Source organism: Schistocerca serialis, chromosome 5 (assembly GCF_023864345.2).
Source record: "Schistocerca serialis cubense isolate TAMUIC-IGC-003099 chromosome 5, iqSchSeri2.2, whole genome shotgun sequence".
In the NCBI taxonomy this organism is placed as follows: Eukaryota; Metazoa; Arthropoda; class Insecta; order Orthoptera; family Acrididae; genus Schistocerca; species Schistocerca serialis.
This window is the reverse complement of record NC_064642.1, coordinates 74,682,162-74,826,340: the sequence shown is the minus strand read 5'-3', so window position 1 is coordinate 74,826,340 and position 144,179 is coordinate 74,682,162. Positions and strand designations below refer to the sequence as shown.

General features: G+C 40.9%; 1 protein-coding gene across 2 annotated transcripts; it reads left to right on the top strand.

Annotated features, from left to right (window-relative positions):
* The first annotated feature begins 27,646 nt into the window (after positions 1–27,646).
* LOC126481095 (serine/threonine-protein kinase VRK1-like) lies at positions 27,647–127,040 on the top strand. Of its 2 annotated transcripts, none has more exons than XM_050104614.1 (13): positions 27,647–27,744; positions 35,955–36,025; positions 56,972–57,203; positions 60,824–60,949; positions 68,084–68,164; positions 68,200–68,315; positions 68,398–68,629; positions 71,578–71,757; positions 82,986–83,164; positions 90,955–91,049; positions 121,627–121,920; positions 122,910–123,166; positions 126,231–127,040. In XM_050104614.1, exons 3-13 carry the CDS (start codon positions 57,017–57,019, stop codon positions 126,317–126,319), a joined length of 1,836 nt encoding a protein of 611 aa, XP_049960571.1. In that variant the 5' UTR covers positions 27,647–27,744; positions 35,955–36,025; positions 56,972–57,016; the 3' UTR covers positions 126,320–127,040. The 2 variants fall into 2 exon arrangements, with proteins under 2 accessions (XP_049960571.1, XP_049960572.1); XM_050104615.1 differs by lacking the exon at positions 27,647–27,744 and adding an exon at positions 28,109–28,131.
* The last annotated feature ends 17,139 nt before the right edge of the window (positions 127,041–144,179 follow it).

Here is a 144,179-nt window from a genome sequence, read left to right as displayed (position 1 = left end):
ATCAAAAAACTGTATTGGATGCATACCCAATGCCTAATATCACTGAAACTCTGGATAATTTGGGTCAGTGTCGGTACTTCACGACCTTGGATCTTCGAAGTGGGTACCAAAAGTCGCCCTGGAAGACCGACTGAAGACGGCTTTTTCAACACCTACAGGTCGTTTTCAGTATCGGCGAATGCCTTTCGGACTCAAAAATGCTCCGGCAACCTTCTAACGTTTACTAGATAGTGTGTTACGAGGGCTGAAACTTAATCAGTGTATGGTATATTTGGACGACATAATTGTTTTCTCAAAGGACGTGCAAGAACATGTGCGCCGTTTGCGCGAAGGTTTCGATCATCTGAAAGCAGCGCGATTAACTCTTCATACGGAAAAATGTCATTTTTTGTTGCAAGAAGTTCGTTATTTAGGTCATATTATAGGACAGGAGGGTGTCTGCACGGATCCAAAACTTGTAGAGGCGGTAATGAATTTTCCAACACCTACAAAAGTAGAAGAGTTGCAGTCTTATTTATGTCTCGCCAATTTTTACAGGAGGTATATTCCAAAATTTGCGGAAATTGCAAGGCCCCTCATGGAGTTGTTGAAAAAGGGAGAAAAGCTCACTGGTCAGCAGAATGCGGAGAGGCTTTTCAAAAGTTAAAAAAATTGTTAACATCTAGTCCGGTTTTGGCTTTTCCAGACTTTAGTAAACAGTTTATATTATCTTGTGACTCTAGCAATTTTGCTTTGGGTATTGTATTATCTCAGGAAATAGATGGGCACGAACACCCGATAACATATGCTTCCAGACAGCTAAACAATGCAGAAAAAAATTACTCAACAACTGAGAAGGAGTTATTGGCATTAATTTTCGGAATAACCTATTTCCGGTGTTATTTGTATGGACGACATTTCAAGGTGATTACTGACCATGCAGCACTTAAGTGGTAGTTTGGGCTTAAAGACCCAATGAGTAGATTAACTAAGTGGGCTTTACATCTTAGCGAGTACGATTTTGAAGTGATTCATCGACCAGGTAAATCGCACGGAAACGCGGATGGTCTGAGTCGTAAAGTATGCGCCATGAAATGCACAGGAATAAATGAGAACGAATGGGTGGAGGCACAAACTGCCGACACAGATTGTCAACGATTTACCTTGCAGCGACAGTTCGTCGTGGAAGATGGGATATTGTACCGTAAAACTGGGAATGGTCCATGCACAGTCGTACCAGAAAAATTGCAAAGCAAAATTTTAAGGCAAGGACATGATTCAAAGTTTTCTGGTCATTCGGGTCGAAGAGCAATGGAAAGGAGGGTAGCACAGAGTTATTGGTGGTAAACGCGTAGGCAAGATGTCGATCAGTACATAAAGAATTGCATACCGTGCGCTCAACGGGCGGAATTGAGTCATCAGAAAATTGTGTTGAAACGACTACCGGAAGCAGATACACCTCCCAATTATTTGGCGTGGACGTCTTAGGACCGTTTGTGCAAACACCAGCGGGTAATCGCTATGTTTTAACAATAAAACACCATTTTGCGCGCTGTGTGTCTATGACAGCTATTCCGGACCAGTGAGCCGAAACAGTGGCTCACGCCATGGTACATCAATGGATATTGAAATTCGGAACACCTGAAACTATAATTACAGATCAAGGGTCAAAATTTATACCCGATTTGATGAAACAGTTATGCAAGTTGTTGCAAGTAAAGAAATTGAGAACGAGTGTGTTACATCCGCAGGCTAATGGTCGGACCAAGAGAGTTCATCGTACAATAGCCAAGATGTTAAGTTATTATGTAAATTCGCAACACAACAATTGGGATACCCTATTGGCGTTTGTAACCGCGGCGTATAACTCAAAAGTGCATGAAAGTACAGGATTGTCTCCGTATGAAGTACTGTTCGGTCGGAAGATGCCATCTCCGTTTGAATTGCTCAAGACCCCACCAGGAACCGATATTTCTGTTGTTAAGGATTTATCCACAAAGTTGAAAACAACCAGGTGGCAGGTGAAAAAAATGAACACTAAAGCGTTAGAAAGACAGGACAAAGTTCACAATAGAAAGGCGGCTTTAGCCAAATATCATGTAGGACAATGGGTGATGACGACTAATGTGCCAAAAGGCAAAACGAAAAAATTTGTATCCAGTTATCAAGGTCCTTTCCAGGTGATCGAGATGACATCGGCGGTGAATGTGAAATTACAGTTTCCAACTCGCCCCACTGTTGTGCATGTAAGCTGAATTCGGCCTTTCAACGGGAATTTTGAGGAAGTTCCTTCATTGTCTGCAGTAACTTATAGTAGAGTGAAAGATGAATCTAAGAAAAAGAATAAGAAAGGAGTAGATAAACAAGAGAACCAAGTTAATTGTGGAAGCGATCAGACATGCTATTATGCTCTTAGGCCACGCGTAAAAAGGAAGAGCTAATGTGAGTTGTTTTTCTTTTATTTCTCAGGAGGCGTGACGTTCTGGTAAGAACAGCAGTTCCATCGTCATGGGGTGCGCTGAAGAGGGAAGAGGGAAGGTGTGCACTATCTCTCAGCATAGTTATTCTGTTTTGCTGTTGCATCTTAGCTGAAGCCTTGAAGGTACGTCCAATATCAAGTGGTGTTTTGTTCTCGCGACAAGGGGACGTAATTATGTCCGGACATCAATGGACCTTAAGGGTGGACTGTAATATTTGGGCGGTTGAAGACGAAATCTGTAAAGTAGAGGATACATTTAATGAAATTCATTCCATAGTGGCTAATCAGTCAAGGTTTAATGACACACAGTGGGAATATCAGCTACTATGATCAGCTTTTGCGCGCTTACAAGCTCAGTTGCGGCAAACTGCAGGGTTAATCCCGCACGTGCGTAGGAAAAGAGGATGGTTAGACACAGTGGCCATATCCTAAAAACTGTTTTTCGAACCGCTGACGCGGAAGATATTAAAACTATTAATGAAACGCTACAGCAGGTACAGGATAATGTGAATGGCAATCAGGGAATGCTAGATCTTCACACAACCCAATTATAGAGTTTGCAGAAAGATGTAGTTAATAATATGCGCCAATTGCGAGCTTTGGCTGCGACCTTGATGTCCCACATTAAGGCCACAGCCGACACAACCAATCATGACTTAAGTATAATCAAGTACCGGTTGGATATCATCGATTCACAGCTGATAATCGCTAAGCTGCTCCGTTTTCTTGCTGAGAGTATTACGGAAGCACGCATAGAAGCCACGGAACTACAGGAGGCTTTGTTGCACACAATGCGCGGGCACCTAACCCTGGTACTGTTACCTTCGGAACAACTTCGGGAAGGATTACGAAAAGTTCAATCGGAACTGCTCGCATCCCTGGAGCTACTGACGACATTAACAGACGAACACTTATCTCTGTACTACAAAATGGCCACTGTTACCAGTACGTGGATGGGTACCCTGCTGAGATTTCATATCATAATACAATTAACGTGTAAGGATTGTAAATTTGAATGATACGCCTTGCATACGTGTCCAGTGAAGTGGGAAATTTTGCAGAAATTCGTACAATTAACCATACGGGAAATACTGTTAGTGGCACGTAACAGACAAGCTCATGCGTTCCTCAGTGCACAAGACTTGCTGCGTTGTCGAACAGGTCCAGTTACCATCTGCTCCGCGAAATTGTTACACACTGTTCCCAAATCTTGTATTCTCTATTCTGCTCTCAAGAACCAGTCATGGAGTGCCCTAAGGAAATTATAGAAGGCACGGTGCAGTTCTTTCACCAAGTGGGTCCACATTGGTTATTTTCAGTAATGGAAAACACAGTCGTTATTCGCGTTTGTTACGAGCAGGGTAAGCAAGGGAGTATACAAAAATAGAATTGCAGGGGCAGGGACTGTTAGTTAACGGCACACAGTGTGACATTTCAGGGCCACCTTTCCGTTTACCAGCCGTGATTACTGGAGCTACAATCACGAACATAACACGCACATTGATCTATGTACCCGACCAACCGGTACAATTCGTCACAAAAGAAAATCTCACTCTTTTGAATAGCACATTAGACCTGACTTTGCTCGCCTCTTTGGACCAGATGCTAGCAACTCAGGATGGATGTATAGCTATGGAACATCTTTTTCAACCAGTGCATGAGTACTGTAATGAGCACAAGCAACGCTTATTAGTTATTGGATCATCAACCACAACCAATTGTATTTTGTATTTGTCGTAGGATTAGTTATATCCAGTGAAGTGGGAAATTTTGCAGAAATTCGTACAATTAACCATACGGGAAATACTGTTTGTGGCACATAACAGACAAGCTCATGCGTTCCTCACTGCACAAGACTTGCTGCGTTGTCGAACAGGTCCAGTTACCATCTGCTCCGCGAAGAGGAAGGTAGCCCAAATCCCGTTCCTTCCAACCTTTAACCTAAGGGTCCAGAGAAAATCACTGAACAGTTGTGAGGCACTGCAGCAGAACACTGAATAATGTTTATGGACAAAGATTAGACTGAGGATAGAGGTGAATGAACACAGTGTAAATAGTGAATCAATCGCATTTTGTGGTGTTTGTGAAGCGAAATGTAGTTCTTTTGACTTTTTGGTTGAATCTGGGGACGAATTCTTTTCGTATGAGGGAGGAATTGTAGAGGACAAGGGGTTATTTTTAGGAAATACAATGCGAAATTGTGATTTAGTGTGTTTCAGTGAGCGATGTGCCAGTCTCACGGCCATCGCGTTATGGAGGTGACACAGTTTTGCAACGAGCATCGGTATGTGTGTACATGTGTGGCAGCCATCAGAACGCAGCATTAGCAGAATTACCAGACGCAGGCCAGTGTGGTGCGGTTGCATTAGCCAACTCATCGAGAACCTTCTAATAAACACGCCGCCGCGTAACTGGCGGATTCAGCAGTGGCCTGCACTATTTAAGGGCATCAGAGGTGAGTGTCGGCATTTGGTTTGACCGATTGGGCGTTCGGTCGTTGTCACCTCGTTGTCATCAGTGACGCGGTACTCGAGGACTGGCCAGTGGGGGGCGTTGCCCGCTGCTGCACTGGCGACTCCCAGCGTCGTCACGAGCTGCCGCATCTGTGAGCTGGGCCAGGCCTCGTGCTGCTAACCTCCTACCGCCTGCGCAGCCACTGACCGAGCGCGGTGTCGCATTCCCCGGACTTCGTGCATCAGCACGTCTCAACCACGACACGAGCGGTGGAGCTGAGCTACCGGAAAATGTATTGGCAGAACCAACAATAAAGAGGAAGCTAAAAACAGCCACCTTCTTCTACCCAGCCACGCCTACAACCCCAACATGTCACCTGCTCCGGTCTACCTATTACATTAGGGTGTAGTATTTCAGGAAAATCATTACACTATTTATTTACCTTCTTCCTCCCACCTGTACAGTATTTCCCGAACAAAGCTTTTTGACATGCAATAAATTCTGTGTGTATCTCCCTCAAACCAATAGATGCCTCACAATACTCAGGTTTTTCATGCACACATTTAGTCTGTTTCTCTTTAGGTTCAGCATTAATGTGCAAACAAAGGTGCTGCTTCAAATCATCAACATGTACACTATGCACACGAAGGGAGCTTACAACATCATTGTATGCAGAGTCTATGCCAGGCAACCAACAGTTCAGTCTCTCTGATGCAAGACGTAGCACAGTGTCCAGATCGTATAACTTCATAACTGAGGGATGCCTTAGATAAACACAGTTGTCACCTGATTTCACACATAATGCACAGTCATCATTCACTGTTGTAATAGAAAGTGTCACATCAGTAAGGCAAATGTCTGGGGGAAAACGAGTTGGATAATACTCTGTAGTCATCTGCTGATTGATGTAGCTCTCTACACTACATATTTCGTCCCAGTCGAACTAGGGAATTGGCACTTTAACACCCTTCAATACATTTTCAGGTTCCATTCTCGCATGCAGGCCCCAGACGTGACGTTCTTCTACACCAACGTTCACACATATTGTTCCACTGGGAGTTAAATTGTATGTGGAAGTGGAAAGCATGGGTACACTCGATGCCTTCTTATCCACAGCATCTGCACTCTGTGATTGCACTATCACAGGTGCGTTATGCTTGGATGTGTCATATCTTGGTGACCACTACTGTCCTCCATCTTGATGTTGTTTAGGACCACTAGCAACAGCGTTCGATGTGTTGGGGGCAGACCGCGTGTCCTCATCACACAAATCGATGAGTGAGATGGACAACAGCAGCTCTTTGTCCTGCTCCAGAAAGTGGGCTATGTGTGATACAGGATCCTATGTGGTCGCTACAGGTTCAACTGTGCTGGAGGTTGTTGCTGTCGTAGGTCTAGAGGTCACTGCAGGTCTCGACAAGATGGCAGCCAAGGTTCCTATAGGTCTGGACGTAGCAGAGATTGGCATGTTGGCACTCGACCCTGCTGGCTTGAAGGCGTCGGGGGCTACTGCTGAACAAAGATGAGGAAGCATTACACATGGACCAATACACGGAAACAATAAATAATAATAATATAATAATGCTAACCGCAGAGCAAGATGTGATATGGGGTACTTGCTTTTCCGTTTCCTCCTGTTCTGCAGGGCTGTGTTGGATTGTGACTGCTGTTGACGTTTCATGGTTTTTTTTCTTCTTCTGCTGCTGCTGCTGACTGACTGAGCAAGACTGAAGTCCCAGAGCTGCTGAGCTAGCCATATATCCCGTCCAATGACCTTACAAGATACTGCCATCCTACTGGCTGAAGTCTAACACATGACTGGATTAAGGGTTCCTATTGGTTCCCACCATTTCCCCCAACCTGGACCATCATCTTGCATTACGTAATGGGAGGGATGACAGCGTGCTCTGGTGACAGTAATGTGTACTAGGTCCAGACCTCATGGTCAAAACACTGTTTCCAGCCAAAATCCTCCATCTTGGATAACGGTACTTGTGTCATCACCTGACGTCATGGCCGCCATCTTGGATTATATCACGGAATGGACAACAGCGCCCCATGGTGGCAGGACTGTGTACTAGGTCAGTTGGACTCCGGACCTCGTGATGAACACACTGGATAGTGGTACTGCCGCAAATTGTTTAAATAAAGACTGCATGCATAATAAAGACTTACGTCCAACATAGGCCGAGTCCTTTTTCCACCAATCCCTAGGAAGAGGTGGCGGTCAGATGACTTAGGTTAGTCGAGGTAGCCCACGTGACCTTTTTTCCTGCCATTTTCTTAGGTTAGTAGAGGTGTGTTGCATTGTCTTGATGGAATTTGAACCTCCCGCCATTTTCTGGGGGAGGGGAGGGGGTTAGGGTAGTGGAGGTAGCCCAATTGACCTATCTTCCCCACCAAAATTCAAACTTCAAGCCAAAATCCACCATCTTGGATGACATCATGCACTTTTGCCAAGTCTCCAGGCCTCCATCTTGAATGACGTCATCGCCGCCATCTTGGATACATCTGGCAACAATGGAGAGTGGGGCTGAATATACTATGTTCCACTACTTGCAATTAAGTACTGATCAATCAAATAGTGTGGTCGCCATGGGGTCTGGACTCCAACTGACCTAGTACACAGTACCACCGCCAGAGGGCACTCTCATCCATGGTGTAATCCAGATGGCTGCCATGACGTCAGCTGATGACACAAGTACCATTATCCAAGATGACAGGAACTGACCGAACCTGCTCATGAGTCCAGTAGGAAGAAACATTACACAATGCTGGGAAATAAATATGTAGACATGAAGAATAAAGTTGTAGGATGTTAATAAAGTTTTATTTACTTCAAAAATATTTAAGAGTTTCCACATAAAAATATTCGAAAGTATTACTTTTCAGCATGTCTCGCAGATGCCGACTATCCCATGAAAATCTACTTACATAGTTTCAAGAATCAGTATTTAACTAGGGATTTTGGAAAATACACTAGTCCCCTACATATCATCTGTATGGAGATCACAAATATAGCACCAACCGCAGGGCACACAGAGGTACATAAGCATTTATTCTTCTCGTACTTGATATTAGAATGGAACAAGAAGCAACCTTAATATTTAATGCTATGGGAAGCACCCTCTGCAGTAAATTTCACAATAATTTACCGGGTCTGTGTATAAATGTAGACTGATGCATCAATATTCCTTATAGTTCCTCTAAAATTCTTAACAAGCTCAAATTCTTTCAGTCCCAATGTCTTAATTTCCTGGTTCTCAGTAATTTTTTAAATTTTAATCTGCAGGAAAGAAAGGTCACCTCCACTAACCTAAGTCACCCAACTGCCACCTCCTCCTAAGCATTCGCGGGAAAAGGACTCGACCTGTGTTGGACATCAGTCTTCATTATTTTGCACACACTATTTTATTTAAACAATTAGAGGCACTACCACCATCCAGTGTGGTTGCCAAGGGGTCCAGGCTGCAGCCGACCTAGTACACAGTACCACCACCAGAGGGTTCTGTCATCCCTCCTGTGACATAATCCAAGATGGTGGGGGGAAATGGCGGGAAATAGTGTGGTCGCCATGGGGTCTGGACTCCAACTGACCTAGTACACAGTACCACCGCCAGAGGGCACTCTCATCCATGGTGTAATCCAGATGGCTGCCATGACGTCAGCTGATGACACAAGTACCATTATCCAAGATGACAGGAAACAGTGTGTTCGCCATGAGGTCTGGGTCTAGTACACAGTACCACCACCAGAGGGCGCTGTCGTCAGTTCTGTGACGTAATCCAATATGGCGGTCTGGGGTGGGGGAAAACTTCAGGAAAAGGACTCTGATTGTGCTGGACATAAGTCTTTATTTTGCAGGCAGTGTCTCCACCACGAGATCTAGAGTCCAACTGACCTAGTACACAGTACTGCCACCAGGAGGTGCTGTTATCCCTCCTGTGATTTAATCCAAGATGGTGGTCTGGAGGGGGAAAATGGTGCGAAAATGACTCAGCCTGCGCTTGGCTGCTGGAGAGAGTAAGGATGGAGTGTACTTTATTTATTTTGGAACAATTTATTTAGGGGTGGAGTATATTTATCACACTGATACAGGACACACGCTCTGACATGCCTGCGCTCACACCACACAGCCCACAGATCTGTAAACTACTCCTAAATAAGGCTCTGCAGACATGCAAACAACTCCTAAATTACTGAAATAATTGCAGTACAGACATGCAATCTCCTCCTAAATAATGCAGTACACAGATGTGCAGACATTGTTCCTAGCGCGACATGAGAGATGCGTCTAACCATGTTTAATTGCCCAGTGTGACTGAGACAACGCCGCAAAGTGCACACGCAAAGCTACAAACTATTGCAAGTGCATCTAACAAGGTTCTCAATCTTATACTGATGTCACATGGACCTCTCGGAAATTGTATACTGTCCCAGAAATAGTTAACGCTCGCTTTCTTGATGTCCCAGCTTGTATGCACAGAAATTCTTGCCCTAACAGAACCTGTTTACGAAAACAGCGCAGAATAACGTCGAATGCAGTCTTCCTCGTGGGCCTAACGTGGCACCCCGTCCATCACGTCTTACCCTTCCTGCTTTCAGCACACACAAACCTTATTACCGCTCTGTAGAGACTCCTATATCCCAGCACGAAGGATGTGAATGAATCGAGCATTATGACTGACTGTTATCGAATTTACCCTCTGAATTACTTATGTCGCAGGTGTGGAAGCACCATCCAACTTTTTTTTCCTTTCTGCAGACCAGTTTTTCAGCGGTTATTTCACACAGATAGGCATATTGCATCGACAATTAATCCCTGCAAAGTGCCCCTACATATCGTCAAATATGGAAAAAGTCTTACTCAATTACACTGCTTCCCACTGAGGACAGGAGCTAGAATATCAGAGCGTGTAACCGAACTCCAACCCAGCAATATATTCACAGCGACTGCGTCGATGTAGTAATCATACAAAATCACCCCTTTTTCATCATTCGTACATATACCACGAAGACAGACAGCACCGTATATACTCCTCCCAGCACTAGACATCCCCCTGCGAGGTCGGCAGTCAGCCACCCTTGCCGGGTGACAAAAGTGCCCTCAGTGGATCGAAGTCACTCTCAGAACTGTTCTACAAATTCGGGCTCATTCCCCTTGACAGAAACGCGTTACTGTTTCCAATCTGGACCTGCTTGCTTGCTTGCTTTTTTCTACACACATCTCCAGACTCTGGGATTGCAGGAACACATGTATTTTCGCAAGGTCTGCACACAGCAACATAATTCTGAAGATATAGACTGGAAATTATTTCTCTACACACCCGAAACTTTAGCGCTTATCCCGCCTGCGAAGACCGTTACGTGAGAACTCGAAACTAGAGGAAAATGATGTTTCCACTCGCGAGTACCGATGTCGGTGATGTAATAGATTCCAATTCATTCCTATACGATACTCACCAACAGCCGTACTAGTCCAATGTTATGACGGGCCTGTTATCGAAGAATCTTGATTTTCACGTCGTGATTTAATAGCAGCCAATGCAGGGTTCCAGGCTGTGCTCAGTTGAAATACCGTATCCTTGTTGATGAGATTATCGCCTGTACGGATATATATTGCTTCCTTAATGACGCAATCCCAGAAAGATGATGCTGGGGATAAGACTTTAGTTTTTTCATAAATCATCCGATGTCCTGTATTCAGACAATGTTCCGCAATTGCCGACTTTTCCGGTTGACGAAGGCGTGTATGACACTGATGTTCATCACAGCGTTCTTGTACTGTGTGGCATCTCCGTCCCACATATGCTGCCCCACATTGGCAAGGAATCTTGTACACACCACATTTCCTCAGGCCAAGGTCACCCTTAACCGAACCCAACAGGTTTCTCTGTTTTTAGAGATGGTTGAAAAACGCACTTAATTCCATATCTTCCGAGGACTCTTCCGATACTTGACAATATGGCACCGAGAGACGGCAAAAAGGCCAAAGTGGTGGCTTCGTATCTTCATTCTGCTCCATAGAGTGGACTCACCTGGGCCTGAATGCATTACATATCTGTCTCTCAGAATAACCTTTTTGTTGGAACACTGTCTTCAAACGTTGTATTTCACTCAACAGGTTTTCAGCAGTATGTGGATGATACATCTATGTTTCTTCAGCATCTGAATTCGCACCACCCGAATATAAAATTCACAATGGAAGTGGAAAAAGATGCTACTTTACCTTTTCTTGATGTTTTGGTACGAACGAAAGCAGATGGAACCTTGGGACACAGCGTCTACCGCAATCCAATGCATACAGATCTATATTTGCAGGCCACAAGCTGCCATCATCCTGCACAATGCGGTAGTGCATTATGTACGTTAGTTCATAGAGCACATGTGGTATCTGATCCTGGAAGCCTGTCGAGTGAAATACAACATTTGAAGACAGTGTTCCGACAAAACTGTTATTCATAGAGACAGATACGTAATTAATTCAGGCCCAGGCGAGTTCACTCTATGGAACAGAATGAAAATATGAAGACACCCACCACTTTGGCCTTTTTGCCGTCTTTACAGAGAAAAAATTTGTATGGAGCTTAGCAATGAGTTTAAAATAATTTTACCAGATAAATATTATAATTTAATTACCGATTGGGATTTTTAATTAATTAAAAAAGAACAGATAAAACTTATGTATAAAGAAATGAAGAAACATAAAAATAGAAATAATGTATTTCATGCTCTGGAATTCACACTTTGAAAATTTATTAAAAATTTTATTTCTTCCTATTAATTTTATAGTCTTTAAATGGGCAATACCAAACAGCTAAGGCACTATGGTGAGTGTCTAGAGAAAAAGAATATTAATGATTTAAATAAAGATAAGAATCGAAAAGATGGATATCGTTGGATTTGTAAGGAACTTGCATCTTATTAGCAGAAAATTACGATTACATGTCAATATGGTAGAATTGTAAATAAAAAGCACTAAAGAAACATGTACAATCGACAGTTTATAAAAATCTTATGGTTGGTGAAGACAAAAGAATTAGAATAAATTTTGGTAAGGAATGAAACAGTTTTTATTTATTTACTTACGTTCACCTTTTAACTGAACTGGAGAGCCAGTAAAATTTTAATATTACTTATTCTTTGTGAGAATGAATTAAATTTTTTTCTTAGGTGCACCTTTTATAAAAAAATATTAAATTTACTTTCTTACATCCGCCTTTTGTATAAAAACTAATTTTGTTATAATAGGTGAAAGTGATAAGAAGAAATGTTCATTTTTATTAATTTTTTAAGTAATTTATGCTAAAATTGGTGTTTTTTAGATAAAAATATCTAAAAATGTGCATGATAGTAGTATATAAATACTGGTCCTGGATAACTTGTGTCAGTCCTGATATGAGCCAAGGCTGAGCCAAGTGAGCTAGTACTGGTATTTATATCCTACCTATTTGTAACAAATGGCCCCAGAACAGTAGCATATTGCCCAAGATAGAAACCAGTTACCCCCAAACTGTTACAAATTGGCCCCAAAACTGTAAAAAGTGCCCATACACTATCACAAATTGCACAAAAACTATAACAAACTGCGTCAAAATTGTAACAAAGTGCCCCAAAACTACAACAAAGTGTATCTAGGTACAGATAAATGTATAGTTTCACATTGAAACGTCTCAAAAATGACTATTATCAATATGTGCAAGTGTAATGTGCATCTGTCAAACACTGACAGTATACTGGATTACCATAAAATTTGTTTGGAGAGTCCCAAAAACCTTGGAAATACACAACAATGAGAATACCATTCAGAGCGCCTCCTTTCAGGGCTCTATCCGTAATTGAATATAAATGGTTGATGTAATGGACAACTTGTTCCAATTTTTCACAATCTTCTGCAGTGTAAAAACCTACCAGTGTCACATCCAATTCCTCATTGTATGTTTTGATTGTGAATGCTGCAGGATAAATTATAAAATGGGACAAACAGAGACATACCACCAAAAAAGAAACACACCAAAGTGGTAAAAGAAGAAATAGCAGGTTCGTCACTGAGGAAGACCACTAATAAATATGGAATACATTTCATGACACTACAGTGATTCTGTTAAACAATGAATCTGATTCTACTGACGACCCTAACTCAGCTGTTCCTAATGTGTACAAACAAATTGTGTTAGATTTTGTGGAAATTTCAACGAAATATCCACAAGAAGCAGTCATTGCTGCAAAGAAAAGGCAATCTGAAGCCAACTCTGTGCTGGAAAAAGCATTTAAACCTTCTCCTCAACCTCAAAAGAGTTTAATTGAAGAAGGAAGAAGAAGAAGAAGAAGATGATGATGATGATGGCAGACCCAGAAAGAAGACTAAGAGGATGAAGAATTTGAGGATGTTAAAGCCACAATAAACCAAGTATTTATGAAAGTAGAAGGTGGACGTATTGGACGAGGAGGGCAAGAAAAAGAAGAAGATTATGAAGGGAAGACGATGATGATGATGACGATGATGATGGTGATTGTAACATTCAGAGATATGAGGCTATGCAGGTAAATCCATATACATTGGGTGTGCAGCCTGCAACTTCGACCAAGCCTCTGATGAAGGCCCAGGACACAGAATTTTAAGAACGCCAGGTTTACTGAACCCAGTCTTCTAAAAAGTTCAACAATAGGCAAGTATTCATCAAAGATATAGAAATATATGGTGAAGTATTACAAGTGATAGAAGAACATAAGGAACGCAACTGGATAGAAACAGAAACCCCATCTCAGTTCGGAATTCAAAAACTTTATTAAACTAGCGTTAGAGGGGGTACCTGTCAGTAGTATATTGACATTCAGAAACAGAAAATTAGCAATCAGTTTCCATAATACATCTACTAATTATGATAAAACACAGTCGATACAATTCTGTACAGTAAATAGTATAACACCATTACTAAATATACACTCCTGGAAATGGAAAAAAGAACACATTGACACCGGTGTGTCAGACCCACCATACTTGCTCCGGACACTGCGAGAGGGCTGTACAAGCAATGATCACACGCACGGCACAGCGGACACACCAGGAACCGCGGTGTTGGCCGTCGAATGGCGCTAGCTGTGCAGCATTTGTGCACCGCCGCCGTCAGTGTCAGCCAGTTTGCCGTGGCATACGGAGCTCCATCGCAGTCTTTAACACTGGTAGCATGCCGCGACAGCGTGGACGTGAACCGTATGTGCAGTTGACGGACTTTGAGCGAGGGCGTATAGTGGGCATGCGGGAGGCCGGGTGGACGTACCGCCGAATTGCTCAACACGTGGGGCGTGAGGTCTCCACAGTACATCGATGTTGTCGCCAGTGGTCGGCGGAAGGTGCACGTGCCCGTCGACCTGGGACCGGACCGCAGCGACGCACGGATGCACGCCAAGACCGTAGGATCCTACGCAGTGCCGTAGGGGACCGCACCGCCACTTCCCAGCAAATTAGGGACACTGTTGCTCCTGGGGTATCGGTGAGGACCATTCGCAACCGTCTCCATGAAGCTGGGCTACGGTCCCGCACACCGTTAGGCCGTCTTCCGCTCACGCCCCAACATCGTGCAGCCCGCCTCCAGTGGTGTCGCGACAGGCGTGAATGGAGGGACGAATGGAGACGTGTCGTCTTCAGCGATGAGAGTCGCTTCTGCCTTGGTGCCATTGATGGTCGTATGCGTGTTTGGCGCCGTGCAGGTGAGCGCCACAATCAGGACTGCATACGACCGAGGCACACAGGGCCAACACCCGGCATCATGGTGTGGGGAGCGATCTCCTACACTGGCCGTACACCACTGGTGATCGTCGAAGGGCACTGAATAGTGCACGGTACATCCAAACCGTCATCGAACCCATCGTTCTGCCATTCCTAGACCGGCAAGGGAACTTGCTGTTCCAATAGGACAATGCACGTCCGCATGTATCCCGTGCCACCCAACGTGCTCTAGAAGGTGTAAGTCAACTACCCTGGCCAGCAAGATCTCCGGATCTGTCCCCCATTGAGCATGTTTGGGACTGGATGAAGCGTCGTCTCACGCGGTCTGCACGTCCAGCACGAACGCTGGTCCAACTGAGGCGCCAGGTGGAAATGGCATGGCAAGCCGTTCCACAGGACTACATCCAGCATCTCTACGATCGTCTCCATGGGAGAATAGCAGCCTGCATTGCTGCGAAAGGTGGATATACACTGTACTAGTGCCGACATTGTGCATGCTCTGTTGCCTGTGTCTATGTGCCTGTGGTTCTGTCAGTGTGATCAAGTGATGTATCTGACCCCAGGAATGTGTCAATAAAGTTTCCCCTTCCTGGGACAATGAATTCACGGTGTTCTTATTTCAATTTCCAGGAGTGTATATTTTGAGCAAAAGTCTGTTTTAAGGCAGAATATTAAAAATTGCTGGGTCTGTGCATGGATGATTTGCTGAAATGGTTAGGTTCAGCTACTTAAGCTATTAGGGTTATTGCAAATGTTGGTGATAAACATATCAGTAAATTAGCCTACTGTACCTGTTTACTTTCAATACTTACATATGGCATCATATTTTGGGGTAATTAATCATTAAGAGACAAAGAATTCATTGCACAAAAGCGAGTAATCAGAATGATAGCTGGAGCTGACTCAAGACCACCTTGCAGACATTTATTTAAGGAAGTCAGAATATACACAGAACCTTCACAATACATATATTTACTTATGAAATTTGTTATTAACAACCCCTCCCAATTAAAAAATAATAGCGAAGTGTGTGGCTAGGATGGTCATCACTATTCTGGGTTACATCTGGCTTTTGCACAGTAAGGGGTGAATTATGCTGTTGCAAAAAATTGGTCAATGCGAAATAGCATTAAAAGTCTGACAGACAGCGAACCAACATTTAAAAACGAGTTAAATGAATTCTGAATGACAACTTCTTCTACTCAGCAGAAAATATATATACAGGGTGAGTCACTAACTATTGCCACCTAGAATAACTCCGAAATTCTGATAGTAGCTGAAAAGTTTGCGGTACAAATGTTGCATGGGACAATGGGGGCCATAATATGATACTGGTTTTTTGTTGCTAGGTAGAATCGCATCAGATATATGAAAGTCAATTTCGTTTTTTAAATGGGATTCTATACCAGGTGTACCAGTATGAAATGACCGCTTTTTGTGCAGATGAAACGCTAATTTTGAATTGAAAAGCAAAAACATTTTATTCAAAGTACTGACCATTGCTTTCTATCCATTTTGACCACCTTTCTGGCAATTTGTGGGCACCATGCCAATAGAAATGTTCGTCTTTTGAAGCAAACCAATTAGACACCCAATTTTCGACGTCTTCTACATCTACATTTACATCCATACTCCGCAAGCCACCTGACGGTGTGTGGCTGAGGGTACCTTGAGTACCTCTATCGGTTCTCCCTTCTATTCCAGTCTCGTATTGTTCGTGGAAAGAAGGATTGTCGGTATGCCTCTTTGTGGGCTCTAATCTCTCTGATTTTATCCTCATGGTCTCTTCGCGAGATATACGTAGGAGGGAGCAATATACTGCTTGACTCATCGGTGAAGGTATGTTCTCGAAACTTTGACAAAAGCCCGTACTGAGCTACTGAGCGTCTCTCCTGCAGAGTCTTTCCACTGGAGTTTATCTATCATCTCCGTAACGCTTTCGCGATTACTAAATGATCCTGTAACGAAGCGCGCTGCTCTCCATTGGATCTTCTCTATATCTTCTATCAACCCTATCTGGTACGGATCCCACACTGCTGAGCAGTATTCAAGCAGTGGGCGAACAAGCGTACTGTAACCTACTTCCTTTGTTTTCGGATTGCATTTCCTTAGGATTCTTCCAATGAATCTCAGTCTGGCATTTGCTTTGCCGACGATCAACATTATATGATCATTCCATTTTAAATCACTCCTAATGCGTACTCCCAGATAAGTTATGGTATTAACTGCTTCCAGTTGCTGACCTGCTATTTTGTAGCTAAATGATAAAGGATCTATCTTTCTGTGTATTCGTAGCACATTACACTTGTCTACATTGAGATTCAATTGCCACTCCCTGCACCATGCTTCAATTCGCTGCAGATCCTCCTGCACTTCAGTACAATTTTCCATTGTTACAACCTCTCGATACACCACAGCATCATCCGCAAAAAGCCTCAGTGAACTTCCGATGTCATCCACAAGGTCATTTATGTATATTGCGAATAGCAACGGTCCTATGACACTCCCCTGCGGCACACCTGAAATCACTCTTACTTCGGAAGACTTCTCTCCATTGAGAATGACATGCTGCGTCCTGTTATCTAGGAACTCCTCAATCCAGTCACACAATTGGTCTGATAGTCCATATGCTCTTAGTTTGTTCATTAAACGACTGTGGGGAACTGTATCGAACGCCTTGCGGAAGTCAAGAAACACGGCATCTACCTGTGAACCCGTGTCTATGGCCCTCTGAGTCTCGTGGACGAATAGCGCGAGCTGGGTTTCACATGACCGTCTTTTTCGAAACCCATGCTGATTCCTACAGAGTAGATTTCTTGTCTCCAGAAAAGTCATTATACTCGAACACAATACGTGTTCCAAAATTCTACAACTGATCGACGTTAGAGATATAGGTCTATAGTTCTGCACATCTGCTCGACGTCCCTTCTTGAAAACGGGGATGACCTGTGCCCTTTTCCAATCCTTTGGAACGCTACGCTCTTCTAGAGGCCTACGGTACACCGCTGCAAGAAGGGGGGCAAGTTCCTTCGCGTACTTTGTGTAAAATTGAACTGGTATCCCATCAGGTCCAGAGGCCTTTCCTCTTTTGAGCGATTTTAATTGTTTCTCTATCCCTCTGTCGTCTATTTCGATATCTACCATTTTGTCATCTGTGCGACAACCTAGAGAAGGAACTACAGTGCAATCTTCCTCTGTGAAACAACTTTGGAAAAAGACATTTAGTATTTCGGCCTTTAGTATGTAATCCTCTGTTTCAGTACCATTTTGGTCACAGAGTGTCTGGACATTTTGTTTTGACCCACCTACCGCTTTGACATAAGACCAAAATTTCTTAGGATTTTCTGCCAAGTCAGTACATAGAACTTTACTTTCGAATTCATTGAACGCCTCTCGCATAGCCCTCCTCACACTACATTTCGCTTCGCGTAATTTTTGTTTGTCTGCAAGGCTTTGGCTATGTTTATGTTTGCTGTGAAGTTCCCTTTGCTTCCGCAGCAGTTTCCTAACTCGGTTGTTGTACCACGGTGGCTCTTTTCCATCTTTTAGGTTCTTGCTTGGCACATACTCATCTAACACATTATGTACTACGGTTTTGAACTTTGTCCACTGATCCTCAACACTATCTGTACTTGAGACAAGACTTTTGTGTTGAGCCAACAGGTACTCTGAAATATGCTTTTTGTCACTTTTTCTAAACAGAAAAATCTTCCTACCCTTTTTAATATTCCTATTTACAGCTGAAATCATCGATGCCATAACCGCTTTATGATCGCTGATTCCCTGTTCTGCGTTAACTTTTTCAAATAGTTCGGGTCTGTTTGTCACCAGAAGGTCTAATATGTTATCGCCACGAGTCGGTTCTCTGTTTAACTGCTCAAGGTAGTTTTCAGATAAAGCACTTAAAAAAATTTCACTGGATTCTTTGTCCCTGCCACCCGTTATGAACGTCTGAGTCTCCCAGTCTATATCCGGCAAATTAAAATCTCCACCCAGAACTATAACATGGTGGGGAAATCTACTCGAAATATTTTCCAAATTATCCTTCAGATGCTCAGCCACAACAGCTGCTGAGCCAGGGGGCCTATAGAGACATCCAATTACCATGTCTGAGCCTGCTTTAACCGTGACCTTCACCCAAATCATTTCACATTTCGGATCTCCGTCAATTTCCTTCGATTCTATTGCACTTCTTATCGCTATAAACACGCCTCCCCCTTCACTGTCCAGCCTGTCTCTGCGGTATACATTCCAATCTGAGTTTAGGATTTCCTTACTGTTTACATCTGGTTTCAGCCAACTTTCTGTCCCTAGTACTATATGGGCGTTGTGACCGTTTATTAATGAGAGCAGTTCTGGGACCTTTCTGTAGACGCTCCTGCAGTTTACTATTAGCACATTAATATTGTTATTCCCTGTTGCATTTTGCCTACTCCTACCTTGCCGCGTCTCAGGAGGCGTCTTGTCGGGCCCAGGGAGGGAAGTATCTAACCTAAAAAACCCCCATGTGCATTCCACACGTACTCCGCTACCCTTGTAGCCGCTTCCGGTGTGTAGTGCACGCCTGACCTATTCAGGGGGACCCTACATTTCTTCATAGGAATTGAAGTGTTCCTCACCCAATGCGTGTCCCATTGATGGTAACAAATGGTAGTCGGAAGGGGCCAAGTCTGGTGAATACGGCAGGTGGGGCAGCTCCCAGCCAAGTGTTTTGATTGTATCCTGAACCAGTTCTGCTTTGTGTGCAGGTGCATTGTAGTGTAAAAGAATTACTTTGTGACGTCTTCTGGCCCATTCTGGTCTTTTTTCGATCAATGCATAGTTCAAATTGATCATTTGTTGTCTGTAGCGATTAGTATTCACAGTTTCACCGGGTTTTAGAAGCTCATGATACACCACACCTTTCTGATCCCACCAAACACAGAGCATTGTCTTCTTGCCGAATCGATCTGGTTTTGCAGTCGATGTTGATGGTTGTCTCAGATTAACCCATGATTTTTCCCGTTTAGGATTCTTAAAATAAATCCATTTATCATTGCCAGTAACAATTCGATGCAAAATTGATTTTCTTTCATGTGTTTGAAGCAAAATTTGACAAATAGTTTTTCGGTTTTCCATCTGTCTTTCATTCAATTCATGTGGCACCCATTTTCCACACTTTTGGATCATTCCCATAGCTTTCAAACGGTCAGAAATTGTTTGTTGTGCAACATTTAGCATTGCTGCCATTTGCTTCTGACTCAAAGTATCATCTTCATCCAATATTGCTTGCAATTCGGCGTCTTCGAACGTTTTTGGTGGTCTTCCACGTTCTTCATTTCTTACATCAAAATCATTATTTCTGAACCTTTGAAACCATCTTTTGCATATTGCTTCTGATAGAGCATGATCACCATATGCCTGGACAAGCATTCGATGCGACTCTGCAGCACTTTTTTTTCAAATGAAAACAAAAAATTTATGCTTTCCGCAAATCATCACTTTCTGGTACAAAATTCGACATTGTTAACACGATGAAAACATATGATGTTGTTTGTTCCATGACTTGATGTATACTAAATATCTTTGACAGATATCATACCAATCAAACAAACAAAAAATTAAGGCTCGTTCACAATAAAAGTTCCCTATCGACACATGTGTATCTTAACGCTCATTTCATACCGGTACACCTGGTAGTTTGGTACTTATTTTCTGATAGTGGCTATCAAGACGAATCCAATGATCTGTAACAGTAAGGCCTTTGAAGGTCAACGAAGGTAAAAAAGGTGACATGAACGCCAATTTACAGAAGATGTTCGAAGTGATGTGCATTGGTATCAATGCAACGCTGCAATCTTATTATCATGTATTGAGTAGTATTCCCTATCACATCGGCACTTATCAAACCACATGCTCTGACAATTCTCTCTCGTATATTGCGCAAATATTAAATATTCGCCGAACATGGAATATCTATCTAACATGCCACTGACATGTAAACACCATTCGACGGTTCCGCAATACAGAACCAATAGGAACGGTAAGATTAGTATCTTCAAATCAATTTATGGAGAATGCCAACGAAATTCAGTGAGAACTAGAGACTTACACACTGAAAGATATCCTCAACGTACTCACCCTACATGTCGTTCATTTAAGTATGTATATGATAAACTGAGAACAATTGGATCTTTAACACATCGGAAACATATCTGGCAAAGGAAAAGGAAATTGGTACTCTTGGAATTGTGGTTCGAGATCCTTATGTTAGTTCATGTCAAATTGCAAGGGAATCTGGCATGAGCCAGGGTAGTGTTGTTCATGTTCTACATCGCCATAAATATCATCCTTACCACATCAGTCTCCACTAAGAAAGAACTGATACGGATTACTTGCGTCAGATTGAATTCTGCCAATGGGCTCAACTTCAGATTCAGAGGGATAACACATTTATTAATTTGATTTTATTTACTGAGGAGGCTACATTCACAAACCACGGAAATGTTAATTTGCATAACATGCATTATTGGGTAACTGAAAATCCATATTGGCTGCGGAAAGTTGCACACCAAAAACCGTGGTTGGTGAATGTATGGTGTGGAATACTGGAGGACAGAATTATATGCCCCTATTTCATCAGAGGGAATCTTAGTGGTAGGAAGTACACCACATTCCTGCAAGAAACATTATGTCTGTTATTGGAAGAAATACCTTTAGGAACAAGGAACAGAATGTGGTATCAGCACGATGGGTGTCCAGCATATTTCTCACTGATTGCTGGAAATGAACTGAAGAGACCATTTCTGTATCATTGGATTGGATGTGGAGGAGATGTGTAGTGGCCGGCTTGTCTGCCAGACATGATGCCTCTGGAATTTTTATAGTGGGTTTTCTAAAAGACATTGTTTATAAGATGTTCCAACTATAACTGAATATATGCGAGAGAGAATTGTCAGAGCACGTGCTTCGACAAGTGCCGATGTGATAAGGAATGCACTCAATCCGTAATAAGAAGAGTGCAGCGCTGCATTGATATCAGTGGTCATCGTGGCAAACACCTCTGTAAATGGACGTTCATACGACCTTTTTGACCTTCAAAGACCGAACTATTACACATAGTTGGACTCGTCTTGATAGCCACTATCAGAAAATAAGTACCAAAGTATAGCATCCCATTTAAAAAAACAAAATTGACCTTCTTATCTCAGAAGCAACCCCACACAGCAACAAAAAACCATCATATTATTGCCCCCAGCCCCCATTGTCCCACAAACTTTTCAGCTCCTATCATACTATTGGAGTTGTTCTTGGTGGCAATAGTGACTCTATATATATATATATATATATATATACATATATATATATATATATATATATATATATATATATATATATATTGAAATGAAATCATTTCACTCATCTTGGAACTTCCAGAAAGATGTATTATAGAATAATTATTGAGATAATAGTTTAAGAGCTTCACAAAACAATTTGCAAGACAAACCAGTACAAGCATGTTATGAGATGAGGTTTACATGACTTATAGTATGTGGATACTCTAGATCAGTGGTTCCCAACCTGGGAGTAATTGCCCCCTGAGGGGTAAAATAAAATTTTCTGAGGGATAAAAACTAAAAGATTTGATTTTGTTCCAGTCACGAAACTAGATTACTTTCTAAAGACCACCACAACTTTGTGAGACCTTAATAAAGATTATACAAACTATCATTAAGTACTTTTTTCGCTTAGTAGCACTATTGCAGTAGAGTTTACAGGTTTCTCACATTGTTACCCATTACACACATATGCTGTGCTTCGTCGCTGATGATAAATATGGGACCTATATGTAACAAACGCTAAATATTTCAAGAAAAGTCTTCTCCAAATTTAGACAGTATCTGCAGTAGTCCAGAAATTACTTCATTCCTTGCTGTGAAACAGATAAATAAATGAACAGCAGTAACTTCATAAGGCTGCTATAGTGCTGTACAAAGTATTATTATTATTATTATTATTATTATTACTACCGCTACTACTATTGGTGGCTGTGGTGACACACAAGGCATTAACAACCTGACGTCTTTCTGTTTCTGCCAGTTCAAAAGTAAGGAGTGCAGCAATCAAGTGATGTACAAACAGTAAGTATAATGCACAAATCTGAACTTGTTTGTTTTAAATGGGGTTGTAGCGTGCAGGTCAAGCAATTGCTGCAATGGCGAGGAGTAATGCACAGGAAGTATGTTTTGTAACAAGTATCTGTCCTGACGGTGGATAGTTAGCTTTCTTATCCGAGTAAAAGATGTGAGTATCACTTGTGATTCACCACAAATTCCTTCATCACTCATTCTCAAACACACACAAACACACACACACACAACTAAATATCATTCATCTTCCATCATTTTAAAAATAAAAGTGTACCAAGAAAAGTGTTTCATTCTACAGCTTCGTTAGGTGCTAAAATTTGTGATAATGTGGCAGAGGGGGACAACAGATAGATGGGAGAAGGGAAAGATGGGGTATTAGCTAATGTCTGATTTCACTCAGAGGTAATGGTTTAAAAAAGCCTGGATATTATGCAATATCTGTTGGAGTATAAAGATTTCAAATACATTTTAATTGTCACTGTGACAGTCAACTCGATCATCCATTTTTAACCATAATAATACTGTTACAAAATGGTTCTGTAATGAATGTAAGCACATTCAAATTCTTCTTTCTAAGGAATATGACAGTTTTTATGAAATTTATGATACCAGTGTCAGTAACAAGATTGCCTGGATTCAGCTTGTCTTCATCCCAAGAAGTCGGGAGATGTTGAACACTTTAGGACAAGACTTGTTGAGATTTTGAACTACCACAGAGTTCAAGCTCTCCCATGAGACAGGTAACAAGAAATTGCCCACACTCATTATAAGAATGTGTCAGCTCAATAGTCAAAGTACAGACAGGTGACACATTCTGTGGGATGGAGGCTGGCGCCCCATGACACCGCACTAGGTAGGGTATTGCACCCAGCGTAATCCACCACACCGTGCACAGTCAGGGTGCTGCATCCTCTTACTAAAGAAGTGTCTTACAAAACACTTGTTCGACCAGTCTTCAGTATCGCTTATTGCTTTGGGACATTTAGCAGGCTGGATTATGGGAGAAGTAGACAAGATCAAATAAGAGTGGCACATTTCATCTTAAGATCATGTAGTCGGCGTGAGAGCATTATGAAGCTGTTCAAAAACTCAGTGGAAGATGCTATAAGAGATGTGTTGTGCATCATAGCGAAGTTTGGGCTTGAAATTCTGACAGAGTACACTCTAGGAAAAGTAGGACAATGTATTACTTCCTCCCACAAACATTTCACCAAATGAGCACAACGAGAAAATTTTAGAAATTAGAGCTCTGTATCACATCTAATTCCTCGAATTTTCTGATACAAGGGTCCACTAACAATCACTGATCCCACATACCATTCGTTAATCGAACAGGCAAGGGAGGCATAGATATACAGTACGACAAGTACCCTGACAGACATCTTGCTGAATATAGATGTAGTTTGAATGTACTGTGTATCTCACCTATGAAGAGTGTGGCTACAGTTACTGGCATACTGGCTGGCAGTAATGGTGACAGTATGCTCAAATGCACAACATTAGTGTATAGAAGCAAAAATGCCAAAACTGATGAAGAATGGTTGTGTATCAGGGATCAATAATTTGATTTTTTTTGTATATACTACCCACTGGTTGTGCAGTTAACTAATCATTCAATGAGGCAAAGATGAGGGTGTAGTGAAAAATTATGCTTCCGATTTTTTATGTGAAAATTCTTAAGGCTTTTTACGTAAAACTAACATTATTAACATTCTACATCTTTATTCTTCACAAGTACATATTTATTTTTTAACTTAGCCATCCTAGCGATGAACACATTTCTCCCAACAAGAGTCCAATTTGGTGATACTGGCACTGTAGAATGTTTGAGCTCATTAGCAGGGGCACAACCTCACCTCAGCGCACATCACTTCATAACTATCAAAGCAAATTCCTCAACTGTGTCTTTAAGTTTTGGAAACAGATGAAAGTAGGATGGGGCCAAGCCAGGACTGTGTGGAGAATTGATGACAGTGAAGCCCAGGCAATATACTGTTGCAGATGTCGTAGCACTCTTGTGTGGTCTGACATTATCATGCTGAAGAAGGGGGTGCTCCATGTGTGGAAGAACCCCTTGAATTCAAAACTCGAGTATGGCATTCTTTTCTGACACACTGACATAGTTATGTTATGCATCACAATGTTATGTGATGCAATTCGGAGCTCTCTTGTAGGAAGGGGTTGCAAAATTTTCACATGAAACATTTGGAGACATTACTTTTCAACACACTTTCGTACAATAAGCTAGCCAATCAGTAGTACCTCATAATAGACAAATTGTCTGTTGGCTTCTATCTTGGGTTCTTCAGATGACGTTTGTTGTCGACTTTTCCAACATTTCGCCAACATGAGTGGCTGGCATTGTCAAATCTTTACCCTCCATTGCTGATATGAGGGTGAGTCAATCAAAAAGACGCTAACGCCAGAACACCGCATGTCGTTTTAAATTTCGCCCATAGACAGTGGCAGTTACGTGCAAGGTAGCCAATACACAGCAATCCGCAGCCAATCGTTAATGACCTACAGTCAGACCAACATGGCAGGTGTGCTATGAGTGTGTACACGACTTCTACAACGCGATGTTTGTGAGCCAAGGGACTGTCTGCAGAGCACATCCATAGTGAAATTCGTTCCGTTTATTGGTAGAACTGTATTTCATGGAAATTTGTGTTCAATTGGATACAAGAATTGAGCAAAGGATAAGCAAAAGTCATAAGGAACGATCATCCTGGCCGCCTTGGATATCCAGTGATTACACGTTGTTTCCCCATATAGGGGTATTTCGCTACCCCAGACACGTCGGACATGTGATTTGCAACGTTTTAAAGAACAAAATAAAATCGTTAGGTACAGAAAAATGACACATTAGATACGAACACAGACACCAGAATTCTGTGGTGCAGGCTTCTAATGCCTTTTAGAATGATAGGATATTTGTTTAAGTTTTTCAAGGGCAGTATGTTTGAAAGGAAAATAAATATCAGGCTTGTAAATGCGACTCCGATATCTCAATCAAAGTTTGCGACTTATTTATTGACTCACCCTCATACCTGGCCTGCCAACGTCTGAAGGCTTTTTCGTGGTCATTACGACTGTGGTCTTTGCTACCTGCAAAGAGTGTTTGCTGCAGCATGGGAATCCAGTATCCATTAACCTTGAGGCTTTCCGCTTTCTTGTTAAGGTTATTATCGTGTTTGTGGATTTCTATTGCTTCCGTGAAGAATGTGGGCAAGATAGCTTTCCTCCACAGCAAAAACTTTCGTATGGACAATTTTATTATGTGGTCGGTCTCACATGATACATGCTCTGCCACTGCTCATTTCTCCACCTATCCCAACCTGCAGTGCCTCTTATATTCAGAAATACTGGTGTTGATTGCTTTTCCAATCATTTCAAGATAGATTTTTCCACAAGTGCAGAATATACACCATATTCTCGATGTTGTAAGTGGGTCCCTTTTGTCCTCTGCCAATTTGAGACACTTATTGATCTTATTTATCGATTTATAAATGGTCATTACGCCTTGCTCGCCATGGAAATGTGTGGCAGAAAGTCTGAACCCGACACTGCTTCTGTGCATCATTTAGACGAATATTAGATTTCGTAACAGTTCTTATGCAACTGGTGGAGTACCCATTGCTGATCAGAACGCTTTCCACGTGTTCCATCTCGAGTCTGAGTCGTTGCATCTCACATATTCCTTTTGCATGCGTTATGAAGGTACTGATCATCCCTGTTCTCTCTCACAGGTGGTGATTTTACAGTTTGCACAGTGTTAAACTTCAGAAAAATCGTAAGCAAACGTCACCCGAAGCACCTGACATTGAGGCCAACTGGTAATTTGTCAAAAAGTGGCCATGAAGGCCTTAACAATTTTGTACCTCATAATTGTCAGACAGTACGTTTTGTTCAAAGATTTCTATGTTGTCGGAGAATAAAGGGCCCTCTGAAAATACAACGCAATACAAAATAACTTTTTGACAAACAAATTATCGTTTTAAAATCATTACTGCAGAGCAACAAATTATAATAATCACAGTAGCTACGACATCATGTGTCACCCAGCTCTTTGTATTAGATGGCTGATATGTTAGCGTACCTTAAATTGCGTTAGAACTTTATTATCTCACATACAAGATTTATTTTCTATGTACCAAGCACCACCAGTCTTCAACCGCTACTACATTTGCTAGGCATAATATTGCGTTGTTTCTTTGTAAAAGCGTCATACTTCTGCCTCAACTGTTACACCAATCTGCATGCAGCTATTTGGAAATTGAAAAACTCACATTGTTGTTCTAATCATTTTCCTAAACACATATCTCTTACTGACCAAACAATACAAATCTGAATCTTAATTGAACTGACTATAAGATAAGGATATCGTGCTACCTTGACACTTTGTTTTCAAGCTGGTAAACTGTTTGCCACTAACATTTTCATTAAATGTACCAATATCAACTCTGTTTTCCGTAAATTTCTTGAAGACCATAACGATGACCACTAGAGTCAGTGCCCAAAAGAACGTAGTTCTGACATTTTCAACTTTTCGCACACATGTTTACACCCGACGTTGCCTCAGCTGAGACCGAAATCAACTGAATATCGTAACTTTCGCGCGCAAAAATAACCAACAAGTTCGATTTGCGTTGCCAACTTGACCGCATAACTAGCTGGTGAATAAATTGCCATCGTACAGTGCACACCCATGTTACACTGTAGTTAGCCTATTTCTCGATCGTGCTTTATCACAGCTTTATCTCTCAATAGTACGAAAGACCGTGTAATATAAAAATAAAAGTAATAACTTCTACAATCGATAGTTAGTCATCGAATGAGACTGTCGGACAGTGATTGAGTAAACGACATCTTTGGCAAAATCAAGGTCATTAAATATGGCTGTGTGTTTTATGGTAGAATTTTAATCAATGCTGTATTTAAATTTTAAGTGTAGTAATGCTGTCAGTGTTGCGGTAAGAAAAAGATATATTTGTTTTCAAATAAGATTATTTTAATAGTACCTATATTTTACTGTGATCATGTATGATTTGCGTATGTTGGTGTTGACAGTCGAAGTGTCAAAACGGTTTTGGAATTTATACCTAAGTATTTCGTGTCAGCATTTACAGTTTGTTCTTTTAAAGACTTGCAACTTGAAGTAGCCTGTTTATATTATAACCAAATTATCGAAAATGTCACGTAGATCAAGGAGAAAGTTACTGCCATTTTGTCATTCCACTGTGGCTGCTTTCGCTATCCTGCGCAGGCGGTGTATGGAACTGTTGAATAAATTGATTTCATTAGTGCCTGCTTGTTGCTTGCGTCGTGTAAATAGTTTGAATGTCTAGTGCCCCATAGATGTACGCAATTTTCAATCTGTATTTAGTAAACTACAGTAAACGTATAGGTATAATTTACTTTGCAGTATTGAATCGTTCCATAAATTTTACGGCACCGACACTTTGTATTTAGTAAACTTCAGAAAACATTTGGGAGTAGTGAATCGTAGAAACAAGCTAATTTGTAAGCTACTGTTTCAACAGTTTTTTTTTTTTTTTTTTTTTTTTTTTGCATGCGTGAAAAACAGACCTGCTTTAAAGTGTTGTTAGTGTTAATAGGCAGAAAAAAAATAAAAATTGTCAGTTCTGTATTGCTGTTTTTTTTTCTTTGTTAATAAAGACGTACTGCTAAAGTTTTTAATGATCGATTATGCACGTTTATTTCGTACGATATAGTTTGGGGTTTACATAAAGCAGTATTTTATGAGAAAAGTCTTAATTTACCTTCGCCATTGGATAGTTGCACAAAACTCGCCATAAGTGGTATTAGTTTGGCCAACACTACGTAGGGGAGAGTGGTGAGACTTGATCCCTTTTTTTACATTTTATTTTTTAAAGCGGTAGGTATAAACATCAGAAAAGAACTAAAATGTGTAATAAATAGTCAGTTTTTAGCTCTTTTTGTCCGTATTTTTACTTCAATCCTTTGCCATTTACTATCATCATAAAAAATTAAAAACTAAAGCCATGCAGAATGGATCAAGTCCCACCATATGTGGGACACTTGATACCTTTTACGGGGAGACTTGATCCGCCACTTCGTTGTGGTAAATGAAACAATTTATTCATGATTCAAACCAAATTTTATTTTGTTTATAAGATTTATAAGAGGAACTGAGGTTTACTAACAAAAGAAATTCACATAATAACTTGAGAAAACAAATTCATTCATGGTCTCTAGAGGCATTGCTTGAAGTGCGATCTGTAGCCTACAAAACATGTTATGAGATCATAAAAGGTCACTAAATTTTCAAATATATATTTTAAATAGCTGAAATTACTGTCAAAAAATCTGAATTAGCATGTTTAATGTATCCAAGATCATATACGAAATATAGCAGATTCATACAAAGAAAAAACAAGTATACTTCTTGAGAAAGTCAATAACGGCTGCCTCTATTTGAAGTATTTAACATGATGAAATTATAGACAAACATACAAATTATTGAATATTAAAGCCCTCAAATTTGACACTGTTAAAATGAAACTGATAACTCTGTCATTCTTTGAAGAAAATGCTGGAGATGGAATGACTCGTACAATTTGGTTCCTTTCAATGTCACATATGTCTTCAGTTTCTGGCCACTTGAACTGTTGGCCCTCTATCTTCCTCACACATTTTATGGTGAAATTCTCTTGGTCAGGAACACTGACAATCTCTCCCACATAATGTTTTTCAGATTTCTTTGTTTGGAAGGTAGCAATGATCCATTTTCCAGTGCCAGGTTCATCATTCAAAATTTCATCAGAATCACTGTTACTCAAACTCTCAAAGTCATTATCAAACTCACATGGAGACAGTTCTTCACTTTCAGAAGTTTCTACTTTCGGCTTCTACGTTTGTTTCTTGTTTTCAAAGTTCAGCCTCTTAGGTCTTCCCACAGGTTTCAATCTTCGCGCACTTCTTGCTCTGAGTTCTTCCTCAAGTTTATTTTTTACCGGAGTGTTTGTTAGGATTGTGGTACATGCTCATTTCCTTCCTCGTCTAGTTGTAGTGTGAGCTGCTGCCTTAGGGTGTGGTCTGATATCTTCAAAGGATCTGTATCCAATAGGGCTAGGTCTAATTCCGGAAGATGAAGGTTTTGATACTGAAACAAACTCTTTTGGAGAATCACAGACTTCCATGGATTGTAAGTGGCCTGTTGTATATGTAGACAAAAATTCATCATCTGTAAATATATCAGAGTTAAATGGCCATATGCCTGAAACCCAAAAACCACTAATCACATTGCTGGGTGTAAAAGCTTTAGAGAAAGCTATACCAAAAATCTCGGAGATATCATAGGTAGAGATAGTTTTCCCTGGATGCGCTGTCATCCAGTCTCCTGCAGCAGAATTGTAATATGCCTTCAGTGGACCATACACTGACCTATCAAGGGGCTGCATTTTATGGGATGTATGGGGAGGAATTGTCAAAAGAGTAATTCCATTTTCTTTTGCAAAATGTAAGGATTCCAAACTAATATGACTATCACGATTGTCCATGATGATAAGAGCTTTGTGTTGAGCACTGCATTTTACATATTTATGAAAATGTTTTAAAAGCAAAACAAAATTATCAGCTGTCATCCAACCGCCGGAATGAGTGGAACCACTGGTTCCAGGAGGAGCTCCATGCAGCATCCTATCCTGCCAGTTCACACATGGAAAGTTCATGAAAGGTGGGATGTGGCCTCCTATAGCATTTATTGCACAACATGCTGTCACAAGTTCACCTCTCTCGGCAGAAGTCAGTTTTCCTACTTGTTTCTCTCCTCTTATAGCCACTATTTTTCCTGGTTTGTGGGCTGTAGTAAGACCTGTTTCGTCTTTGTTTCAAATAGATTCTGGTCCAAGAACTTCCGTAGTGATAATCTGGCAGAGATTATCAAAAAACTGTCTAACATTGTGTTTATTAAAGCTGCTTCCTTTGCTTATACTGGTTCCTTCTGGTGTACGAAGAGAGAGTTCCTTTGATGCTCCTCGGAAACTTTTTCCCCCAAGGCACGCCATTACTGCAAGTTCCATACTTCTAGAGTCAATTTTTTTCCTAGCTTTGACTCCCTCTTTCCTTTTATATGTAAGACCCATAGTTCTGCAATATAAAGCAAAATTACTATAATTTGTTTTAATTTATTAGACCTAAGTTTCATTTTCATCCATATTGTATAATTCAATGCATTATATTACAATAAAATGTCTATATATTATTATTTGTTGGATGTTTTATGTCTTACAATAATGTGATACCAGGATAACAATTAAATCTTTGGGAAACATTTGAACAGGGGCAAGTCTCACCAAGTTCTTGAGGATCAAGTCTCCCCATAAGACACAAGTGAACAAAATTGCTTCTGAATGCTCCCTAACCTACAATTAGCATTTATTTTCAGTTATACTTTATGCCTTAAAGTATGAACTTTTATAGGAAACAGTTACCAGCATTATTTCTTACAGAATTAATATGTAAAAATAATTGGATTCACTTACCAAAATAAAAGTTAATTCGGTGAAAAATCTTTCTTTCCCTCTTACTGGACAGCAACAACAGTTAAACTCACAGATGCAAATTACAACAATGGAAAGTGGGTGGCAAGAAACACTAATGCCAACAAAAAAATTTAATTCCCAAAAATGGGCAAAATAATGGGAGGGACAAGTCTCCCCACTGATCAAGTCTCACCACTCTCCCCTACGCATAAAAAACAAATTGAAAACAACCACAGAAATAGAAATACTGGAGAAAAAGTGGTGGATCACTCTTAGGGATGTGACCCTTTATGAATAGCACTGACTCTATTGACTGACATGAATTTTAAAAAGCAACCTTGTGACAATCTAATCTTTGTCATTAGAGAGGAAGAATCGAAAAATAGTGGACTACCGGTTGTGTGTGCCTGGGGCCAAAAATGGAGTACAGTACTGCAATTTTGTCACAGAATAAGTATTAGAAATGAATATGGACAGTATCTGAGTACTAAGAAGAGATTAGCTTTCAAGTGACCGAAAGTTGACTTCAGCCAAAACTGCTTTTGATGTCACTCTATACTCATGTGTTTGTTGTATGAGCTAACCAGTTTACTTTATTAGCAAGAAGGCAGTGCCATCTAATGGAATAGTTGAAATGACATTATCAGCTCTTTCATGAAATTTCTGATGTAAGGCATTAGTATGAAAGTGACCACATATGCTACAGACTTAACCATATAATGTTGCAGATAGGATAAAAATACATAAACCCAGGAACATATGAGTGCTTGTTAGGCTCTATATAGAATTGTGTATGCAGGTGTTTAGCAGGGCTGGAGCCGCTTTTGAGATTTTGCCAGTTTTTTAACTGGCAAATGAGCAATAACATTTTTATGTACCTCTGGGTGGTGGTAAATGTGCACCAACCAGCTGCAGGTCACTTTCATTTAATTGGTTTTAGAAATTTTGGAAAGTGAGGATTGTGTAATAATGCAATCTTGTTGCTCCAGGAAATTTCATTTGACGAACTGGTAGCTGATTTTGTAGATCAATATCACTAAGTGACTAACCTAGGACAAATTAACCCGAGTCCATTTGTAGGTCGCCACGTTACAGCTTCCAGGGGCAGCAGTAATTTGACTTCCAATTTGCATATATTTATTGACTGAATTTAAAAATTTAAATTGCTGTTGTACTCTAATCATGAAGAGGTATAATGTTATGTTAAAAGTTTAACTCAAAAAGACAAGTATGTATTACAGATAGAAACTGTGTATCTCTCTGGTTGCTGGTGTCTGAGAGGCACTAGAATGTGGATTCAGGCACCCATCAAATTATTGTAGGATTGAGTAATAAGGCAGAAGAGCTTCTTATCCGTTTGGAAAATATAGATAGCTCTGAAAAGATGACATCCTTTGCCTGTCTGAACACAACGTAACCCCAAGTTTAGATAAGTTACATATAAAAGATTACACTGTAGCATATTACTCATGCACAACTAACGTGGGAAAAGGATTTAAGACAGAGCAGATCACTGTTAATTGTAAATGTATATGTATTCCAACTGAGAAATTCTGAACTGTTTGAGAAATCTGGGTTCTTAATTGCGCTATTTGTCAGACAGCAGCAAGCTGTTAAGTCTTTGGTGACTTCAATGTAAATATTCTAAAGGATTTTGATAGCAAAAAGATATGGAAACCTTAACGTGGATTCTACAATTTGATCTCATTAGTTAACTTTCCAAACAGTTTGATAAAGACAGTAGGACCCTAATTGACAATATTTCCTTTTGATGAAGCTCAGTGTGAGAAAATAACTGTTCACCCAGTAACAAAAGCTCTCTCTGTTCATGATGCACAGTCAGGGTAAATAACGGAGTGCCTTATGTCCTGAGCAAATCACAATTCGGGGTCCAGAAGGGTTGCTCTACTGAGAATGCCATTTACATGTTCACTAGCCAAATTTTACAAGCATTAAATAATAAAATAGGCTGGCTTGGTGTTTTCTGTGACGTATCTAAGGCATTTGAATGTGACGTGCAGTATTCTCCTAGGTAAATTGAAGTTTTATGGGATTGATGGTATAATCAACCAATGGATAATGTCATATCTGACCAAAAGAATGCAGAAAGTTGTACTTAGTAAATTAACCAATCTAGTCTGGGGACATTATTCTAACTGGGGAGCAATCATGTAAGGGGTTCGCCAAAGCTTAATCTTGGGTCAACTGTTGCTCCTCATATATGTAAAAGATCTTCTGTGTAATATACAAGAAGCAGAATTAAGTTCTTTTTGCAGGTGACACTACTATTGATCAATCCAAATATACATACAGAAACAGAAGAGATAGTAAACAAAATTCTTAAAGGTATTATAGATTGATTTTCTACGAGTGGTCTCTCACTCTATTTTCAAAGGAGACAACATATTCATTTCTGCACATCTAGGGGTACTAGATCAGTGATAAGAGTAACACACAGTGAGGAAATAATATGGTGGAAACTTCAAAATTCTTGTGTCCATATTGATTAGAATTTAAATTAGAAGCAGCACTTTTTGGAACAGCTAAAACAACTTAGTTCAGCCACATTTGCACTTACAATCATTGCAAATCTTAAGAGACAAATCAATAAGTTGACATGATTTGCTTATTTTCATTCAATAATGTCATATGGAATAATGTTCTGGGGTAACAACTCTTACTCCAAAACATGCTGTAAGAATAATGTGCGGTACTCGCCCACAATCATATTGTAGGCATCTGTTTCAGTTGGACATGCTGACTACTGCTTCATAGTATATTTATCCCGTCATGGAGTTTATTGCAAGTAATCCACTATAGTTCAAAAGGAACAATGCTGTACATAATTACTCCACATTATGGTCTTTTCTTTAGTACAAAAAGGGGAGCACAATGTTGCGACAAAAGTTTTTAATCACTTACCTAGTTGTATCTGACAGGCTGCGAAGTAAAATTTGGAAGGCACACGCGCGCGCGCGCTCGCACACACACACACACACACACACACACACACACACACACACACACACACACACACACACACACCAAAAAGTCTGTCTTTGACAGCTCCTTCTATTCCAGAGAAGAATTTCTATTACTGTAATGTGTAAAAAGATGGTAGATAGAACTTAACTCTGACCTCTATTTTCCTTGCTTTATGAAAGCAAAGAAAGGAAATTAGACATGTTCAGAATGTAACTATGTGTATGAATTAATTTGCAATGTGAATGTAAAATGACTCGTCCCACATCATTACAATCTATTGTGCAAAATGATCCATGCGACATGAAACTGTTTTGAGGCAGTGTAAACTATGGCATGCAAATACCAGGACTACATTCTTCCAGTATTTGAGAATGAGAGCACTTGACTTCCAAGAAAGCAAACAACAATAAACAATATATTTTCTGACCGTGAAAAATTGCCTGTGTAGATGAGCTCTCTGCAACTGTACCTTTAGTATTTATTGTTTTCCTGTACGCCTATCTGAAAAGGGTGTTGTGGCTGATAAACGTATTCCAAATAGTCGAGCAATAAATTCATGCTGGGGAAAAACAAGCAATACATTTTTATGAGTGTATTCTGAACTCGGTGATTTATGAAAGCTTATATTTACGTAAGTTGTGCACATTTTTGTAGGAACATGAATTCAGTCATACATGCTATTGATGTCACTACCTAAACAGACTTACAGATAGTTTGTTACAGTTTATATGGTACTTGAGACAGTGCATTGACCAAATGGTGCAAGTAAACTGACTCACCACGACAGTTATGGTCAAAGCTGTGTTTAGTGTGGAATCCAATCCCAACTGCTGCTAAAGTGTGGGCATATATGCTTTACCAAGGATTGAAGTCTTCAGTACCAGAAAGTGAAAATCTGTATTTATGCATTTACACATGGAGCCAACAACCCAATTAAAAGAAAATAAAGATCTATACAACATTCTGGTTAATATTGTAGGACAGTAGTTTAAATATACATATCATACAGGAATGTCATTAGAAAATTAGAACAAATTCTCAAATGATGTGTGTCCCTTTAAAACTCAAAATATGAAACTGTATGGCAATATAGGTGTGGCAATTGGTGTGTATTTTTGACAGATAGACAAATTTTGGCTGATTTGTGAAGCAGTCATGCCAAATATAAAAGAAATTTTGATGCAATATTTTGCTGTCAAATTCACTGCTAAATAAAACCAATTTTTAGAGATGTTTGAACCATTCTTTTACCTTTTGGAAATTAGTTTGTTTTTATGTTGACTATGATGCCATACATTTTCTTTGCTTGTATACAGAAATTCAAGTAAAGTCATTAGACCGTTCATTGTGTTCTATGTACAGTGTCTCTCCATTTGTGTTTTTACACAGTTCTGCATTGTTACATAGTTTATAAATAGTTACATAATATCTTGATTGATAACTATGTCTAATTAGACCTTTATGCTTAATATTTCCAATAATTTAGCTGATTATTTCTGCCACACCATTATGCCTGCTATGTAACATGCTGTGTATGCTATAAATTTAAATTAAGTAAGTTCCTGTTGACAACTCACTTCGCAATATGTGTGTTTGTATGAATCATGTAATGTGATATTGCCATAACTTGATTCCAGTTGAAAAAATTGTGTTTTTTTTTAATGTTTCAGGTGGCTTTAGGACCATTCAAGTATCGAGAAAGATCTGAAGAGTCTAGAGTTAATGTAGTTGTCTTTGCAAGGTAAATTACCATTTCATGTTACCAGATATTTCTGTTGTTTACCCTGTATTATATTAATGTATTTTATGCTGTGGGAGATCTTTTGCATCGTAAAAGAAAAAATGTGGACTGTGTGATGTAATACTGCTAAAGATCTATGTACATAGACTATTGGTGTGGTAACCACTGTGGTACAAAACGAGAAAAACTGAGTAATTGTATAAGAGTTGCAAATTGGAAATAAGGGAAGATATAAGAATGAACTGAGGAAACAGCTCAAAGGACAGGAGCTCAATATGGAGCACAAGTTATATTCAAAAGCTTGATTACTGATACTAAAAGTGTGCTTGGTACATTGGAGTTAACTACTCCTTTTCTATTAAATTTTTTAATAAATGTGAATGTATATGTGCTCGGAAATTGAGGAAAATCTGCAATAATTTTAACGTAATGACATGGCTTACATCAGATTTAGACATGTTTTGTGGGAAGTAGTGAGGTTGAGAGGAATTGCAGTGAAAGCAGTCACAAATTCATAAAACAGGAGACAGCGTTTTCTATTAAGTTTGCTGATAATTTGAAATAGTTACTTATAGATTAAGATAAATTATTATGTTCAAAGACTGTCCAATAAAATATTACTATTTATCAGATTCAAACAAAACCGCGTGGAACTGGAATGACAATGTAGAAACAGAAGATGTTTTTTTAATGTGTAAACAGTTGATTGTGAGATAAAAGTGGGCAAGAAATAGGAAAGCTGTATAGTGACTGAATAAAGGTAGATAGAAATAATGGATAAAATCCTGGGTCAGAAGACAAGTACACATTGAAATTGGAATAACAATTATTTACAGACTTCACAATTCAAACCTGTGTTCTCTCTCTTCCCTTATTGGTGGTTTATTATTCATGATTAGTCATATTCTATTGATCCTACATAGTGCCTGAAATTTAGAAAGAAGTCAAAGATGTGCATTGAACTGCAGTTCAGTTCATCGACTTAACATTGTGAAAAAACTGTTGGATTACAGTCCTAATTCTAACTATGAAACAACATTAAACATTAAATTTAAGAGTTAATTTGAAGATAGTCTTCAGTGTTGGAGGAGAAGTTGACCTCAGTCTCAAAACTCCACCACATTATCTGCATGACATTTAAAGTGATATATTTTATACCCGTCTACCAGTCTCTTATCTGGACTAATACTAACTCATTTAAATTCTTGTAGAGGCATCTTCTCAGAAATTTTTGAAAATATAGACATTAATGTGATGGGTCAATTATTTTTTACTGATCCTTTGTTACCCTCTTTTGCGCAGTGGCTCTGGGATATTTTTGTCTGTGGGATAGAACTGTTATGGGAAAATTCATTGCATAAGTATGTCAGTGTTTTACTAAGTTCGTCTGAGAACATATCATTATTTTATGACTGATTTCACCCTTAGTAACCACTGAAACATATATTTTTAAGACAATGTATAATAATAAAAATTTCTTTTGGAAATGTAAGAAGCACTTCAATTCAAAACAACTTGTTTTGGAACGCTTTTCGCAGAAACTATAGGCTATTTATTAAGGTTTATACAATACCTATTAAGGAAGTTTTGAAAGTAAAATTATCTGCTCTGCCATAAAACTGTTATTAAAGGTATCTGCAGTTTTGGAACTTTTTTTTTCATTTCATTATCTACCTTTCATTAAACTTAATTTTCTTGATTTCTTTCTCCTGTCTCCTTTTCATTTTATTCCAAACAATCATTATCTTGTTGATTGAAGAACTTATTTTCTCTTGAAAATACAGGGTGTTTATAAATGAATATCGGGGTATTAACACTTTATAATATTTATTACCTGATTAAATTTACAGTTATAAATGATATGTCAAATGAAAGAGCAACTCAAACAGTTTTACCAAGAACTGTATAAATGTTCAATGTGAGCACCATTTGTCACATGGCACACATCAAGTCTACAGTCAAGTTCCTCCTAAATGCAAGGGGCCCAACGAAGGGCTTGCTTTGCAAGGCCTCCACATTCACCTGACCTAACGCCATGCAATTTTTTCCTTTGGGGCTTCATCAAGGATCATGTGTACCTGCCTCCGCTACCAGCAGACTTCCCTGAATTAAGAAACCGGATTGAAGCAGCTGTTGCTACAATCACTGAAAACACACTTATCAACGTTTGGGAAGAACTTGGCTATAGACTTGATGTGTACCATGTGACAAATGGTGCTCTCATTGAACATTTATAAGGTTCTTGGTAAAACTGTTTGAGTGGCTCTTTCATTTGACATCATTTATAACTGTAAGTTTAATATAATAAATATCATAAAGCATTAAAACCCCGATATTGATTTATAATCACCCTGTACATAAATTTTGATGTTCTGATGCCATTGCTTAAAATTTTACATAGCACTTTGTAAATTGATTGAACCCTGTCATCCTCAGTGTCCCTTGATGGAAAGTAATCTTCTCTTAAATCTATTTGATATTGTGATTCCATTAGTAATCCAGAGTTTAGATGCATTTGATCTGTTTCCTCTGGTTAGATTATAGGAAAACAGGTTTTCTGAATAGCCTAATAATCTTCCAGAATTTATATTTTTCACACAAGGGGTGTTTTGTAAGCTTTCCAGTCTGTATTTTGCAAACTTTTCTTGAATTCCTGAATCCCTTTTCATTTATCATCCTTGTAGCTTTCCAGTCATTTTTGTCACATACCCTAATAGTAAATGTCACTAGTTGACCATGATGGTCTGAAAGATAAAGGGAAAACACTATGAAATGGCAAAGAATTACATTATATATTTGGAATAGGTATGTAGTAACTGGATGAATAGGTATGTAGTAACAGGATGCTAAGTTACATCCATTTGTATTGAGCATTCCTGTATTGGAGGTCAAATGATGATAGGAAATGCACACCTACATTATTTGCAGGCTGCTTCAGTCCATCTAATCAGATTAGAAGTTTTTTTTTTTTTTTTTTAAGTCTTCTGATTGGTTTGATGCGACCCACCACAAATTCCTCTCCTGTGCCAACTTTTCAATCGCAGAGCAGCATTTGCAACCTACATTCTCAGTTGACTGCTGGATGCATTCCAGTCTCAGTTTTCCTCTACAGTTTTTACACTCTTCAGCTCCCTCTAGTAACATGGAAGCCATTCCGTGAAGTCTTAACAGATGTCATGCCAACTTGTCCCTTTTCCTTATCAGTGTTTTCCATACATTCCTTTCCTCGCCAATTCTTCAGAGAATCTCCACAGTCCTTACCTTATCAGTCCATGTACTTCTCAACATTCTTCTGTAGCACCACATCCCAAATTCTTCGGTTCTCTTTGTTTCTGGTTTTCGCACAGTCCATGTTTCATCGCCATACAATGCCGTGCCTCAGCATATATTATCAGATGTATGTTCCTGAAATGAAGGCCTGTGTTTGACACTAATAAACTTTTCATGGCCAGGAATGTCCGTTTTTGCCAGTGCTAATCTGCTTTTTATGTCCTCCTTGCTCATCTGTCATTTGTTATTGTGGTACATAGGTAACAGAATTCCTTAACTTCATCTACTTCGTGATCACCATTCCTGATGTGAAGTTTCTCACTGTCCTTATTTCTGCTGTTTCTAATTACCTTCATCTTTTGCTGATTTACTCTCAATCCAAATTCTGTACTCATTAAACAGTTCATTCCATTCAGCAGATCCTATAATTCTTCTTCACTTTCACCGGGGATAGCAGTGTCATCAGTGAATGTATCATTGATATCCTTTCACTTTAAATTGAATGAAAAATATAACACTTTTGCTAATAAAGTGCTTACTTCATTTGAACACTGTTTTCCCCCTAAACTTACCAAGGTTAGAGTAAAGTCTACAAAGAAGCCATCCCCCCTGCGGGTCCGGGGATTAGAATGGGCCCGCGGTATTCCTGCCTGTCGTAAGAGGCGACTAAAAGGAGTCCATCCCCCTCACGGGGGTAGTTAGCGCCTGCGTCCGGAGACGGACGGTCCCACGACCTATCATCGTGGTCCTTTTGGTTTTTCACTTCTCGTTTCTTCCTTCCTTTTGTTGGTTCCTTTCTTTGCTCTTCTCCACCTCACTGTCTTCCTTACTCTTTCCCTTGACTTCTCCTTGCTTTCTCATTGCCTTTTTCTCCTTGCCTTCCCATTGCCTTTTTCTCCTTGCCTTCTCATTGCCTTCTTCTCCTTGCCTTCTCCTTGCCTTCTTCTCCTTGCTTTCTCATTGCCTTCTTCGCCTTGCCTTCTCTGGTCTCCGCCTCGGCGTTTGAGACAGTCTGTCCTCTTTCTCCCTCTCTCTCTTCTTTTTCCTCTTCTTCCTTCCTCCCTGTGCGTGCCTGAAGGCCGACCCACGCGTTCGCACGCGTAGCCGGTGACGGGGTAACGCGTAAGTCCCCGCCCTGGGTAGACATGTAAGGCACGCGCGTACCCCCTGGTAAAGGCCAGGCCCGGGGAGGGGTGATTGCCTGAGCTGATACCTTCTGACCATGCCGATTGGTCCCTCCGTCTGTTTCTCGGGAGGTGTGACCTGAGGTGTAAACATTCACCTAAGGCGGGAGTGCCCTCTGAGAGGGTCCCCACAAGGAAGGAGCGCGCCATCGGAGACGCTGGCAATCATGGGGGATTCCTCCGCAATGGATTCTACTCCATCTCTTTCGACTTCGACCCAAAAACGGAAACGTGACCAGCCAACAGTGACAAAAGTACTACCGCCTGCCCCACAGTTCCTCGTAGTTTCTCGATCTGAGGACGGAAAGGATTTTTCCTCTGTCAACCCTTTCGTTATTCAGAGGGGCGTAGATGCCATAGCCGGATCTGTCAAATCTTGTACCAGGTTGCGTAACGGCACCTTATTACTAGAAACTGAGAGTGCCTTTCAGGCTCAAAAACTGCTTCGGGCCACCCTCCTGTACACGTTCCCTGTCCGGGTGGAGGCCCACCGAACTTTGAATTCGTCTCGTGGTGTAGTCTATACTAGCTCCCTCGACGGATTGACTGACGAGGAGCTTCAATCATTCCTCGCTGAGCAGGGCGTGACGGCTGTCCATAGGGTCATGAAAAAGGTCAACAATGACCTTGTACCGACCCGGACAATTTTCTTGACCTTCGATAGTGTTAAGCTGCCATCGCGCATCAAGGCGGGCTACGAGGTTATTTCTGTTCGCCCCTATGTCCCGACACCTACGCGCTGCTACCAGTGTCAGCGTTTCAATCACACTCGACAGTCTTGTTCCAATGCGGCTAAATGTGTCACTTGTGGCAGGGATGCCCATGAAGGTGACTGTCCACCTCCGTCTCCTCGTTGTGTGAACTGTCAGGGTGACCATGCCGCATCCTCCCGCGACTGTCCTGTCTATAAGGAAGAACGCTGTATCCAGGAAATTCGGGTCAAAGAGAAAGTGTCCACCTCGGCTGCTCGCAAGCTATTGGCTAGTAGGAAGCCCACGCTGCTCCCAGCGGGGAAATACAGTACTGTCCTCGCCTCTCCTCGGACTACCCGGGAGGTAGCAACCCAGACATGCGATCTGACCTTCAGCACCACGGTCGTCCGCTCGGCCAGTGCTAAGATCGCGCGGTCGACGTCTCCTCTTCCTCCCATCACCCCACAGACACGAGCACCTTCCTCAGCTTCTGCTAAGACGAAGACCCAGAAGTCAGATGCACGGGCCTTCAAGAAGGAACCATCCCGTGCAGACTTCCTCCGTACCTCGACCTCCCAGCCTCCGACCGGTACTTCCACTACACGTCCTTCCAAAAAGGCGCATAGGAAGCACAGTTCTCCTTCTCCGCCACGGCGCATTTCTTCTCCTGCGCCACCCAGCGGTTGCCGCCCCAGGCCGTCATCCGTTTCGCCTGGCCGCACCGCTGGTCGCCGTACATCTGGCCGTTCACTGGCGGAGGAAGCTCCCCCTCCCGGCCATCCTCCCAAGATGGCCGATGACCCTATAGACCCAATGGACGATGACTGTCCGCCTACTGATAGTGGCGGCAGTGCTCGCTCGAAGCCAGGCCCTAAGCGGCCTTCGAGGTGACCACTTCTCTCATCTTCCTTTTCTTACGATGGCACTTATTCACTGGAATATTAGCAGCATTCGCTCCAACCGAGAGGACTTGAAGTTGCTGCTCCGCTTGCACCGTCCGCTTGTCGTAGCCCTCCAGGAAACGAAGCTACGCCCATGCGATCAAATTGCCTTGGCACTACACCTCTGTGCGTTTTGACCTACCCCCTGTGGTAGGTATCCCAGCTCATGGAGGGGTTATGTTGCTGGTCCGGGATGATATTTACTACGATCCCATCACGTTGCACACCGGCGTGCAGGCAGTTGCCATCCGCATTACTCTCCCCACTTTTACGTTTTCCTTTTGTACCGTTTACACTCCATCGTCATCTGCCGTTACCAGGGCAGACGTGATGCAACTTATTGCTCAGCTACCTGCACCATTTTTGTTAACTGGAGACTTCAATGCCCACCATCCTCTTTGGGGCTCTCCAGCATCCTGCCCGAGGGGCTCCTTGTTAGCAGACCTTTTCAACCAGCTCGATCTTGTCTGCCTCAATACTGGCGCCCCTACTTTTCTTTCGGACACATCTTACACCAATTCCCATTTAGACCTCTCTATATGTACTCCCCAACTTGCACGCCAGTTTGAGTGGTATGCACTTTCTGATACATATTCGAGCGACCACTTCCCGTGTGTTATCCATCTCCTGCAGCATACCCCCTCTCCGTGCTTCTCTAATTGGACCATCTCCAAGGCAGACTGGGGGCTCTTCTCTTCCAGGGCGACCTTTCAGGATCAAACCTTTACAAGCTGCGATCGTCAGGTCGCACACCTCACGGAAGTCATTCTCGCTGCTGCTGAATATTCCGTCCCTCACCCTCCTTCTTCTCCACGTCGCGTACCGGTCCCCTGGTGGACCGCAGCATGTAGAGACGCTTTACGTGCTCGTCGACGTGCTTTACGCACATTTAAACGCCACCCTACAGTGGCGAATTGTATCAATTATAAACGATTACGTGCTCAGTGTCGTCATATTATCAAAGAAAGCAAGAAAGCCAGCTGGGCTGCTTTCACAAGCACGTTCAACAGTTTTATTCCTTCTTCTGTTGTCTGGGGTAGCCTGCGCCGGCTATCTGGCACTAAGGTCCACTCACCAGTTTCTGGCTTGACGGTCGCGAATGACGTCCTTGTGGCCCCTGAGGCTGTCTCCAATGCCTTCGGCCGCTTTTCTGCAGAGGTTTCGAGCTCCGCTCATTACCACCCTGCCTTCCTCCCGCCGAAAACAGGCAGAGGAGGCTAGGCCACCTAACTTCCGCTCCTCGAATCGTGAAAGTTATAATGCTCCATTCACCATGCGGGAACTCGAAAATGCACTTACCTGGTCACGGTCCTCTGCTCCAGGGCCTGATTCTATTCATATTCAGATGCTGAAGAACCTTTCTCCTGCGGGTAAAGGTTTCCTTCTTCGTACTTATAATCGCATCTGGATTGAGGGAGATGTTCCCGCATGCTGGCGCGAGTCTATTGTTGTCCCGATTCCTAAGCCGGGGAAGGACAAGCACTTGCCTTCCAGTTATCGACCTATCTCGCTTACCAGCTGTGTCTGTAAAGTGATGGAGCGAATGGTTAACTCTCGATTGGTTTGGCTGCTCGAGTCTCGACGCCTACTTACCAATGTACAATGTGGATTTCGTAGGCGCCGCTCTGCTGTTGACCACCTGGTTACCTTGTCGACCTTCATTATGAATAACTTCTTGCGGAAGCGCCCGACCGCGGCTGTGTTCTTTGATTTGGAGAAGGCTTACGACACCTGTTGGAAGGCGGGCATTCTCCGCACCATGCATACATGGGGCCTTCGCGGTCGCCTCCCTCTTTTTATTCGTTCCTTTTTAATGGATCGACAGTTCAGGGTACGTGTGGGTTCTGTCCTGTCCGACACCTTTCGCTAGGAGAATGGGGTGCCACAGGGCTCAGTTTTGAGCGTCGCTCTCTTCGCCATCGCGATCAATCCAATAATGGATTGCCTCCCAGCTGATGTATCAGGCTCCCTTTTCGTGGACGATTTTACCATCTATTGCAGCGCGCAGTGTACACGTGTCCTGGAGCGCTGTCTTCAGCGTTCTCTTGACCGTCTTTACTCCTGGAGTGTCGCCAATGGCTTCCGTTTTTCTGCCGAGAAGACGGTCTGTATTAACTTCTGGCGCTACAAAGAGTTTCTCCCACTGTCCTTACGACTCGGTCCCGTTGCTCTCCCAATCGTGGAGACAACCAAATTTTTAGGCCTTACATTTGACAGGAAACTTAGCTGGTCTCCACATGTGTCATATTTGGCCGCCCGTTGTACCCGTTCTTTAAATGTCCTCCGTGTTCTCAGTGGTATGTCGTGGGGAGCGGATCGAACCGTCCTGCTTCGCCTATACCGGTCGATCGTCCGCTCCAAGCTGGATTATGGGAGCTTCGTATACTCCTCTGCACGGCCATCCATCTTACGCCGCCTCAACTCCATACAACATCGGGGTTTACGACTTGCGATCGGAGCGTTTTATACCAGTCCCGTAGAGAGTCTTCATGCTGACGCTGGCGAATTGCCACTCACCTACCGGCGCGATATACTGCTTTGTCGGTATGCCTGTCGGCTACTGTCAATGCCCGACCATCCGTCTTATCGGTCCTTTTTTGACGACTCTCTTGACCGTCAATACGGGTTGTATGTCTCTGCCCTGCTACCCCCTGGAGTTCGCTTTCGTCGCCTCCTTCAACACCTTAATTTTTCACTCCCTGCAACCTTTCGAGTGGGCGAGAGCCGCACGCCACCTTGGCTCCAGGCTCAGGTCCGCGTTCACCTTGACCTCAGCTCGCTCCCAAAAGAGGTCACCCCCGGTTCGGTCTACCACTCCCGTTTTTTGGAACTTCATTCGAAGTTCATCGACATGACTTTCATTTATACAGATGGCTCTAAGACCAATGACGGGGTCGGGTGTTCCTTTATTGTCGAGGCACAAAGTTTCAAATACCGGCTCCATGGCCATTGTTCGGTCTTCACAGCTGAGCTCTTTGCCCTCTACCAGGCTGTTCTTTACATCTGCCGCCACCGACATTCTGCTTATGTCATCTGCTCAGATTCCCTGAGCGCCATCCAGAGCCTCAGTGATCCGTACCCGGTTCATCCTTTCGTACACCGGATCCAACGCTCTCTTCAGCAGCTGGTGGACGTCGGTTCTCCAGTTAGCTTTATGTGGGTTCCTGGCCATGTCGGCATCCCTGGGAACGAAGCTGCAGATGCCGCGGCCAAGGCTGCGGTCCTCCAGCCTCGGACAGCTTCTTGTTGCGTCCCTTCGTCCGATTTTAGCAGGGTGATTTGTCGGCGCATCTTATCTCTGTGGCATGCCAATTGGGCTGCACTTACCGACAACAAGCTTCGGGCCTTAAAACCTCTTCCCGTGGCTTGGACGTCCTCCTCACGCCCTTCTCGGCGGGAGGAGGTCGTTTTAGCCCGGTTAAGAATTGGACACTGCCGGTTCAGCCATCGCCATCTGCTGACGGCTGCGCCGGCGCCGTTCTGCCCATGTGGGCACTTGCTGACGGTTAGACACATTCTAATGTCCTGTCCAGATCTTAACACACTGCGCCTCGATCTTAACCTGCCAAATACTTTCGATGCCATTTTAGCGGATGACCCACGAGCAGCTGCTCGTGTTCTTCGTTTTATCAATTTGACAAACCTCGCTAAGGACATTTGATGATGCTGTTTTTTAATCCTATGCCTGTCAGTCTGTCTTTTATCGTGTTTTCCCTTTTAGTTGTTGTGGTCCACTTGTGCCTCGCGGTGCATTCTTAGAGTAGTCAGGGCGCTAATGACCATTGAAGTTGTGCGCCCTAAAACCACAAAAAAAAAAAAAAAAAAAAAGAAGAAGAAGCCATGGATTACTCAAGGAATAGGGGTATTTTGTAAAACAAAAAGAAAACTGTGTCTGTCAATCCAAAACAGTTCTGATGTTGATGCTATAGCACATTACAAGAAATACTGCAAAATATTAAAGACTGTAATACGGATATCAAAGCAAATATATTACAAGGAAAAGATAGTCATATCAGAAAACAAAGTAGACTATATGGAATATAGTGAAGGAGGAGACCGGTAGAACGAGACATGAAGAGGGACAAATAGCATTAAGAGTAAATGATACATTGGTGACAGACATGTATAGTGTTGCAGAACTTTTTAACAAACATTTTATAACTGTTACTGACAAGATGGGGTTGTCAGGTTCTGTAGATGCTGCTATGGAATACTTCAGACCAGACATTTCAAGTAATTTCCATAATATGTATTTGACCCTCACTACCCCAGCAGAAATAATATCCATCATAAAATCTTTAAAATCAAAAACATCTAGTGGGCGTGATGAAATGTCAACAAAGTTAATTAAAGAATGTGATTCTGAGTTAAGTAACATATTAAGCTATCTGTGTAACCAGTCATTTATCAGTGGAATATTTCCTGAATGGTTGAAATATGCTGAAGTTAAGCCACTGTTTAAGAAGGGAGATAAAGAAATGGCATCACATTTCCGTCCAATTTCACTTTTGCTGGCATTCTCAAAAATTTTAGAAAAAGTAATGTACAATTGGCTTTATAACCATCTTATCTCAAATAACCTAATGTCAAAGTCACAGTTCGGATTTCTGAAGGGTTCTGATATTAAGAAGGCTATCTACACTTACAGTGAAAATGTGCTTAATTCATTAGACAAAAAATTTCAGGCAACTGGTTTTTTTTGTGATCTATCAAAGGCATTTGACTGTGTAAATCACAATATCCTTTTAAGTAAATTAGAATATTATAGTGTAACAGGAAATGCTGCAAAATGGTTCAAAGCTTATATCTCTGGCAGGAAACAAAGGGTGTTATTAGGAAAGAGACATGTATCAAACTATCAGGCATCATCCAACTGGGAACTAATTACATGTGGCGTCCCACAAGGTTCCACTTTAGGGCCCTTTTTCTTGTGTATATCAGTGACCTTTCGTCAGTAACATTACCAGAAGCCAAGTTCGTTTTGTTTGCTGATGATACAAACATTGCAATAAATAGCAAATCAAGTGTAGTCTTAGAAAGGTCAGCTAATAAAATACTTGTGGACATTAATCACCGGTTCCTAGCCAATTCTTTGTCACTAAGCTTTGAAAAAACACACTACATGCAGTTCAGAACTCGTAAGGGGTGTCCCACGAGTATATGCCTAACATACGATGACAAGCAGATAGGAGAAGTGGACAGTGTTAAATTCTTGGGATTACAGCTTGACAATAAATTCAACTGGGAGGAGCACACCACAGAACTGCTGAAGCGTCTTAAAAAATCTCTATTTGCAATGTGAATTGTCAGACATAGGGGATATAAAAATGAAAAAACTGGCGTACTATGCTTACTTTCATTCCATAACGTCATATGGGATTATTTCGTGGGGTAATTCATCAAACCGAGCTAAAGTTTTCCAGGCACAAAAACATGCAGTAAGAGTTATGTGTGGTGTGAACTCAAGAACATCCTGCAGAAACCTGTTCAGGGAACTAGGGATACTGACTACTGCTTCCCAATATATTTATTCCATAATGAAATTTGTCATTAAAAATATATCACTTTTTAAAACCAACAGCTCAGTTCATGGAATCGATACTAGAAATAAGAATAACCTTCACAAGGATTTAAAGTCGCTTAGTCTTATACAAAAAGGTGTGCATTATTCAGGAACACATATTTCCAATAACTTGCCAGCAGCCATAAAAAGCTTAAAAACCAAAGAAATTCAGTTTAAGAGAAGCCTAAAGGATTTATTGGTGGCCAACTCCTACTCCATTGATGAATTTCTCAGTAGAACCAACTGATTTGTGTGTGTATATGACTTGTGCACAATTTCAGTGCAGTAATGTGTTCATTGTAAATAAGTGCGTGTGTGTGTGTGTGTGTGTGTGTGCGCGTGTGTGTGTGTGCGCGTGTGTGTGTGTGCGCGTGTGTGTGTGTGCGCGTGTGTGTGTGCGTGTGCCTGTGTGTCTATATAAGTACAATATATCTTCTGCACCAGTTGAGTGCAGTAATGTGTTCATTGTAAATAAGTACTTAGTAGTTGTATTACACGTTTATTACCCTATAAACAAATAAAAAAATATTTTAAATTCAGTGCATTAGGAATTGTAAAATGATTCTTTCATATAGCGTTCATTAAAAAATGACGACCATGCCACTTGGGACCTGTGGAATGGTACATTAGCTTATTTGTTTGAGTTGTAAATATTTGTCATGTATTGTTGTTTTCTGACATGTTCTACATCCTGGAGGACCTCCTCACTGGAATGAAAGTAAATCTAATCTAATCTGTAATTCCTCCATGAACCATTCTTTCAATTTCCTCAGTCACTTCTTTGATGCAGAGATTGAACAGTAGGTGAAAGACTACATCCCTGTCTTCCATTCGTATTAATCTGAGTGATTCATTCCTGTTGTGCCACTCTTTGTTCCCTCTTGGCTCTTGTACATATTGTATATTACCTGTATTTCCATATAGCTTACCCATGTTTTTCACAGAATTTTGAACAACTTGCACCATTTTATAGTGTCTAACACTTTTTCCAGGTTGATGAATCCTGTTAACATGTTGCGATTTTTCTTTAGTCTTGCTTCCATTATCAACCACAATGTCAGAATTGCCTCCTTGGTGCCTTTACCTTTCATAAAGCCAAACTGATTGTCATCTAACGCATCCTCAACTGTATTTTTGATTCTTCTGTACGTGATTCTTATCAGCAACTTGGATGCATGAGCTGTTAAGCTGATTGTGCAATAATTCTTGCACTTGTCAACTCTTGCAATCTTCGGAACTTTGTGAATGATATTTTCATGAAAGTCTGATGGTGTATCACCTAATTCTCACATTCTATACACCTGCGTGAATAGGCACTTCATTGCCACTTATCCCAATCTTTTTAGAAATTTTGATGGAATGATATCTATTATTTCTGCCTTATTCGACTGTAAGTCTTCCAAAGCCCTTTAAATTCTGATCCTAATACTGGATCCCCGACCTCTTGTATATTGACTCCTGTTTCCTCTTCTGTCAGATCATCGGACAGTGTGCATTTAACAGCGGAATTCCCATTACAGTCTTATTGTTACCACCCTTGCTTTTAATTTCACTGAGGATTCTTTTCCCTGTATGCTTAGTTATTGCTTTTGATAATCATTTCTTTTTCGATTTCTTCACATTTTTCATGCAGTCATTTCGGCTTAGGTTCCCTGCACTTACTATTTATTTCATTCCAAAGCAAATTGCATTTCTGTATTCCTGAATTTCCCTGAACATTTTTGTACTTCTTACATCGATGAACTAAAATACTTCTTCTGTTATCCATGGATTCATCAAAATTACCTTCATTGTATCTGTTTTTCTTTCCAACTTCTGCAATTGTCCTTTTGAAGATGTCTGTCTGTTCCTCTGAACTGCCTTCTGAGCTGTTCCTCATTGCATTATCTGTAGCCTCAGAGAACTTCAATCATATCTTTTCATTCCTTAGTACTTCCATATTCCACTTCTTTGCATATTGATTCTTCCTGACTAGTCTCTTAAACTTCAGCCTACTCATCGTCGCTACTAAATTGTGATCTGAGCCTATATCTGCTCCTGGGCACACATTACAATCCAGTATCCGATTTTGGAATCTCTGCCTGACCACTATGTGATCTAACTGAAATCTTCCTGTATCCCCTAGCCTTTTCCAAGTATAACTCCTCCTCCTCCTCCTCCTTTTGTGATTCTTGAACAGATTATTCAATATTACTAGCAGAAATTTATTTCAGAACTCAATTAGTCTTTATCCTCTCTCATTCCTAGTACCAAGCTCATGTTCTTATGTAACCCTTTCTTCTACTCCTTCCCCTTTAACCGCTCTCCACTCCGCTATGACTATTAGGTTTTCATCTCCCTTTATGTATTGGATCACCTGTTCAATATCCTCATGTACTTTCTCTCTCTCTCTTCATCTTTGACTTGCGACGTTGGCATATGTATCGGAACTATCTTTGTCGATGTTTATCAATTCTGATGAGAACAACCTGTCACCCAACTGTTCGCTCTAATGCACTCTCTGCCCTACTTTCCTATTAATAAAGAATCATACTCCATCGTACTGTTTTCTGCTGCTGTTATTACCATATACTTATCTGACCAGATATCCTTGTCTTCTTTCCATTCTACTTCACTGACTCTCACTACCTCTAGAATGTGTGTTAGCATTTCCCTTTTCAGATTTTCTAGCTTCCCTACCATGTTCAAAATCTGACATTCCATGCCCCGACTCATAGAATGTTGGTTATTCAGAGATCTGAATGGAGGGCTAGTCTGAACCTTTTGCCAGTGGAGAGATCATTGTGACACTTTCAGTTACATGCCTGTCCTGTGGGTGCACATCATGTTTCTTTAATTCAGTGACTTCCATTGCCTTCTGCATCCTTGTGCTGTTGATCACTGCTGATTCTTCTGCCTTTAGGGGCAGTTTCCCAACCAAGGGCAAGGAAGTGCCCTGAATCTCTGTTTGCTCCTCCACTGTCTTTGACAGGGCCTTTGGCTGAACGGAACGACTTCTTGTGTTGGAAGCCTTCGATTACCATTGCTAATGATTTTTGTTCAAAATTTAAGTGGTGGTTGGTTTCGAGCCTGTCACTGAGGACATTTTGATTACTAAATGAAGACACTACTCCTAGACCAGTAACTTTGCCTCATTCTTCTTTTTATCTACACACATTTTAAGCTTAAAATATTGTCATATTGTTTTAATAGTAACTATCTGAAGTCTTAATTGATTCTAAAAAGTGATTGTTCCTTTACCATCCTTTGCTTTCCCTATCTTCTGTATGACACTTTTTTTGACAAAGAAAATGCTTGAAACTTTGAATACTTGATTTGACAATTTTTCAATGTGCTGCTAGTGTGTTTCAGTATATTATTTATACAGTTATGTATACGTGCTCCTTTTTTACATGCAACTATAATACTAATTTTTCTCCATCTTGTGTATTATGTAAATGTTAGTATTCACATCATTTCAGTATTCGTGTAGCAAATAAAGAGTTTAATGTGTGAAGCAAAGAAACATAATACAAGACAGCATTCACACTAGTTTTTGAGCACTAGCTTTATTTGTAGCCTAAGGACACACACACACACACACACACACACACACACACACACACACACACACACACACACACAGAGAGAGAGAGAGAGAGAGAGAGAGAGAGAGAGAGAGAGAGCAAGAGCAAGACTAATTGTTGACATTCTATTATTGAGAGTGTAGGGAAGGATGCAAGTAGTGAGTAGTGGGAAAGAGGTGGATCTTCTGACAGATGAATCCGCTGCTGTACAACAAGATAAGAAGCATCCAGTGGGCACAGCTAAAAGACATTGAGGAAGGGGGAGAGAGGGGTGGGGAGGGGAGAGAGGTGGAGATGAAGAGGGAGAAAGGGAGAGGCGGTGAGAAGGTGAAGTGGTTGAAAAGAGAATGTTAGTGAAGGAGTGGAAGGGGGGCGGAGGGAGGGGGGGGGGGAGAGAGAGAGAGAGAGAGAGAGAGAGAGAGAGAGAGAGAGAGAGATATATGCCAACCTGAGGTGATATGCCAACCTGAGGTGATAGGGTGAAGAGGAAGAAATGTATGGCAGATTTGGGCAATTGTGAGGTTCCTGGCACTAGTCAGAATGAGAAGAATGTTAACAAAATGCTATCGAACATCGAGTAGTGGCAGAGCTGAAGGCACAGTAGTTTCCCAGTGCTAGATAATATTTGTCTCCTGACCAAGGTATTACATTGAAAGCTCTTTCTTTTTAGCAGCTTGTCTTAAGGCAGTGATGCCCTCTGATCATTACATTCAGTGCCAGTCTTCTGTTTAAAGTTATATGCGTGGTGTGTGTGTGTGTGTGTGTGTGTGTGTGTGTGTGTGTGTGTCGTCATAAACTGGTTACTTGATGCCATCATCATAAGAAGAGTGATATCATGTCACCATCCAGTTGTGCATGAATGTTATAGGCTCTATGCTTTCCAATGTCTCCGGGAGCAGTTAAAAACAGTGAAACTCGGGTTAAAGCCTGGACTTTAAAGGGCTGATAAAATGGTGTCCCTCTTTTTTTCTTAAAGTTTTTGGCACCTTCTGAGGTGGTGCAGCGGTAAGTCACTGTACTTGTATTTTGGAGGAGGGTAGTTTGTATCGCCACCTGTCCACACATACTGGGATTTTCAGATATTTCTCAAATACTTTCAGGCAAATGCCAAGCATAGTTCCTTTTAAAGGATATGGCCTATTTCCTTCTGCAGTCTGAGTGTATGCTTAGTATACAATGACTTTTTGATGATATAAAATTCCAATCTTCTTGCCTGTTTTCTCAGGTTCCAGTAATATGCTGAGTTGCTGGTATGATGCTTGTGCTGTTACTCAGTATGCAGGATTCAATTCCTCTCAAAGTCCCAAGCGTCATAGTCAGTTAACATCTGTCTGCTTTCACTGGAGCGTGGTCACCATTCCTTTCTCATTCCTTAGTGCCTTGTTTTGGATTGTGCATATTACATATTATGATCTGTGAGTCTTATTACAGAAGATAAGAATAAAAAAGGCAACACCTTTATCTGCAGTCATTGCTGAGTGCTTTTTACAAACACACAGATGTTTTATGTTTTGTTTTTCAATTGAAACTTTAAGAAGCCACTACAAGCACACTTTACGGTGGCTTAGTTTCTTTGCAATGCTGTCTTGACAATTCCTGTAACTTAATCCAACCTGAGAAGCAATTTTGGAAGCCACCAGGTCTGCTGCTTTCAGTGGGATAACAAGTGATGATAAAATTCCTGTCTGTAGTATTCATTCACAGATAATGATTCTGACTCGTGTGAAATCATTTACAATCTTTCTTGAACTCTTGGGCACATTTGAAACCTCTCAGGTGTCTCATTACCAGTCAGTGCTTTTAATCTCTACATTATTTCTGCCTGAATAATAAACTTGGTAATTATTTGTTACATAGTCATATGTGAACTTGCTCGTACAGTGTGAATAATACTAACATAACCTTCTGTGAAGACCTACCACACACATTCCCCACTACAGATATCCCCCACCTGTACCTCACAGAAGTCAGAGCACACTCGCTCGAACAATACACTCGGAACAGTTCTTGTTTATAAATAATCCAGCCCTGTTTATCTGTCTGAACAATTTATGGTTCTGCTTAGTCAGGATGAGGTACCAAAGGCAAAGCATAAATTCAGGAGCATCAAAATATAACATTACCTACATCTATTGCCATTATGTCAGTTACTTGGGATTTGGAGTTACTGTTTTCATTAACAAGAGGCATTCAGAAGGGTAAAGAACAATGGAAGACAGGAGGACAGAGTGTAATTAAAGGTTTAGGTAAATTGTAGGATTGCTATTTGTGTTTGAGACATACACTTCAACTTTTAAATGTTGTTTTGCTATACATCCTTAGATCTACCAAAATTATTTCATTCATCAGTTGTTGTGAAAACTACTAAAGGGCTTAATGAACTTGTCTCTATACATATCGGGACTTGTTCTCAAAACTGAGTTTTTTATGCTGTGTTGCAAATTAGTTACCAAAGTTATAATCTGTTGAAATTGGATTGATAATTTACTGTATGAAATTGCAGTCAGTAATGGAATACTGTGTGCTATATCGAGACTCCAACCTCAAACATTTCTTTCGGGAGTGCTAGTCTGGCAAGGTATACAGTTGGGCTTATGAGAAATTTCTTAATAGGGATAGAGATGCTGAGAGAAGTGAAGGTGTGAGATCAGATCATGGCCCTGCTTGGAAAACTCAATTGGTAAGAGCATTTCCAACAAAATGCCTCTTTTTGAATTTCTCTTGTTCTGGCACTCAATTCTAATCTACAGGAAAGTTAAGAAACTGTATACGCTGTTGGGGAGTAAAAAGGTTCATTTTGTAATTACAAAATAACTGGGAACATTTGGAAGGTGAAGGTATTTTAACACAGTGCACAGCAGATGTGCTTCACAGACCAAAAGTTAATTTTTATACTTTGCCCATACTTCGTCTTTTTTGTGTGGCAGCACATCATATTGTAAACTCTACACTTTGTGTATAACCTTTATATTTAATTGTGTATTTGTTATATCAAAAAAATATTTACAATAATTTATCCATTTGATTGGTTTTGTTATGTGAAGAAAGTTTGTACTTTTATATTCTTTGATTTTTAATGAAACTGCCTTTCAAATGCCACCTGATAGCTTTGAAGGGAGGATAGTGATATAAAGTTCATTAATATTGATATGAAACGTTTCACAGAACTATCTGTGTAGTAAATTTATGCATCTGGCATAGTAAGACCCCCATGTTGTTGCTGTTGAATAAGCTTCCTCCCCATCTTCCCCCACCTGCAATCCCTCTTCCTCCTACAAATTGTTTTCATTTCTGCATGGCTGTTGGATGTGTTCATTTGATCCATCACTGGCACTGGCAGTCAACAGTATTGCAGTTTTCTACTCATGAGTTGTGCCACTGTGACAAATTATTGTATTAACATCTAGAAACCAACTAAGCAAAACTTTCAATTGAACCCCTGCCGTACCAGGGGGGGGGGGGTGCTACTTTGTGCCCACCTTCTGTAAATGTTGTAATTTAGATTGATATTTCATATTTTAAAATTCTTATAAAATGTGTGTTGTCTTTTATTATTTCCTATACCAGATTTTATAAATGTATAAATTTTTCTGTTAAACTTAATCTGTTAATTTAAGTGTACCTCCTTAGCAGTAGATGCGATTTGACAAGGGTTGTCTTATTCCATAAATTATAACATTTTGGCAGTGTAGTACCACAGTGCATTGGATTTCTCTGTGTGCGTAGTAACAATCTCAATAACAATTCATTTCTGTATGATTTCTGATTGTTTCTTGTTCCTTCTTATTCAGTGCCATTTTGTCCAGTGTTAAAGACAGCTGTGATTGAAAATGTACCATCGCTATCATACTGAGAGAGAAGTATTAGAAATTTTAGAAGAATCTGCAGATTTGGAAATTGAATTTGGTGAATGAAACTAAAGAGGAATGTGTTGTATGTGAGGATTTGGACAGTGATGGTATAGAGACACTCGGAAGAGGAACTCTGCAGAGAATGATAACACAGCTGGTGAGGTCACTGACAAGACTGGAAAAGTTTTTACATTCAGGCCTCATCGTACCGCAAGGCGTGTAGCACAAAACATAGTGAAAGAGTGAGAAGGCATAAGAAAAGAAGGTAAAGTAGGAACAATAATAGAATCATTTGAAAAGATTTGTTCTCCAGAAATTGTCACCATAATAAAGCATACCAATGGAGAAGCATTGAGACAGAATTTACTCAGAACAGGCTGACTTGAATTCGTGGCATATGTTGGGTTACATATTATGGGGAAGGAGAGCAAGAGTCAGTCATGTAGTGTTTGATGTATGGTCCAACACCTCAGGAAGATTTGCTTATACTGCTACTATGAATAGAACTAGCTTCCATCATCCTATTAAAATAGTAAGATTTGAAGACAGACACACAAAATGAGCGTAGGGAACATGACAAGTTCCCTGCAGTATGAGACGTATTTGAGGAAATGATTGAACTACTCTCAAAATATTATTCTGCTGGGGTGGACACCGTTATTGATGAAATGTTGCCTTTGTTGCATGGCAGATGTCCCTTCAAGGTCTTCATGAAGGAAAAACTGGGAAAGTGTGGTATGCTTGTATGAATGCTCAAACTCTTTTAAAACCAGATGTGTTCTCAGCATGGAGTAGTATGCAGGGAGAAAAAATGATAGTCCACAACAATCAAATTCGATTTCGGTTGTAGTGAAATGCCTGGTTGTTCCTATAAATATTTCAGGGTGTGTTGCCACCACAGACATATATTACAGTTCAGTTGATTTGGTCAAAGATTTTGGAGGAATCACGAGCTGACTCTTGTGGGAACATTACAAGTTAATAGGAAGCATATACCACAAGAACTGAGACATCTCAAAATCAAATGGTGACAAAATTTTCTATTAAGAGGGCTACAAGAAGATGGCTGCTATCTATTTTCTATACTCTTGTGGACATAGCAGTATTAAATGGTTATACATTGTTTCTGCTCATCTCCCCATTGTGGGATAAGACAAAATCTAATAAGCAATGGCTTACTATTCAAGAACTGGGACTACAGCTCACGAAACCATACAGTGAAGAAAGGACTATGTATAATAGAAGACTCCAGAAGTGTGTGGTTTCAGCCATGGGAGGTATTCTCGGATGCAATATGAAGCAGAAGTTCGTTGCAAAGGAAGCTAAAGGAGGGAGGGGACGATGTCATTTGTGTTGTCATGAAAGCCAGTCAAAAGCAGTAAAGTACAATAAAGTGGACAAAACAGGAATGATCTGTGAAGCTGTAAGAGATACATGCAGTAAACACAGCAAGAAAACTGGCACATGTTCCAAGTGTGAAGACTTTATAAATCTGTGATGACTGTTACTATCAGTGCAAGGAAATACTGCTCAAGAAAATAGGTCTAAAGAAATTTAAATGACGAAAAAAATGAAAGATTCTAAATACTTTTTTGTATAGTGTGCTAAAAGAAATTTAAAATTTCTGGGCTTTTAGTTCACATCAGTAGCTCTTTATACAATATTTTGCTGATAAAGGTCGATAAAAATTAAAAAAAAATTGAATTCTAAAAATTTTTTGGTGGGCACAAAGTACCCCCCCTCCCCGTCCCCATTGGTACTGTGCATTATGAAAAGTACGTTTGTACTGTAAGGGTTTTAATCTTAGTGCATTTCAGTTGTAAAACTATTTACTCTCTTTTAAATTAAGTTTCATACTTAATGATATGATCTTCCACAGTTGCCATTCTGAATTGCTACAAAATTCTGTTTTCCTGTGAGCGCAATGCGTCGCCGGATGTCAGATGCAATTTTAGCTCCGGAAGTTGAGCCTCCTAAAAAGAGAATAGCTTCTAATGGTAATAAATTGCCTGATCCAATAAGAGAGGGGGAGATCCTCACAGATGTGTTAGGAAAACGTTGGAGACTTGGAAGATCAATAGGTGTTGGAGGTTTTGGTGAAATATACCTGGGTAAGTAATGGAAATCAATTTTTGTATCTGAGCATTAGTTATAGGCGTAAAATATTTCCAATACTATCACATTACAGTGAAGCTGGAGCTCTATCTTCTTTAATTTACTCTTCTCGTTTGTATTAGTTGGAGTTTGTGTTATTATTATTATTATTATTATTTCATTGTCGTTGTTGTTTTTGTTGTTGCTTTTGTTGTTGTTGTTGTTGGTGGTGGTGGTGGTGGTGGTGGTGGTGGTGGTAGTAGTAGTAGTAGTAGTAGTAGTAGTATTATAATACAGCACCTATTGGTGGAACGCAGTCCAGTTTTTAACTATTCTCTGCATCGCCCATCCCTCCCCCCCAAACCCTCAGTAACCAGTAACATTAGTCTTCCTCATAATGCCTTGCTGTGAACCGTTCTGAACAGCTATAAATACTCCCCTCCATACTGTGACAGACTTTTGAGTGGTGATGCTGTGTTATCAATTGATGTCTGAACAAAACTTAATAAAGCTTGGCAACATGCTGGAAGTTGTCCTCCTCACCACTACCTGTGTCTGCTGCTACTTGTAAGCAGACATAATCATTTCCTTGTGTGTGCGTCTCACCATCCCCACCTCTACAGTGATGCCTTCAGTGAGATTTGCACTGTGGTAGTTATAGTATGGAAGATGAGAGGCAAGCTATATACTCTCTACAGTTAAACTTTGGAAGCTAGTGATGCAAGTTGAAGTATGTATCTGGGAATTACAAGGTAAAGTGTTACACTATGAAGAAAATATGTATCAGTTTAAGTTTATCTTGTAATTATATTCAATAAGTAGATTTTAGAGTGGCTACAATCATCTCTAAATAGTTTAGTGTCACATTACTCCCAATTCAATGTAAGTATTGTACAAAAATAACAATCTGAGAGGCATTGGAAGTGTTACTCCGGCAACAGCATGCAGTATGTTTCTATCTTCAGGTACCATCTTGAAAAGGTTAAGAAATCAAGTTTAGCACCAGAGCTGTGATGTAAGTAAATCAAATCCAGTTTCTATTGTGTGCAGAGCATTCTGCCAATTTCACAATGCATGATCATCTTGGACTTCTAAACACAGCTATATTGCTGAAATTAAAGTATTGATGTGTTCTCGTACATGTTAAGAAATTCATTCAGTGTACTAAACTACAACCAAATTGTAATATTATTAGTATATGTGCATTTTTATTTACATTAAATTTGATGAAATATTCCATTCCAATCATTTTACTTGGTTCGCCAAATACAAGGAAATCTTTGGAGTTCAGTATGCACAATTTGTTTTCGCTTTAGCACAGCATGAATTTCTAGTTTTTTTCCCAGCAAACTCTATTTTCCATACATTTCACTAAACACAAACTGGTAGCATTTGTTAACTAAGACTGGAGCCAATTTCATATCACTTTAAATATATTTGAATATCCAGCTCTATAAAAGAAACTCTTTCAGAGGGGGAGGGTTGATTGTGATTTCCTGAAAATATTGTACAGTCATCTTGGTGTGTTAAAATGTTTCATCAAAAAATACACTACAAAGAAGAAAAGTATAAAATGTAGTGTCTACTGTATGGATGTTAGCTTTGTCATCTCAAAAGTTTTTGCATTTCTGTGTTATTATTTCAGAGGTGCAAATTTTTTCAAGCTTCATTGTGAAATTGTAATGATTTAACATTGGTTTTTTCCATCAAATACCTCATTTTGTCATTGTCTTTGGAGGCCTACGTGTGTGGAAGATGTAGTAATAGTACTACTACAAATACTTATTGTTTCACAATTAAAAATGTACACACATTCTTTGACTGTAAATTCGTACTTAAAGCAACTAGTTGTCATTAATTTCAAGCAGTACTTCTTTTACTCCCAGTTTGTTGTTAATGTTGAATACAGATCACTCGTGAATATGTCCTAACTGTCACAAAATTAATCACCATAGCCAAATATAAAATAGATGGGTAAAAGTGTGTATTTTAAGGGTTATGGAAATGCTTCAATGAAAGGAATTGTCACTCAAAGGACCACAAGGATTTTTTTTATGTATGGACTGATAAACTTACGCTTTGGGCACACTTCTCGTGGAATTTTATGGTACAGCTAATCACTTAATTGTTATCATTCTGTAAATCAACAAACTGAATATTTTGTTGATAGATATTTATGCAGAGATAAGGAAACTATTGTGTAATGCAAGTTATATAGTTGTTGGTTTTGTGTGTGTGTGTGTGTGTGTGTTTAATTGTATGTTCTTTATGATAATAAAACAAATGTATTATAAGAGGTCTTTTTATTTATTCACTCCCACACATGAGCAACCCAACAAGGCACCTTACTCATTGGGATTTATTAAGTATTTGGAAGTAAAGCTGTTCTCAACCTGAAGGTTTGTTTGAAGTGCTTTACTAGGTATGTTGTTATTGGAGGTGTTATGCCCTTGCCTTCCTCTGACTTTTGAACTGACTGACCTGATCAGTTATATAGTGATCCACAGTTTAATATGGACTCTGAACCATTGTGCAACTTGGGAATTTACACATCAAAAATTGATGCCAGAAATGAAAGAAGTGATAATTGACAGAAAACATCCTAAGCCAATTGGGGATCAACCCCCAGACCCTTGGATCTGTAGTCTGTCAGCAAAAATTTAGTGTTTTGACTTTTTAAAACACTGTAGGGAGCTACTTTTATACAGTGTATTCATTTTAGCAGGGATATATGGTTATATCATGATAGCCATATGACAGGTACAGTATCTGGAATTGCCCAAGAATGTTTTTTTCCAGTGTTGCTCCAATACTTGTGCTCAGATGTTCTCCTTGCTTCCTATCCCTTTTTCCTTCAGCACAGTTTCTTGTAGAATTTTATTCATAATCACAGTTATCAAACTTTAATTCCCACAGCATTCATATATACAGTAATTGCCATTATGGTGTGAAAGTTTCATGTATTTACTGTTGTATGTATCAGCAAATGACCCAAAAAGTGATGTCTTGCAAAAATTTGTACTTAGCAGTTGAATTTAGGACATGTCATGTTGCTTTTCTTTACAGTATGTAAACTCATTGGTTGTATATTGGTTAGGACTGTAACAAAGTGAAGCTTTTCTTGTATGTTTTGTAACTAGAAGGGAAACAACCTTGCAGAGTAATGTTCTCTTGAGTACACACTATTTGTCAAAACTAATAGGAGACTTTTCCTTGTAGTGGGGATGTGTTTGTCATACAGCACAGTTATTTATTTATGCTTAGGCAGTAAATCTACCAAAGCTTTTGTATTTGATTGACTCCAAAATCTATAACTTTGTTTCAGGAGCGAAAACCGAAGCAGTACCCTTTCAGTATGTATGTACTAAGAATGTTAAATTTGTGCTAAAGCTTTTCAGATCCTTAATGTGATGGCTGCAAGTAACTACTCACTTTCACCCTTTCAAAAAATATTTAATGTTGAGAGCTGCATCACACTTCTTTTTGTCTGAAAGAAATTAGTAACTTTATGTGAATGTGCAGCAATGTTACGGTCCACTCAGTGTCCGTATGCACACTGAAATGTTCCTAACATTTGCAAATGTTTTAGAAAGTGAATTTCATATTTGATATTTTCGTTTGTTTATGTGCTGTGTAGCTTCCCATGAAATCGGCAGGGCAGTTGGTACAGATGTGGAACATGTTGTGAAAGTAGAGCCACATAAAAATGGACCACTTTTTGTGGAAATGAACTTTTATATAAGAGCTGCAAAACCTGAGATGAGTAAGTACTTACTTTTGCTTGTACTGCTTTTTGCATTTTGTCATCTTGCTTCTGGTACTCTATTGTTCTCAGTTAATGAGCCCATTGTTCATAATATTTGAACAGTTTATCAGTAGTATTTAGTGTCCTTTGATTGTTGTTCACTTTTAGACTAACTTGCATATTGTACACAAAATGTGCAGTCTTTGATAATATGAGGGTTGGAACTTAAATAGTGGTAACTATCTATTCACAACTGATTCAAGAGCTACGTGTTTGCGCCTGTTCCTGTCCTTCGGAGTAGTCACCATCATTGTGTAGAACCTGTTGCCAGCAATGTGGAAGGCATAGTATACTGTTAGCAGAGCCTGTTCTGTTGATGGTGCGAATGGAACAGTCTGCTGCGTGTCGAATCTCTGGAACAGTTCTGAAGCAAATGCCACAAAGTGGTTCCTTCATCTTTGGAATCTAATCACAGTCACAAGAACTTAAGTCCAGAGAGCATGATAGATGGTACAGTATTTCCTAGTTCCATTGACCAAAGAGAGCAGCCACAGCTTGCATTGTATGTGGCCACACGATGTTGTGCAAAATTAGCAGAAATGGTTTGAGCTGAAAGTGTTGCCGCTTCTTTCACAAAGCTGGTCACAGGTGATGCTCTAAAAACGGGGTGTGTGTGTGTGTGTGTGTGTGTGTGTGTGTGTGTGTGTGTGTGTTGCGAGCAAGCACCTGAGGGGGGTGGGGGCTGAGTTTAAGGAGATAGATACACTTGTCAAATAATTTTACATCACTACTGTGGCACCACCTGCACTTCATTTGTATGGGGCTAGGTTAGACGCACAGTTCTGGGCAAATGTAGTTGCATTAGTTGCTCTTTGTAACAAATGAAGCAGTCCTCTTACCTCCAGTTCATGGGGAGTAGGTATTGCTCCATTAATTGTATTGGGCAGTCGAAAGGCAACAGCTCAAAAGTGTTCAGTGCACAGTAAGACTTGTCATTTTAATGTTGGTTTCCTGAATATTATGTTACAAATAACTTGGTTAAATTCATTACGTTGCTTGGGTAAAGATTTAGTAAGTAACCTTAAAAATATGTGTGGTGAACCTCCCCAGTCGGTTTAAAGTTTGGGATTGTTTGGATAGAATAGTTCTGTTTCCAGCTTCAATTCTTCTATCAGCTTGGCTGACAGTCCACCATTTCCATTAAACTTTCTTTTATAACAATATTATGAAAAGGATAGTTGCTACTTCCATATAGTGGAGATGCTGAGTTGCAGATAGACATAACAAAAAGACTGTGGGAAACACACACACACACACACACACACACACACATTCTGACAGGCTTTTTATTGTGCCTATCTGCGACTCGGCATCTCTGCTATATGGTGAGTAGCAACTATCCTTTTTCATAATATTATTACATTTGATCCTGCATGCAGAGCATCTGGCAACAGGGCAAACCTGTGGCCAATCAGAGCATGTGGCACCAAGTTTCTGTAGTTTAAAAATTGTGCATTGTTGACCTACACAACACTATTAGTTTTGGTTCATACTGGCATCGGCCATCCAGGGTTAAAATTTCGTGACACAATTTTTCTCCACCCTGTATATTAAGTACATACTACTGGCCTACAGCTAGCATAAAGCAAAAAGAGCCAGATGTGTGTTGCAAGGTGGTTGCTGAAGTTAGACTCTCTAGAAATCTCTAAAGATCTTTAAATGAAGATAGATCGTACCTAATTGAAAACAGGAGGTGCTTAATAAGACAGTCATGTAGAGAAAGATGGTTACCAGCCGAAACTTGATAATTTCTAGAGCATTTGATCCAGCTCCTGCCTTGCAATATGCCTGGCTTTGATTTAACATTTTTCTTCCCTAAGAAAATGAAATATGAAGGCATCATTTTAAGTCCCCCAAAACAGCAGTGCATCATTCCTAAGCTGGCACAGAACCTTTTACTAAGGTTTGGAGATAATATCAAGTATGTAAAAGTAAAATGACGGGAGTATAAGAAGATAAAATTTATAAAAAAATGTAACAGATTGTGTAACATTCTTGAGAGTATTTAATGAGAAATATTACCCATAAGTCAGGTATATGAGAGACATCACAAACACTTGAATGAGGCACACACATCTGTAATAGTGTGCAACCACACAAAAACAAATTCTCAACTGAAATGACTGTTCTTGAGTATATTTTCGAGATGTGGAATGGGATTAGAAAAGAAAAAAAACAGATGATGAGGCTCTCCAAGTGGGAAATACGTTGGGGCACAAATGGAGAGGTATCTGGTACCTAAGGATTCACATTAAGATAACATTGTAGAGAAAGATGGAGAACCTAGACAGACAGACAGGTGGGTGGGTGTTGGGGGGGGGGGGGGGGGAGAGAATGACAACTCAGCTGAGTACCCAGAACACAACCATTAATTGACAGGAAAGTAATTAGGAGTATGTATGGTATACAAACGGGAAGATAAAATGGGTGCAGGCGGAAGGAAAGGGGAAAAGGGGAATTAGAGGTGTACGGCAACAATTTGAGATGATTGAATCTATGAGAGGGAGACAAAATGTGTAATGTTGAAGAACCTGTTCCCAAGTGTGTAATCCAGAAAATTGTAAGCTTTGGCAGCATCCACTTTGTGTCGATTAAGAAGCAACAGATGTGTGGTGCAGTGTGCCCTTAGTTACAGGTTAGTTGTGATCATGCTTGGTTCATCGTTGGCTTGTGGCCATACTGCAATAGTATGGTGTGCAACTGACCCACAAAAGAGTTGATTGATGTGATTACAATTGTCTCCAGTTAGATAGGAAATCCCAGTGACAGGGCAGGAATATGAGGTGCTGGCAAGAGATGTGGAACAGGTCTTGCAGTTAGTTCTTCCACAGGAATAAGATCCATTCATTAGGGTGTTGTGAGCATATTGTGTAGGTTGGGTTGACTGTATTCCTGTGTGAGAGGCAGGAGGAGATAATTAGTAGGATATTTCTAATTTCATTACACGATGAGAGGTATTTAAATCTGTAAGAGAGAAAGTTTTTCTGTTATTAAAGACCAGTATGATATTAACAATGTAGGAAACGACAGATAGCTACTTACTGTAAAGAAGACATGTCAAGTTGCAAACAGGCATTGCCCCATTAGGGGCTGGGCCACCTGTGAAAACAGCCATGTCATTTACCATCTCTGCTGCAATCATTGCACATCTTTTGATATTGGATGACTACCAACCAGCTGTCCACCAGGATGAAAGAACACCGCTAAAATGTGGCCAAGAACAAAGGAAACCACCTTGTGGCACAACATGCAGCTGAAAATAACACACTTCATTCCAATGGTGGGTTCAGTACGTGAGCCATCCGGATCCTTCCCTCCACCACCAGCTTTTCTAAACTGTAGAGATGGGGTTTCCCTTACACCATGTTCTCCGCTTCAGTAATTATCCCAGCTGCAAGCTATGGTAATGCACTGTCCCCACACCCTCCATCCAACAGTTTCCATCCCATCTGTCCTATCATCTTTTCTCCATTCTCCTCTCCCACCTGTATGTGCAGCCCTCTGCCAATACATCTGCCCATCTTTCCCTTCTCCTCTGCTTTTTTCCCCGCCTCCCTACCACACAACCTGCTGATGCTCTGCCTGTTGACAGTCTAGTCCCTGCATACTCCGCCAGGCAGTGTTCATCTCTTTCTTTCCCCACCCGGATATTACTATCCGTTTCCCATCCCCACCCTCTCCAGACATCTGCTTGCATCCTACGTGATAGTTGCATTCCGGCACGAAATGCTGGAATTGGCGATAGTATGTGCATGAGGTATGCTTGTGTGTGTGTGTGTGTGTGTGTGTGTGTGTGTGTGTGTGTGTGTCACTGATGAAGGCTGTGGCCAAAAGCTTTAAGTAAGTGTCTGCTACTTGACGTGTCTTCTTTACAGTAAGTAGCAATTTGTCTTTTCCTGTATTGGTGATATTCTTACCTGGAGTTTCCAGTGTTTGGTCCAGCACAATATTGTGTGATAAAGAGGTTACTCCTTTTTGTTAGTAATCAGTGGGTATGCATGGCCATGGGGTGTGGAAGATTTGTTTTCGGTTGACGTAATGGCGGTGGTGTTTGTATGCAACAGGCTCAGAAAAATCTTCAGCATATTGAGAGAGGAACTATTAATCGTTGCAGATGCTATTTCCACCGCTGGCAAATGTGTGGGTGAGCAAGTTTGGATTTTGAACATTTAACCCAGCAGTTCATATGGAGCTATTCTGGGTGATTGGCAGGTTGAATGTGAACTGATTCCTAAGAAAGCATGACTGACGTGCTCAGCATTCAGCACTGAGGCTCAGCTGAAACAATTGGAAGTGTGTTTTGATATTTTGGAGGAATCTTAATATTGGCCTTAATGGACCTACGCTAGATGGGGATTTAGAGTTATAAGTGTCTATTAAAGATATCTGTAGATGGTCCATAACATGTTGGCATAGAAGAGTGTCATGGCAATGACCATGACAGTACTATAGATTTGTTTGGAAGTTCTGTCTTTAAAGTACTAATAGTTATGTGAAGAATACAGGAGGGACATTGTGTCCCTCTACAAGCACAGTTGCTTCATTTCATCTTTAATAATAACACAGTTATTTGTCCAAAATGTCTGTATGTGCATGGCAATTATCCCTGCACAGCTTGATAAACCCTACGGCTGTTCGTCTTTGCCCAGTAGTTCATTGATGCTCGTTGGCTGGAATGCTTACAGATCTAAGTCCATTTTCCTGTGGAGTTGCGTTGTGCCTCTTTCAATTTCAAGTTCTGCAGCACACTTTCTGGTTGACTTGCAGGGTTAACGTGTCGCTAATGCACTAATTTTGACACATTTCCCTCCCGGTTGATGGATGGCCAGAGTGGGAGGTGTCCGAAACACTTCCAGGGGAAAGGCTTTCATCTCCCCTATGGTCACAGTCCAACAACTTGGTGGCTCCTTACTGAACCATTTATCAAAGTTACCTGCCACCTGATGCACGCAGTTATCACTAAGTGTTCCTCTATAGTGAAGTCACTGGCATCTGCACCAAACATGGAGAGGCAAACAATGAAGTGGCCAATCTACAGACATTTTTCTCCTCCCAAGGCAGTCATGTGGCAGTCACATAACAACCACATTGCAATTCATGTGAGGAGCATTGTAACCAAATCAGTGATCAGCATGAAAGGTTCAAACTTCAAATATCTTACCAGCTTATACTGTTACACACATTTAATTTGGGTATAAACACTGTCTAGCCACTTTGTATAGTGACCCATTGTTTAAAAATTAAAAAAAAGGTTTTGTTTGTTAACCAAAGTATGGGAAAAATGCTAAGTGCTGCCAAGGTGATGGGAAGTGGTTGGGGGGTATTGACAACATAAAGTAAGTTGCCAGTAGCTGTGACAAGCAGATGTCAGTTGGTAAAGAATTGGTAAAGGAAGTGGTCTTTGTAGGGGGGCTAGGGTAAATACATTAAATCATATTACCTCCTCGGCACACTGATATTTCTGGAATATTGGTCAGATTTTTCATTTGTGTGTATTTAGTACCAGTTTAAAATTTATAGAACAGCTGCAGATACCATGTTTGATTTTTGTCATGATACATGTTTAATTTTATTCAATTAAAACATTGCTGATTGTAGGGTTTTCTTGTGCGATGCATCCTTCCACTGTGATGTCTGCAAGCATGTTTCATTAGAATTTTCCACTTTGGCACTGGTGTTTTGCGTAAAACAATTTTTTTTTTTGGGGGGGGGGGGGGGGGGCAGGGGGTGAACAATGAAATATAGCAGTGCTGACTATGAAGCAAGTTTGTCTAGGCTTGGTTTGCTGGCTGACTTTATCTGTAGTTGCAGTGGATTTTCATAATTTTTTTGTAGGATGTTCTCTCTTATTTATGTTCCTTGTACTCCTTTGTGCTCAGAACGTCTTTTGCTCGTGGGTTACTTTGTTCTTAAATGCCAGTGACTGCCATCTGTGGGCATGGGTTTTCTTTAATGTGTTTTCTGTAAGCTTGCTTTCTGCGGTATGGTCATCATTGTTGCATTGTATTTGGCCCCCCTTGTGTGTGCAATGGCAGTCATTGAAGAAATTAATGAAGATACATACTTTGCAGTTGCTATTTTACCTTCGGGTTAGATTTTGGGGCTGTGTTCACATAAAGTAAAGGAAGTGCACACCATTCGTATGTCCACACTCCTTGTTCGCTTCTTTTTTGTGAGTGCAGCCTCTGCTTGGATCTGTGTAGTGTACTGTTGCTCCCCACCTAAAATCAGATTGATAGTCATTTTTATTAAGCAAAAATTTTAAGAAAACATTATGTACCCTACAAGCTTTCGAAAGGTGAGTGAAACTCAACTATGGAGAAATAATAGCTTTTACACGCTTCTTACTAGAGTGACCTGTTGGATACAAATACATGCAAATACAAGTGTGTTTGTAATTGAACTGTACAGAAAATAAGTTAAATAATTTTGAAGTGTAATATTTGTAAATTATTCCCACCGAAAGCCTCCTTTGCAGAATGTAAAGGGTTGTAAAGACACTGCAAAATTAGTCTCTGGTGCAAAGCTGAGGTATTTATATAGGACAGTTTGTTAAACTTTAACATGGTGAAATATATTTCACTACAATATTGGTTTTGTGTGGCTGAATCATTCACAGTGTTTATATTGCGAGTTCTGAACAGAACTGCATGTAAAATCTGGATTGTGTAATTATAAATTTGTATAATGGTTGTATGTGCAGTTACATATGTGTTTGTTCAGTCCTGTTTTTTTTAAATCCAACTGCTAGCATATGAACAGCTGTTGACAGGGCAGAGAAGAAAGACAGTTGTGAAAAAAAGTGTCAAGAATGCGGAGAATATGAGAAACACCTAAAACAACAAGTGATACTAAAACATTTGTGTTCCAAATTATGTATATGAAATGAAAAATTGAAACAGAGAACTGACTTTAATTCATAAAATAAGTAAAAAAAAATTTTGTGGATTTAAGTTGTAACATGTGTGTCTTATTAGATGTTTAATTTATGTAGAGAATATGTACATAATGGGAATTATTTGTAATTGTTTATTAATGAAGCAAGGAGTAACATAATAATGATGCTAAGTGACAATACTTATTTCTTTGCAGTTCTGGAGTGGCAAAGAAGAAAGAGGCTTCAGCATCTAGGAATGTCTCCTTATGTGGGTGCAGGATCACATATGTATAAAGGTGATAGATATAGGCAGGATCACATATGTATAAAGGTGATAGATATAGATTCCTTGTTTTGGAACGATTTGGATTGGATTTGAACAAATTGTTTTTGAAGTACAAGAGGAAGTTTCATTTAAAGACTGTTTTGTACCTGGGCATCCAGATAGTAAGTTCAGCAATATCTGTAGTCTTTTAACTACTCTTAGCCTTGTAAATAATATACTGAGCATCTTAATTCTTTCTTACAGTTAGATGTTCTTGAATACATCCACAGCCAAGGCTACATTCATGCTGATATTAAAGGTTCTAATCTGCTTATTGGTCATAGACATGGTACAACAAATAATGTGTACTTACTCGATTTTGGTCTTGCTTGTCGTTACATGGGGCGAGATGGCAGGCATAAAGAATACCATTCTGATCTGCGCAAAGCACATAATGGAACAATTGAATATACAAGCAGAGATGCTCACATTGGAGGTAGGTTACCAGTTTTCTTTTTCAAGTTCAAGTAAAATAATTTTGCATGACATATTTGAAAGTAGTCCTGCAAAATTCTGCTGTCCCACCGCAACCCCTCCCCTCACCCACTGTCCCACCGAAACCCCCTCCACTGTCCCAGCGCACCCCCCCCCCACTGTCTCGATGAACCCCCCCGCCCCACTGTCTCGACCCGCCCCTCCCCCACTGTTCGACGCGCCCCTCCCCCACTGTACTCATTTCATCTGGTTAGAGTAGACATATTCTGTCAGCACTGGTGCTATGTCCTTATGTGGACTCTGTATTAGTAAAAGTATGACGCCCCCCTCTCCTTCCCACACCCCCGTCTTTCCTGCACCCCTCTGTCCCACACCCTCTTTTTTATTGATTCAAAATACATAATTTGACAAATACGGGACACTTTTTATTTTATCTTGTCACATAATTGCTTTTCTGTGCCATGCAACAATTAATTCGATCATAATTTACCACCCCTCCCTCCACCCCCCCTCACTCCACACCCCGCCCTCCACACCCCCGCCCTCCACACCCTGCCCTCCACCCCCCTCCTCCACACCCCCGCCCTCCACTCCCCGCCCTCCACCCCCCTCCTCCACACCCCGCCCTCCACTCCCCCCGCCCTCCACCCCCCTCCTCCACCCACCTCACTCCACCCCACTCCCTCCTCCTCCTCACAACCCCCTCTGCCCCACCGCAATGCCCCCCAGCCACTTTCAAGCACATGCCCCTCTGTCCCACTACTGCCCCTCTGTCCCACTACTGCCCCTCTGTCCCACTACTGCCCTTCTGCCCCTCTGTCCCACTACTGCCCCTCTGTCCCACTACTGCCCCTCTGTCCCACTACTGCCCCTCTGTCCCACTACTGCCCCTCTGTCCCACTACGCCCCTCTGTCCCACTACTGCCCCTCTGTCCCACTACTGCCCCTCTGTCCCACTACTGCCCCTCTGTCCACTACTGCCCCTCTGTCCCACTACTGCCCCTCTGTCCCCACTACTGCCCCTCTGTCCCACTACTGCCCCTCTGTCCCACTACTGCCCCTCTGTCCCACTACTGCCCCTCTGTCCCACTACTGCCCCTCTGTCCCACTACTGCCCCTCTGTCCCACTACTGCCCCTCTGTCCCACTACTGCCCCTCTGTCCCACTACTGCCCCTCTGTCCCACTACTGCCCCTCTGTCCACTACTGCCCCTCTGTCCCACTACTGCCCCTCTGTCCCACTACTGCCCCTCTGTCCCACTACTGCCCCTCCTGTCCCACTACTGCCCCTCTGTCCCACTACTGCCCCTCTGTCCCACTACTGCCCTCTGTCCCACTACTGCCCCTCTGTCCCACTACTGCCCCTCTGTCCCACTACTGCCCCTCTGTCCCACTACTGCCCCTTCTGTCCCACTACTGCCCCTCTGTCCCACTACTGCCCCTCTGTCCCACTACTGCCCCTCTGTCCCACTACTGCCCCTCTGTCCCACTACTGCCCCTCTGTCCCACTGACTGCCCCTCCCTCCCCCTGTCACCCCTAGCCCCTGCCTTTGGCCTTTGCCTCACCATCTCCATCCCTCCCCCTCTCACCATCTCCATCCCTCCCCCTCTCACCATCTCCATCCCTCCCCCTCTCACCCTCCCCCTCTCACCCTCCCCCTCTCACCCTCCCCCTCTCACCCTCCCCCTCTCACCCTCCCCCTCTCACCCTCCCCCTCTCACCCTCCCCCTCTCACCCTCCCCCTCTCACCCTCCCCCTCTCACCCTCCCCCTCTCACCCTCCCCCTCTCACCCTCCCCCTCTCACCCTCCCCCTCTCACCCTCCCCCTCTCACCCTCCCCCTCTCACCCTCACCCTCTCACCCTCCCCCTCTCACCCTCACCCTCTCACCCTCCCCCTCCTCACCCCTCCCCCTCTCACCCTCCCCCTCTCACCCTCCCCCTCTCACCCTCCCCCTCTCACCTCCCCCTCTCACCCTCCCCCTCTCACCCTCCCCCTCTCACCCTCCCCCTCTCACCCTCCCCCTCTCACCCTCCCCCTCTCACCCTCCCCCTCTCACCCTCCCCCTCTCACCCTCCCCCTCTCACCCTCCCCTCTCACCCTCCCCCTCTCACCCTCCCCCTCTCACCCTCACCCTCTCACCCTCACCCTCTCACCCTCCCCCTCCCCCCCTCCCACCCTCCCCCTCTCCCCCTCTCACCCTCCCCCTCTCCCCCTCTCCCTCTCCCCCTCTCCCTCTCCCCCTCTCCCTCTCCCCCTCTCCCCCTCTCCCTCTCCCCCTCTCCCTCTCCCCCTCTCCCCCTCTCCCTCTCCCCCTCTCCCCCTCTCCCCCTCTCCCCCTCTCCCTCTCCCCCTCTCACCCTCTCACCCTCTCACCCTCCCCCTCTCACCCTCTCACCCTCTCACCCTCTCCCTCTCACCCTCCCCCCTCTCCCTCTCACCCTCCGTCCCTCCGGATCCCTACCCCATCCTCCGTCCCTCCCCCTCCTCATCCCTCCCCCTCCTCATCCCTTGGTGACGGTTCTGTTATGTTTACAAATAAATCTTGCTTATCACTTTTCCAGTCAAAATACTGTTGTTACTGATTCCTAACTTATGTGGATTGTATCAATATTGCCAGTGGATTTAAGATACTTCCATAGTAAACTTTCTTATGTAATTGTTTTGGGGTGATGTTCCAGGATAATTCCACACAAATCATTGTGTATGTCACTTATACAAAAGGAAGTCATTGCCAGTAGCTGAAAATAGGTGTGCTCATTTATTGTGGTGCTGAGTAAGGTTGCACATTAAATATTTCGAAGACAATGTAGTGATAAATAAGTCTGAACCTGATATCAATGAAACTACCAGTTCTGATACAGTAACGCTGCTTCTGATGACATTATTTTATACATGCATGTTTTCAGGTAAAGTAACTAATTTCACATGACATTGTTTTTGTTTGAAGCACACTCAAGAAGAGGGGATCTTGAAATTCTGGGCTACAATTTATTACAGTGGCTTTGTAGCAAGTTACCTTGGGAAGATGAACAGGCTGATCCAGATTATGTTCATGAACAGAAAAAAGCATTCATGTCAAATATTCCACTATTGATGAAGTGCTGCTTTCCGAATGGAGACGCTCCAGGTATCTGTAATCTTATTTTATCGGTGGAGCACCTGTCAGTTTTACTGAGGTATAAAAATGATCTTCAACCTTTGTTGACATTAAAAAATGATTATCATGGCAGTTATTGCCACCTCAGTCGTAATCAATAATGTGTGTTACATCAGGTTCACAAAACTTAAAATTGTTACGTAGTTTTCACTATTAATTTTGAGTTACCTCCCTAAAGGATTTATAATCGTGGTTCAACTTGTATTGTAGGCATATTTCATACATTTATAGTAGGCACTTGTATTTTATGTAGTTTATGAAATGGATTTTAAACATTACAGTCTACATTTATTTTGCATGTTGACACAGAATTAGAGGCTTGAATTTTATAATATTCTTTGCAAATTGAATCTGACAAAATTAAAAAGAGTGTTTAAAAAAATATTTCCCTACTAGTAGATGGTGATGTAAGATATGAAATCCAGTACAGAGTAGTTTGTATCTTGTATGATTCATTTCCATATAAATAACTTCACCAAATGTAAGGGTTTTGGTTACTTATCTTTTTTATTTTAACAAAGTGGACATCGACTGTCGAAGTGTTGATTGCTCAAGCTTTTATTAGGAAGCAAATATTACACATTGAAGTTGTCTGTGTGTTGTACATAAGACAAGTTTTTTACTGCACTTCACTGTGTATTCAACCTCAAAAATAAATAGAATGTGTTACACTGCAGCTGATATGCACTGAAGAGCCTATGAAACTGGTACGCCTGCCTAATATCATGTAGGGTCCCTGTGAGCACGCAGAAGCACTGCAGCACGACATGGCATGGACTCAACTAATGTCTGAAGTAGTGCTGGAGGGAATTGACACCACGAATCCAGCAGGGGTATCCATAAATCTGTATGAGTATGAGGGGGTGAAGATATCTTCTGAACAAAACGTTGTAAGGCACCCCAGATATGCTCAATAATGTTCATGTCTGGGGAGTTTGGTGGTCAGTGGAAGTGTTTAAACTCAGAAGAGGGTTCCTGGAGCCACTCTGTAGCAATTCTGGGGTGTTGCATTGTCCTGCTGAAATCGCCCATATCTGTTGGAATGCGTAATAGACATGACTAGATGCAGGTAATCAGACAGGATGCTTATGTACATGTCACCTGTCGGAGTAATATGTAGACGTATCAGGGTCCTGTATTACTTCAACTGCACATGCCCCTCACCATTCCAGAGCCTCCACCAACTTGAATAGTCCCCTGCTGACATGCAGGGTCCATGTATTCATGAGGTTGTGTCCATAGCCGTACACGTCCGTCTGCTTGATACAATTTGAATTGAGACTCGTCCAACCATACAATATGTTTCCAGTCATCAACAGTCCAATGTCAGTGTCGTCTGGCCCATGCGAGGCATAAAGCTTTGTGTCGTGCAGTCATCAAGGGTACACGAGTGGGCCTTCGGTTCCGAAAGCCCATATCGATGATGTTTTGTTGAATGGTTCATACGCTGACACTTGTTGATGGCCCAGCATTGAAATCTGCAGCAATTTGCGGAAGGGTTGAACTCCTGTCATGTTGAATGATTCTCTTCAGTCGTCGTAGGTCTTGTTCTTGCAGGATCTTTTTCTGGTCGCAGCAAAAATTGAAGATTTGATGTTTTAACGGATTCCTGATACTCACGGTACACTTGTGAGATTCTAGTACGGGAAAATCCCCACTTCATCGCTTCCTCAGAAACTGTGTCCAATCGCTTGTGTGCCGACTATAACACCACATTCAGACTCAACTTAATTATCTATCAGCTGCACCAGACACTTATTGGCTTACATAGATGTTGTCGACAGCAGTGCCGTATTCTGCCTGTTTACATATCTCTGTATTTGAATAAGCATGCCTATACTAGTTTCCTTGGCAATTCTCTCTCTCTCTCTCTCTCTCTCTCTCTCTCTCTCTCTCTCTCTGTGTGTGTGTGTGTGTGTGTGTGTGTGTGTGTGTGTGTGTGTGTGTGTGTGTGTGTGTGTGTGGGCGCGCGCGCGCGCGCAAAGTGAATGTCATAACTTAATGTGTGCTTTTTATTGTTTCACTGCTGAAAAAGAACTGTTCAAAAGTTAGAGAAGAGTGTCTGTTACTTTGACAGTATCTCAACTGCAGATTACAGAATTTAGTGAAACATAGTTACTGAACTTTCTGAAGCATTTGTAGTAGTTCAAGTGCACTGTATTTGGAAAACAATGGATGAGTGCCCTCAGTATAATGTACATCAGCTGTCTTACGTAAGAGAACATATGTTTTTAGACTCGGTTCCAATTTGTGCGCTTAGAGCTGTTGTGTACCTGGTTGTGGCACATACAGTGAAAACCCTTTTCAATGAATCCGTGGGGACCTAAATGTAAGTTCACTAAACAGGAGTTTTTCTTAAATGAGTTTTGCCCGAGTACAAGGAAAGATGGACCCGAAATCATAATTGGAACTTGTTTCGGTGATAGAAGTAGTATTTAATTACAAAATTACTAATATCTTGGGCTACAAATTACCAATTGTTTATCCTTCCATTGTATTGTAGTGAAAGAAGTTGTCACTCCAGTTGGTTGGTATTAGTTAGAACTTATTCATCTAACATTAAAGGAGGAAAAGAAACTCCTAATGGTATCAGGTTCTTGTTCAGCAACAATGAAAGTTGGTGCAATGGCTTGTGCTTGTTGTTGTTTGCTTCCAGCATCACTTTTGGCTCTTCCATCACAGTGTTCCTTCACAAAAATTTCACACATCTCACTCACTTTCATTTTGACAGTGGAAGGCAGATCATCATCATCATCATCATCATCAGAAAGTCCTGGAATGTCTAATTTTCAGAAATATCTGTGGTCCTATTCCATTCTTTTTCGGGAATAATGTGGCCTCAGACAATAGCTGCTCTTTGTGAAACCATATAACAGTCTGTTATGTTACAGAATTCCAGGTAACAAAGAACATATTCGTAGTCTGTAGAATTCTGAGACTCATCATTTTCTTTCTCTAAGTGAATGAAATTTGACTTCTGCGCAGTTGTTACTCAGAGTCTGACTTTGTTGAAGTGTATTACGTCCAGGGGTTGCTGATGACTTGTACAATTTAGAGGAAGGAATACAACATTTACATTACTCAGAAGCAGTGTTTCTGAAGGCTGTAAAGGGAATCGGTCAGTAATAGGTACAATCCCCCCCACCCGTTTTGCACCTATCTCAGTATATAAGTGCCTGAGAAATCTCAGACGTGTGGTGTCATCCAGGCAATGCTGTTATATTTGTAGATACAAGGGAATATATTTATGTTTTTGAACCCCATGGGAGTGTTAAATTTTCCTTTTATTAGCGGAAGCAACTTTTCACTTCCATCACTATTTACACACAACAGTGTAATCATCCTTTCTTTACTTCCTTTTACTTCCATAGAATTATTATAACTTAATGGAATATCACTGTAGCCGACATAATCGTCTTGAGAGATTCAGCAACTGTCTAGATATTTAAGACAATTTTCATGTATTTTTCTGTCTCCGTTGCACATTTTTAATTAGATTACATATTTCGATCACTCTGGATCATCTTCAGATCTAAGAAGTTGTGTCAGCAACCTGTCTTGTCTACTCAGAACCACTACTTCAAGTAACGGTTCTGAGATGAAATAGTGGTTCTGAGTAGACAAGACAGTATGCTTACACAGCTACTTAGATCTGAAGGTGATCCAGAATGATTGAAACATGTAATCTAATTTAAAATTTGCAACTGAGACAGAAGAATAAATACGATTTAACTTTAATAGATTATGTTTTTACAGGAAGTACTTTATTTACTTGATTGTAAGACAAGGATTTTTGCCAAATTCGTCATTTGAAAAATACGGGGTCATCTTATATTCGCAGATTTAACTATTGCTGCCGAGATAAACATTTTGACAGTGTTCAATAGATAAATATCGAGGTTGTCTTGCATTTACAGATGAAGCTTTGGCTATTGGGGTTTCGCACAAATTTATTTTGAAGAGTTCTGAAGGGTAGAGTTTAGCAAACAATACTTCCATTTGAATAGGATCAAGATTTCCTGATACATAGAAGCACTTGATGCAATGTTGATCTTGTTCACTTGGTCACGTGACATTTGACTCACAGTACTAGATACATGAGAAACTTGGAACTATGCACTACAGCTATCTAAAGCTCTGCAAATAGGTCAAATACAGGTATGGATACTGCACACATACATTTATGCTGCTTTGTAAGTAAAGGTAACATTGAAAGTTGAAAATCTTGTCCTTCAAAACCAATTTTGATTCTGAACCAAAGTTAGTGTTTTATTTGGTTATGAAAAACTAATGGTTTAAGAGGTGTGTTGCAAATGAAAATTTGAAGTTTTTCACGTGTTAGAATACTGGGGAGAAAAATTACCAGCTTTTAATCAGCTTTGGAACAAGGGGGTAAATTCAGATGAAACGAGAAAGAAAAAAATCCAGAATTAAATGTCTAACAAATGAAACACATCACATTAAACTGACTTCAATTGTTATCGCAAGAATAAATTACAGCAGAAATACTCATTAAGGTATTATTACCAACAGATGGCATTAGTCCAGTGAAAGTTCAAGAATTGCATTCAGTTGTGATTGCAGTCTTTTATTTATGTATTAGTTGTTGCTGTTACATATGTCCTGCACCCTAGAATATATAGATGCCCATGTTTCAATGTTGCTCAAGCACAACACTAAGGAAGACATGGAGGTGGGCCAGTGACACCAGTTTAGTTGAGAACTATGAATGTTGAGAGGGGAGTGGTGAATGAGCAACAAATTTCGTGTTGCTGCCAACCATGGAAATCTATACTGCATGCTTTGGCTTTTTATGAACATCTACCATGTTTAAACTGCAGTTTGTCTGAATCCATTTGTATAAATAAAATAAAAAATAAATTGCAGCATACTTGGAAGAAATAGCCAAGTATTTGTGACAATGAAGATGTATGTTTAACAGTTCCCCTGTTTAGATGATGATGATGATGATGATGATGATGATGATGATGATGATGATGACGACGACGACTATAAAACATGGTTCCACAGAACACAGGCTAAACAAAGGAGGCAGTGAAGATAAAAGTTAATACGAAAAGTTTCTTGTTATATTATTTCTTCTTCTATTATCAAAACATAGACAACGAGTAAATGGCATAAGATTAGGATTGGTGTTCTGGTAACAGATGCTCAAGTCAGTAAAAGTTTGTAATCTTGGTTAATCAGAATAAGTTTAAAAAATGCTTTTTTCTGAAGGAGCTTCTTAAAAAAAAGAGTTCTTCATGTATTCGGGGTCATCTCGTACTCGTGTAAATACATTATATTATAAAAGAAACGAGTTTCATCAATGTTGAAAATGTGTCACTTTATCACCCGTGGTAATGTAATGTTTTCAAATATCTTACAATTTCTGCATGTGTATCCTCGCTAAGAAGTGACATCCCCCCCCCTCCACCCCCACCCCCTTCCCTTTCCCGCAGCTTGCTGTTCAGTGGAAAGAAAATTTTAGTTTTAATCTTCAAGGCAGTTTCACAAACCTTCTCACATAGTACGTACTTGCTTATAGGAGTTACTTGAAACTCTTTCAAAGAATATTTCCATGTCAGCGAATGTAGACATGTGAATTTGGATCCAGAGTAATCATTAGCTTTGGAATTGAATAAAGCTTGTTTCGTTTTGAATAAGCTGCGCACTAGATCGTGATTCTTCCTCATTTATGAAATTCTTATGTTAAGATTGTCTTACATGTGGTGGATGGTTGTGAGCTTTTGCTGAATTGTAAGCTGTCTTTGTTTGCAGACCATAACACCACAAAAGCAAAACTGATAGCTTCAATGCTTCAATGAACAAACAACAAAATTCCTTGCACATTGTAGACTTTGTGACATTTATGACATCAGATCTCATGACCTAAGTAACACAGTATGTAGAACTTTCTGTAATGGTATCGCATTTCCAGTGGGAAGAGTATTGTCATGTTGTGCCGACAATACGAATAGGTTGCAAGTGCACAAAAGCAGTGTGGGTTGTAGTTAGCCGAATGAATGTATATTGCAACAATCAAGAGATGAGAATATGCACAATTACTGTAAGGGGTTTAATAGTGTGTTGATGGGCATATTTGACCCTTTCACTGCTGTTGGTGTGTGTACATGCCCTGCTACACTGTTCTCCAGGTGCTGTGTGGACGTGTACACATGCACCACTTGGGTTTTGCTACAGTGTTATGGACATCTGTGGATGAATTACTTCGATGGCTCGGTGAAAAAAGTAGTTTCGAGCATTTATCATATAGTATATGTGCCTCCTTGTGTGCTGTCATTTGCAGAAAACCTCGTTCGATATCTGGAATTGTTTTATGATGTAAAATGACCACAGGATTCACGAGGCACAAGCATGTAAATGGACACGTCACGTGTGCCTGTCCTTTGCATATAAAACCCAGTAACTCGAGAATGAAATTACATATCATTTTGCTCTAAATTTTAAATAAAATTTTGATGCCTTATGTGCATTTCATTCACTGCAAAGTATAAGCCAAAATTAGCTGTACACATAATTTGTGTGATGTGTTTACCTCTGCATATCTTAATTTGATGCAGTGCAATAACTGTGGCATATTAAAAAAAGTCTATTCTTGATTGAAGATGTCAGACAGTAAGATGTGCAAAAATCAAATTATTGGATTTGATTGTGATTATTTATATGTTAGGTTGAATGCCAGATCTCATAGGACAGGTTGTCCAGTTTTTCCAGTCTTGCAGGTTTTTATTTGTTGGAGCAATTTCATTTGTCCACAGTAGCTCACTTAATTCACTTCTTTGATTTTCACAGCAAAATACAACACTTCCATACTGTTGCACATATTTCAAAGAATAAATAGTAAATAATACGGCTAGGACCTCAGTATTTACATTATATTCCTCTTGTCTCAGTGACTTCATCATTCAGCATTTGATTTCATAGTGGCGTTCAAAGCTTAAGTGTAGGAAAAGTCCACAACTGCAGACGAAAAATTACTTTCAGGTGTCAGTTTGTCATTTGGAGATCTTCTTGACGACTAGCTTGTTTGATTTTTCCCAGTCAATAGGACAGCATGGAAAAGTACTGGATACTATAAAACCAATATCTTTGTCTCATTGGGATGAACTTCTTACTCTCATGTGGGAATGCATTACAAATTTCTGACACCACACAATATTTGATGCCAGTTATTGTATTTAGTCTTAAAATTAGACATTTCACACACAGGTTCCAAATAATTTTAGAAATAATTGCCAATTGTAGCAAATACTCTCCCAAAATTTTCCAAATAACAAATTTTGTCATTCAACTCTTAACGGTACTGTAAAAATGTGTGTGTTCTTAGAGATATCTTCGGGACTCAGTAATTTTGCTGTGAAAAATATATATTGAGGTACCTTGTTACTTGGATTTAGCAGTGTCCTTTCATCCCTTATTTTCATGTTGAACTGACTGAAAAAAGTATGGTAAACTCTGGAAGAAGTACTATGCAATAAATTAAAGTATATACCGTATGCAGATCAGTTTGAGCACGTAAATAGAGAGGGTTTTGGAAAGATCATAAGCAGTGACATAGCCTTTGATTTAAGTTAATTCATTGTGCTAATGCGTGATTTCATCTCAAATCATACAGGTCATGGCAACTCGTGGTCATGAATTTCACTGTAAAAAAAAAAAAAAAAAAAAAAAAATAATGTGTTAGACCTCTATGACATAAGTGTTAAGAAATAAAATATTTTCATTTTATCTTGATTGTTGTAAATGCAGGAATTGCTACATTCACAACAAGAATAAATTTAATGACAACCCACCTGAACGATCACCATCACCCAAATGTGAAACTGAAGAAGATAGTGCAGATGTTTATATTCCTGGGTGAGAAGTTAATGCATTGAATGTTAGCATTTCTGCTGTGGCCCCTATATATCCTCTCTTAAACATCCAGGAAAGATAAGAAGCACAAGAAGAAAACAGCATGTAAAAAGAAAAGTGGAAGAAATTGAAAAAAGTGTTACACAAACATCATCTTCAAAACTTTGTGAAGTGTATAATGTAGATGGACTTGGTGCAGAACCTGAAGATAGTGATATGTGCATGAAATGTGATGTGTGGTTTTTAAACCTAAATACTGCTATATCAGCAGACAAGTATGCTGAAAAGATCCAGTGACTGACACAAGGTAACTAATTTAAGCAGCGGGTACAGAAATACATACCCACCTCCTCAAATTACTTGAGTTCAAAGGCTCGTAAAATAAAGAATGAGCAAGGTATTTGGGCATGCTCAGATTCTTGCTGTGGGCATCCACTGCAAAATGATATGCGTCTACTGCTCTGGAAAATTATCTGAGTGATGACAAAGATTGCAGCAGGCAAAGTCCTAACCAGGTTGTTGTTATCTCTGTTAGTGGAAAAGAAAGATGAGAAGATATATGAGAAGATCAATAATATGAGAAGATCAATAATATGAGAAGATCAATAATATGAGAAGATCAATAATATGAGAAGATCAATAATATGAGAAGATCAATAATATGAGAAGATCAATAATAGATGCATATCTCCTAATGAAAAAAGAGAACCTGAATTTAAAAACAGGTCTCACAAAATTTTACTCTTTATGACCAAAATGGGTAAAATGCCAGCCAGTGAAGGAAGTATGCACATGTATCTACTGCACTAATTTGAAACTTCTTTGTTTTGCCATAAGCAGTGTCACAGGAAAGAAGTCAAGAGCTGCTAGATAAATGTTCATTGCAGGAGTGTGCAATGTGTCCTGATGCTGAAGTGATGACTTTTGAAGCATTACACCTTCAGGATACTGACAGTGATTTAACCTATGCATTATGGGAGGGAGGAGGGTTGGTGAAGAAGATAGTAGAGCCAGAGAAGTTCATTGTGGAGGTTAGAGGGGCATTGGGTCATGAAAGGAATAGCTCACAATCATATCCGGAGGATTCAGAGACAGGCCATAGCACAAGTAAAATCGGCCACATCCCAGAATACTGACACATTAGTTCTTCATTTTGACTTTGCTGAGAACTGATCTATTGCTTTGCAGAAAGAAATTCAAAGTTACCACTGGCACACATCACAGACATCAATCTTCACATGTGTTGCTCACTTCCTTGGATGACAGTGCTTTGCTGTTGTCAGTGATGATCTCACAGTGCAATGCCCCCTATGCTGTCAGCATGATAATTGATGACACAGCATCTGGAGGCCATGCATTTCCTAAACATGTGTATGTGACTGAGGGTGCAACATCTCATTTTAAAAACTGCTTTCAACTATATGAGCTTGGTCAACACTGTAGTACACGAATTAACACAAAAAATGGGTATTTTCAGCAAGCGATCATGGAAAAAGTGCATGTGAAGGGGTAGGAGGTATCTATAAACATCTTGCAACAAGATTTAATTTCCAGCACGACGCTGTTGATGCTAGAAGAGATGCTACTGGATTTGTATACACCATATCAACATTGGTAACAGACATGAAACTCTTAATTCTAAATAAAAGTACATTAAGGGAATTCCATTTAAAAAAGAGAGAAAAGTGGTCTTTTTATGAAGCCTACAGTTTGCATCCTGGAGTGGCATGTACATTGCAAGAATGGTTCTCCACAAAATGCAACCTGTTACTGTGTGTGAAATTCAGAGACCACAATATACATTAGAAGACTTTGTAGTTAGCTACTTCATTTCTTGTGTGTATGACAATCAGTGGTGGGTAGGACAGGTAACAAGTGTGTCTCATGAACTGCAAGACAGTTCTGTCTCCTTTGACACCCCATGGTCTTGCTAATGCTTACAATTGGCCATCATCAAAAGGTCGGTGTGCTGTTCCCATTTCCCAAGTACTACTCTTGTTGGATCATGCTTGTCCGTATGCAAATTCAGCTCAGCTATAAGAGTTAAATGAGAAGCAGATGAAAAAAATACAAATAACCTCTTTTCAACGGTTTAGTGTTGATTGTTACATTTTAGGCAGTTTTAATTCATGGAAAGTCATGAAGAAGTAAAATCATGACAGAAGACAATAATAATTTGTGAAAATCGAGGATGGAATGTAACAATATTATGAAAAGGAAAGTTACTATTCACCATATAGCAGAGATGCTGAGTCGCAGATAGGCACAACTGTGACAATCTTTATGTTGTGCCTATCTGCGACTCAGCATCTCTGCTATATGGTGAGTAGCAACTTTCCTTTTCATAATATTGTTACAATTTGTATTATCACAAAAAGAAAAAGGGTATAAATATTCTATTCTCATTTTTATTATAAAATGTTTTCGAACAAAATTGTGAGTTGCTTTCCTACTCATTTATAATGTTGTAAAGTAATTATTTTGATACAGAAATACCATAAAGTTAGGTCTACGTAAAAAATTTCTCACATTTCGTACAGACAATATAGCCCACTCTGATTGTACATTCCCTAAGTACAATGACCAACTAATGTATCGTGAAATTTTTAGAGTATTTATGATGGGGGTTTTGGAGAAAATAATTTCTAAATAACCAAAAAATTTCAGAATCTTTCATCTTTATGTGCAAATATCTCAACAGTTTAAGAAGTTCATGCATTAATGTCATAGCTGACAGTTAGCAGTCTTTCCACTTTTATCATTTCTCAAGACAGTTAACATCCTGTGACTTCGTATTTTCGAAACATAATTTTGAAATTCACAAAAAACTACAAATTTCCATAGTTTATTTTTCCAAAAAATGAAAAAAGATCAGAAGTGTATATATATATGAATCATGTCTCACAGTTTTGGGAACTGAGTATTTATTGAAAATAAATTCAGATCTCTTATCACTTCTGGTTTCTTTATTACAATTTTTCAGTTTTTCCTTTTGTTATGACATTTTCACAAATACTCTCATTAGAGAGGTCTGTAATGTTTTAACAGATCAGAAAGTCAAAATATTGTAGTTTTGGAGAGGTATTATGTAAACTTCAACATATTTTTTTTTTCAACAAACTTTGAAATAGTGATGTGACACATTCACTCATGACCTGTATGATTTGAGATGAAATTCCCGTAATGTTGGTATTTTCCTGTGAAGTATTTTTTACATGTGCTTTTTTACTTTAACTTACAAGAAACTGTACTAACATTTGGTTTTATGTTTTAAAGTAATGTTAGATAATCAGTTAACATGTACTTCTCTACTGTTTCAGCTGTAATAAGTCAGTATCTAAAATACGTTGCAAGTTTGGAATTTGACACACGTCCTGACTACAGTTATTGCCGAAAACTGTTGCGTAAAGGCATAACAGATGCGGGGTATGTGGATGATGGGAAACTGGAATTTGGGTTATCTGTTTCTCCTAGGATGAAACAGATCAAAAAGAAAAAGGTAACTTATTTGTCTACGATATTTATTAATATGCCATGAATTTCACAGTTATAGTCACTAATCCTCAAGTCAGTTCGTTTTCTTTGAAAAATTGTTTCTGTAAAAATTCTCTCTCTCTCTCTCTCTCTCTCTCTCTCTCTCTCTCTGTGTGTGTGTGTGTGTGTGTGTGTGTGTGTGTGTGTGTGTGTGTGTGTGTGTGTGTGCGTGTGTGTGTAAATTTACTAGTACATAAGCTTTCAGTTTCTACAGTCTAGTACATAAGCTTTCAGTTTATACAGTCTAGTACATAAGCTTTCAGTTTATACAGTCATCATAGGAGGAAACTTGAATCATCAAACAGTCAAAGGGAAAATTAAGGTTTCATAAGTGGTGGGTATTAAAAGTAGTACTGCAAAATATTACTGAATGTGTTCTCTGAGAACTATGTAACACACATGGTTTGGAACCTCACTTATGATGGAAAAATATGGGATTGAATAGCAACAAATGGACTCGAGACAAATCAGCTACATTGAAACTGATAGCAGTTACCAATAGGCAGTTGAAACAACAGTGATTACCAATGTAAAAAGGCAACCAAAAAAGTAGAAGGCTTTGTATGTTCACCAAGTTAAAAATGTTGTAGTGTCATATGTCAGTAAGCAGTTACAAACATTTAGCTCTGGAGAAGAGCGTTCACAAGAGCTGTGACTGAAGTTTGGAAGAATAGTTGACCGTGCAGTTGATAAATAAATACTGGGAACAACAGTTCATGATGGGAGGGACCCTTCATGGGATTCAACCATTGTAAACAAACTGCAGAAGAAATAGATTACTGCATAATAGGTGTAAAACATAGCCTAAATGGTTACAGTGGGTGAGTGAGTGAAATGGAATTATAGGGTTCTGTACTTAATTTTCAGCTGAGTTTGCTCATATCATAACCATAATCTGCTAAAATAATTGTAATAATAATTAAATAATAAGATAGAGCCAGTTGATATTTCCTGTGACCTATCTAAGGCACTTCACTGTGTGTATCACACTACTCTACTGGATGAATTGAAGTTTGTGGGTTTTATGGTATAACCAGCCAGTGGATTAGGTCATATTTAACAAACAAAAAAAAAAAAAAAAACCAAAAACAAAAAAAAAAGAGAATCAGCAAATGTAATCCGGTGATATTATTCTGACTGGGAAGAAATCACACATGGGATTCCCCCCGATGCTCATTATGTCCATTAGTTTTCCTCATTTATGTAATTGCTCTTCTGTGTAATATACAAGCAGAATTAGTTAACATTGTAGATGATACTAGTATCGTAATCAATCCAAGCGTACAAAAAGAAAGAAATGGTAAGCAGTATTCGTAAAAGTTCTATTACTGGTTTTCTGCAAATGTCCTCAGCTCAATTTAAAAAAGACAACGTATTCAGTTTTGCAAGGGGGTACTACAGTAGTAGTAAGTGTAACCCATGGTGAGGAAATAATAAATAGGGTGCAAACTTCAGAATTATTAGTTGTCCATATTGATGAAAATTAAAACTGGAAATAGCACATTCTGCAATTCCTAAAACAACTTAGTTCAGCTACATTTACACTTAGAATCATTGCAAATCTTGGGAACAGACAGATCAGTATTTTCATTCAATAAAATCATATGGAATTATGTTCTAGGGTAACTACTCTTGAAGAAGGAAAGTCTTAATTGCTCAAAAACATGCTGTAAGAATAATACGTGGAGCTAACCCTCAATCACATTATAGACATCTGTTAAGTTAAATTTTCTCATTGATAACTCCTATTCTGTAGAAGAATTTGTATTGTTGTAATGTGTAAAATGTGATGGATAGGAATTACTAAGTCACATCTGTAAATTATTTTAAAAAAATTATGATTGTTCAGCATGTAACCATATTTACACGTTAATTTTCAATGTGAATGTAAAATGACTAATTCCACGTCATTATGATATGTCGTGCAAAATGATTCGTGGAACATGAGACTGACTGACTGACTGACTACTATAGATCACTCTAACAAAAAACTGAGTTTGGTAGGTGGAAGAAAGCACCTGTCTATAAAAAGTGTTCGAAAGAACAGACATCACACATATACAATAGCAGAGATAAAATTAAAATCCATGTAGACTACATGTCCCAGTCAAGGGTTCAGAATAGAGTTTTGTATACTGTTGAAAGAGTCCATAACAAGTTGCCAGTAGACATCAGACAGGAAACTGAAAATTCTCATATGTTGAAAAAGAAAGTAAAATAATACCTCATCAGTTACTCCTACAGAGCATCAGAATATTTGGACTTATGATAAATTCCATGTAAATCTGTATTAAACAGATATTGCTTTGCATGTATATATAGAATGGATAGCGGTATTGTACAGTTATATAAATATTTTGTTTGAAACATTAGATAAAAACAGCATCTGAGTGGGATTAGAGGAAGGGCAGTGGCTTGTTTCAGAGTAGCTGCTTTTCTCATTATATATAATAGAGGGAAACATTCCACGTGGGAAAATATATATAAAAAACAAAGATGCTGTTAACTTACCAAACGAGAAAGCGATAGTATGTTGATACACAATGAAAAACACACAAATACACACACAAATTTCAAGCTTTTGCAACCCAAGGCTGCTTCATCAGGAAAGAGGGAAGGAGAGGGAAAGACGAAAGGATGTGGGTTTTAAGGGAGAGGGTAAGGAGTCATTCCAATCCCGGGCGCGGAAAGACTTACCTTAGGGGAGAAAAAGGACAGGTATACACTCATGTGTGCGTGCGCGCGCCCGTACACACACACACACACACACACACACACACACACACACACACACACGCACGCACTGGAGCTCTGATACGTTGGTGTCAGTGGGAAGTATCCAGATAACTCGGACGGTGTAACACTGTGCCAAGATGTGCCGGCCGTGCACCAAGGCATGTTTAGCCACAGGGTGATCCTCATTACCAACAAACACTGTCTGCCTGTGTCCGTTCATGCGAATGGACAGTTTTTTGCTGGTCGTTCCCACATAGAAGGCTTCACAGTGTAGGCATGTCAGTTGGTAAATCTTGTGGGTGCTTTCACACATAGCTCTGCCTTTGATCGTGTACACCTTCCGGGTCACAGGACTGTAGTAGGTGGTGGTGGGAGGGTGCATGGGACAGGTTTTACACCAGGGGGTTTACAAGGGTAGGAGCCAGAGGGCAGGGAAGGTGGTTTGGGGATTTCGTAGGGATGAACCAGGAGGTTACAAAGGTTAGGTGGACAGCGGAAAGACACTCTTGGTGGAGTGGGGAGGATTTCATGAAGGATGGATCTCATTTCAGGGCAGGATCTGAGGAAGTCGTATCTCTGCTGGAGAGCCACATTCAGAGTCTGATCCAGCCCCGGAAAGTATCCTGTCACAAGTGGGGCACTTTTGGGGTTCTTCTGTGGGAGGTTCTGGGTTTGAGGGAATGAGGAAGTGGCTCTAGCTATTTGCTTCTGTACCAGGTCGAGAGGATAGTTGCGGGATGCGAAAGCTGTTTTCAGGTTATTGGTGTAATGGTTCAGGGATTCAGGACTGGAGCAGATTCGTTTGCCACGAAGACCTAGGCTGTAGGGGAGGGACCGTTTGATGTGGAATGGGTGGCAGCTGTCATAATGGAGGTACTGTTGCTTGTTGGTGGGTTTGATGTGGACGGACGTGTGAAGCTGGCCATTGGACAGGTGGAGGTCAACATCAAGGAAAGTGGCATGGGATTTGGAGTAGGACCAGGTGAATCTGATGGAACCAAAGGAGTTGAGGTTGGAGAGGAAATTCTGGAGTTGTTCTCCACTGTGAATCCAGATCATGCAGATGTCATCAATGAAAGTTTGGTACAGATTTATTGATGACACCTTCATGATCTGGACTCACAGTGAAGAAGAACTCCAGAATTTCCTCTCCAACCTCAACTCCTTTGGTTCCATCAGATTCACCTGGTCCTACTCCAAATCCCATGCCACTTTCCTTGATGTTGACCTCCACCTGTCCAATGGCCAGCTTCACATGTCCGTCCACATCAAACCCACCAACAAGCAACAGTACCTCCATTATGACAGCTGCCACCCATTCCATATCAAACGGTCCCTTCCCTACAGCTTAGATCTTCGTGGCAAACGAATCTGCTCCAGTCCTGAATCCCTGAACCATTACACCAATAACCTGAAAACAGCTTTCGCATTCCGCAACTATCCTCTCGACCTGATACAGAAGCAAATAGCTAGAGCCACTTCCTCATTCCCTCAAACCCAGAACCTCCAACAGAAGAACCCCAAAAGTGCCCCCCTTGTGACAGGATACTTTCCGGGACTGGATCAGACTCTGAATGTGGCTCCCCAGCAGAGATAAGACTTCCTCAGATCCTGCCCTGAAATGAGATCCATCCTTCATGAAATTCTCCCCACTCCACCAAGAGTGTCTTTCTGCCATCCACCTAACCTCTGTAACCTCTGGCTCCTACCCTTGTAACCTCCCCCAGTGTAAAACCTGTCCCATGCACCCTCCCACCACCACCTACTCCAGTCCTGTAACCCGGAAGGTGTACACGATCAAAGGCAGAGCCACGTGTGAAAGCACCCACGTGGTTTACCAACTGACCTGCCTACACTGTGAAGCTTTCTGTGTGGGAATGACCAGCAACAAACTGTCCATTCGCATGAATGGACACAGGCAGACAGTGTTTGTTGGTAATGAGGATCACCCTGTGGCTAAACATGCCTTGGTGCACGGCCAGCACATCTTGGCACAGTGTTACACCGTCCGGGTTATCTGGATACTTCCCACTAACACCAACCTGTCAGAACTCCGGAGATGGGAACTTGCCCTTCAATATATTCTCTCTTCCCGTTACCCCCCCATTCCTCAACCTCTGCTAATTTCAAGTTGCCACCCCTCGTACCTCACCTGTCATTCAACAACATCTTTGCCTCTGTACTTCTGCCTCGACTGACATCTCTGCCCAACCTCTTTGCATTTGCATATGTCTGCCTGTGTCTGTATATGTGCGGATGGATATGTGTGTGTGCGTGCGTGCGTGCGTGCGTGTATACCTGTCCCTTTTTCCCCCCAAGGTAAGTCTTTCCGCTCCCGTGATTGGAATGAGTCCTTACCCTCTCCCTTAACACCCACATCCTTTTGTCTTTCCCTCTCCTTCCCTCTTTCCTGATGAAGCCACCTTGGGTTGCGGAAGCTTGAAATTAGTGTGTGTATTTGTGTGTTTTTCATTGTGTCTATCAACATACCATCGCTTTCTAATTTGGTAACAATATACACACACTGAAACGAGCCACTGCCCTTCCTCTAATTCCACTGAGATGCTGTTTTTATCTAATGTTTCAAACAAAATATTGTCCATTTATCGTGACCGGGCCAAATATCTCACGAAATAAGCGTCGGACGAAAAAACTACAATGAACGAAGCTTGTCTAGCTTGAAGAGGGAAACCAGATGGTGCTATGGCTTGCCTGCTAGATGGCGCTGCCGTAGGTCAAACAGATATCAACTGCGGGGATTGTTTTTTATTTTTTTAAGGAACCCCCATTTTTTATTATATATTCATGTAGTACGTAAAGGAATATGAATGTTTTATTTCGACCACTTTGTTTGCTTTGTGATAGATGACTCTGTAATAGTCACAAACGTGTAAGTACGTGGTATAACGTAACATTCCGCCAGTGCAGACGGTATTTGCTTCATGATACATTACCTATGTCAAAATGGGCCGTTTACCAATTGCGGAGAAGGTCAATATCGTGATGATGTATGGCTATTGTGATGTATGGCTATTGTGATGTATGGCTATTGTGATGTATGGCTATTGTGATGTATGGCTATTGTGATGTATGGCTATTGTGATGTATGGCTATTGTGATGTATGGCTATTGTGATGTATGGCTATTGTGATGTATGGCTATTGTGATCAAAATGCCCAATGGGCATGTGCTATGTATGCTGCTCGGTATCCTGGACGACATCATCCAAGTGTCCGGACCGTTCGCCAGATAGTTAAGTTATTTAAGGAAACAGGAAGTGTTCAGCCACATGTGAAAAGACAACCACGACCTGCAACAAATCATGATGCCCAAGTAGGTGTTTTAGCTGCTGTCGCGGCTAATCCGCACATCAGTAACAGACAAATTGCATGAGAATCGGGAATCTCAAAGACGTCGGTGTTAAGAATGCTACATCAACATCAATTGCACCCGTACCATATTTCTATGCACCAGGAATTGTGTGGTGATGACTTTGAATGTCGTGTACAATTCTGCCACTGGGCACAAGAGAAATAACGGGACAATGACAGATTTTTTGCACGCATTCTATTTAGTGACGAAGCGTCATTCACCAACAGCGGTAACGTAAACCGGCACAATATGCGCTATTGGGCAACAGAAAATCCACGATGGCTGCGACAAGTGGAACATCAGCGGCCTTGGCGGGTTAATGTATGGTGCGGCATTGTGGGGGGAAGGATAAATGGCCCCCAAAGGCAATCTAAATGGTGCAATATATGCCGATTTCCTACGTAATGTTCTACTGATGTTACTACAAGATGTTTGACTACATGACAGAATGGCGATGTACTTCCAACATGATGGATGTCCGGCACATAGCTCGTGTGCAGTTGAAGCGGTATTGAATAGCATATTTCATGACAGGTGGATTGGTCGTCAAAGCACCATACCATGGCCCTCACATTCATTGGATCTGACATCTCCTGATTTCTTTCTGTGGGGAAAGTTGGATATTTGCTATCGTGATCCACCGACAACGCCTGACAACATGTGTCAGCGCATTGTCAATGCATGTGCGAACCTTACGGAAGGCGAACTCACTGTTGAGAGGAATGTCTCTACATGTATTGCCAAATGCATTGAGGTTGAGGGACATCATCTTGTGCGTTTATAGCATTAATGTGGTATTTACAGGTAATCACGGTGTAACAGCATGCATTCTCAGAAATGATAACTTCACAAAGGTGCATGTATCACATTTTAACAACTGAAATAAAATGTTCAAACATACCTATGTTCTGTATTTTAATTTAAAAAACCTACTTGTTCCAACTGTTCGTCTAAAATTGTGAGCCATGTGTTTGTGATTATTACAGCGCCATCTATCACAAAGCGAAAAAAGTGGTCCAACTAAAACATTCATATTTCTTTACGTACTACACGAATATGTAATAAAAAATGGGGGTTCCTGTTTAAAAAAACGCAGTCGATATCCGTTTGACCTATGGCAGTACCATCTAGCAGGCCAATCATAGTGCCATCTGGTTTCCCCCTTCAGGCTAGACAAGTTCCATTGTTTGTAGTTTTTCGTTTGACGCTTATTTCATGAGATATTTGCCTGGTCACAATCAATGGACCACCCTGTATATTAGCATACTAATTGTTAACATAATTTTGCATCACTGTACAAAGTAATCTAGAATACCTGAAGTCTCTCTTTATATGATGTATGAATGAATTTGTTTCTGATTACCTGCAGTGATCATTTTTAATCCTTTTGGGCTGTGTTCACATTATTTTATTTTATTTTTTTCATTATGGTTTCAACTTTGGAGCTTTTGTATCATGATGCCTAAATACTTGTACATACCCTTTGAGTGGCCTTCAATCCAATCCTGGTGCTCAGTGGAACACTTGCGAAGCTTTTTATTCTATTCAGAAGTGAATTCAGACGTATAAAATAAAAAGGCTAATTATTGAGATAGCAAACTGTGATCGCAACTGCATGTGTTTTATAGTTACAAATGTTTGTTGCAGTGCTCTTTTGAAGAACCAGAAAACATTGGTTTTAAACCAAAGAAGCCGTTCAGAAACATTTACAGACAACCATGTGTTGCTCACAATTTCAACAGGTATGTATAATTCTTGCTATGGAGCGGATAGTAGTCTTACATGAAATTCTGTATTCTATTGTTGTTTGGATTGTTACTGTTGTTCATATAAATAGGACATGAAAAATTTACGAAAATGTGATCGATATAAACACTCTATTGAAGGATATACATTAAAGCATTCGAAGTCAGCAGCTCAAGAAAAGAGTGTAATAAATATTTCATTGAGGAGGGAATAACTTAGCTTGATCCAACTTATTGTTAGATATGTTTGTGCAAGGGCAGATAGTGATGAGTTGGTGTATTAGTACCGTTTCAGCTGCCTCCCCATCTCTTTCCACTTACTGTAACTTCATTCTTTTTTGAAGACTCATTCAGTTGTGTACAGGGAAATTTGACATTTCACATGTTCTAGAGGAAAAATGTAGTGAACCCGAAGGTATCGCTTGACTAATATTGACTGGCAGGTATGTGACAATCATTGCTTCCTGCAATTTGTCACAGAAGTGTTAAATTTACTTGATATAGTGTACACAGAACAACTAACTCCTTCACGTACAAGTGGGATCTCTTGGACACCCCATTGTGTGACTGTGTAGCTCCTCGGGCACCTCATTGCATGACTGTGAAGTTCCAGAGCAGACTATTGGCCATGCTGTAGGGGAATGGCCCAAGAGATGTTGCCACTCTAACAACATTGCAGTTGATTCTCTCTCTCTCTCTCTCTCTCTCTCTCTCTCTATCTCTCTCTCTCTCTCTCTCTCTCTATCTCTCTCTCTCTCTCTATCTCTATCTCTCTCTCTCTCTCTCTCTCTCTCTCTATCTCTCTCTCTCTCTCTCTCTCTCTCTCTCTCTCTCTCTCTCTCTCGACATCACTCTGTAAGGTCAGTTGCGACAGAGCTCTTGCCTACTCCTTTTGGACTTCATTTGTATGTATATATTGTTGTTAATTGTATACGTATATCTGTATGACAAATAACAATAACTCAGCCACATTTTGTTTGCAACTAAACTATTCTTTTACCTAGCCTTATCCTGTGTCTTCGTAGAATCAGTACGTCAATCTCAATTTGGCAATGCTACTGGTAGAGTGTGTCTGGATGCTCTTCTTGCTGCCAAGCCTTCCCCCAGCGACAGAATTTATGTATTTCTTCTATCTGTGTCTAGTGTTATCCAATGAGAAAGTGTGTTAACCTTTTTGAAAGGTATGTGAATTGTGTAACTGAGACTTGAGTACCAGCCCAGTGTTCAGCTTCTCGGATGGGGGGAAATGGCCTAAGATCCATTTAATATTTGCTTAATGTCCTCATGTCACACAATGTGTTTTGCACAAATAACAAGACAGCTATCATGTCTGGACCATGTTACAACAAGTATAGAAAGAAAATTTTTTAAAATAGGGCTTTTTAATACCATGTATCAATCAGATCATGAAGGGACATGGTTGAAATTGCTGACAAAAATCGCACAGAGCAATGTGAACAACTCAAATATGTTAGAATTGTTAATGATTCTCATATCAATGCTTTCAGATCACAGCTGTGTATTATAGAATGGTCCAATGCCATGTCTCAGTTTACAAATGTTTATGAAGCTTTTGACACCTTGCCAGTCTTGTTTCTAATATGATTAATCAGTGCTGTCCCGAAGTATGAGGGTGAGTCTAATGAAAACCTTAAATTTGTAATAACAAATAGAAATTTCGCGCCATTATCCTGTAAGTTGGTAAGCGTGCTATAAACAGCGTGCAGAATGGCGTGTAGATGGCACAACAGTGCAGATGCACACATACCGTCTCAGTATCCGTATAAAGATGGCCGCCCACTTGCGACTTGCACCAGGGAAGAACAGTGTTCTGTTATTCGGTTTTTGCATAGTGAAGGTGTGAAACCTTTTGAAATTCATCGACGAATGAAGGTTCAGTACGGTGATGCATGTTTGTCACAGCAGCAATTCTACGAATGGAGTAGGAAGTTCGCAACTGCTGTGACTTCAGTGGAAGATGCGCCTCGTCCAGGTCAGGCACAATGAGTTGTGACTCCACAGAACATTGCAGCAGTTGAAGCCATAGTGAAGGAAAACTGCAGAGTGACACTGAATGACATTGCAGCATGTTTACAGATTAGTTCTGACGAAGAGGTACGTCACGCGGTGCACGAGTGGTTGCGTGGACTATCAAAAGAATTTTTGTCTAAAGGAATTTATGCACTTTGTAAGTGCTGGAGGACTTGCATTGAGTGTGGGGGAGATTATGTTGAAAAGTGACACAGCTTTGTACCACTTCTGCACAATAAATAATAATTAAAAAATATTTAAGGTTTTTATTTGACTCGCCCTTGTATTAAAAAGACACAAGGGGAAGCCAAGCAAAAGTAATTGTGGAAGTTTAGATCGATGGTTCACGCCTGACCTCAGAAAATTAAGAACATGGGTTATCAAATTCTGTAACATATCAAAGAACAGTGAATAAGATATACTTCAGTATGTTCAACTAAAGAAAAGGTACAGATGAGAAATTATAAGACAGAAGTGAATGGCAAATTATAACTATCATAGTATGAAGGCTTTCACGACCGGATGACATATCTTCTGGTAAACCTTCCGGGATGTAAGGTCGTGGTCCATGAAACTCTTCATCTCCTAACGTTTCGTCCAGAGCTGCGCTGGACGAAACGTTAGGAGCTTGAGTTTCATGGACCACGACCTTACATCCCGGAAGGTTTACCAGAAGATAAATTATAACTATATTCAACAATCAAGAAACAAATGCAAGGCTGCATGGAGAATCATCAACGCAGAAGAGAGCAATGCTAATGGAACCACTTCTGATGATACCAGTGTACACCCAATGAACTGAATGACTTCTTAGTTAATTCTGGCAACAAAGGACACCCAACTCAACAAAATGGAAACTACAAATTGGGGATTTATAACCATTTAGGAAGGAAAAAGTTATACATATCCCACAACAAACCTGCATCATCCTCATTCAAGTAAGGAACAAATTCCTGTCACTAATGTTGCAGTAGCTGTAGCAAAATTCAGATATTCAGAATCAGAAGACATGAATGATGTGTCAAATTTTGTTATTAAAATGTTAGTGGACATTATTCTAAAACTACTCTGTGCACTAATAAACTGGATTTTTATGAGCTGTTCTTTTCCGGCTTCCTTACAGATAACATTAGTTATCCCTGTGCATAGAAAAGGAGACAAGCAGTGCATTGATAACTATCGTCATATTTCTCTTGTACCAATATTCTCGAAAATAGTTGAACATTGCATGCACCAACAAATTTACAAACATTTCACCTGCTATGGAACACTGACAAACACTCAGTATGGCTCCTGGGAAGTTTCATCTACACTGACAGCAGTTGAAAATGTTTTGACAATACTCAGTGCCTTTGATGCAAAATTATCTGCTGATGCCCTATTGATTGACCTAAGTAAGGCATTTGACTCTGTGAGGTATTAGATTCTAATAGATAACCTGACGTGCTATGGCATTCGAGATACAGAACTCGCCCTTATAGAATCGTATCTTGATAGTAGGAAGCAAAAAGTACACTTCAGTGTTATGAGCCGTATATGTTTGAAGAGGCATTCCTCAAGCTTTCATACTGGGACAGTTATTGTGTATAGTCTATATTAATGACCTACCAAGTATCATACCATGTAAATCTGTTCTGGGTGCTGATGATAACCACTTTCATTGTAACTGAAACAACATAGAGGATCTAAAAAACATAGCAAAGCCAACCTAAGAATTTCTAGAGACTGGTTTAAACACAGCGAATTCTCTGCAAATCAAAATAAGATTGAAAATGTAATTTTTATATGCAATACCAACGATGATTGTATGTCCGTTAAATTTCTTGGTGTATACTTGGATTCTAAATTAATCTGGAAGCTCCTCACAGTTCTATATGCACTAAATTCTGAAGAGTCATGTACCTGTTACATAAACTTGGAGTGTGTGTGTGTGTGTGTGTGTGTGTGTGTGTGTGTGTGTGTGTGTGTGTGAGAGAGAGAGAGAGAGAGAGAGAGAGAGAGAGAGAGAGAGAGAGAGAGAGCCTGGTGCTCAGCTCTTATTACACATGTTTTACAACCACAGAACATACTGCATATTGCTTTGGGGCAGCTCCACTGGGGCAAAAAGAGTTTTTTTGTGTGGCAGAAAAGACTCAGATGTGTATCAGGTATCTTCAAAAACAAGGTATCTTAATGAATCTTGCAGGCCACATTCCCCCCCCCCCCCCCCCCCCCCCACCCAAGAAACTGGGTGTTAGCACAGTACCATCGTTATTTATACTTCGTTGCATAGTCTACACAGATTAAGGCAATCATTTCATTGCTGCAATACATTTACAAGGAAAAGATTGACCAGTTCTTTATAAGACTAAGCAAAACCCGCAGTAGCTATCCATAACTGTACAGAAGCACACACCACCTTATTAAACTCTTGGAAATCTTCTACAAAATTGGCTTAAGAAGAAAGTTTTCTATGCCAAGAGAAATTTTTTGATTGTGCAAAGAAAGATCTACATTTCTAACTTATATTCATCATGTGTCTGTATGCAAGTTTACGTGCTTTAACTGTTTTCTTTATTATTATATGCAGTGATACGTATTACTCAGTTTGTGTAGATTATTAACATCGATAGCGTGCAAAATGCTGGAAGATGAAATAAATAAAGTTTTAGTGACAATATTTTGATGTTGATATTGGGCATCACATAATGATCAATTGGCTTTTGCGACACTGCTACTCACTCTGAAATTGTTCCCAGCTATGTAAAGACCTAGCAATTCAATTACATGATTTGTGTGTAACATTGCATTTTGTCTTAAATATTTCAAAGTAGTTCCGTTATGTTTTGTCTTTGTGGTTGTGGTATTTCAGTTCAAACTTTTAGTTCAATAAATACATCCATGTGATCTGATTTGATAAATGATACATGTGAATGCTACCACTATGTACTTCAAAAGTTTTACCGATATTATGGAAGCCATGACATCCAGATACATTAACTGAATTATTGTGTAAATGGTTTTTTTCTGTTCACATACTTTGTTTTACAGGTTGGTATTGCTATTGATTTTTATGGACCTTTGATCATTGTCCACCTGACATTAAGAATGACTGTGCAGAAATATTTCATTTGTACTAATTATCATTCTAATTCTCTGTGTGTGTCACATATTTTGGCTATTCCTATTAGTTAATTTCTTGCAATTGCATCTCATGTTAAAATTGGTACCTACATAATCTGTAAGTGCCTTAGCTCCCAGTTCGTATGAAGATGTGTGTGTGTGTGTGTGTGTGTGTGTGTGTGTGTGTGTGTGTGTCAACTACTTCATGTCCTGTTACTATTAAACAGACAACAAAAGCTTCAATTTAACTATTCTGAAATCAATTTAAAAATGAAAACTAGGAACAAACTTAGATAGCTCATTTGCTGGCATTACATCTAAACTAATTTATTAGGTTTATGCATAAGTTTGAGATTTTTTTTTTTGCATGTTGGTATTCTGGTTGCTGTGGGTTTACTTATCGACTGTCATTTTTTATGTTTAGTTCACTGTTGCTATTTGAGTTTACATTTCGTCATTTGGAGATAGTGAGTGGATTGCCTAGTGGAGAAATTACCAACCTATTCTTCTGTTTGAGTTCAGTGAGGGATGCCAGCAGCCATAATCATTTGCGCCATGTGTGGGGATGTAGCCATTGCTGAGAGCAAGGCAAGAAAATGGTTTTCTTGTTTTAAGGAGGTTCATTTTGACAGTATTGACTCTCCACATTCAGGAAAACATTCACGGTTTGATGAAGATCATTTAATCCACATTGATCCATGTCAGTGTATTCAAGAGCTGGCAAATTTGATGAACTGCGATCATTCCACCACTGAGAGAGATTTTCATGTAATGGGGAAGGTTCAGAAATCGGGTGACTTGGTACCACATCCTCCAAGCCAAAATCACAAAAATTGGTGACTGGCATGTGAACAACACAGACTATCCCTGTCATGTAGCATTACTGGACAAAGATCTGTGTGCATCCACAAAAGACAATGCTATGCATCTGGTGGATCAGTGACAGGGGTGTACTTATGAACTGCTTCCTCTGAGGTGTAACCATCACTGCTAACATTTATTATCAACAACTGAGACAACTTGCAAGTGCAATCAAGTGCAATCCAAGATCAACAACCAGGAAGACTGGGTGAAGTCTGCTACTGCACGTTAAAAGTTTGCTTGCATTTTGCTAGGTGCAAACAACACTATACAGGTGTTGGGTTGTGAAGTCATTCCACACACATCTTATTCACCTGATCTTGCACCCTCAGATTTTCGCCTCTAATGCTCTCTATCCAACAACCTTGAAGGAACTACTTTCCGGATGAAAATGCCCACCAAACATGGCTCAATGATTTCTTCGCCTCAAAACCATGTGATTTCTTACAATCATTGAATTTAAAAGTTACCCTGGCATTGGCAGACTGGTGTAAATAGTGAAGGAGAATACGTTATTGACGACTAAAGTTTCTGTTATGTGTACCTGTTGTGTTTATTAAACTTATGAAGAAACGCCATGAGCTTATTAACAAACCCATTAGTTCAGAGTATCTAAAACAAAAAACATAATGTGTTTACACATCTAACAACGCGGATGTGAATGGCAGTTAAGAGCATTTGTTCATAACATAATTATGGAAAGGAACTTTCCTTTCGATAATATTTTTACATTCCATCCTGGATTTTCCATTGTTTGGTTTGTTCCTAACATAAATAATTCAGGAGTAAGAGAGACCTCTCACCAAATAGAAGCATTTAGTCATCAACAAGCACACACAAAAGAGAATGAAAAGCCTGTCGACAACTCAACGATTCTGCACTCGGTGAGTGGTCTTCTTTACTTCTAAATTACTTACAATCTGACAGAACTGTACTAATATATTTGTCCCAAACATACAGATTTTAGATGTCAAGTAACTCAAATTTCACATTAGCCTTCAATTTGTTCACTATATTCAATTTTAAATGACAGGCTTTATTCCAGTGTGCTGCAAGCTCTCTAATGAATTCACTTTCTTATCCAGAATTTTTTACCCAGCCCTTAAAGTATAGAAAATTAGGAACAGTGTATTTGAGAAGCAGCTGGAGAGGCAGGGAAGCAGTGACCTGGGAGAGATTCCAATCTTTGTATTTCAGAGAAACTGTCAAGTCATCCAGATAATTCAAGTGGCCTCTGTGATGTCACAAGCACAAAGGTCTCTTGGGTCATGCTGTAGTGCAGACATGTTGAGGAGCTGGCTAGGCAGGCATGACTGCTTGCGCTCTCTTGTCTGGGAAGTGAGAACTCGCAGTAAAATTGGGTGGTCAAATGTCATTATGTAATAAAGGGGAAGTGCAAACTATGCATGGACTTAAGAGAAATGACCATATGTTAAGATCGCCATAACCTTAGCTTGAAGCATATATACTTTCAGCACATTGCTTAAAGTGGAGAGTAGTTCATTGTAAAATGATGAATAGCAGCGTAATTACTAGATACACTTGTATTGTGACAGACAGTTGCAAAGTAACTTTCTTAATAAAATAAGTCTCGTAGAATTGTATAAAAATTTTCCTCATTGTAAGTTTCACACCTTTACACAAGTTTGCAGCTGTGATTACGCTGATGTTGGCATCTACAGTTATGAGCAAGCAACTTTTTCTGCAGTGAGGAGAATGAAATCTACGCACAGAAGCTCACTGACAGACTTCAACTTAAAATCTTACTTTCAGATTAGCAGTGCTCAGATAGTGGTGTGAGATGGTGGTGGTGGTTGTTGAGATGTGTAAGGGGGACTAAGTGGTGTGAGAGACTGACGGTTTAGTGAAAAGCAAAATAATTAGTATTTGTTGATAGCCAGTATTTTTATGTTTAATGTCCGAATAAAATAGTCACAGAATACAAGTAAATGGAAATCCAACCTCTGTCCTAAAATAACATTGATCATAAGTCTGCATCAATTATAAGAAATACCATGTTTAGTATTTTGTTCTGCCCTGTGTTCTTCACTCCATCAATTAAAACATGTATGTTTCCTTTTGTTGTTATTTCTCCTCATTGCAACAATCTTACAAAATAAATTTGCCATGAATGGCATTAATTAGCCAGTAATAACATTAGTAGAACTGATAAGCAGCGTCAAATGGCAAAAATTCCTTAATATGCTGTGGCCTGCCCTAGTATCTCTGCCCCCGCTGCGGGTCCGGGGGTTAGAATAGGCCTGAGGTATTCCTGCCTGTCGTAAGAGGCGACTAAAAGGAGTCCCTCCCCCTCAAGGGGGTAGTTAGCGCCTGCATCCGGAGACGGACGGTTCCACGCCCTATATTTGCGGTCATTTTGGTTTTTCACTTCCGGTTTCTTCCTTCCTTTGGTTGGTTCCTTTCTTTGTTCTTCTCCATCTCACTGTCTTACTTACTCTTTCCCTTGCCTCCTTCTCCTTGCCTCCTTCTCCTTGCCTCCTTCTCCTTGCCTCCTTCTCCTTGCCTCCTTCTCCTTGCCTCCTTCTCCTCCTTGCCTCCTTCTCCTCCTTGCCTCCTTCTCCTCCTTGCCTCCTTCTCCTCCTTGCCTCCTTCTCCTCCTTGCCTCCTTCTCCTCCTTGCCTCCTTCTCCTCCTTGCCTCCTCCTCCTCCTTGCCTCCTCCTCCTCCTTGCCTCCTCCTCCTCCTTGCCTCCTCCTCCTCCTTGCCTCCTCCTCCTCCTTGCCTCCTCCTCCTCCTCCTTGCCTCCTCCTCCTCCTCCTTGCCTCCTCCTCCTCCTCCTTGCCTCCTCCTCCTCCTCCTTGCCTCCTCCTCCTCCTCCTTGCCTCCTCCTCCTCCTCCTCCTCCTCCTCCTTGCCTCCTCCTCCTCCTCCTCCTTGCCTCCTCCTCCTCCTCCTCCTTGCCTCCTCCTCCTCCTCCTCCTCCTTGCCTCCTCCTCCTCCTCCTCCTCCTTGCCTCCTCCTCCTCCTCCTCCTTGCCTCCTCCTCCTCCTCCTCCTTGACTCCTCCTCCTCCTCCTTGACTCCTCCTCCTCCTTGACTCCTCCTCCTCCTTGACTCCTCCTCCTCCTTGACTCCTCCTCCTCCTTGACTCCTTGACTCCTCCTCGACTCCTCCTCCTTGACTCCTTGACTCCTCCTCCTTGACTCCTTCCCCTTGACTTCTTCTCCTTCTCCTTCCCCTTGACTCCTTCTCCTTGCCTTCTCTGGTCCCCGCCTCGGCGTTTGAGACAGTCTGTCCTTTCTCTCCCTCTCTCCCTTCTTTTTCCCTTTCTTCCTTCCTCCCTGTGCGTGCCTGAAGGCCGACCCACGCGTTCGCACGCATAGCCGGTGATTGGGTAACGCGTAATTCCCCGCCCTGGGTAGACAAGTAAGGCATGCACGTACCCCCTGGTAAAGGCCAGGCCCAGGGAGGGGTGATTGCCTGAGCTGACACCTTCCGACCATGCCGATTGGTCCCTCCGTCCGTTTCTCAGGAGGTGTGACCTGAGGTGTAAACATTCACCTAAGGCGGGAGTGCCCTCTGAGAGGGTCCCCACAAGGAAGGAGCACACCATCGGAGACACTGGCAATCATGGGGGATTCCTCCGCAATGGATTTTTCTTCTTCTTCTTCTTCTTCTTCTTCTCTCTAGACTTCTGCCCAAAAATGGAAACTTGACCAGCCACCAATGACAAAAGTACTACCACCTGCCCCACAGTTCCTCGTAGTTTCTCGATCTGAGGACGGAAAGGATTTTTCCTCTGTCAACACTTTCGTTATCCAGAAGGGCGTGGATGCCATAGCCGGATCTGTCAAGTCGTGTACCAGGTTGCGTAACGGTACCTTGTTACTAGAAACTGAGAGCACCTTTCAGGCACAAAAACTGCTTCGGGCCACACTTCTGTACACGTTCCCTGTCCGGGTGGAGGCTCACCGCACTTTGAATTCGTCTCGTGGTGTGGTATATACTAGATCACTCGACGGATTGACTGACGAGGAGATTCAGTCTTTCCTCGCTGAGCAGGGCGTGACGGCTGTCCATAGGGTCATGAAAAAGGTCAACAATGACCTTGTACCGACCCGGACACTTTTCTTGACCTTTGATAGTGTTCAGCTGCCAACGCGCATCAAAGCGGGCTACGAGGTTCTTTCTGTTCGCCTCTATGTCCCGACACGTACGCGCTGCTACCAGTGTCAGCATTTTAGTCACACTCGCCAGTCTTGTTCCAATGTGGCTAAATGTGTCACTTGTGGCAGGGATGCCCATGAGGGTGACTGTCCACCTCCGTCTCCTCGTTGTGTGAACTGTCAGGGTGACCATGCATCGTCCTCCCGTGACTGTCCCATCTAAAAGGAAGAACGCTGTATACAGGAAATTCGCGTCAAAGAGAAAGTGTCCACCTCGGCTGCTCGCAAGCTATTTGCTAGTAGGAAGCCCATGCTGCTCCCAGCGGGGAAATACAGTACTGTCCTCGCCTCTCCTCGGACTACCAGGGAGGTGGCGACGCAGACATGCACTCTGACCTTCAGCACTACGGTCGTCCATTCAGCCAGTGCTAAGATCGCCCAGTCGATGTCTCCTCTTCCTCCCGTCACCCCTCAGACAAAAGCACCTTCATCAGCTTCTGCCAAGACGAAGACCAAGAAGTCAGATCCACGGGCCTTCAAGAAGGAACCGTCCCATGCAGACTTCCTACGTACCTCAAACTCCCAGCCATCGACCAGTACTTCCACTAAGCAACCTTCCGAGAAGGCTCATAGGTAGCACAGTTCTCCTTCTCCGCCACGGCGCATTTCTTCTCCTGCGCCACCCAGCGGTTGTCGCTCCAGGCCGTCATCCGTTTCACCTGGCCGCACCGCTGGTAGCCGAACATCTGGCTGTTCGCCGGTGGAGGAAGCTCCCCTTCCCGGCCATCTTAACAAGATGGCCAATGAACCTATAGAACCAATGGACGATGACTGTCCGCCTACTGATAGCGGCAGCAGTGCTCGCTCGAAGCCAGGCCCTCAGCGGCCTTTGAGGTGACCCCTTCTTGCATCTTCTTTTTCTTTTTCTACTCACGATGGCACTTATTCACTGGAATATTCGCAGCATTCGCTCCAACCGAGAGGACTTGAAGTTGCTGCTCCGCTTGCACCGTCCGCTCGTCGTAGCCCTCCAGGAAACGAAGCTACGCCCATGCGATCAAATTGCCTTTGCACACTACATCTCTGTGCGTTTTGACCTACCCCCTGTGGCAGGTATTCCGGCTCATGGAGGGGTTATGTTGCTGGTCCGGGATGATATTTACTATGATCCCATCACATTGCACACCGGCCTGCAGGCAGTTGCCGTCCGAATTACTCTCCCCACTTTTACATTTTCCATTTGTACCATTTACACTCCATCGTTGTCTGCCGTTACCAGGGCAGACATGATGCAAATTATTGCTCAGCTACCTGTACCATTTTTGTTAACTGGAGACTTCAATGCCCACCATCCCCTTTGGGGCTCTCCAGCATCCTGCCTGAGGGGCTCCCTGTTGGCAGACCTTTTCAACCAGCTCAATCTTGTCTGCCTCAATACTGGCGCCCCCACTTTTCTTTCGGGCACAACTCACACCTATTCCCATTTAGACCTCTCTATATGTACTACCCAACTTGCACGCCTGTTTGAGTGGAATGCACTTTCTGATACATATTAGAGCGACCACTTCCCGTGTGTTATCCATCTCCTGCATCATACCCCCTCTCCGTGCTCAACTAGTTGGAACATCTCCAAAGCAGACTGGGGGCTCTTCTCTTCCAGGGCGACCTTTCAGGATCAAACCTTCACAAGCTGCGATAGTCAGGTCGCACACCTCACGGAAGTCATTCTCACTGCTGCTGAATATTCCATCCCTCACACTACTTCTTCTCCACATCGCGTACCGGTCCCCTGGTGGACCGCAGCATGGAGAGACACTTTACGTGCTCGTCGACGTGCTTTACGCACATTTAAACGCCACCCTACAGTGGCGAATTGTATCAATTATAAACGATTATGTGCGCAGTGCCGTCCTATTATTAAAGAAAGCAAGAAAGCCAGCTGGGCTGCTTTCACAAGCTCCCTCAACAGTTTTACTCCTTCTTCTGTTGTCTGGGGTAGCCTGCGCCGGCTATCTGGCACTAAGGTACACTCACCAGTTTCTGGCTTGACGGTCGCGAATGACATCCTTGTGGCACATGAGGATGTCTCCAATGCCTTCGGCCTCTTTTTCGCAGAGGTTTCGAGCTCCGCTCATTACCACCCTGCCTTCCTCCCGCCGAAAACAGGCAGAGGAGGCTAGGCCACCTAACTTCCGCTCCTCGAATCGTGAAAGTTATAATGCCCCATTCACCATGCGGGAACTCGAAAATGCACTTACCTGGTCACGGTCCTCTGCTCCAGGGCCTGATTCTATTCATATTCAGATGCTGAAGAACCTTTCTCCTGCGGGTAAAGGTTTCCTTCTTCGTACTTATAATCGCATCTGGATTGAGGGACATGTTCCCGCATTCTGGCGCGAGTCTGTTGTACCGATTCCTAAGCCGGGGAAGGACAAGCACTTGCCTTCCAGTTATCGACCCATCTCACTTACCAGCTGTGTCTGTAAGGTGATGGAGCGAATGGTTAACTCTCGTTTGGTTTGGCTGCTCGAATCTCGACACCTACTTATCAATGTACTATGTGGATTTCGTAGGCGTCGCTCTGCTGTTGACCATCTGGTTACTTTGTCAACCTTCGTTATGAATAACGTCTTGCGGAAGCGCCCGACCGCGGCTGTGTTCTTTGATTTCGAGAAGGCTTACGACACCTGTTGGAGGGCGGGCATTCTCCACACCATGCGGGGCCTTCGCGGTCACCTCCCTCTTTTTATTCGTTCCTATTTAAGGGATCGACAGTTCAGGGTACGTGTGGGTTCTGTCCTGTCAGACACCTTTCGCCAGGAGAATGCGGTGCCACAGGGTTCAGTTTTGAGCATCGCTCTCTTCACCATAGCGATCAATCCAATAATGGATTGTCTCCCAGCTGATGTATCAGGCTCCCTTTTCGTGGACGATCTTACCATCTATTGCAGCGCGCAGCGTACATGTTTCCTGGAGCGCTGTCTTCAGCGATCTCTTGACCGTCTTTACTCCCGGAGTGTCGCCAATGGCTTCCGTTTTTCTGCCGAGAAGACGGTCTGTATTAACTTCTGGCGCTACAAAGAGTTTCTCCCACTGTCCTTATGACTCCCATTCGTGGAGACAACAAAATTTTTAGGTCTTACATTTGACAGGAAACTTAGCTGGTCTCCACATATGTCATATTTGGCTGCCCGTTGTACCCGTTCTCTAAATGTCCTCCGTGTTCTCAGTGGTATGTCGTGGGGAGCGGATCGAACCGTCCTACTTCGCCTATATCGGTCGATTGTCTGCTCCAAGCTGGATTATGGGAGCTTTGTATTCTCCTCTAGACGGCCGTCCATCTTACGCCGCCTCAACTCCATACAACATCGGGGTTTACGTCTTGCGATCGGAGCGTTTTATACTAGTCCCGTCGAGAGTCTTCGTGCTGAAGCCAGTGAATTGCCACTCACCTACCGGCGCGATATACTGCTTTGTTGGTATGCCTGTCGGCTACTGTCAATGCTCGACCACCCGTCTTATCGTTCCTTTTGTGACAACTCTCTCGACCGCCAGTACGGGTTGTATCTCTCTGCCCTGCTACCCCCTGGAGTTCGCTTTCGTCACCTCCTTCAACACCTTGATTTTTCACTCCCTGCAGCCTTTAGAGTGGGTGAGAGCCACACGCCACCTTGGTTCCAGGCTCAGGTTCGCGTTCACCTTGACCTCAGCTCGCTCCCAAAGGAGGTTACCCCCGGTTCGGGGCTTCGATTCCCTGAGCGCCATCCAGAGCCTCAGTGATCCGTATCCGGTTCACCCTTTCGTGCACCAGATCCAACGCTCTCTTCAGCAGCTGGTGGACAACAGTTCTCCGGTTAGCTTTATGTGGGTTCCTGGCCATGTCTGTATCCCTGGGAACGAAGCTGCAGATGCCTGCGGTCCTCCAGCCTCGGACAGCTTCTTGTTGTGTCCCTTCATAAGATTGTAGCAGGGTCATTTGTCGGCACATTTTATCGCTGTGGCATGCCGATTGGGCTGCACTTATGGACAACAAGCTTGGGGCCTTGAAATCTCTTCCTGCGGTTTGGACGTCCTCCTCACGTCGTCCTCACGCCCTTCTCTGCGGGAGGAGGTCGTTTTGGCCCGGTTACGAATTGGACACTGCCGGTTCAGCCATCGCCATCTGCCTACGGCTGCGCCGGCACCATTCTGCCCATGTGGGCAATTGCTGACGGTCCGCCACATTTTAATGTCCTGTCCGGATTTTAATACACTGCGTCTTGATCTTGGCCTGCCATGTACTCTGGATGCCATTTTAGCGGATGACCCAGGAGCAGCTGCTCGCGTTCTTCTTTTTATCAACTTGACAAACCTGTCTAAGGACATTTGATTATGCTGTTTCCTCTTTTTAAATCCTCTGCCTGTCTATGTCTTTTATAGTATTGTCCCTTTTAGTTGCTGTTTTAACCTTGTGCCTCGCGGTGCATTCCTAACTTAGTCTGGCACTAATGACCATTGTAGCTGTGCGCCCTAAAAAAAAATCTCTGCTTCAAAGATATCGAAGCATAGACAGTGGTACAAGAAAAACCATATATATATATATATATATATATATATATATATATATATATATATATATATATATATATATATATATATATATATATAAAAAAAGATGATGTGACTTACCAAATGAAAGTGCTGGCAGGTCGACAGACACACAAACATACACACAAAATTCAAGCTTTCGCAACAAACTGTTGCCTCATCAGGAAAGAGGGAAGGAGAGGGAAAGACAAAAGGATGTGGGTTTTAAGGGAGAGGGTAAGGAGTCATTCCAATCCCGGGAGCGGAAAGACTTACCTTAGGGGGAAAAAAGGACGGGTATACACCCGCGCACACACACACATATATCCATCCACACATATACAGACACAAGCAGACATATTTAAAGACAAAGAGTTTGGGCAGAGATGTCAAGTCGAGGCAGAAGTGCAGAGGCTCCTACCCTTGTAACCGCCCCCGGTGTAAAACCTGTCCCATGCACCCTCCCACCACCACCTACTCCAGTCCTGTAACCCGGAAGGTGTACACGATCAAAGGCAGAGCCACGTGTGAAAGCACCCACGTGATCTACCAACTGACCTGCCTACACTGTGACGCATTCTATGTGGGAATGACCAGCAACAAACTGTCCATTCGCATGAATGGACACATGCAGACAGTGTTTGTTGGTAATGAGGATCACCCTGTGGGTAAACATGCCTTGGTGCACGGCCAGCACATCTTGGCACAGTGTTACACCGTCCGGGTTATCTGGATACTTCCCACTAACACCAACCTATCCGAACTCCGGAGATGGGAACTTGCTCTTCAATATATCCTCTCTTCCCGTTATCCACCAGGCCTCAATCTCCGCTAATTTCAAGTTGCCGCCACTCATACCTCACCTGTCATTCAACAACATCCTTGCCTCTGCACTTCTGCCTCGACTTGACATATCTGCCCAAACTCTTTGTCTTGAAATATGTCTGCTTGTGTCTGTATATGTGTGGATGGATATGTGTGTGTGTGTGTGTGTGTGTGTGTGTGTGTGTGTGTGTGTGTGTGTGTGCGTGTGCGAGTGTATACCCGTCCTTTTTTCCCCCTAAGGTAAGTCTTTCCGCTCCCGGGATTGGAATGACTCCTTACCCTCTCCCTTAAAACCCACATCCTTTCGTCTTTCCCTCTCCTTCCCTCTTTCCTGATGAGGCAACAGTTTGTTGCGAAAGCTTGAATTTTGTGTGTATGTTTGTGTTTGTTTGTGTGTCTGTCGACCTGCCAGCACTTTCATTTGGTAAGTCACATCATCTTTGTTTTTAGATATATTTTTCCTACGTGGAATGTTTCCCTCTATTATAACCTCCGCAAACATGCCTTCACCCTAGCCAGATTACGCTCGCATATTTTATTTTCTCAGGCTTGTCTGACATTTGGCATAACCCCCAAAGGCCTCACACTTAAAGTTCCCATCTCTGGCTGCAGCCCTTCTTTCCATCAGTCCCTATAACAGTTCCAAACTGAACAATCCATTGCCCTCACCCACCTAATCCTTCACCTACACATCAACTCAGCCAATGAACACACCCGTCAACTCCTATCCTTAATAAAAGTCCTCAGTCTTTCCTCTCCCACATCCACACCGGCTATTCAGAGCATCCTCCTACAGGCCAACCGCAAATTAGAGCAGCATGCCACCCTTCACCTCAAAAATCTGTCCAATCTCCTGGTTTCCCACCTCCGGAAAGGCAACTCACTCACCCTTCACAACCTTTCCAGCAAACCTCAACCCCCTCTCATTGCACACAAACCCAGTCTCTCCCATCTACTCAGTCTCCCACTTCCAGCTCCACTCCCTCCAAAACCTCAAAATTCCAAGCAACACAATCTGGCACCACAACACCCTAATTCAGTAGTTAACCTTTCCTCCAAACCTCTCTCCCAATCTGAACCCTCTGTCCTATCCAAAGGCCTCACCTTCAGCCCCACTCCAAGATTCAACCGAACAGCCCTCGTCAAAGATTTACTGTCCTACACTCGTACTCTCTGCTGGAAGTATCACTTTGCCACGAAGAAAAATGATCCTAATCCTACCCCTAATGATCCAACTCCCCAAGACACTATCCAAATTGAACCCTGCCTGGAACAGTTCCGTCCTCCGTCACAGCGGGACCCACCTCCTCTTCCTCAAAATCACCCTCTCCAAACCTTCCAGGAATTTCTGACTTCCAGCCTTGCCTCTCAATCCTTCTTAAAAAACCTTAATCCTACTCCCAACATCACCACTGCTGAAGCCCAGGCTATCTGTGATCTGAAGGCTGACCGGTTCATCATCATTCTTCCGGCGGACAAGGGTTCCACGACCGTGGTACTTGATCGTCGGGAGTATGTGGCTGAGGGACTGCGTCAGCTTTCAGACAACACCACATACAAAGTTTGCCAAGGTAATCCCATTCCTGATGTCCAGGCGGAGCTTCAGGGAATCCTCAGAACCTTAGGCCCCCTACAAAACCTTTCACCTGACTCCATCAACCTCCTGACCCCACCGACACCCCGCACCCCTACCTTCTACCTTCTTCCTAAAATTCACAAACCCAATCATCCCGGCCGTCCCATTGTAGCTGGTTACCAAGCCCCCACAGAACGTATCTCTGCCTACGTAGATCAACACCTTCAACCCATTACGTGCAGTCTCCCATCCTTCATCAAAGACACCAACCACTTTCTCGAACGCCTGGAATCCTTACCCAATCCGTTACCCCCAGAAACCATCCTTGTAACCATTGATGCCACTTCCTTATACACAAATATCCCGCACATCCAGAGCCTCGCTGCGATGGAGCACTTCCTTTCACGCCGATCACCTGCCACCCTACCTAAAACCTCTTTCCTCACTACCTTAGCCAGCTTCATCCTGACCCACAACTTCTTCACTTTTGAAGGCCAGACATACCAACAATTAAAGGGAACAGCCATGGGTACCAGGATGGCCCCTTCGTACGCCAACCTATTCATGGGTCGCTTAGAGGAAGCCTTCTTGGTTACCCAGGCCTGCCAACCCAAAGTTTGGTACAGATTTATTGATGACATCTTCATGATCTGGATTCACAGTGAAGAAGAACTCCAGAATTTCCTCTCCAACCTCAACTCCTTTGGTTCCATCAGATTCACCTGGTCCTACTCCAAATCCCATGCCACTTTCCTTGATGTTGACCTCCACCTGTCCAATGGCCAGCTTCACACGTCCGCCCACATCAAACCCACCAACAAGCAACAGTACCTCCATTACGACAGCTGCCACCCATTCCACATCAAACGGTCCCTCCCCTACAGCCTAGGTCTTCGTGGCAAACGAATCTGCTCCAGTCTGGAATCCCTGAAGCATTACACCAACAACCTGACAACAGCTTTCGCATCCCGCAACTACCCTCCCGACCTGGTACAGAAGCAAATAACCAGAGCCACTTCCTCATCCTCTCAAACCCAGAACCTCCCACAGAAGAACCACAAAAGTGCCCCACTTGTGACAGGATTCTTTCCGGGACTGGATCAGATGCTGAATGTGGCTCTCCAGCAGGGATACGACTTCCTCAAATCCTGCCCAGAAATGAGATCCATCCTTCATGAAATCCTCCCCACTCCACCAAGAGTGTCCTTCCGGCGTCCACCTAACCTTCGTAACCTCTTAGTTCATCCCCATGAAATCCCCAAACCACCTTCCCTACCCTCTGGCTCCTACCCTTGTAACCGCCCCCGGTGTAAAACCTGTCCCATGCACCCTCCCACCACCACCTACTCCAGTCCTGTAACCCGGAAGGTGTACACGATCAAAGGCAGAGCCACGTGTGAAAGCACCCACGTGATCTACCAACTGACCTGCCTACACTGTGACGCATTCTATGTGGGAATGACCAGCAACAAACTGTCCATTCGCATGAATGGACACAGGCAGACAGTGTTTGTTGGTAATGAGGATCACCCTGTGGCTAAACACGCCTTGGTGCACGGTCAGCACATCTTGGCACAGTGTTACACCGTCCGGGTTATCTGGATACTTCCCACTAACACCAACCTATCCGAACTCCGGAGATGGGAACTTGTTCTTCAATATATCCTCTCTTCCCGTTATCCACCAGGCCTCAATCTCCGCTAATTTCAAGTTGCCGCCACTCATACCTCACCTGTCATTCAACAACATCCTTGCCTCTGCACTTCTGCCTCGACTGACATCTCTGCCCAAACTCTTTGTCTTGAAATATGTCTGCTTGTGTCTGTATATGTGTGGATGGATATGTGTGTGTGCGCGAGTGTATACCCGTCCTTTTTTCCCCCTAAGGTAAGTCTTTCCGCTCCCGGGATTGGAATGACTCCTTACCCTCTCCCTTAACACCCACATCCTTTCGTCTTTCCCTCTCCTTCCCTCTTTCCTGATGAGGCAACAGTTTGTTGCGAAAGCTTGAATTTTGTGTGTATGTTTGTGTTTGTTTGTGTGTCTGTCGACCTGCCAGCACTTTCATTTGGTAAGTCGCATCATCTTTGTTTTTAGATATATTTTTCCTACGTGGAATATTTCCCTGAAGGATATATTAAACAAAATCAACTGGTCTTTTAAGCTGATTAGCATCTCACTTTCTCTCTTCATTGCTTGGCCTATTGTTATTTAAATATTGTTACTGCTTTCAGGGAAGTATGGTGACATTAAAATTGCAAAAGGTAGCAAGAGAGAGAAATTCTTCTTGATATTTGCAAAATAATTGCTGCTGGACCACTCGTTTATTTTACACAATTTGTAAACTCATTGGTGTGGTATTGAGTCAAGATATGTGTCTACCTACCTACTTTCCAAATTAAACTTATACTTCAGAAAAAATTAAAACAGAAGTCAGCGCTATCCCTTCTTGGCACCGCCACTTTACAGTCCACCATTAAATCCTCTTCAGGTGTTGCCACATAACTATTCTCAAACATCCTCCAAGATGGTATTGTCCACAGTTCTGTTAATTGTACTCACACCACATCTAAGCTGGGAATTAGTCTCTTTAATATCTTTTCTTGTATTTACAACGAAGGATGACAGTCTTGTACATTACAGCATTCTCAAGTCTGGCTTGGACTTCATACACAAAATGAAAACCCATACAGACCAAGCAGCTTAATTTAATTCTCTTCTTTACACTTATGGTAAGAATTGGCTGTCGCCTTGTTTTTGGACAGAGTTCTACGGTGTGATATCTTCATCTCCCAGCAGCATCTGAGATCCTGATTCTCTCCGGTAGGTGGCTCTGCTAACGCCACATCTTGTTCAGGCATCGTCCAATACGTGGAACAAGATATTTACAACTATAATTAATGAGAGTTACAAAATATAAATCCATTCTCTTCATAATTCTTCAAAAGATTTTTGTTTAGTGGCTTGACATTCTGAATGGTGAGGCTGTACTAACAACACCCATTGAGATCAGGAGGACAAAGTGGTATCACATTGGCCGGCAACAACTGGCATCTGACTTTGTGGAAGAGAAATCCCACTGTCAACTAATGGCCTGAGAGATTAGCTGTTATACACACATCAAAAAACGTTTTGCATCACCTTCGTTTCGAGAGTTCCGGAACCTGTACAGAAAATTGGAATAGAGATCAACATAAACATCATTTCTGCCCTTTTTATTACTCATGAAAACCACACATTGCATGTTGTACCACCATAGAGCGAGACCTACAGTTTGCTGTACGCACAGGTATCTCATAATACCCAGTAGCACGTCCTCTTGCGTTTATGCATGCCTGTATTTGTCGTGGGATACTATCCACAAGTTCATCAAGGCACTGTTTGTCCAAATTGTCCTACTCTTCAACAGCGATCTGGCGTAGATCCCTCAGAATGGTTGGTGGGCCACATCGTCCATAAACAGCCCTTTTCAATCTAACCCAGGAATGTTCAATAGGGTTCATGTCTGGAGAACATTCTGGCCACTCTAGTCAAGCGATGTCATTATCCTGAAGGAAGTCGTTCACAAGATGTGCACAATGGGGGCGCAAATTGTCGTCCATGAAGACTAATGCCTTGCCAGTATGCTGCTGATACGGTTGCACTATCGGTCGGAGGATGGCATTCATGTATCATACAGCCGTTACGGCACCTTTCATGACCACCAGTGGTGTATGTCGGCCCCACATAATGCCACCCCAAAACAACAGGGAACCTCCACCATGCTGCACGTGCTGGACGGTGTGTGTAAGGCATTCAGTCTGACCGGGTTGCCTCCAAACACTTCTCCGATGATTGTTTGGTTAAAGGCATATGTGACTCTCATCAGTGAAGAGAACGTGATGCCAATCCTGAGCGGTCTATTCGGCATGTTGTTGTGTCGTGGTTACAAAGATGTACCTCACCATGGACATCGGGAGTGAAGTTGGGCAGCATGCAGCCTATTGCGCACAGTTTTACTTGTAATATGACGTCCTGTGGCTCCATGAAAAACATCATTCAACATGGTGGCATTGCTTTCAGGGTTCCTCTGAGCCATAATCCGTAGGTAGTGGTCATCCACTGCAGTAGTAGCCCTTGGGCGGCCTGAGTGAGGCATGTCATTGACTGTTCCTGTCTCTCTGTATCTCCTCTGTGCTCGAACAACATAGCTTTGGTTCAGTCCGAGATGCCTGGACACTTCCCTTGTTGAGAGCCCTTCCTGTCACAAAGTAACAATGTGGACATGAACTGCGGTATTGACCGTCTAGGTGTGGTTGAGCTACAGACAACACGAGCCGTGTACCTCCTTCCTGGTGGAATGACTGGAGCTGATCGGCTGTTTGACCCCTTCCGTCTAATAGGCGCTGCTCATGCATGGTTGTTTGCATCTTTGGGAGGGTTTAGTGACATTTCTGAACAAGGGGACTGTCTCTGGGATACAGTATCCACAGTCAACATCTATCTTCAGGAGTTCTGGGAAATTGGGTAATGCAAAACTTTTTTTGATGTGTGTATTTCCAGACACCATTACATAACTGTCACTCATGTAGGGTATTTGTATGTGACCTCTGTAGTTGAACCTTTGTAGGTTTCCTGATTTAATGGTAAGTAGCTAGGCAAGCACGTCAAACCTCTGTATGGTGATTGGGAATGGTTATCGCTTGTGGAACAATTTCGTCCAGGAATTAGTGATGGAATTTGTGTTACAGGCTCGCTGTATTTGTCATGGATTGCGTAATTGCCCAAGGAAGATGATATTTCTTCAGGGGTTTTGCAGCCTTATGACAAAACACTTGTTACACATTTTCCTTTTTAGACTATAATGTGATCACCATATCCACAGTAAAAACTTCAATATGCTGTCCTGGGTATGGCACTCAGCTTATTAAGATCTTGCCAGACATCACACCTACCAGAGCTGGAAAACATATAGAGAATGTGCATTTTACAGAATATCATCAGATATATGGATGATTGGGGGGGGGGAGGGAGGGGGGGAGGTACAAAGGTACTAGAAGCATGGAAAACAGTGAAGAGTTTTAAGGGGAGATAATAGGAAAAATAGTTTCGATACAGCAAACGGAAAAGAGAAATTTGGGTATGGGGATATAGAACTGGACTGCAAGAATAAATTATCTGTGGGAAATACAGACTCAGTACTACAGCAGAAGTTGAAAGAATTTCCCAACCAGGAAACATGTAAATAGAATTAATGAAATATGGTCTGAATGTGTTATGGAAATGTTTGAGTAAGTTGTTTAAGGCATGCATATTAAAGGGGGAAGATGTGCCCAAGGAGTGGAATTTGGTGTATCTAAGTCAAATTCCCCCGCCCCCTCCCCATGAACCATGGACCTTGCCATTGGTGGGGGGGCTTGTGTGCCTCAGCGATACAGATGGCTGTACTGTAGGTGCAACCACAACGGATGGGTATCTGTTGAGAGGCCAGACAAACGTGTGGTTCCTGAAGAGGGGCAGCAGCCTTTTCAGTAGTTGCAGGGGCAACAGTCTAGATGATTGACTGATCTGGCCTTGTAACACTAACCAAAACGACCTTGTTGTGCTGGTACTGCGAACGGCTGAAAGCAAGGGGAAACTACAGCCGTAATTTTTCCCAAGGGCATGCAGCTTTACTGTATGGTTAAATGATGATGGCGTCCTCTTGGGTAAAATATTCTGGAGGTAAAATAGTCCCCCATTCGGATCTCCGGGTGGGGACTACTCAAGAGGATGTCGTCAGCAGGAGAAAGAAAACTGGCGTTCTACGGATCGGAGCGTGGAATGTCAGATCCCTTACTCGGGCAGGTAGGTTAGAACATTTAAAAAGGGAAATGGATAGGTTAAAGTTAGATATAGTGGGAATTAGTGAAGTTCGGTGGCAGGAGGAACAAGACTTCTGGTCAGGCGAATACAGGGTTATAAATACAAAATCAAATAGGGGTAATGCAGGAGTAGGTTTAATAATAAGTGCGGGTAAGCTACTACAAACTGCATAGTGAACGTATTATTGTGGCCAAGATAGACACGAAGCCCACGCCTACTACAGTAGTACAAGTTTATATGCCATCTAGCTCTGCAGATGATGAAGAATTTGATGAAATGTAGGATGAGATAAAAGAAATTATTCAGGTAGTGAAGGGAGACGAAAATTTAATGGTCATGGGTGACTGGAATTCGAGAGTAGGAAAAGGGAGAGAAGGAAACATAGTAGGTGAATATGGATTGGGGATAAGAAATGAAAGAGGAAGCTGTCTGGTAGAATTTTGCACAGAGCATAAATTAATCATAGCTAACACTTGGTTCAAGAATCATTAGAGAAGGTTGTATGCATGGAGGAATCCTGGAGATACTAAAAGGTATCAGATAGATTATTTGATGGTAAGACAGAGATTTAGGAACCAGGTTTTAAATTGCAAGACATTTCCAGGGGCAGATGTGGACTCTGACCACAATCTATTGGTTATGAACTGTAGATTAAAACTGAAGAAATTGCAAAAAGGTGGGAAATTAAGGAGATGGGACCTTGATAAACTGACAAAACCAGAGGTTGTAGAGAGTTTGAGGGAGAGCATAAGGGAACAATTGACAAGAATGGGGGAAAGAAATACAGTAGAAGAAGAATGGGTAGCTTTGAGGAATGAAGTAGTGAAGGCAGCAGACGATCAAGTAGGTAAAAAGACGAGGGCTAGTAGAAACCCTTGGGTAACAGAAGAAAAATTGAATTTAATTGATGAAAGGAGAAAATATAAAAATGCAGTAAATGAAGCAGGCAAAAAGGAATACAAACGTCTCAAAAATGAGATCGACAGGAAGTGCAAAATGGCTAAGCAGGGATGGCTAGAGGGTAAATGTAAGGATGTAGAGGCTTGTCTCACTAGGGGTAAGATAGATACTGCCTACAGGAAAATTAAAGAGACCTTTGGAGAAAGGAGAACCACATGTATGAATATTAAGAGCTCAGATGCAAACCCAGTTCTAAGCAAAGAGGGGAAAGCAGAAAGTTGGAAGGAGTATATAGAGGGTCTATACAAAGGCAGTGTACTTGAGGACAACATTATGGAAATGGAAGAGGATGTAGATGGAGATGAAATGGGAGATACAATACTTGTGAAGAGTTTGACAGAGCATTGAAAGACCCGAGTCGAAAAAAGGCCCCGGGAGTAGACAACATTCCATTAGAACTGCTGACGGCCTTGGGAGAGCCAGTCATGACAAAACTCTACCATTTGGTGAGCAAGATGTATGAGACAGGCGAAATACCCTCAGACTTCAAGAAGGATATAATAATTCCAATCCCAAAGAAGGCAGGTGTTGACAGATGTGAAAATTACCGAATATCAGTTTAATAAGTCATAGCTGCAAAATACTAACGCGAATTCTTTACAGACGAATGGAAAAACTGGTAGAAGCCGACCTTGGGGAAGATCAGTTTGGATTCCGTAGAAATGTTCGAACACGTGAGGCAAAACTGACCTTACGCCTTATCTTAGAAGAAAGATTAAGGAAAGGCAAACCTGCGTTTGTAGCATTTGCAGACTTAGAGAAAGCTTTTGACAATGTTGACTGGAATACTCTCTTTCAATTTCAGAAGGTGGCTGGTGTCAAATACAGTGAGCGAAAGGCTATTTACAATTTGTACAGAAACCAGATGGCAGTTATAAGAGTCGAGGGGCATGAAAGGGAAGCAGTGGTTGGGAAGGGAGTGAGACAAGGTTGTAGCCTCTCCCTGATGTTACTCAATCTGTATATTGAGCAAGCAGTAAAGGAAACAAAAGAATAATTCAGAATAGGTATTAAAATCCATGGAGAAGAAATAAAAACTTTGAGGTTCTCCGATGACATTGTAATTCTGTCAGAGGCAGCAAAGGACTTGGAAGAGCAGTTGAACGGAATGGACACTGTCTTGAAAGGAGGATGTAAGATGAACATCAACAAAAGCAAAACGAGGATAATGGAATGTAGTCAAATTGAGTCGGGTGATGCTGAGGGAATTAGATTAGGAAATGAGACACTTGAAGTAGTAAAAGAGGTTTGCTATTTGGGGAGCAAAATGACTGACGATGGTCGAAGTAGAGAGGATATAAAATGTAGACTGGCAATGGCAAGGAAAGCGTTTCTGAAGAAGAGGAATTTGTTAACATCGAGTACAGATTTAAGTGTCAGGAAGTCGTTTCTGAAAGTATTTGTATGGAGTGTAGCCATGTATGGAAGTGAAACATGGATGGTAAATAGTTTGGACAAGAAGAAAATAGAAGCTTTCGAAATGTGGTGCTACAGAAGAATGCTGAAGATTAGATGGGTAGATCAAGTAACTAATGAGGAGGTGCTGAATAGAATTGGGGAGAAGAGGAGCTTGTGGCACAACTTGACTAGAAGAAGGAATCGGTTGTTAGGACATGTTCTGAGGCATCAAGGGATCACCAATTTAGCATTGGAGGGCAGCGTGGAGGGTAAAAATCGTAGAGGGAGACCAAGAGATGAATACACTAAGCAGATTCAGAATGATGTAGGTTGCAGTTCATACTGGGAGATGAACAAGCTTGCACAGGATAGAGTAGCATTGAGAGCTGCATCAAACCAGTCTCAGGACTGAAGACCACAACAAGAAGAAGTCAAATTCATAACAGAGATAGTAAGAATGTAATGACAACCTTTTTACTTTCTAAACTAATAGCAAGGAGACTGAAAAAGAATTTGAATAAGCATTTGGTGTTCATAGATTTCCAGAAGGCTTATGGCACAATGCTGCTCAATACAGTTTAAAGTTCTGAGGGGAACGCGATCGAAAAGATGTGTTAGCGGTATATGCAATCTGTAGAAGTTTAAAGCATGTCTAATCAAAGTGGGGAATAAAATTTTTTTACTGCCTTTCAGGATTATAAATGAAACAATCTGCCTGAGAAGATTGCGCAGAATATCTCAGTGAGGCCGTGTAAGAAAATGATTAAAAACAGGAATGCTGGTTATCTCGTACATAGTTCAAAATACACATCCAGAAAGTCTTAGACCTGTGGAGTAGGAAATGAGCAGGAATAGACAGTTGAATAAAAAAGGATTCATATTTGTATGCTTTGTACTTTGCAGATGGTTGGGTAGTGGTGCCCAGTGAAGAAGATTACATTGCTTTATGCTAAGAAAATTATTAGTATAATATAATAAGTGAGGATTAAAAGAAAATTTTCAAGAGACTGGATTCCTATGCAGTGGACAAAAAGTAGGAAACCCACCACTAGTGGGTCAGCGTATCAAGTGATGTAAAAAAAATTTAAATATTTGGGTAGCATCCTTTCAGGAGATGGAACAAGTAATTGGTAAATACAGCAACGAATAGTCCACAGAAGAGCAGCAATGCAGAAGCTAAACCCTCTTGTTATGGTGTTCTAAGGTAAGTTGGAAAGTAAAGATGATGTTCCATAGAAGTATTGTAGAGCCTGTAACGATCTATGGATGTGAATGCTGGGGCTGAATGGGAAAAATAAAAACAAATTGAGAGTTGTAGAAATGGTCTTTCCCAGAATATTGTGCAGAATATCTCAGTGAGACCATGTAAGAAATAAAATGATCAGGGAAATTACCCAGACATAAGAAAGAATCACAAAGAGAACGGCAAATCACAAGGTATGGACGTACAGTGCAAATGACAGATGGCTGAAGAAGATCTTGGTATACTGTCCTTAGGAGAGGAGGAGGAGGAGGAGGAGGAGGAGGAGGAGAAGAAGAAGAAAACTGAAGATTGCATGGTAAGATGGGATAAAGCATGCTGTGAGAAAAAGAGAAATAGAAGACGAAGTTGCATGGGAAAATAATAAGACCAATAATAGTTCATTGTGGTAGGTGTTCAGGCAACAAGTACACGTAACACCAAGACTTGCAGCTCCTGAAGAAGACTGATGTGTCGGTTCTCAAAATATTGTGCCTTACACGGAAACAATTTGGCAGTACATCCAGAAGCACACCATTAAGGAAACTTCCACGTATTATTCTACCTTCCCAAAATATCTGTTCTATACTGTGACATTATTCTTGGCAGTAGAGTCAGTTGCTTGGGGATTGCTGAGAAGTCTGTGGCATAACTCTGAGGTGTCAGATTTCAACTTGCAAGACAGGTTTGCCTGGCAAGAGAGATTGGGGTGAAAGACTGGGGCATCTGTTCTTGAATAACTGGTGCTATCTCCTGTTATCTGCATTACAGTTTGACAGTTGTCAGAAACTCCATATAACTTCTTTTATGTGCACTCTCGGATTACAGATGTGATTTGTTGATGGTCTTTTGCATCTGTCAATAGTTGGTGTAAGATTCAGTCAGGCTTCTTGCAGCTTTTTTCTCATTGCTTCGGTGTGCTTGCGTCACGTGGAGTGCTCTGTTGTGGTGGTATCTGTCAAATGGTGTAATTAGTGTAATTCCTCTGGAGTGCTGTCTATTAGATGTAAAACTGTACTGACTCCAGCCATCAATTGGCCTTACATTATTAATTTCCTGTAAAACTTCTTTCACATAATTGAACTGTTCTTTGTGAATCAGAAACACACTGATGGAAAAAATTGCAACACTAAAAATGCAGAGTAATGAAATTTCAGGAATACATTTGTGTAGGTAACATATTAAATGATTAACATTGCAATATTACAGGTTAATGTAAGTGCGAGATAAGCTGTTGAAAATTCGAAATGCTGGTACGTTAATAACTGGTGTAACCACTAGAATGTTGAATGCAAGTATGCAAATGTGCATGCGTTGTGTTGTACAGGTGCTGTATGTCAGTCTATGGGATGGAGTCTCATGCCTATTGCACTTGATTGGTCAATAAGTGGGTGGCTAATGCTTGTTGCATTGGCGTTAAAGTTGTTGTCTGACAATGTCCTATATGTGCTCAATTACAAGCAGATCTGTTCACTGAACAGTACAAGGCAACATGTCGACACTCTGTAGAGCATGTTGATTTACAACAGCAGTTTGTGGGCAAGAATTACCCTGTTGGAAAACACCTTCTGCAATGCTGTTAATGAATGGCAGCACAACAGGTCAAATCACCGGATTGACGTACAAATTTGCAGTCATGGTGCAAGGGGATAACCATGAGTGTGCTCCTCCTGTCATACAGAATTGCATTTCAGACCATAACTCCTGGCGTCCAGTGAGTTCTTGCACAACATAGTAGAAGTCGCAAATGGTGGTGGTTTGGGATCAGTGGAATGCATGCCACAGGGCATCTGGCTCAGAGATGACCTTGAAGTAACTGATTTGTAACAGTTTGTTGTGTCACTGTGGTGCCAACTGCTGCTCAGATTGCTGATGCTGACGCAGTATGGTGCGCCAGAGCCATACACTGAACGCCAAGGTCTTTCCTCTCGGTAGTGCCACATGGCCATCTGGAGCCCGGTCTTCTTGTGACCATACATCGTTGTGACTACTAATGCCAGGAATCGTGTAAAGTGGCTACATTGCTGCCAAATTTCTCTGCAGTAAAAGCAGAAGGAACATCCAGTGTCTTGTAGCCCTATTACATGACCTCGTTCAAACTCAGTGAGATGTTAATTGCATTTTTGTTGCTTTAAAAGGCATTCTTGACTAATTCAAGCTCACCATGTCCAATCTTATAGGTAACTAATGCTCACGACCATTACAGCGTGTATGTAAAGCACACCCGATTTGCTTCCTTACAGTATAGCTACTAGCACTACTCTTATGCAACTGTCATGAAATTGGAATAGACACTATCTTTCAGGTTTGGAAACATGCACACCAAATTTTTACCTTCTTTAATTTCGCACAACTCCTCCTTGGTTTTGCAATTTGTTTTTCTGACAGTGTAATTGCCAAGCTTGCTGTCTAAGTAAAAGCTGACATTGGTTCCATCCCACTTGTTTTATCTGCTAACTTGGTCAAGTGTCTTCTATCATTTAGCCAATCCCTGACCGGTGTCTCTCAGAAACACTTACGCATGCATAGTACGCAACTTACTGGCACTTTTGTATCCTTTGGAAGGTTTACTTAGAAAGCCACTTTTAGCTTGAGCTTGCCAATTAGGTCCTAGCTTTTACATGGTGTAGTCAGTCACACTAGTACTGTTTGTAAACATGTGACACCTCCCTGCTGCAGTACACAGGGTAATACATGTTATGGTAATATGCACTGCACCACAGGACAATTAGAGGAAAGGAAAAGGATTTTGTCCATTTTTGTAAATAAGATTTACTGAATGGGAGTGGGTGATAGTCTACAAATAAAAATTGTTTAAATGACCTCCTTTTTCCTAATTTATTGAAATCTAGAATTCTTTTTTTCCCCACAAAGATATGGGGATGATAACAAAATATTAAGTATACTTTATATGTTTTTACGTAAAGTTATGTTAATTCAACATTAAAAACATTATCAAGCATGGGGGCAACCAGCATTATTTCTGTGTGTTTGTCAGTTTTATATATTACAGCATATTTTTAACACTGTTCATCTTTAATGTAGAAAAGTGTCATGGAAATATCATAGAATTATTTGTTGTGAAACATGGTCAATATGCTCATAGAACTAGTTTGTATGCACTGCTGGGAGTTAACTGTGTGGTAAGGTGTGTGTTTGTGCAGAGGACCTCTGCAGTTATGCAGGGGGGCTTTGCTACCTGGGTTGTAGGCTAGAAGCGTGTAATTATGAAATGATCTGTTAAGCAGTACAGTCCTAGTAAAAAATGTAGCTATTAATCACATAGTACAGTTTCATCATCATTCGTGTGTGTGTGTGTGTGTGTGTGTGTGTGTGTGAGCAGTGCACGTGCACCCACCTGCTTAGGTGGTTGTGAAACTTTGCTGTAGATTGTTTAATCCTGTCATCATTATTAAAAAAATAATTTTTGTTGTAGAAGTAACAGAAATGTGTGTAGACATCATTTAAACTATAATGTACCAAACACATTATTGTGAGTGCCAGCGTGCTGGGGGAGCTCTGTAGCATACATTTTGTATCTGGTTGATGATGCCAGTATACATGTAACACTACTTTTCCACATGTGTGTGGTTGATGGTGCCAGTATCCATGTAACACTAGTGTTTCCACATTATTCTCCTGTGTTTCTTATACTATCTTCGGACATCTTTGTATCCTCCTTTTTCCTTTTATGCCTCATTTTATGGGTAGTTTCCTCTCTCTCTCTCTCTCTCTCTCTCTCTCTCTCTCTCTCTCTCTCTCTCTCTCCCCCCCCCCCCCCCCCCTCTCCCCCCAATTTCTTTTTCAATTTACATTTAAGAACCTTGACCGATTGTTCATCTTTGAAACACAACTGTCATGTTGCATTTGTGAAAGTAGTGACATTAGCCACTGCTTGAGCCAGATTTTGTTGTTATGGGTCTAACTGTTAGGTGCTAGTACTTTAATTTATTTGCAATCTGATTTGATTTTTCGTATATTTATGGTCATTTCACGTAACACTTTGTGTTTGATTAAAAAATGACTAGAAAAATATTTTTCTTGCAGAATGACCCGAAATTCAACAGCAGCACCTGTTTTACGATCTCATCAGTTTTTCTGGGAGAAAATCCTTTCTTCACATCCAGAGAAGAAACCACAGATAGCTCGCAAAAATATGAACAATGTGACAAAACTTGAAGTTCCTAAAGTTAGGCATCCTGAGCCATTTGACCAGCAGGTGTCAATCAAGACTGAAGACCCAGGTATTCCAACACCAGCTATGCTTGAGGTAATGGCAAGAATGCAAGAAAGAACTTCATCACAAGTAACTGGAGTGCTTAGGAAAAACCGAAGTGATAGGTAAGTTGAATGCTTTACTTTAAAGGACTAACACTTTGGCTGGCCGCTGTGGCCGAGCGGTTCTAGACGCTTCAGTCCGGAACTGCGCTGCTGCTACGGTCGCAGGTTCGAATCCTGCCTCAGGCATGGATGTGTGTGATGTCCTTAGGTTAGTTACGTTTAAGTAGTTCTAAGACTAGGGAACTGATGACCTCAGATGTTAAGTCCCATAGTGCTTAGAGCCATTTGGCTAACACTTTGCCATTAAATGATTTGTTTGTGTAGTTGCTTGTTTGGGGGTGGTGGGGGGGAGGGGGAGGGGGAGAATGAAGAATTCTTTTAACACTCATATTGATAATAAGCTAAATATTGAGGATGAGTATGCAGTATTTACTTTATTTATCTAAAACAGCCTTTTATGCCAGTTTTACTGACACAAAATTTAGAATATTTTACTACAGTTCTCTTAGTACTATTTTTATTTGTATTGCAGTAGAACAGAAAATAGCTGTAATTACAGCAGAAAAGTTGATACTGTCTAATTTTTGTGACTGAGGCTGTTAAAGGTACTGAAGTACTTTGTAAATTCAGTTGATTTGGGCATCCTGTATTTATGAAGGATGTTAGTGAAATGGTAACATTAAACTCTGATTTGATTTGCATCACAAAGAAATGATTAGAAACATACAATTTAGTTTTATAGGATAATATGTACAGACGTTATAAACCTGTTAGAAACAGAAGTAGCTTCCGGCAAATAGTAAAATATAAATAGATGGGGACAGAAATACGATTCAGATTAGCAATGGCCATAAAACATAGGGAATTCCAGAAGTCTGCATGTGGAAATACAAATTTTGTCATTTGTTTCTCAGTGATGGTTTAGAGAAACTGACCTGTTTAATAGATACTCGAGATCATTGCAGTTAACTGAGTTGATACTTTCACTTTTTGGTTAACATTATGGTTATGGTAGAAAGTTAGCTGTCATTAACAATTCATTTCTACAGCCGCTGTAGCAGTCCATCAGAAGAGTCGGTATATCCATTTGCTTTAACACCAGCAATGGAACAAGTGTTAAGGAGACGAGAAGAGTTGCAGCAACAAGAGATTGAGAGAATGAGAGCTTCAAGTGACTCAGATGAAAGCACAGAATGTATGCGAGTAACACGATCCAGAGCAGCTTCCAGTTCCTACAAATCAAATGAGAAGAAGAAGAAGAGGAAGGCAGTGTACAGCCTGTCTTTAGTTGACGGGAATTGTAATGGTGAGTTTCCTGTGTGTAAAAGTGTTGTGATTACTGTCTCTAACCTATGTCTTTTATTGGTGAATGGTATAGAGTTGTTTTTGAAAATTTTTGCCATAATAGAGGCAGCATAAAAATTTAAGATGCAAATTCCTGTTTGCCTTATCACTTCCTACACATTATCTCAAAGCACAATCTTCAAATATATACAGTAGTCTGAATCCCAAACTTTTGGGGAAGACAAAAGATATGCCCCTGGGACAGGTATTTAATAAGTCTTTTGTAAGTGGGCTGCGTCAGAGAAAATGTAAACAGATAGTCTTTTTCTCAAAACTGTGGAACAGAGAAGTCTTTTGGAGCTGGATGATGCCTTTTAGATTGTTGTAGAAATGTCATCAAGGCTTGACAAGAAATGTTGTGGTTACACTGTACTTTGAATGTATACAATACCTTGTTGTAACTGTATGCCACATACGGCTCCATTTGACCTCTTTGGATTTGTAAATAGCTACTAAGCCTTAACACATATCTTCATAATTTTTAATCTTCTTAAAGCATTAATAAGAAGTCTGTTCAAAAATTTCTGGAACATTCGTAATTTCACACCAGTAGTGCATTGGAGTGAAATGCTGTTCACATCCCTGTACACACGTGTTTAATGTGCAACTGCCGGAAGTTTCACTGTTGCATGCCTGTTAGTTATTGTTCATTGCTGTATTGAGTAGAATGTTGTGTCGCACAGTTCGGGAATTTAGAGATGGCAAAACTAGAGGGGCAAAGCGTCTGGATTAAATTTTGATGAAACTCAAGATTACCTTAATAGAGACAAACAAAATGACACTGGAAGTTTACGGTGATGAGTGCTTAAGCCATACTTGGTGTTACGAATGGTTCAGGTGTTACAAATGGTTCACATGGTTTAAGAATGGTTGGACGGTAGTTAAAGATGACCCTCGTTCGGGATGCCCTTCGACATCTACCGACAACACTCAAGTCAGGAACATCAACAAAATTGTGCAGGCTAATTGAAGACTGACTATCCGCGACATTGCAGAGCAATGTAATATTTCAGTTGGATCATATCATGAAATCCGTAAACAGAATCTTGGAATGCATCGTGTTGTCGCCAAGTTCGTCCCATGGCTCTTGAGTCAATCATTCCTCTTGGTGCATGACTACTGCACAAAAAAATGAAATCACTGTGCTGCCTCATCCTCTTTACTCTCCAGACCTGGTCCTTTCTGACCTTTTTTATTTGCAAAGTTGAAAACCCCTTGAAAGGACAGAGATTTGCAATGATAGACAAGATAAAAGAAAATTCACAGACGGCGGTCCAAGCGATCCAGCAAACGGTATACCAAGACTGCTTCCGGAAGTGGAAGTGGTGGTGGGAATGGTGTATCATCTGTGGAGGAGAATGTTTCGAAGGAGACCATGCACCATAAGTAAAAGATAAGTGTAGAAAAATTTTGTGGGCAAAGTTCCAGAATTTTTTGGAGAGACCTCGTGCACTGCTTCATCTGTTTTCAATAACACATTTTGCTGCCTGCAGCACTTGCGCACCAGTCTATCCTGATTGCATCTCCCCCACCCCCTCCTCCCCCACCACAGCCTCCCTCCCAACCCCTCTGTCAACTAAGCCATCATCATTTCTGCTGGTTGTTCTACACCACCCTCACTGCTGTCATCTCCTACAGGTTGCCTCACTTGTGCCCCCTGCTCCCCACATCCTGTGTCAGATGGTTGTGCTTTGAGCTGAAACTGTATCTTGCAGTGTGTAATTTCTTTCATATGTTTCGTTTCTTTTTCATGTGTAAATTTATCACTGCATAAATAGCAAATTTGAAATGTTAGAAATGTTCTTTTTCTCCTTCCTCCATTGCCAATGTCAACTATTCGTACTGTTCCCCCTCAGTCAGTCAGCAGGCAAGGGCTATTCGTGAATCTTCATCCATGACTTTAAATTTTGCTTTCTTACATTTCATAAATCAGTTTGCCCCTCCCCTCGCGCACCCCATACATCTGAAGTATGTTGCAGCAGAAGTTTGTGGCAAATGCTAAATATTTTGTCAAGTTAAAATTTGGTTCATACTGATTGCAACATAATTTTAAAATACCTTACACTTTCACAACAAAAATTCATTAGAGATGAAAAAATTCTTTAAATTTTTGTTTGTTACCTCCAGTATCACCATAGCTCCCAAGTGATTAGCACAAACAGATCACAAAAGATCAATTGGGAACAGTATTTTGTTTTGAAGAGTGGAAAATTTTTAATTTTTTTGGTGTGAATATTGACCTTTCTTCTTTAAAAATGGTTTGTATAGGAGGCACAAATTGACAAGCAGACACACAAATATGATTACTATATTTGTCAGGCCTGCTGGTCTAATCGTAAAGCACTTGCCTGAAAACTGAAATTCAGATTGATCTATGGAAACGTTTGTTCACTGTTAACATAGACATCATCTCTCAGTGATTTGAAGATTCACCAGGAACCTTAAACTGTGGGTCCTATTCTGTGGTAAGACTGCCAGGATAGGTTAGGAACAAAGATCTCACCTAGTGGCATCCAGTTGAAAGACTTATACCAGGTCATTGACCCATATGGAGTTATTACTGTATTCCATCTGTAAAACATTGGTTTATTGCAGCATGCACTTCTGTGGTGCTGGATGTGACAATTTATGCGTGTCTTAAGATAACCTCTTCATTTATAAAGACACAAGTAACAAAACGTTTTCCACCAATTTGCCTCTTCTTGAATTCTATCCTGGTTTGAATTGTTTATCAGCAAACAGAAAAGGGAATGGTAGAGTGCCCCACATCCACCACTACCACCACCACCACCACCACCATCATAAGTGGGAATAGGGACAATATTGTTTGATACCCCTAAAAGGACTTCTTTTGAAGGTGTACAGATGTCACCTATTTTATACACAAGTGAGTAGTCATTTCATACCTGATTTGGGGAAACAAAAACAAAAAAATCAATGTTTATTTGTAAATTGCTATTTTGGGTTTTTGTTTTACCTTCCACAATGTCAATGATGCATGTGTACTCTTCTTTTTTTTTCTGTAGGTGAGAAGAAACTGTTCGATATATCACAGAAGAGAAGCAGACTGCCTATACGTCCCCGTGTGTTAAGAAATGGTTCATTACTTATGTAGTCCAGTTTTTTATATAAAAAACTGATTGTTGATAGCACTCCATTGACTACTGTGTGTTGTGAATGTGGTATGTGATGTGGATATTCACATACATTATAAAGTGTCACTAGTTTTGAAATATGTGTACTATATGATGGATAAATAAGTGAGTGATCCGAGTGAGATTTTCAGCAGCATTTTGGACTTTAACCAAATGCGCTGTTAAACTTGACATAACTGTGTGTGTGTGTGTGTGTGTGTGTGTGTGTGTGTGTGTGTGTGTGCTGTGTGTGTGTGTGTGTGTGTGTGTGTGTGTGTGTTTGTTTGGGGGGGTTAGGGGGCTTTTTTTATTGTACAAATCTAAAACTAGGAATATTTAAAGACTAGCACGCATACGTTCACACGTATACACCAGTGCGCGCTGTTGTATATTCAGTTGTGTAATTTATCATGTAAAACAGTATTCTGGCATTAAATGCTCTTTCGCTCTACTGCGTCCTGATTTTTATATTCCTGGGTTGCTTGCATTACAGAAATGCAGGAATCTGGAGGCATTCTGTGCAATATACTGTAACAAAAACAAACAAAAACTGTGGCATCAAAAAGGAAAAGAATTCGTGACTGCTGCATTTTATTGTGTGTTCTGTAAGCTTTATGTTAGCTAAATAGTTAAATTGTGGACTAAGTAATAAATTTACTTTTTTGTCTAATATATTCAGAATAAATTTTACATTTAATAATATATTACTGTACTTAAGTTCTTTATTTTACTTGATAGTATATACCCAGTGTCTCTATGCCCATGACACTTTCCTATATTTCATATAAAATGTTCTTGGAGAGAAAGCTAGATATATGTTGAAATTACACTGAAGTAAGTGAGGCTACAGGGATGAAATAGCTTCCGTTGTGTTTTCTCTTTATTTGAAGTCTCATTACCATATTTTCTGAGAAATTTACAGTTTTTCATTTAGTAATATACCTTGTGTACAGATGAGAATACAGTTCAGTTTGGTTTGTATATCTCAGGATGTGTTTTACAAAATAGGTAGGTAGCTGGTAGTCTTGTCCTAAAATGTCAAAGTTGGATATCAATGTAGAAACATAATGATTTCATTTCCATTCTACAATCTGTAAACCAGTTATGTGCTCTGTGTCTTAACCATATTTTTTAAAATATTCATTTAATAAACAGCAGTGTTCTTGTACATTAATCCATGAACACAGTGAATTTTGCTCTTTGGTGTAATACTTTGAATGAAGTTCGTGGCAGTTTCATAGTCTTGACATCTTCGTTGTTACCTACAGTAGAAATCAGTATGTTTTGTTGTTCTCAAAAGATATCTCATTTGAGTTTCACCATTTCAGTGCATAATTAGAAAAAAATGATTCATTTAAAAAAATTTGTTTGATAAATGAATAGCACCAGTTTGCTTTTGTTCTACAATATTACTTTTATTGTTAACCGGTTTTCGGCTTACAGGGCCATCTTCAGACATTTGTTGAGTATTAAATGTCTGAAGATGGCCTTGTAAGCCGAAAACCGGTTAACAATAAAAGTAATATTGTAGAACAAAACCAAACAGGTGCTTTTCATTTATTATAATGTTGTTCTGCCAAGAACCGATGGAAGATTCTGTTAACATAATATATGTTTGCATACCTGCTTCATGTTTTTACTGTTCTCAAAACATTTTGTTCATCTCACTCAGAAAGTATGATTCATGTGTATACAGATATTTGTAGACTGAAAATGCATTACAAAGTTTATACCTTTGCCTTCAGCTCTTCTTTTTTTATCTGTACATATAGTTTTTTTCAGGTCATTTATAGCCCAGTCAATGAAGACCAAAAAAGTCAACTAAGGGATGAAATTTGTGTAGTTGCAGATTTTTGTACAGTGGTAGGAGATAGTGTCATGAACGATGACTAACAGGATGTGAGGTCACACTTTTTAAAGTTTCTTTCCTAAAATAACCAAAAAACTATGGCTTGTAGCAAAAATGTTTCCCACTACAAGCTTAAACTACATTAAATTTCCTACAAAACCAGTCCTATTCCTATTCATTTTTGGTATACAACTCATCGTTTCCACATTGCAGGGAATAGAAAAATCCCAGATTATTAATAATGTTCTTTTGATGGTAAGAAATTGATGTTTGTTGTTAAATGAAGTGGGTTAACAACAAATATTAAATGTGCAGTAGAACCACATTGAGGGGTAAATAGTGTTCTGAGGTTGTAACAGGGTGGAGGAGGAGGGGATTTGTGGGGTAGAAGGGCTAGGGGAAGGTAGCTCACTGGATTTTGTTCATGCTCTTCCCTCCTTCATATGTCTGCAAATTGAAAACTGAGCAGGTGATTACCCACTCTCTACCCCCACTACGTCACTAGAAGAAACTCCATGGTGCTTCGCAAAGTTACACTGACTCTCCACAGTGCGTCTTGTGAATCACTGTTGACACAGAGCACAGGTATGCCCAGGGGATGTCTATTTCCTACAACATGTGTTAGCATTACACGGGATGTAGGTATGAGTTACCAATAACACTAACCCAAGAAATGCATATGGGTAGAATCTATGTGAATCTCTGTGCACTGTTCACAGTTTTAGAGAGGAAATCGATTTTTAGTCATGCTGTTTGGCACATGTAGTGTTCTTATTGGAACGGCAACTTGCCCTTTCTGTTTACAGACTGACTATACCTCCCCACCGTTTCCTGTCCAGTTCTCTCGTAAGAGTAAACAAAATAACTACCCTGAGCTCACGTTTATGTAGTGGAGTTATTTTGAGCTCATTAGGTGAGTATTTATTCACAGTTGTTACACAATCTGTTATGCAAAAAAGCTCAACAGTTGGAGCTGTCAACTTTACCACTCTGAATAGCCTGTCCCAAGTGTAACAAGCTGTAAATATGTACAGTGAAGACTTGATCATCGGGAGTAATTGTCATCGCAAGTTATTCAGATCATTGAAAATCTGAATAACTGAACAAATGAAGAAAAGGGGTTTTTGTATTGTTAATTCTAGAAAGACAACCTATATTACTTGCGCATGGTTATCTTAAAGGTACATTTTCTGTGGTTAATACGGAATGTTAGGTGATCATTTTTGTAAAAACCAACAATACAAAGCTTCTTTCAAATGTCCAATTTTTTGTTTCTTCATCACTTTTCAGGTTTACTCGCATCCTGATTATCAAGTTTGCAAGTGTACGTCAAAACTGAATCTGTATTCTTCTTAATGTTGATTATTGCTGTAATTCCTACACAGTGCTTAAGGGCTGTTTTTTTTTTTTTAATGAATCAATAATTAGTTTGCTTTTAAGTGACTACACCACTCTCTTTCACATGATCGCATGAGGCAGAGATCACACAGGGTGCAGGCTGGTAGTGCCAGCGCGACTTGCTTGTACACACATGGACTAGATTACTAAAAAAAAATTTGCTCCCAGTTGACAATACGGATAATTGCAGATCTGTATAACTGAGATCCACTTCATTGTCTACCCTTTCATTTTCCAGAATATTTTTCACCGTGTGAGAAGTATCAAATGCATCACCACAGCATCAGCCCTCGCATCACCTCAGCATCATCCCTCCCAATATCTGAAGAGGTCCAGAGGTTTAGATTGTCTCCATCTGGATTAGGAGGTGGTCACCTGGGTGTTACAGAACTTGAGATATTTAAGTGTAAGTCAAGCAATGCAGTACAGGAGATTACTGCTCTATACTTGAACATGATTAGCCTCATTCCATCAGACATTTAACACCCATGTTGGAAAATATATTGTGTATGTGTAGTAAGTAGCTCCTCTCAGTGCAGCCGCCTCTAAAAGTGCCAGCAGTTCCTGGATGGAAAAGATTTGTGCAATCTACCAGTGACCCAGTTAATGATGAGGGAAGTGAGTAAATTTCTGGTCATTCATCAGTTCTCCAGCAAGGGTCTAAAACAGAATCACACAGCCTTATAGCACATTATCAATTACAGACAGCAGGAAGGTGTCACATTTTCCTTTGCAGTCCATTTTCAACCAGCACTGCACTGATCACTCACAACTTCACTCTTACAAATTAAACACTTCTCACCCACTGTTTACAGGAATGAATTTTACATAAAAACTCACTTAAGTGCTATGAATAAGTATTCACTCAATACATCGAAAATAACCCCACTATATAAACATGAGCTCAGTGAAGTTATATTGTCTAATTACATTTAAAAAAATAACAGGGAATGATGGAGAGATACAGTCTGTCTGTAAACTGAAAAGTGGGCAGCACATGTGGTGGAGAAATTCACCTTCCCTGGAAGAACACAACTGCCGTATAGGGTGACTAAGAGTTAATTTCCCCTCTGGCAGTGTAGAATAGTGAGCAGAGATTTATGTAGATTATGTCCGTTTGAATGTCTTATGTTAGTAGTGTTATTAATAACTCGTGCTTTCATTCCATGCAGTGGTAGAGTATTTGGGGAAAAGAAACACCTTCAGGCATGTCTGCAAACTGTGACGCCAGTGATTCATAAGACATGCCATGGAGGGTCAGTGTACCTATTGAAACACTTTGCAGTTGTTTCTTGTTACGTATTGAGGTAGATGGAGAGAGAAATCACCTGCTCGATCTCCAGTTCATTGACCTATGAAGGAGGGAAACATGTGAACACAATCTGGCGACACCTTTCCTCACATTCCGACCCCCTTCCCGTTGCCCCCCCCCCCCCCCCCCTATGCTGTTAAAATCCAGGAACACAATTTATCCTTTAATATAGGTCTTCTGCCCTAAGATGTGGTACACACATTTATCCCTGACAATACCGGAGGGGGGGGGATTTGTTACTTTGTGCCCACCTTTTTGAAAGTATCGTAACCTAAACTTGTATATTTTATTTTAACCCTTAACTGCTGTAGTGGGGTCCTTTAGAACCCATAGTACGTGAACGGAGCAGCAGTGAAGTGATGCCGTTTAACGTGGAATGTTGGATGCGGTGTGTCCAGTAATATTTTGTAAGATAAAGAGAAAGAGGTGTCAAGAATACCCCACAAGAGTATTAATGTAAGTTGTTTTTCATTATCTCAACTAATGGTTATCACTGTTAGCATTCAACTGCGATTCTTATACAAAGATTTTAACAACGCGTTTCAAGAGACAATGCTCCCATCATCAAGTTGTAAAGTCTATGTCATGAAATTAAACGGACTAAAAAGACAAAGTACCATCACAAATAGTTGGGAAGTCCATAGAGTAAAACAGAATTAGAAGTATATTGGACTGTGGGTCCTCGTCTTACATTGAAGTTGTTGACACAAGTCGATGGCCGTCCCATAGCTACCAAATATGCTGTCGCACTGTGCTGGCTCGGGAGCTGTGGTGGACTGACGTGCCTAGGTGTTGTGGCGTGGTTACAGCCGTGTGCTTGACGGTAACGCTATGCTATTCGGCGCCTTATTTCCTTATTGCATTGGTCTGCCATCATTAGCCTCTCGCAACTCCGTCAGTGACATGCTACAAGTTTTAAAGTCGCATACCTACCCTAAAATAGTTATAAAAACCCCCCAAAAAATCTCATTTCTTTAAAATTATCTTGTGCATTTAGAATATTGCTTTGTTTCTTTTCATGGATAGCTATCTCGAATTCCTCTAGTAAATAAAGTTTCCTTCCTTTCTTTTCTACATGCAATATTTCTACGTTGTCTTCTATGCTATTAAGGGGATGGCCTGTTTCATATATATGGTTCGCAACAGCTGATTTGTCATAATTTCCTAAACTGAACGCATCTTTGTTCTTTATACCGGATCGCGACTGATCTTCCTGTCTGCCCTATATATTTTGCATCACAAGTTCTGCACTGAATCTTGTAAACTCCCGATCTTTCAAACTTATTTCTCTTCTTGCCAATATCGTGCTTAAGGCTATACCTCACTAGGTTATTAGTCTGAAAAGCTATTTTAACATCGTATGGCTTAAGAATATTTGCTATCTTTTGTGAGACTGTTCCGTAGTATGGGAAGTGTCATTGACTGGCGTATCTTTAATTTCCTGCTGACAGAAACTGAAAAAAGATGTGTTATCATGAATCCAACGGCCCCCAAATTAAGATCACTGGTGAAGATACATAAAGATCTGCATCCGGTTCGTCCGATGGTTAACGGTCGAAATAGTCCAGCATATAAAATAACGAAATTGTTGAACCAAATTCTGAAAAAGACTTACGTGTATAAAAATTACTATTCGGTGCGTGGTTGTATGACCATGATAGGTGAAATTAAAGATACGCCAGTCACTGACACTTCCCGTTTGGTTTCGTTGGATGTTAAGAACTTAAATACGGTAAAATTTCAACACAAGAGACAATTGAATTTATTGAACTCCTATAGCTCATTACAAGTTATAATTATTTTACGTTTAATAACAAATTTTATATTCAGGACGATGGGTTAGCCATGGGGTCCAGTATTTCAGGAACTATGGCGGACATTTTTATCAACGACCTTGAAGATAAAGTTCAAAATTCTGACGATAACATTATGGATAAAATTGTTTATTACAAACGATATATTGATGACACTCTGTTACTTGTCGATGGTTCCCGTGAGGACATTGAGGAAATAGTAAAAAAGTTCAACGATGCACATAATAAAATAGAATTTACCATGGAGTATGAAACTGACAATTGTTTACAGTTCCTGGACCTGAATATAAAAAAGCAGGGCAACAAACATGCGTTCTCCGTTTATAGAAAACAAACTACGACTGATGCCGTGATCCTGATTGATTCATGCCATCCACAGGCTTATAAACAAGCTGCTTTCCGTAGTCTCGTGCATAGGGCAGTCAATATACCTATGAGCGAAAAAGATAGGGAGACTGAAATTAATACCGTTAAGAGAATAGCAATGAATAATGGTTACAGAATAGATATGGTTAAAAAACTGTTATGGAAAAGTAATAAGCGCAAAAAGAAAAAACCTAATGGAGAGAAAGTTAAAATTATCACAATGCCATACTACGGAACAGTCTCACAAAAGATAGCAAATATTCTTAAGCCATACGATGTTAAAATAGCTTTTCAGACTAATAACCTAGTGAGGTATAGCCTTAAGCACAATATTGGCGAGAAGAGAAATAAGTTTGAAAGATCGGGAGTTTATAAGATTCAGTGCAGAACGTGTGATGCAAAATATATAGGGCAGACAGGAAGATCAGTCGCGATCTGGTATAAAGAACATAAAGATGCGTTCAGGTTAGGAAATTGACAAATCAACTGTTGTGAACCATATATACGAGTTCGAGTCTCGGTCGGGCACACAGTTTTAATCTGCCAGGAAGTTTCATATGTATGAAACAGGCCATCCCCTTAATAGCAGAGAAGACAACGTAGAAATATTGCATGTAGAAAAGAAAGGAAGGAAACTTGATTTACTAGAGGGATTCGAGATAGCTATCCATGAAAAGAAGCAAAGCAATATTCTAAATGCACAAGATAATTTTAAAGAAATGAGATTTTTTAGCCGGTTTTTAGAATTATTTTAGGGTAGGTATGCGACTTTAAAACTTGTAGCATGTCACTGATGGAGTTGCGAGAGGCTAATGATGGCAGACCAATGCAATAAGGAAATAAGGCGCCGAATAGCATAGCGTTACCGTCAAGCACACGGCTGTAACCATGCCACAACACCTAGGCATGTCAGTCCACAACAGCTCCCGAGCCGGCACAGTGTGACAGCATATTTGGTAGCTATGGGACGGCCATCGACTTGTGTCAACAACTTCAATGTAAGACGAGGACCCACAGTCCAATATACTTCTAATTCTGTTTTACTCTATGGACTTCCCAACTATTTGTGATGGTATTTTGTCTTTTTAGTCCGCTTAATTTCATGACATAGACTTTACAACCTGGTGATCAGAGCATTGTCTCTTGAAACGCGTTGTTAAAATATATGTATAAGAATCGCGGTTGAATGCTAACAGTGATAACCAGTATAACGACAACTGCTACCTCGACTCCATAATGTATTATATTAAATCTCAACTAATGTTTTACGTGACTGAAGTCTTAAGAGTACTTCAAAAAGAGCAAAATTTCAGTGATAAAGTCAATTTTTAATGTTATGAGTATGTATGCATTATTTTTCAGAATGGGATCATCGAAGTCATTAACAGATGACGAATTGGAAAGAATAGTGAATGATCCTACGTTTTTGCAATCTGATACGAAGAGCACAGCAGATGAGGATGAATTTATACTAAGTGATCACAATTCCACCTCTGAAATTACATCAGAAAGTAGTTGTGAAGAATCAGATGAAGAAACGTGTATTAGGCCTTCCTTCCGACAATTTTTTTTTTTTTTTGGAAAAAAGCAGTGCTGCAAGTGGCCAAAAAAAGCTGCTCTTAAAACTCGTACCTGTGCTCACAATAGTCAGTCACCTTCTGGGCGCTAGATGTGAAGCAAAACTGCTCGATTCAACTGAAATATTATCTGCTTGGGAATTGTTCATTACTGAATATTTATTACAGCTAATACTCACCAATACAAACATCAAGATACATGGCAAGTCAAACAAATACAGAGCTTCTCAACCAGTATTCATAAAACCGGTAGATATAATAGGACTGAGAGTATTTCTAGGTCTGCTTTATTTATCTGGAGTAACGAAAAATCTAATCACAAAAATGTTGTTGGATGTTATGCTAATGATGGAACTGGTCATGATGTGTTTCTGTTTCGAGCCACTACGAGCTTCGTAGATTTTTATTCGTTCTGTCTTATTCGTGTTTCAATTGTGCTGCTACAAGAGATGCTAGGAAGGCTGATGACAGACTTGCAACTAGTAGAAATGTCTGGGAACTCTTTATAGAAGTATTATACTCCAGGAGTGAACATGACAATCGATGAAATGATAGTACCCTTTGGTGGTAGGTGCAAATTTCACATACATATGCCTAAGAAGCCAGCCAAAATTGGCCTCAAAGTTATGTGCCTTTGTGATTCGTGAACATTCTATTTATGCATTGCATTTGTCGTCACAGACAAAGGGACAAATAAAAGTATATTATCAATTCCAACAGAGGATGTTTTGAAATTAATAACACCAATTGAGTGAAGCAATAGAAATGTGACAGTAGACAGTTGGTTCATGTCACTTTGACTCTTGGATCAACTGAAAGCCAAAAAGTTGACTGTCTTAAGCACTTTAAAGCTAAATAAACTGCACATCTCAGAAGAATTCAAAGCAAACACAAAATGCCCAGTAGAATCTGCATTACTAGGGCATAACAAAGGAAAGACAATTTGTTCTTATGTTCCTCTGAAAGCTTGAGCTGTTGTGTTGCTTTCATCTATGCATCACAATCATAAAATTACTACTCAAAAGAGAGAACCTGAAATAATCATTGATTACAATACCACAAAAGGAGTGGACGAACTGGACCAAATGTGCGCCAAATATTTGGTATCGTGGCGAACACGCAGATGGCCAATGTGTGTAATTTATGCCAGTTGATACATAGTAGCTGTCAATGCTGCTGTTTTACTTCAGTGCACCAAATGACTTAAGCAAACTGATGGTTTAAAATGAAGAGAATTGCTACAGAGGCTTGGAATGGATTTAGTAAAACCCCATATACAATGCTGAGATGTCCTACCCCTTTCTCAGGAACTGAGAGATGTTATTGTTAAACTTTGTGGTACTCCTCTTGATTCAACATATTCAGAGCCACAACCCATGAGGAAAGCAAGATGCTACATGTGTGCAAGAAATGCGGACAAGGAAACCAAAATAGTGTGTGAAAAATACTCAAAAAATGTTTGTCTCAATCACAGATTTTCAGTGTGCCAAAATTGTTTGTAATCATATCTCAAATGCATAAAAATGTTTATAATATTCAGTGCTGAAAGTCAGTTCAAAATAAAATTTCTTTAAATTACAGTCACGTTTAACTTATTGGGGTACTCAGAGACCACACTAGAGTATTAGCAAATGAGCATTTCACTAGAGTAGTTAAGGGTTAAAATGTTTAAAGAGATATTTATTGTTTGTAATGATTTCTTACATCAGTCCCTGTAAATGTTTTAAATTTTTCAATAAAACTTAAACTGAGAATTTAAGTCTTATCAGCGAATGTGACTTTTTGCATCTGATGTCCTACTCATATTTTTAGCTTCAGGACCCTTCTTATACATCTATATAACTTCATAAATTATGAAACTTTCCTGCAGATTAAAACTGTGTGACGGACCGAGACTCGAACTCGGGACCTTCGCCTTTCATGTGCAAGTGCTCTACCATTTTAGCTACCCGAGCATGACTCGCGTCCCATCCTCACAACTTCGCCTACCTCCCACACACTCCGCTGAAGAGTGAAAAATCTCATTCTGGCTTTCATAAAGTATGTTTTGATTGTAAATCAGCAACAATTTGCAAAATTTGTGATTTCCCCCCCCCCCATAAAGTACCCCTCCGCTCGCTGCAAACATTACAGAGATGGCATTGGCATGTTAAGATTGTGCTAAAAGATATTTTCTGTTTATGTACCATTCTTATACATCAGTACCTACCTAAAAATATGTTGTTAATAGAAGTTAAACAAATTTAATCTTTTTTGTGGTGAGCAGAAAGTAACCCCCCACCACTTGATATTACACATTATGGAAAATGCATTGGTATTGTGTGTTCATAACCCACTTCATTTAACAACAAACATTAATTTTATACCATTAAAACACTATTCTGAATGACCATCCCCAATACGTGGAAACTGTGACTCCTATACAAAAAATGAATAGGACTGTCTTTGAAGGAAATTTAATGTACGAGGGTTATTCCAAAAGTAAGGTCCGATTGATTGCCAAATTGAAACCACAGTGAACATCAGAAATGTTTTACTTGTAACAATTAGCTACACCTTTCAGCTACTTCTCTACGTAGTCGCCGTTCTGACTTAGACTTTTGTCATAGCGTTGTACCAACTTTTCAATAGCCTCATCATAGAAGGCAGCCGCCAGTGCTTTCCGCCAATTCTCCACGCTGGCCTACACCTCGTTGTCTGTGTCAAAATGTTGTCTTCAAAGACAGCGGTTCATGTGACCAGAGATGAAACTCAGGGGGAGACAATTGCGGACTGTATTGTGGGTAATCTAACATTTCCATTTGAAAACGATGCAGGAGCATCTTCATTGCCCCTGCAGAATGCGGCTGAGAATTGTCGTGAAGACGAAACAGCACGACAGTTATGTAATGTTGGCTGCATAGCTTCAGGCGAAATTTCTCACCAGGCCCTCGTACTTGGCGGCAGACACTATTTTCTAGACATCTTTACGCACTCACTGCGAGCTCAGAAATGAGAAGAGCGACGTGATGCTAACTGGGGTTATACTAGAGACACTACCCAACACATCTGTGCAAAGCTTTATCGGATTTTCATAGTCGTTTCCATTTCGCGACCGATCGGACCTTACTTTTGGAATAACCCTCGTAGTTTAAGTTCATACCGGGTAACATTTTCACTAGAAGCATGAAGAAGTAGTTTTATAATTACTGAAGAAAAACGTGTAAAAAGTGATGTTTAAACATACCTCCCCCCCTCCCCAATCCCAATCTCACACCTCATCGGTAAGGACATTTACTGTGTTGTTCGTGGGACTCCCACCACTATACAGAAATTTTTTACTATACAGATTTTTCCCCTAATTTTCCTTTGTGGAGTGGAATATTAGTGTCATAAGCTTCTGTGACTGAGCTGTTGCGCTGTGTGATAATTGAATTGATAAATTGCTGTTTAGGCTTGATGGCAGATATGGAAAAGAATGTTTAATACATTGAGTTTTACTTTATTTAGCATGCAAGTTTAGTGAAGGCATTTGTTAAATGTTACTGCTCATCTGAAAGCGGGATCTCCTATGGAGGACGAGACCAAAAGGTAAGCACAAATGCTGAATTCTTAATCACTTAACTTTACAGAAGAATTTCTGAATGCTCACTGAAATTTTTTGTCTTGACTGAACATAATGTGTGTGACATAATGAGTAAATTGTTAGGTACGCAATGAAGGAGTATACTTACTTTAGAGATTTGTTTGCTGTATGACCATGGTATTACAAGCTGCACAAATAACGGTATTGGAAATTTCCAGAATTAAAGTGCAATTAAATTCACTTGTGTAACAATATTATTTGTAGTTGCTTTATAATTATTGAAGGTATTTTAATTCATTAAGTAACACTGGTAAATGTGTATACCACTGGTATTATTTGGAACTATGTATAACTGCTTTGCTATCGATTCATTGGTGTGAGCCTCATTATAGACTGACAAATATATAATAAATTGAGCAGATTCATTCATTGCTATTCCCAAAGAGTGCATATTTAATTGTTATGTTAGAAAAAGATCTTTTGTCATGTAAAAGATTAAATCTCTCTGTTCAGCGACAAGAAAATGCATATTTTTGTCACCAGATGTGTTTAATTTTATTGGTATAAAAAATAATCAGTTGTCTGTAATGAAACATATTTTACATTTTGTCTTTGTTTTTTTTGGTCTCTCTTTTGACAGTTGCACATATACAGGTTGTATAGGTTAATCGCTGTCTTTTGAAATTGTAATAAAAGTCTTATTAAGACCAGACATATTTCGCTTTATTGTAAAACATTTTCAGTGGTCAGTTTATTGTTATTTACTGTATTCTTCTTAGTCTTGTACGTGTGTATGTGTTGAGTTGTTGTACACAGCTCTTTCATTACACTTAATACCGGGTCTGCTCAGAAAATTCTGTAACCGTCTCCACAAAATTTTTCTATGCTTATTTTTTAATAATTGTGCATGATATCCTTCGGAGTACTCTCTTCCACAATTGATACACTGCTCCCAATGCCGTTTCCACTTAAAGAAGCAGTCTTGGTACTGCTTGCTGAATCACGCAAAGTTCTGTCTGTGAATTTTCTTTTGTCTTGTCTGTTTTTGCAGATCTTCATCCTTTTAATGGGGTTTTCAACTTTGGAAATAAAAAAAAGTCCACAGGGACCAGGTCTATAGAGTATGGAGGATGAGGCAGCACAGTGATTTTTGTTTTTTGTGCAATAGTCAGGCACCAGCAGGAATGAATGTGCAGGTGTGTTATGGTGATGCAAGAGCCGTGAATTGTCTTGCCACATTTCAGACTGTTTCCTTCTCACATTTTCTCACAGGCATCGCAATACGTACCAATAGTACCATCAATTAACAGTGTGTCTCTGTGGCACACAATCATGATGAACTAATCCTTCAAAGTCAAAGAAAACTATGAACATGACTTTGACATTTGACCCGATCTGACGAGATTTTTTTTGGTCTTGGAGAACTTTTCCCAACCCATTGTGAAGATTGAACATTGGTGTCAGCATCATAACCGTAGGCCCATGTCTCATCACCAGTTACGATTCTCTTAAGGAACACCTCATTCCCATTTGTGTGATCCAAAAGCTCTTCACAGATTGTGGGGCGAAGGCCTTTCTGGTCTCTACTAACGAGCCGTGGGACGAACTTGGTGGCAATGTCATGCATTGCAAGATGCTGTGTCAAGATTTCATGACCTTATCCAACTGAAATGTTACATTCTTTTGCACTCTCTCAGACAGCCAGTCTTCATTTGGCACACACAGTTTCATTGACGTTCCTGACATGATTGTAATTGGTAGACGTTGGAGGGCATCATGAACGAGGGTCATCTTTAACTTCTGTCCAACCATTTTTAAACCGTGTGAACCATTTGTAGCACCTAGTATGTCTTAAGCACTCATCACTATAAGCTTCCTGTATCTGTTGGTGTGTCTTTGTAAAGACTTTCTCGAGTTTCAGCAAAATTTAATGCAGACGCATTGCTCCTCTAACTGTGCCACTTCAAAATTCATGAACTGTGCAACACAACATTCTACTCAATACAGCTTGGTGAATAACTGACATACAGTAGTGAAACTTCCGGCAGTTACACATTAAACATAGGTGTGTGCAGAGATGCCAACTGCATTTCGCTCCAGCGCACCATTGGTGTGAAATTATGAATATTCTGGGACTTTTTGATCAGACCATATATATTCACATTTCTGTGTTGGGAACTGACACTGCCCTTGTGGCATTTATGACAGCACAGGGGAAAAAGAGAGAGAGAGAGAGATAGAGAGAGAGAGAGAGAGAGAGAAGAAAGAAAACAGATTGAGTGAAAAAGAAAACTATTGGCAACAATACTCACAACAAAAATGCACAGACACACTTCGGGCAGAAGCGTGCAAGAATGCAGTTGTGTTACATTCCTCATCAAGAGATGTGTAGTGCTGCAAAGCAGTGTGTTAGTAGGCAAAAATCACCATTGCTAAAAAAGTGACTGCCTCAAAAATGTGCAAGCAGATGATATTTACTGATGTGAGTGAAAATCATACTAACAAATTGTTTCTAGATTAAAAAGCAAGCCAAAATATAAATGTTTCATTACAGACCATGATGATGTTCCACAGTAATAAAACAAAATGCATTTGTTGACAAAAATACACATTTGTCTGAGAGTTGTTAAGACAAATTTAAAATACGTTTTAACAGAGTACAGGTTTTGAAAGAAGGCTACAAGATATCCGGCCTCAGGAACATAAAATAGAACCCAAATATTTCCACAAATTTGATACAAGCAAATGTATGAGATTTACATAAAAATTAATCAGTCCAAATTTGTTGAAGTGTCAATGATACTGCTTCAGACTAAAATTCTTCAAAACAGGCTCCTTAGAACATGCCGTACATTTGCCACAGAGTTTTCCACACAGCTCTTAATAATTTGTTTCTTCCATCCGATAAGTAGGTGGAAGAAACGAACTATCATGAAGAGTAAACTCGGAAATGTTTTTAAAGTCTGCCTTTTACAACACTACAGTGTAAGAAATCTTTCAACCATGACTCATGCATTTTTTAGTAAATAAATTTATGCAAAAAATATAAAAAACAGAATGGGAAAACAAAAATCGTGTGATCCAAACAGTGATAGAGGCAATAAGGAAGAACAAGAAATTTAGGAGGAGAAAAGGTGTTAAATATGGAATGAAGATATGGCAAATGCAATTAAAGAGAAACAGGAAGCTTACATTACAGCAGAATAAAAAAGAAACAAAAGCTCAGTATAAAGGAAAATGTAATTGTACTTCGAAAATAATGAGAGAAGCCAAACAAGAATCCTGGGGGTAGAAGGATTCAAACATTGAAAGTGATCTTTTGTGGTTGACAGTGTGTGGGTAATGAACTACTGAAATAACAACAAAGAAGAGAGTCTACATGATTGCGTATAATAGGAAGATACTTATATAAAACTCTACCAAGGATTATGACTAGAAAACAATGATAAAATGGAACTAATGAAAATAGACCTGTACAAGGAACAAGATAATGAAATATATCAAATAGACAACGTTATGTCGATGGAGATACAGGAAGCTTTAAAGCAGATGCAATACAGAAAAGCAGCGGAATTCGATAATATTAACACTGAACTTGCCAATGTGGAGGGTTAACGAAAAAACTGTGGTGGTTGCATTTATTAAATGAGTGGTGGAAGTGGAAGATGATACCCAAATCTTGATAGTGTCATAAGTGGTATCAGTCTATAAGAAAGGAGCAAAAATGTTTGTGAAAATTACAGAGGAATGGGTCTGTTGAACATTGGCTATAAAATGTATACACAGTGTAAGAAAAAAAAAAAAGGCATGCCCTCTTACTGGAGATGCGTTTGTAGAGTATGAAGATGCTTTCGATAGAGTGAATAGGTAAATGCTGGAAAACATAATGCAAAGATGATTTCAGGATAAGATTTAATACAGGTGATAAAAAGTTTGTATTTACATAACAAAATTTTAATTAATACAGGCAGAGAGAGAACTAGACCCATAGAAATTAACACAGGAGTACAATGAGGGTGCAGTCTCTCACCCACTTTAATATATTAAATTATAATGCAAAGGATAGATTGCAACTCACCGTATAGAGAAACCTTCAGTCGCAGACAGGCACAGTGAAAAAGATGGCTAAAATATTAAGCTGGGAGCAGAATAGGGCTGTTGTATGCAGTGTTGGAAGGCTGCACTGGGGTTTTGGGTAAGATGAGAGGTTGGGAAGGAGAAAAGATTGGTAGGTGTGTTGATGGGTTTGGAGGCCTGTGTATTGCTGGAGCGGGAACAGAGAAGGGGGTAACTGGATGGACTAGTGAAGACTGAGGCCAGGTGATTATGGAAACAAAGGACATGTAGAGTGTTCCCACAATTCAGAAATTGCAGAGGCTGTGAAGCAGTCATTAAAATGAAGCTACTTGTGTCAGACAGCATGTTATGTAACTGGATGGTCCAGCTGTTTTTTGGCCACAGTTTGGTGGTGGCCATTCATGCAGACAGACGTCTTGTTAGTTGTCATGTCCACATTGAAATTGGCATAGTGGTTACAACTTGGTTTGTACACCATGTGGCTGCTTTCACAGGCAGTCCTGCCTCTGATGGGGTAGGTGATCCCTGTGACAGGACTGGAGTTGGTAGTAGTGGGAAGGTGTCACATCTAGATCTATTGCAGGGATATGAGCCGTGATGCCAAGGATTGGGAGCGGGGGTGGAGTAGGGATGGGCAAGGATGTTGTGTAGGTTTGATGGATGGTGCAGTACAATTGTGTGAGGGGTGGAGAGGATATTCCTCATTTCAGGGCACAATTAGGGGTAGTCAAAACCATGGTGGGAAATGTGACTTAATTGCCCCATTCCTGGATCATATTGTGTTACAAGAAGAGTCCTCCTTCATGGCTGGACAGTGGGCATGTGGGAGTAGGAAGGTGACTGGAGAGACAAAACACAGGAGAGCTGTTTCTATAAAAGGTTAGGAGGATAATTTCGGTCTGTGAAGGCCTCAGTGAGACCCTTGGTATATTTGGAGAGGGACTGCTCGAAACTGAAGATGTAATGGCCACAGGAGGCAAGGTTGTATGGATTGGGTGGCAGCTGTTAAAGTGGAGGGTTGCTGGTAGTTTGTAGGTTTTATATAGATGGTGTTACCCATCCTTGAGGTGGAGGCCAAGATCGAGGAAGGTGGTTTGTTGGGACTGTGTTGGGATTCCAGAGGAGTGTGGACAAGTTGTCCCCACCCTCAGTCCAGATCACAAAAATATCAGTGAACGTGAATCAGGGAGGGGTTTGGGATTTTGGGTGGTAACGAAGGATTACACCCTGTGAAGCTGGTCCCCTGTCCAGACTTCCACATCAGCTGATTGACATGAAGGATACCCACACAGGTAGTGTGGATGCTTCAGACAACAACTGTTCAAGTGGAGGATAGAAATAGTAACCCTATCTCCTTTGACCTTGCTTAACGGTTGTGTATGATGCCACAGTCAGTCTGCATTCACAGTGTCTACCTGCTAAGGTGTGCAGTATTGTTTTGTAGGTAAAGTTGGCAATGAGTGGAAACAGTCCTTACCAGTTCCAAGTCATTCAGCCTCCACAGACTACTGCTTTCACAGAAAAGTGCAAAGTTATATTGTGTATGTAATAGAAATAATAGCTTTTGTCAACTATCACACAATATTTGTACCAAGGATGTAAAGCTATGCGCTTTGACTGGTGTGATCCATTTTCGATGAAACGTGCGTCCTAGAAAGGTGTGCCTTTTTGGTACTGTGGAAAATGTCAAGTGCATTCATGAAGCTGAACAGGAAAAGGCTTTGTAGGTGAACTTTTCAAAATGGGATACCATTAGTGGCAATTTCCACTTACCTCTAGGGTACACAACTACTACAAGCAGCCAAGTTGTTCGCAGACAACCTTACCGAGACTGAGCTTTGCAACTTCTATGTTGCAGTAAAGTGATGTTTTGTCAAGTTTTG

Bases quoted from the DNA above. Each gene is read 5' to 3' on its own strand.
- LOC126481095 (XM_050104614.1), top strand. From the start codon at position 57,017: ATGCGTCGCCGGATGTCAGATGCAATTTTAGCTCCGGAAGTTGAGCCT. The intron at 57,204-60,823 runs GTAAGTAATGGA...TGTGCTGTGTAG, and splicing joins TTTTGGTGAAATATACCTGG to CTTCCCATGAAATCGGCAGG. The intron at 71,758-82,985 runs GTATCTGTAATC...CTACTGTTTCAG, and splicing joins TCCGAATGGAGACGCTCCAG to CTGTAATAAGTCAGTATCTA.